We start from the raw sequence: 144,179 nt of genomic DNA, 5'->3' as shown, positions 1-144,179 counted from the left end.
AGAATCTGATGTTTTTTAAGAATACTGTTTACTATGAGGGTTATTACATTGGACGAATAACCAATATACAATCAGGGCTTCTAGAATTTTTATAAAATCCACTAGCCATGGGATCAGTGATTTTTAAAAATGTACTAGCCACAATTAAAAAATCATCTAGCCCTACTTTACTTTAAGTTAATATAATTTTACTAAATACTAGTAATAATCGGATATAACGCCTAAAGAGGGAGATAGAGCTCAAAAACACTTACATTGGGAGATGGGATGAGGGCAGGCTATTCATATTTACAAAATAGACTTAACTGCAACATTTGACCAGAAATAATTCACTAGCCGTGACATCCAGTGACATCAACATTTAAATGGCCACGGACAAGGTCCTCCCAGACTGTCGGAGTGGAGTGCTTAGAAAGTTGTTTCATCTTTCTTGGGCCTTTAACGGTTGAAGGACATGAGCCTTTTATTCTGCCACAGTTGCAGGACGTAAAATCCAAATATTACAAATAAAGCTGGCAAATAAGGACATTACAAGCTAAGTAGATTGTGTGTCTTGTATGCAGCAGTGTACATATGAATGACAGGTAATCTTTCAATGTTAATTATCTAATTACACCATTACATGCAGATTCATATCAAATATTATTTCCTAATACAATTATGAATTAAATTTTTTAAAAAGATTAAGAGCAGTCTCAGTTTATTTAACTAAAATCTAAATGTTAAAAAAATGTCACCTCCTAAACGAAATTGCCATTTTCACACTGCATTGTTTGAAAGCTTATATTACTGCTAATACTAATGCAATCAACATTATTTTCAACTAGTATTCTAAAAAAACATATTGAAATTTCTTTTCTAATTCAGTTATAGACATTCTGTTTGAAGATTAGTATTTAATGGTTTCTGTTTAACTAAAATCATTTTTAAATAGAAGAATATTGCTAAAATATTACCAAAAATCATCAGAAAACTTAAAATCCTTGGCCTTATTAATGAAAACATAGTTACTCTTAACAGTTTCCTATTTAAAAGAAACACCTCAGTATCACATAAAAGCTTATGATTATGCTGTACCTATGTGTCCTCATATTTTTATGCTGTGCATGTAATCATAAAAACACTGATTATTTTATAAACCGTAACAGCTGTAGGTTCAATTTTTTATAAAACATTTCACTAGTCATATTGCTTTTTAAAAATGTTTTTTTTTTAATAGAATTCTGCATAGTTCATTTTGGGGTCCCAGTGAGATTCTTTTATGCAACCTTTCCCGTGAAACTGCCCATATGCACCATCCCATAGACAGGATAGCACATATCACGGCCTTTGGTGTACCAGTCGTGGTGCACTGAAGAAATAGCCAAATGGGCCTACCATCGGGGATCGATCCCAGACCGGGCAGTCATTAAAGCCTTAGAAGAAATAAAGGATTCTAGTGCATCCAAATTTATTATTTTTACTGACTCACTTTCGTGTCTCCAAGCTTTACGTAATATGAAGCTGGACCATCCCTTAATTGGGATGGTGATACGAAAGTGTGTCTTTTTATCTATTGCTAATAAAGACATTGTATTTTGTTGGGTACCCAGCCATGTTGGCATCAGGGGTAATGAAAAGGCAGATTTAGCTGCCAAGTCTGCTTTGGATTTGCCTCATGCCAGGGTTAGTGTACCGTATACTGATTTTAAATATGGTATTAACAAATTTATCTTTTCGATTTGGCAACGTGATTGGGACGGTGAGGTTGCGAACAAGCTTCATGCTATCAAGCCAGTCTTGGGAGAGTGGCAGTCCTCCTATAGACAGTGCAGGAAGGATGAAATAGTCTTGTGTCGTTCCCGCATCGGGCATACATATTTAACCCATTCATTTATCTTAAAGAAAGATCCTCCACCTCAGTGTGAGCACTGTCAGTGTCTTCTGACTGTGCGACACATTTTGGTGGAGTGTACCCATCTGAAAGCGATTCGAAAAGATATATTTGGACTACGAACTGTGATAGAATCCTTTCGATTCCATCCAGAACTTATTTTACAATTTTTACGTGATACTGAATTTTATTCAAAATTTTAATTATATATATATCTGTGATATTTGCATTTTTACATGGTCTTTTACACTGTGTTTTTATTTAACTGTTGAATTTTTATATTGATGATGCTCATCACACTGTTGTTTCATTTTACCATAGTTTGACACCCAATAGCCGATGTATTTTTCGTGCTGGGGTGTCGTTAAACATTCATTCATTCATTCATTCGATCCCAGACCGATCGCGCGCTTTTCCACCGGGCTACGTCCCACCCAAATAACAGAAGAATGACTTAGTTTGATGATTTTTTTATTTTTATTTTACATCAGGTGCATTCTCAGTTCCATGTATCATAGGGTTTTTTTTTTTTTCAAGAATCCGTGGCGAAAAATAGTCCATAGAAAACTATCGTATAGTAATTGAAATAGCGGCCAGTTTATTCAAATATTGATTTTGCAATAATACAAATCTATATATAGTAGTAAAGGAAATTCCTTGCATGCACTTTTTTGTGTGCACGTATTCTTGGTAATTTTTATATTTTATACAAAACAATTAATAGTATTGTTTCTCATTATACAACTTTGGAACCACCGGCCCATTAACTGAATTTGACGAAATAAAAAATATTGTATTTTTTTAAAAATGCAGGCAGGAATTTTGTTTTTCATTTAAATTTCAGTGCTTTGAAGAAAAAAATCAAATCAAATGCAACTCACCACATTCCTCGCATTTGATCGATTAAGACTCTGTGGTTAAAATCTTGGTTCATAACAATGTCAGTAAGTTGACGCCTCAACAATTTAGCGTTACATCAAAATATATCATTCATCGTGAGGATAATGGTATAGTGAGTTACGTACCAGTATAAAATATGTGTTTGTGCATTACGGTTGTACAAATGGGAAGGGATACAACTCTTATTTGTAACTCAAATTTGTCAGTTGTCGGCCTTGATTAATAAGCGACCTGAAACAAGTTCAGGGGTAGAACTCTCATGGCCATCAGCTTGACTGAAATATTTTGCGCCTAACATTATTGAGTAGGATTGAAAGCAGTCAAATTGTATTCAGATCTATTTGTTATCCATATTTGCAGGCAATGTCTCTCTCTCTCTCTCTCTCTCTCTCTCTCTCTCTCTCTCTCTCTCTCTCTCTCTCTCTCTCTCTCTCTCTCTCTCTCTCTCTCTCTCTCTCTCTTTGTCTATGTCTGTATCTACCGGCCTCGGTGGCGTATTGGTTAGACCATCGGTCCATCGGTCCTCTCAAATCTGTGTGGTCCTTAACCATATGTCTGACGCCATATAACCGTAAATAAAATGTGTTGAGTGCGTCGTGAAATAAAACATTTGTTTTTGTCTGTATCTCTCTATCTCTCTCTCTCTCTCTCTCTCTCTCTCTCTCTCTCTCTCTCTCTCTCTCTCTCTCTCTGTGTGTGTGTGTGTGTGTGTGTGTGTCTGTGTCTCTCTTCCTGCTAACACACACTATTTAGCAGTTGGAACATTTTGGACTTCTATAGTCGACTCGTCCGTTTGTTTTTGTTTTTGTTTTGTTTTCTTTTTGTTTCGTTTTTCTTTCTTCGTTTCTGTTTTTTAATAATTATGATTACATACTGTCCAACGGCTGGTATACCAAATCTGAACGACGAAACCGTAATACGTCATATATATATATATATATATATATATATATATATATATATATATATATATATATATATATATATATATATATATCTATAGATAGATAGATAGATAGATATTACCCCAGCAGATGAATGGGCATGTATCTTCGTTCCCCGGTCATTGTAACACATGCCTGCATGTGCGGGATTGTTTGAACGGAATTATTTACATACACAGCTAGATATCTTCAAAAATACACTTTTGACGAAATTAACACTAGCGTACTGTAATATATTTATTGGGCAGATACAACTAGACACTAAATATCAGGAAGCAAAATATTTTTAAAATTAATTTGTTTTATTAGTAGTCGGGACATTGAAGCCGCTACAAGCAGACACGCTGATATGGTGATAGTAAATCGAACTTCATCAGCACTAGGACACAGTAGTATTAGCCTAAAGCCAGTCTTATTGGGAGCGCTATTTACTGTTTAAAAAGTTATTAATACCCAGATATTAATAAATGTTATTTTGAAACTGTATTATAAAATTTTCAACCTTTCAAAACGCTCAAAATGTCAAACAATTGAACAGAATGAGGATACAATCGCAACCAGATGCAAAATATCAAAATTGGGGAGTCTCTACTGATGACGTCGCTTGACCATGCCCCACCCAAAGTATTCTGGGTAATGTTACCCAAAAATAGTCATCACCCGCAACATAGCTGGTAGAACGATACTTCGGCCATTTTAAGGCACGTATGGAGTAACTCCTGCACGCCTGTTAATGATAGGTAAAATAAGTTTTGATCCCATTAAACACGCGGTGATCATACTCCGTTGTAAAATAAGCTTTGACCCCATTAAACACGCGGTGATCATACTTCGTTGTAAAATAAGCTTTGATCCCATTAAACATGCGGTGATCATACTGCGTTGTAAAGTGAGCATTGACCGCATTAAACACGCGGTGATCATCCTGCGTTGTAAAATAAGCTTTGACCCCATTAAACACGCGGTGATCATACTTCGTTGTAAAATAAGCTTTGATCCCATTAAACATGCGGTGATCATACTGCGTTGTAAAGTGAGCATTGACCGCATTAAACACGCGGTGATCATCCTGCGTTGTAAAATAAGCTTTGACCCCATTAAACACGCGGTGATCATACTGCGTTGTAAAATGAGCTTTGACCCCATTAAACACGCGGTGATCATCCTGCGTTGTAAAATGAGCTCTGACCCCATTAAACACGCGGTGATCATATACTGCGTTGTAAAATGAGCTCTGACCCCATTGAACACGCGGTGATCATACTGCGTTGTAAAATGAGCTTTGACCGCATTGAACACGCGGTGATCATACTGCGTTGTAAAATGAGCTCTGACCCCATTGAACACGCGGTGATCATACTGCGTTGTAAAATTAGCTCTGACCCCATTGAACACGCGGTGATCATACTGCGTTGTAAAATTAGCTCTGACCCCATTGAACACGCGGTGATCATACTGCGTTGTAAAATGAGCTTTGACCCCATTAAACACGCGGTGATCATACTGCGTTGTAAAATGAGCTTTGACCCCATTAAACACGCGGTGATCATACTGCGTTGTAAAATGAGCTTTGACCCCATTAAACACGCGGTGATCATATACTGCGTTGTAAAATGAAATGAGCTTTGACCCCATTATCACACGCGGTGATCATACTGCGTTGTAAAATGAGCTTTGACCCCATTAAACACGCGGTGATCATACTGCGTTGTAAAATGAGCTTTGACCCCATTAAACACGCGGTGATCATACCGCGTTGTAAAATGAGCTTTGACCCCCATTAAACACGCGGTGATCATACTGCGTTGTAAAATGAGCTTTGACCCCCATTAAACACGCGGTGATCATACTGCGTTGTAAAAGAAGAACATTTTATTTGAGGAACTGTGTTATTATGAAATTTGACAATTTAGAATTGAAACTTCTGATCCAATTACTCATCCGTTTAGAAGATTGTTTCCATCTGATTGGACGTGTTTGTTGAAACATTGTAATGTGTAATGCGCAGGGCTATGTGTAATATTTTGGCTTGGTCAAATATTAGAATATGTGTGTAATGCTTCTTTAGACCTCGGGAAAAGGCGAATTGTGAAGCAAATTATATTTAAAACAAGTAATCAGAACTAATTCTCCATAAAAAACCCACTCCAAAACAAACAAGAACACACGCACACCACACACACACACACACACACACACACACACACACACACACACATACAGACAAACGCACGCATGCACGCACGCATAAAACAAACACGTGTGTGTATTCAAAGTTAAATCACTGAACCAGTAAATCTGTTCTGTATTTTTGACAAACACGCTTAACAACCAATAGATGAGTGATTAAAGTAAACAATATTCAAATATAAATATATATTATGAACATAATCTATAGCAATTAAATGTCAACTGGATACAATTAAATGTCAGCTGGACACTAAAATTCAACATGTACATTTACGTATCTAAATCTAATTTCGAAAACATTTTGTTTTACGAAGATATTACATCAATTAATACAAATTACATACATATTTATTAAAAATAAATTTAATATATACCAAGTTTTAATTTTTGCAAATATTGTATCAATACAGTACTGGCATATTTATGTAACACTACGATTATTATTGTCATTTAAAAAAAAAAAACCCAATAATAAAGATGATTAAAAAATCACGATGAAAATGTTGTAAAAAAAAATCTAAATTTATTTAATCCTAGAAAGGTTTATTGGTAAATGTGAAAAACAATCTGCTTTAAACTGTTTCTAAAATCACTTATCCAGACGAGTCCATGTGTTACCACATAGTTCATGTTCCTGTTCATGTTCTTTTTAATCTTCTTCTGGCAGTTACGAACGCGTGTTTGGCGTGATTCTCACATCTCCGCTATTCTGGTTGCCTTTGTCATTGGACGAACTATGAGAAGGACGACACTGGAAGCAAGAGTGATGGTGAGGAATAAAACGAAAAAACACCTGTCCATGACCTGGGCGATTTCCCGCCATTGTAGCACAACGTTTCGATCAAACTGACTCTTCTGATAATCGTCGATAATCGTCCTCAGATGAACCACAGTGTCTTTCTGCAAACTGCCATTCACCTTCATCGCTTCAATAGTACTCTTGAAGGTTGGCGTGGAATACATAAACGCACTGATTTCGATCTCGGTAACGTCAGTGGTGAGTCTGTGCGAATCAATGAGATGACTCGGCAGTGCGGATGCCTGGTTTGTGTCGATATAAAACAGCTTCATGCAGAGCAGCCGTCCTATAACTGACGCCAGTATTCTGACCGGTCTGGGCGGCAGCTTCACAACCGTACCTCTGTGGTGACAGCTGAGGACGAACACCGCCAGGGCCACAGAGATGGCGCTCATCGCCATGATAACAGTGAGGTAGATACCTGCAAATAAACAACATAGTAGTAGGAGAAGTAAAAGTAGATGTAGTAGTAGTAGTAGTAGTTATATTAGTAGTAGTAATAGTAGTAGTAGTAGTAGTAGTAGTAGTAATGATAGTAGTAGTAGTAGTAATGATAGTACTAGTAGTAGTAGAAGAATTATCAGTAGTAGTTATAGTAGTAGTAGTAGTAGAAGTAGTAGTAGTAGTAGTAGTAATGATAGTAGTAGTAGTAGTAGTATCAGTAGTAGTAGTAGTAGTAATGATGGTAGTAGTAGTAGTAGTAATGACAGTAGTAGTAGTTGTGGTAGTAGTAGTAGATGAATTATTAGTAGCAGTTATAGTAGTAGTAATAGTAGTACTAGTAGTGGTAGGAGTAGAATTATTATTATTAGTAGTAGTAGTAGTAATATAATTATTATTAGTAGTAGTAGTAGTAGTAGTAGAGTTAGTAGTAGTAGTAGTAGTAGTAGTAGTAGTAGTAATTGTAGAAGTAGTAGTGGTAAAATTTGTAGTATTAGTAGTGGTAGTAGCTGAAGTAGGAGTTGTGGTGATGACAAGGGCAATAGTAGTGGTGGTAGTGGTGATAGTAGTAGTTGTAATGATGGTAGTGGTAATGATGGTAGTTGTAGTAGTAGTGACGGTGGTGGTAGTAATAATAGTAATGGTAGTAATGGTTGCGTTAGGTGCAATAGCAATACTTGTGATTGTTGTAATAGTAGTGATAATGGTAGTTGTAGTAGTAGTGGCGGTGGTGGTAGTAGTAGTAATAGTAATGATAGTGATTGTTGCGTTAGGTGCAACAGCAATACTTGTGATTGTGGTAATAGTAGTGGTAATGATAGTTGTAGTGGTAGTGGCGGTGGTAATAGTAGAAATAGTAATGGTAGTGACTGTTGCGTTAGGTGCAGTAGAATACTGGGTCGTGGTAGTAGTAAGTCCCAAGCATATCTTTCCTTCTACAAAAATAGATATACACAAAATAAGTCCATGCATAAGACAAACCACCCCTACCAATGGACGTTTCCTAAATAGCTTTAATGAAATATATCATTTGGTGTTACATAACGAAATAAGTACAAATGAAATACTTATTATTTCATTGGATACAAAGTGGAATTCAAATGTGTAGACGTGAATAACTTTTGATAAGACTAAAAGTACAAATTAACGAGACTCAGTGTCAGAGTGGATAAAACGAGACCTTAATTGTTTTGTCAATTACGAATTTCAAGGGCGGATGCAAGCTGTTTCTAGGGTGGAACGTTTAAAAAGGGCACCTCCATTAATCAGTAAAATAATCGTCAACAGAATATCAAGTTGAGCAAGATATTATATGTTCCCCACTAAAACCCAATATAAGCACTGTTTTCCTCTGTTAAACTTTGGAATTGTTTTAGGATCATCGAAATTCGCGGTGTCCAACCAGCAATTGGACATGTGCCTGAACCTTAGTCATTTAACCTAGATGTGGACAGGACGTCCATACAATATAGTTTGACGACAAAGTACGTTACCTACATTTTAATGTTACTTTTTTTTCACTAGATTGACAGTACTATACTGCCTACTTAAGCTAAATAATCTAATGTAGCCCCGAACCTGGATATTATTAGACTATACTGCTCCGATAGCACAGCGTTCATCACAGGAGTGGCTTATGTAAGTATGTGTGTGTGGAACTGTATATGACTATTTTACACAGCTTACCTATCAGTGGTACATATTCTGATGTTGGCGGCATATTTTCTGCCACTAGAAGCATGAAGACCGAGAATGCTAACAGAACAGTGAGTCCCAGAGTGACTTTCTCGCCTGAATCCGAGGGTAACAAGAATCCGGTCAGCGACAAACTGGAAAGCAGAACGCACGGAACTATGACGTTGAACATATAGTACAAGACGCGCCGTCGAATATGGATGTAGAATGTAATGTCTGGAAATGGCTCTGGACAACAGGCGTAGTACACGACGTTACGCGTAACCTGTGTGTCAATCAGTACCCATTCACCATTGTCCACGTAATTTTCAGTGTCCACTTCCATTGTTCTCTTTACTACATCCAACTGAAAGCCGTCGTACGCCCAGGATCCAAGTTTAAGCTTACACACTTGGTCGTCAAAGGGAAAATAGGTTATATCCATCTTACACGAACTTCGCATACGTACTATTGGTGGCCAGAAAACGTTCCCGTTCTCTTGAACCATGACCAAGCTTCTCATGTATCCTTTATGGTGATTATCAACACTGGGAAATAAAGAGAAATATTAGTTATATGGAACACATGATTACTCCTTTGAAAACAGTGCCCCCTTTATTTCACTTTTTTAGAGTCAGAACCGATTTGACTGTTATGTTTTGCAATGTTAAAAGAAGCAGGCGCCTCATGTTGCGGGTCAAGTGGCAACAACCATATTACCAGCTAATTTTGGTATTTCTTGAAAGGTGAAACTGCTTTCTAGCTAGCATACTATAGTCCGTCCCATCCTCCTGTAGAAATGTGTTTTTCTTGTAAATAATGTTGGTTTGATGTAAGGAGAAAAGTAAAAGTGTTCTGTGAAAAAACCCAACCATTTTTGTGTGCAATTAAAATAATATTCGGTTCATAAATAAATAAATCTGTAATACTTATCACAGTAAGAAAACGACGCTTACAGCGTTATGGTCGCCAATTTGGTTTTATGAACTGGTATAGTCGTGCAATGTGAGATAATTCTGATTAGTTTCTTGTTGCTCCCTCTGTAGTGGAATTAATCAAATAGAGTTATCTCGTACCAAGACTACAGCAGTCTGTAAAACCAAAATGGCGGCCATACACAAGCATACAAACACATTGAATCTATATGACACTGTTTATCTTAAAGGGACATTCCTGAGTTTGCTGCATTGTAAGAGGTTTTCGACTAATAAAATATTTCTATGATTAAACTTGCATATTAAATATATTTTCTTGTTTAGAATATCAGTGTCTGTATATTCAATGTGTTTCTGGTCGTCTTAATATTTGTAAGAAGCCAAAACTGGATTTTGTCTTCAAATAATTTCGTACGTACGAAAAAAACAATATTTTAGGAAATAAGATAAAATTTAACCTCGTGCAAATATTAGAACGATCAGAAACACGTTTAATATACAGCCACTAATATTTTATGCAGAAAACTATATTTGATACGTAATTACAATCGTTAAAAAGTCTCTGTTAGTCGATAACATCTTAAAAAGTGTAGCAAACTCAGGAATGTTCCTTTAAAAGAAGAGAGTAGCTCCCATAGAGTCATTCTACTAAAACGTAATAACAAGTTCGCCACCTAGAGTTTCAAATATTACCATTCATTACTTGGATAGGTCCCTAAACGGGAAGCACCTAATTGGAGTCCAGTAGGCAGGCATTACATTTCGTTCAGTTCTAGATGTAGGAATAAATCCCGTTTTAACACCATCATTATGGGAGTTTGGCAATCTTTCAGTATTGTATGAGCTAACATCCAAATCAGTTCGGATTCCAAAAAGGAAAATAAAGAATATGGGCACCTTTTTCAATGGAACTAAATATCGCCCACTGTCTGAAATATCTGTAAGTAGCGTAAACGTGGTATGTTTAGCTAATGAGCTATCGTGCATATTAATCTTTCTTTGAAAATGATACCTGAAAGTGTGAGATAGCTACTAGACCAGAACACACTACAGTTGCTGGGGTGGGGGGTTTTCAGGATAATATTTAGTACAAGTTCAGGTTGACGTAAAATAAACATTTGAAGACTTGATATTCCCAATGAAATCTTGACATAACCAAAGTCAATTCAAGTATGTTTTTTTTAAATATTTTTATTTCTCTAATGAGTATTTTAACAAGATCACATATATTAATATGCACGCCGTGGTGCTTCAACGAATCGAATAATGTAGCAAGATAAATTCATACTTACATGAACATAAACACCACTTTTAAAGGGACATACCCTAGTTTTTAAACGCTAAGGAATATTTTTGACTATTAGAGCCGTTTTTTGATAACTGAAATCATATTTTACTTAGATTTTATTGGCTAGATTATACATTTCCGTACATTCGAAGTGTTTTTGGTCATCCTGGTGTTTTTAATATCACAAAATGCATTTCTAATACTTTTTAAAACGCACGTGCGTCTGGGAAGTAACAGTTATGGAGTCGACTTTTAGTCTCGTTTTATAGGATATTTCACCATTTCAAAGTCACAGACTCATGTTTCACACAACTGTAACTTTATCCAAATATGTTGCAGATTTGTAGATTAACCAAACTTAGTGTGAATTTTCATGGGCTGAAACTAGGGTATGTCCCTTTAAGATCTGTACTTTAGTTACATTAGTGTTTTCAAGAAATTTGGTTGTTATAGTTAATGGCAAATAATATTAAAATAATGGTCATTTCCTCCGATGTCCCTATTTTCGTCCTAAATATTTTTCTAATTATTATAGAAAATTTTAGAAATATTTTTGAAGGTCTGTCCAAATAAACTTTTTTCCTTATATGTTTTATATGTATCCCGGGACGATTTTAGGGCTTCAAAATTACTGACTATTTAATTTTGTATTCAACTGGCTAAGTGTTTGAAGATAAAAAATGTAGAATTTACAAAGAAGGCCTCATTTCTAATGTCCTGAAAATATGAAATTAAAAGAACTGGCCCACATTTTGAAAAAATAAACCCAACACGTTGGATGAACATCTAGCGTTAAAGTTAAACTGATATTATAATAATTATAACATATAACAGCGAATATCTTTACAAGTCATCGAATATTAAAGGCATACTGTCACGGATTTATAAGGACCTTATTTTTCTAAAAATGGATAATAAATAAAAATTACATTAATTGTTGGAAACCAAATCTAGCTATTGCATCACCTTAACTGAACCCTGATGGAATGAAATCCATGTCAACGCTCTCGGCAATTTTAGTTTTTTAATTATGGACCATTGCCATAATTCAATTATTTAAAAAATATATCATTAATAAATGGAATATGGTGGTTATGAAGATGGTTGAATAACGTGCATTTATTGACAAATCAAATTATTTTTGTTTAGGTAATATTTTGTTAGACGATTAAATAGGTCAGTGGTCTGTGAAAATATGCCTTTAAAAATACTGTCCGAGAATTTGATGAAATCCGGAAAGGCAGAAAAGTCTCTTTGATTACTTGACAAAAGCAATAAATCATGATTAGAATGCTTTATAGTCCAATAGCAAATTGAAAATGATTTTCCCTATCAACCGAAGAACTGTGTACTGATTATAATAGCATAACGAGAGTTATAATCCGGTCGAAAATGGCTTATAAAAAATGAATGAGAAGACAGTACTTATAATCATGCCATATGTGCAACACCTTCTTACTTAGATCAATACTTTGGATGTGTTTCAGTGCCAGCGTGTTGCATATGAAAAATATATCTGTTTAAACTAATAGTACTACTGCAACAAAAATAACCGTATGTGTTAAGTAGTTTAAAAAAAAAATGTTATACATGTATTTCACTTAGTATGGTGACCTACGTCAATGAACCTCTTAAAGAAACTATCACGAGTTTTTCGCCCTAGCAAGACTTCCGTTTGCCCCACTCCCTCCCCCCTCTCCCCAACAACATAAACACCCATTCTGGTTTTGACCTGTTTATAATACACTATCTTAGCGTAATATGTTTTTAATATAAAACATTATACAGTTAAATATGTTTAGAATTACCTTTTGCGGAATTATGTCAAATTTATTTTGGCCATAGATATATTCCTATTCTTAGCAAGGAAGTGTAAGTAAATTGTCATTTTAATAATTATTCTGAAAGTACTGCTAGTGCAATAAACATTCTCAATCAGGCCCAACAAATTTTCGTATGTCTTAAATACAAGGACCATAACTCTGTGAAAATGGGTAAATCGTCATGAAAGTTAAACTTGATCTTTAATAGTAAATGATAAAGATATGTACAAAATTTCGTCTGAATATCTTCAGGCATTGCAAAACAAAAAAAGTCCGGAAACAAATTCTCACATCTCGTACGTTCAAGGGCCATAACTGTGGAAAAATGGGTGACTTGCCATGAACGTCAAACGTGATCTGTAATGTAACACGCTAAAGCTATACACAAACGTTCAACTGAATTTCTTGTGCATTGCAAAAGAAAAAAGAAAGTCCAGAAAACTAAATTTCGTGTCTCCCAAGTTCAATCTTACCTTGTGTCACAAATGGGTAAATCGCAATGAAACAGTAACAGTACACCATAAACGGAAGGACAGACAGACAGACAGACAGTAAGACGTAGATGAAACCTTTAGTCTATTTCAGATGGACCGGTAGGGGATTAATAATGTAAAAATATATTGTTTCACCAAAACATTTTATTCTGACTACTAATTGAGGGTGGGCGGGATCGGGGGATTTAGCTCAGTCGGTTGAGTGCTCGCTTGAGGTGCTTGCGTCGCAGGATCGAACCACATTGGTGGATCAATTCAGCTGGTTGGGTTTTTCTCGTTCCAACCAGTGCAGCTCAACTAGACAAAGGCCATGGTATGTGCTTTCCTGTCTGTGGGGAATGTGCATATAAAAGATCCCTTGCTGCATTAGGACAAATGTAGCGGGTTTCCTCTGATGACTACGAGTCAGAATTACCAAATGTTTGATATCCAATAGCCGAAGATTAATTAATCAATGTGCTCTAGTGGTGTCGTTAAACCAAAACAAACAAACAAACAAACTTTCTGAAACAAACTGAGGGTAGCGATCATACCGAAGTAGTGTAAAACTAAAAGTCGTTTAGCACCGGCTACTGGTCTAGTGCCTAGCTTACACTTCCAGGGTATCATTTTCAAAGAAGGACCCAAATATTGGATATCGAGCAAAAACCCAGGTTTTTTGCTAACTGAAAAATAACAAACTAAACGTGGATGAAAATCTAGAATGTATTTTTAATGGTCAAACGTAACTGTAAATTTTAGACAAACCAACCTGTTGTACAATATAATGTCTGGAAGCCATACTAAGTCGCACGGTATTCTCAGTATTGTTATATTCGCAAATAGGGATTTGTTCCACGTAAGCTTTTCGTCGTACCATTCCTGGAAGAAAAATATTTGGAAAATTTTGTTTGTGTGTGCTGCCGCTTTGTTAAATATTAAAAATCTACTATACATATATAGAGAGAATACTGCATTCGTATCTGTTAAGATACCATTTATCTTACAACGAGTTGTTCAAAACGTATCTAACGAGAGAAAATGGGTTGGGTGTGTTGTTACACAATTAGTACTATGATAAAATTGTATCTAAGGGGCACGAGAGTAGTATTCTGTACATATCCTTACAAAATGTAAATGTCGTTTTCCAATTAAAACGTACTGACTACGCTTGCGCTAGCAGGCTTATTGTCACAGACCACTGACCTATTTAATGGTCTAACACAGTATTACCTGAACAAAAATAATTTGATCTGTCCCTAAATGTACTTTATTCAACCATCTTCATAACCACCATACTCCATTTATTAATGACATTTTGTAAAAATAATTGAATTATGGCAATGGTCCATAATTTCAAAAACTAAAATTGCCGAGAGGGATGACATGGATTTCCTCCATCATAGTTCAGATAAGGTGATGCAATAGCTAGATTTGGTTTCCAACAATTAATGTAATTTTTATTTATTATATTTATTATCAATTTTTAGAGAAATAATGTCCTTAAATGCGTGACAGTATGCCTTTAACTTGCGCGTCACAGAGTAATACATTTCGGTAATGTTTATTTCCGTGAATGGTATGACTTTATCGTCCGGGTCACCATCGAATAACAGCCAGTTAAATATCATTCAATCGATATCAGATGCACGTAGGATAATTTAATGTATAATACGAAAGAAAATAAATAGCAAAGAAATACATTAATTACAAAGCATGTTCCCCTTATGTAACATGTGGTGGTTCTGTTTAGATATGACTATACCAAATAAAATCCCACAGGCGACCATGTTAACGTTTGTTTTTAAAAACACTATATGCAATATATGACCCATATATATCAACTATGACCCATATATATATCAGTACTACAACCCCTTCCTGAAGGTATTAACTGCAAAAAATGGTACCTTTCATAGCTCATTTTCGGTATAACCAGATGTTTTTACAACACCCCTAGTTTCGCAAACAATTTGAGCACCTTTTTTACAGGTACTCCATACATGTTCCAAGCACAAGGCTACTTGACACACTGGTACTAGCCCGGATGAAACTAATGTTTTTTACAACCAACACACTCACATTTATAACCAATCACAGGACTTGTGGTGTTAATTTCTCTATCAAAAGTTCGGTGCACTTTGATCCAACCGAAAATTATTTAGTTTAGTGCTACCTATGTACGTACGTACACACATAATGTTTGCGTCATACGTTTTAGATATAAAGTACTACATTAAATAACTGTGAAATTTCTGTTACAAATATCGTTAATCTTAAAGGAACATCTCTGAGTTTGCTGCATTGTAAGATGTTTCCGACTAATAAAATATTTATACGATTAAACTTACATATTAAATATATTTTCTGGTTTAGAATATCAATGTCTGTATATTCAATGTGTTTCTGGTCGTCTTAATATTTGTAAGAAGCCCAAACAGGATTTTTTCTTCAAATAATTTCCTACGTATGAAACAATTATATTTTTGGAAACAAAATGAAATTTAACCTAGTACAAATATTAGAACGATCAGAAACACGTTTAATATATAGCCACAAATATTTTATGCAAAAAAAATATATTTGATATGTAATTATAATCGTTAAAAAGTGTTTGTAAGTCGATAACATCTTAAACATTGCAGTAAACTCAGGAATGTCACTTTAACTTACCTGATCTAGCCAAACACTTAGTGTGATGATTTGATTCTTTTCATCCTGCAAATACAGAAGATAAGTACTTTAGTACAAGACGGTCAACACCATCGATACTTGGTTCATAATCTGTGGATTGGTTTCAGAGTTTAAATACCACTACCCAGACAATAATACAATACAGACATGTTTCATTTGCAACTCACTTCTTTTTACATGTTAAGACAACATACAACAATAAAAATAAAAACGATACAAATTACACAAGTCACTCCTATGGAATGAATGAGTGAATGAATAAATAAATGAATGAATGAATGAATGAATGAATGAATGAATGAATGAATAAATGAATGAATGAATGAATAAATGAATGAATGAATGAATGAATGAATGAGTGAATGAATAAATGAATGAATGAATGAGAGTGAATGAATGAATCAGTGAAAGAGTACATGAGTGAGTGAGTGAATGAATGAATGAATGAATGAATGAGTGAATGGATGAATGAATGAATGAATGAATGTTTACCGACACTCCAGCACATCGGCTATTAGGTGTCTCACAACCGTGGAGTAATGAGATGCATTATAAACAGGATAGACAAAATTCAGAAGGATGTGCTTGCATGCGTACGTACCTACCAACGTGCGTGCGTGCGCGCGTGCGTGCATGGGTATTCCAACAGATCCACCTTCCTTTAGGAGCTCGGCTCATTTGTCTTCGGTAAACTCAAAATTGCCCTTTTTAGAATTTTGTGCCCACCCCCCCCCCCCCTTCAAAATCCTGAATCTGCCCCTAAATTTAGACCTATATCAAGGTAATTCGTCAGTGTCGAAACTCCTCGAATGATCGTAATTATTTATTCGTCTCCAAAAAAGATTTGAAAATTGTTTATCTTGGATTGTTTGGGGTTTTTTTTATTTTATTTAACTGGGGTTTTTAAAATTCATAATCATACAGTTAATACAATAACTTTACATAACAGATCCAATGTTTATGAATAAATATATGAATGTGAAATGTATACACAAAATACTAATAACAATATCAATACTAGTCCTGTCCTTAAACAGTCCTAAAAACAGTATTCAAAATACAGAAGAAAAAAAAGAGAAAATTGTTCCCAAATATGCCTAACGTCTTTACATTCCCAAAATAGGTGTATTGGTGTTGATATTTCATGTTTACAGAAGGAACAAAGAGGTGAATCAATATATCTTATGTTATGTAAAAACTTATTTGTAGGCAATATCCTATGAATAATCTTGTATTGAAACCATCTTAATTCTGTACTATCTGTGCAGCGAAAAGGTATTGTATTTACCGTTTTCCAATCATCATCATCATATTTGAAATTTAATTCTTTTTCCCATTTTAAATTAAATTTATATTTAAAAAATCTCGAATCCAATAAAATATTGTAAAAATGTTTACTGCCTTTACAACTTATCTTAAGATTCGAATTATTATAGGGAAAAATTGGATTTTGCAACTTTCTTTTAATTTATTTTATTTTAAATGTATTGCAATACTGCTTCACTGCACTTAAAAGACCATGGTATTTTAAAAAGTTGAAATCAAGATTATAAATGTTTTTAAATTGTGGGAATGTAATAAATAATCCACTGTCATCTAATAAATCATTTATAAATCTAATTCTTATCTTGTGCCAACTGTCATAAAACACTGATTTATTATTTACTTTAATGTCATCATTAAAGAATATATATTGAGACTGGACATCATTTTCACTAACAATTTAATTTTTACATTTTTTAAGATAGATGCACCAAGATAAAAGAGTATCTCTCCAAAAATTATTTTTTATGGTTGGTAAAAGATTTTCTTCTATATATTTTGAATCAAATTCCATAATATTTTCTAACATATTGACTTCACCAAAAATACCCCTGCGTGTGCTGTAACCTCACCGTGGTGCAGGGGTGTAACATTCTCTTTGAGAATGGCCAATACAGCACAAAATTGAAGTTTTTAGTAAAATTCAGTATCCGTAAAATTCTGTGATATTTGTGTTTTTACACAGTTCTTTACACTGTTTTTGTTTAAGTCTTGAATTGTTATAATGATGTTGATCATCATTTTATTTATTTGCATTACCATAGTTTGACACCCAATAGCCGATGTATTTTTCGTGCTGGGGTGTCGTTAAACATTCATTCATTCATTTATTCATTCATTCATTCACCAAAAATAAGAGATCTCCACTTTGAATCTATACATACAAGCCTTTTAATCTAAGCAATTTTTTGTGCCATAATCTTGGATTGTTGGACAAAGGTATACACTCAGAAATAGATTTCACTTGACAAGATGAAATCATTGACTACGTTTTAGACACGTATGTCATGCAATGTTGTAAACGAAACCAATTGCCTTTAAGACAGTCGATATAAACTGCTTTCATTTCCAGAAAAACCCCACTCATTGGGGTGGTAAGAGGGTTAATGAGATTATTAGGAAAAGTGGTATGACTGGCAATTGATCGAGAAGAATCATTATTGATCAGTTACATTATTCATCTCGCGATTACTGGTCTGACTAACCTTTTAAAATTCACGTCATAAGATTTTCCAACGATCGTTCGTCTCTCAGCGATGTGAACAAAATAGAGTCAACGCTAAACGGATTCGATTTTTACGGTCAACTAGAGTATTCTCCGCTAATGGCACAATAACAACATAAAATGAGATATTCTTCCACTTCTTAGCACTCTTTTCATTCCAGGCAAAAGCCAAAAGGTTTAATAAAACTGAATACAATAAAGCACATATTTACTGGAATATTAAGATTAAAGGGACATTCCTGATTTTGCTGCATTGTAAGAGGTTTTCGACTAATAAAATAGTTCTACGATTAAACTTACATATTAAATATATTTTTTTGTTTAGAAGATCAGTGTCTGTATATTCAATGTGTTTCTGGTCGTCTTAATATTTGTAAGAAGCCCAAACTGGATTCTGTCTTGAAAACTTTTTTAAAAATCAAATTATTCAATGCTAAAAAGAAGGTAACTTTGAACAATATAGCATTTCTTTGCTGATTATAACTAGTGTAAAAGTAGTTACGTCCCAAATTGCTATATTTGTAGCCAGTGACAATATATATATATATATATATATATATATATATATATATATATATATATATATATATATATATATATATATAACATAGTGATTGCAGGATAAACAGAGTTAACACAAAACAAAACATGGCACACGTTGCACAGTCGCCGCCGTCAAAAATATTTATTCTATCTTTAGCTATGCCAGATTGTAAGACTCCATCATATGCTGTCCTGTGGGGTAGAAAAATACACACGAGGTGGTTGAATCCCAAGGTCGAAATGTTCACCACTCAGGGTATACTTTAGTCTATCCCACATGACTGCATATGGTGGGAGTCTTCTTCTCTCATCCATTCAGTAACTATTATTTTACACGAACAAAGATGGCTGACAAAGATTCTTTTTTATTTGACCATTTTATGATAAATAAACTACATTATCGCATTTGCCGTGTTTGTTTTATGTGTTATAACTTGCTAGAATTTGAAATGTTCATCTTTTATTCATCTGTAGTAACAAACATTCATCATCGATGGGTTAGTCTCAAGCGCCACTTATCAGATTACAGCCTGCACTTATTTAACGTTTTGACCAACTGCAAGGGAACTTTTATATGCACTTATTTAACGTTTTGACCAACTGCAAGGGAACTTTTATATGCACTTATTTAACGTTTTGACCAACTGCAAGGGAACTTTTATATGCACTTATTTAACGTTTTGACCAACTGCAAAGGAACTTTTATATGCACTTGTTTAACGTTTTGACTAACAACAAGGGAGAAAATATAGAAGAATGTATAAGTATGCTGCATGTTCTACTTTGGTATTTTGCATTTCTCGCCATTCATTGTTTCAGCAGATAATAGACTATTTCGTAAAAAAAAAAAAAATTAAGAAAAAATTAAACCGCACCAAAATGGCGAGTGAAGTACCTTGTACCTTATATAGTAGGGATCGAAATTTTTGGTATATGTAAATACTCGTTAAATTACAATAAAAGTGTCATGTATAAAGATTGCATAAGCCAAATATTGTGAAAATATCTCAATTTTACCAATATACAACAATTTAGAATTGTATTCATGTATGATAGGGTCTATCGATCTCTGGAATCTGTGTCAAGAGCTTGTGGACGTGGCGCTTTATAAAAAGAAGCGAACTGAACTGGAATGGGTTCAAAACGCTTCGTAACCGAATTTGGTGTAGCAACAACTGGAAGTAACCGTATTCAAGCGCATCAATGCGTTTTAGGTGTTTGGTGTGGAACCAACATTGGCTGAAGTTTGTTTTGTATAACGACACCACTAGAGCACATTCGTTTATTAATTATCGGCTATTGGATGTCAAACATTTGGTAATTTTGACATAATAGTCTCAGAGAGGAAACCCGTTAAATTTTCTCACTTAGCAAAGGATATTATTTTTTAAATACCTTTGGTGTGGTTGATCATAGTTTATTTTAGATAGTTTCTAGTATGAGTTTGAAACTCAAAATATAATCGAATCACAATTTAATTTCTTTTAAAAAAAAAGTGTTTTATTAGCTATGTTGGACCTCATTTTTCACAAAACGCGTGTGAATAATACGCCAGGATTCTTCACAAAAATCGGGCCACATTTTTTATATTTTCGTAGAATATCCGATTGATCTTACCACATCGAGTACTTGAGCCAGTGTGATCCCAAGTCTGACAACAATTGGGTGTGAGGCATTAAACACCGGTCTGACTGCAGAGTCGTAGTTTCTACGCAAATAATACAACAGTTTCTGTTCGTCTGTCCACCGAACATCTGAAGTCAGTTCTGAAATGTAAAAAAGCAAATCTTACATAAGATTGTAATTTCATTTATCATTCTTCATCTAGTTTATATATCTGTCAATAGTTGTCAGAACATAACAAATGAAATGACAAAAACAATGCAATAATATATGAAGCAACAAAAGCAATAATACATAAATTATGAAACAACAAAAGTAATAATACATAAATATGAAGCGACAAAAGCAGTACTATATAAACTATGAAGTGACAAAAGCAATACTATACAAACTATGAAATAATAAAAGCAATAATATATAAACAATGAAACAATAAATGCAATAATATATAAACTATGAAACAATAAAAGCAATATTATATAAACTATGAAACAATAAAAGCAATAATACATAAATTATGAAACGACTGACGAGAGCAGAGTAGACGAAAGTAGTGAGAGCAAAGGCAAAGGCAAACCAAAGAAGAATGAAGAAATGATGTTTTCTGTAAGTTAGGGCGGGACGTTGATAAAGCGCTTCACTGATGCGCGATTGGTCTAGAATCGACCCCCGTCGGTGGGCCTATTGGTCGGAGATGTAATGTTTCCAAAGGAAGAACCAACAGATTTCGTAAAATCGTTTTACCTGTCTTTTAAACAATAAAAAGTTTGTTTTGTTTAACAACACCACTGGAGCACATTAATTACTTAATCATCGGCTATTGGATGTCAAACATTTGGTAATTCTGACTCGTAGTCATCAGAGGAAACCCGCTACATTTTTCCTAATGCAGCAAGGGATCTTTTATATGCACTTTGCCACAGACAGGAAAGCGCATACCACGGCCTTTGATCAGTTGTGGTGCACTGGTTGGAACGAGAAAAAACCAATCAGTTGAATGGATCTACTGGGGTGGTTGAATTCTGCGACGGAAGCACTTCAGGCGAGCACTCAACCGACTGAGCTAAATGAATGAATGAATGTTTAACGACACCCCAGCACGAAAAATACATCGGCTATTGGGTGTCAAACTATGGTAATGGTAAAAACAAAGTGATGATCAACATCAATATAAAAATTCAACAGTTAAATAAAAACACAGTGTAAAGGACTGTGTACAAATACAAATATCACAGATAGATATAATTAAAATTTAGAATAAAATTCAGTATCGCGTAAAAACTGCAATAAAAGTTCTGGATGGAATCGAAATGATTCCATCACATTTCTTTGTCCAAATAAATCTTTTCGAGTTGCTGACAACTGCTTACACTCCACCACAATGTGTCGGACAGTCAGAAGACACTGACAATGCTCACACTGAGGTGGAGGAGCTTTCTGTAAGATAAATGAATGGGTCCGACTGAGCTAAATCAGGCTCCCATTTAATGCGGCGTTCACACAGTGCCGATTATGGCTCCCGTTTGAGATCAGACAGCGCTACGACACGAAAAGTGAAAAAGTCGGATTACTATCCTCAATGATCTGGAATGTCCTACAGATTTGGTAGTTTTTTACCATGCGAAAGATACAAATCGGATCAGAATCGGATTGAGAACTGGAGAATCGGGACGAATTCGGCTGGAAACGGCTTCCTGAACAATATCTGATTGTTGTCGTGATTTCCCGCCACGAATCACAGGATCTTGATCAGACTTTTGACAAATTTTAATCGGGAATGGTCCTATCAAGGACGGCAGTAAAAATCCTGAATGTGTGACTGAAGCTTTAACAATAACGTACATTGCTTTCGCCATCCTTACTGCTTTTAAGTGGTTAACTTCCTCATTTCTTAAATCCGGCTCTGTCATATAGTGTGTCTATTCTTAATCAAATTATTTAAAAATAATAATTAATTAACCTATTCGTGTATTTCACATATTTTGTGTGTATGTTGTGAGTATATTGTCTATTTTATATGATTCTGTTATGTGTATCTAGTATTCTGTCGATGTAAGAGACGACACTGCGTAGCACTATAAAGCGGGAACAAAACTTTCGGTTTCACCAGATGGAAGTAGTTATGTGATAAATAGAGAATAATACGCGTCCGTTAGATACCATTTATCTTACAACGAGTTGTTTTAAAATGTATTTTAACGAGTGAAAGCGAGTTTGCTACGTTTTTAAACAACGAGTTGTGAGATAACTGGTATCTAACGGACACAAACGTATTATTCTATTTTTTACATATCCTCAAAAACCAGGTTTTAGGCAATATTTAACATCTTTATCGACTAAAATAATATTTACAAACCTTTGCACTGTAGCTGACTTACGTGTCACAGACACATGATTGCCAGGTTAATTATACGCCACAGTGTAATCGATTTCCACCGTCCTGTTTTTGATTGGACGTATGGCGTTGGTGACCTGGGGCCTAATTCACTAAACTCTCGCAACTTTGCGATCTCGCAGAGCAATGTTAAAAGACTTACAAAGAGGATGCTTTGTTGTCTAGCAGAGCCTAAGAGACCTTTGAGAATTAGGCCCCTGGTCATCACTTAGGAGCAGCCAGTCGTATGTTTTGAAATTGTTAACACACGTACGTGTATGTGTTATCAAAAATTATGTATGGTGTTCTCACCAACAGGTGTGTAAGAAATTGTGTGTATTGTATTTCAAGATAATATTTCGCTCGTGGGGAAGACTCAGTATAGATAAGTCCTCTGGGTTCTCTTTGACCACGCTGATATAATTTGGGATAATTGTACATTGTATCTATCACAGCACCTTGAACATATTTACCTAGATGTTCTTAGCACAATTTGTGGTGCTGTTCGTGTTTCGTACCTTTATCAGAGAGAAGAAAATACCACAGATTATGTATGAAACAAAGGTTATTTTGTTTAACGACACCACTAGAGCGCATTTATTAATTAATCACCTGCTATTGGATGCCAAACATTTGGTAACTCTGACACATAGTCATCATAGGAAACCCGCTACATTGTTCCATTAGCAGTAAAGGATTTTTTTAAAATGATCTTTCCCTACAGACAGGAAAGCAAATACCACGGCCTGTGACCAGTTGTGGTGCACTAGTTTGAACGAGGAAACCCAATCAGTTGAATGGATCCACCAAGGTGGTTTGATCTTAATTATGTATGATGTATCGACTCTGTAACGGTATTATGTCTATTGCGTGATGCGGATCACTTACACGGATATAGAAGTCGAATAAAATAATTTTCTCGATTCCTTCTTCCCTTCAAGAGTTACATTATGGAACAAACTATCGATCAATACTAGAAATTCTCTATTCTTAAGTTCCTTTAAAAGCATTTGAATTCAAATAACATTAAAATTCCATCATATTTCTACACGTGTGAGAGGCGATCTGAAATATTACTGTCTTCGCCCACGTATTAGCGACCTTAACGGACAAAAACTTACACGTTTTTTCTCAGACAATCCATTCTGTGCCTGTGGCCATCCTATTGAGAATTCTAAACATTTCTTATTCAAATATCCAATCGATGACAGACAACGTAGACAATGTCTATCTAAACTACAACACACTTTTACTTGGAAACTCAAATTTCAACAATCAAGAAATGTTGAGATGTTTAAAATGACTCAACAGTTTACCACAAAGAGAGCTCTTTAGATACAATTGTTAGAATGTTGAAGCTTTATCCAATATTTGTAAATTTAAAATGTTCTTGAAATCTGTAAAGGGATCCTTCCTAATTCACTATACTAGCATACAAACACTTTTCATTGTGCCTAGCATATACCAAATATAGTTTTACAAAATAGTATCTTGACCAGAATTTTTTTTAATAGATCCAAACTCGTAGCTAAGAACACTGGTATTAAAAGTAGAATTGCCCTAGAGTATTTATCATTGCGCAAACACCTAAATGTGTTGGCCATTGTAGGCTGTATGTACCTAGTTACATTTGTTTTATATTGTATGCTGACCCAATAAGTGTACGAAAGAAAGAAATGTTTTATTTAACGACGCACTCAACACATTTTAGTTACGGTTATATGGCGTCAGACATAAGGTTAAGGACCACAGAGGTATTGAGAGAGGAAACCCGCTGTCGCCACTTCATGGGCTACTATTTTTTATTAGCAGCAAGTGATCTTTTATATGCACCATCTCAGAGTGGTACATACCATGGCCTTTGATATACCAATAAGTGTACGATACAATAAACGTAAATTAATTGAATTGAATACAGTCATGATGTTGTTCCCACCAAAGAGGTCTAATAGCCTTCTGAATGCTTTTATTGTTTTGCCTTATAAGCCTTGCGACTTGACTTGTAATGTAGATAGGATTAACCGACATACTGGTTGTAGCTATAAATTGCACATTTTGAGCACAGAATTCGGAACCGCGGGAGGGGGGGGGGGGGGGAGGAGGGGGCACTACCCCCCACTTTACATCGGCCCTTCTGTTGAAGGATGGATATATAATAATTCGTCCCTCCAGTTGTTGACGTCTCCTGACGACTGTGAAGAGTTTTTGTATTAGAAATACCAGTGAAATTCACTTATATGGATTTGTGTTCAAACAGAGAACATCGGCATCAGAATAATCTAATAAGCTTCACGTTATTGATGGCAATCAACCAGATGCTTTTCTCGAAGTAGAACTCATATCGAGTTTAGGTCGTATCTGCTTATATCGATCTTTCCCCTCTTCTTACAATCTGGGTTAGTCAAACGGAATAATTTTCTGATGAAGCTAGGTCAGCGCAAGCATAAACTTCCTGTTTTTTCACTTGTTGATATTACAGTTTACAACGAGACCACACAATTATATACAATTTGTTTATATAAATCATGTAAGAAGCATAGTCAACGTAAAAAAAAGGATAACGCTTTCGTAAAAAGAAATATAAATATGTCTTCTGTTTTTCCGAGTGAGTGAATAATTTTTTTAATTGTATACTATAGTAAATATAGAGTTACTTATTATGTACAGATAATAATTTTAAATAAAACTGCCAGTGGACCATCGCTGATAATTACATTTATGCAGCAGTTTGCAATCAGATAGCAAGGTTTTTATTGTTGTTGTAATTTTAAAACTGACATATATTATTGTCTTTCAGTAACTTACCTGCAAACACTGCGCCAATACCACCATACATCATAAACATTACCAGAACCAAATACGCCGTCATCCTTCTCACGAAAACTGCTACTAATGTATTCACTTTCACGTCCCCAGTCTGTGGCAGCAATGTCTGTCTCGTTTGTGAGAAAACGTATCCATGACGAATTGCGGTATTTAAAAACCCCCAATGTAAATGGTTGACGTGTCCTGTGCGGTCCTATAAAGAAATACTTCATCCACACATCATTTTAGCATTTGAGAGAGCTTCCTCGTTCAGTGCAGAAATAGAAGCCGTTTCATCGTCAATGGTCAATCGATTTTGTCAGAAATAAATTAGAATTCGGTGATATTAAGCATGGCTAGTCGATAAATATTATTTTGCCATGAGTAACATGATACTAAGTAAGTTCCAACTTGTGCCCTGCGACTGGTACACCAAAACCTATGGTATGGACAGTCTTGTATGTGGGAATGTGCATATAAAAGATTTGCTGCTTCTTTTTAAGCAGGAGACCTAGAATGTTTTTTAATTCACTTGCCACGGGGCCAGTCGATTTGAAAATGCACTGACCATGGTTAAAAATTTACTTGCCCAATTTTAACTGTTGATAAAACAAAAAACGAGTAAATTAAAATCATTAACTTTTTAATGTACATTTTGCATACTGAGATCATGTTTAATCAATTTGTCAGTTTGCACAACACATAGGCTCATTAGGCATGCTTTATGGTTTGTTACTTATTAAAATTTTACACTAATTGTTTCCACTAAAACTTTACTTATGAATGAGTATATATTTATGTATTTATGAATGGAAACTCCTCCAAAAAAAAAAGAAGAAAAAAAGAAGAAGAAACAAGAACCTTTATTAGCATAAAGTGTACATGTATTACAGTTTAATGCTTACACACACACACACACACACACACACACACACACACACACACACACACACACAAAATTAGTAATTTTTCAATGCAGGTGCTTTGTTAAATTTATCTATTTCATGATATTGAGTACTTAATTATTTTTATGTTTTATTTATTTTTTGCAATTTATGTGATATTTTATAAATTAAATTAATAATTTACACATTGAAAGTTTTGCAACATAAAAGATTGGTTAGCGTTTTGTAATTTACGCTTTCACTGTACTACTCTTAATATTAGAGTATCAAATCTTTGGGTTCCAGTGTAAAAAATGAACATGGCGGCAAACAATAAACTTTAGTTTGTTCAGTGTTTACACTTTATAACTAGAATAAAGTTACATTGGTATGTATTCTGATGTCATGGATGGTTCAAAGATTACTGGTTGCCAACTATTTGTTAGTCAAATATTGAATGTGATAGCAAATCGAAAGAAGTGACTTGTAGATGTTTCTTTTTGTTTTCGTAGAATCCTAGATTTGTAGATTTTGTTTGGACCACTTGTCATCGGGATCGCACAAAGTAACTTACTGGACCGAATCAAAAAACCACTAGCCTCGGGCATCCGGACACCGTATTCTAGAACCCCAGAATTTTAGGTAGGTGTAACCTATGTGACGGCAGCGGATTTCCTCTGTCTCCGTTTCGAAGTAATCTTGTCCGAAACCAAATTAACTGCAATGTGCTTTGTCCTGGTGAATCGTTCAGTTAGTATTCTGTTCCTGTTTTTTGTGTACATGTTCTACGACGAACGTAAGTGAAAGGCTGAGAAAACCCATTTTTGTTAATTTCATTGAAACATTTGCGATTTGTTTTAGGTTTTTTTAGGAAATTAATATAAATTCCAAGACAAATTTCAATTTAAAAATACATTTTAATACACCGCCTCTAGTCTAAAATAAGAGGTTTGGCAGTGCTAATGGAATTAGTGCACACTGGTAGACGGTCTGCTCCAGGTGGTCAAATAGGTACTTTTAAAGGGACATCCCTGAGTTTGCTGCATTGTAAGATGTTTCCGACTAATAAAATAGTTCTACGATTAAACTTGCATATTAAATATATTTTCTTGTGTAGAATATCATTGTCTGTATATTTAATGTGTTTCTGGTCGTCTTAATATTTGCAAGAAGCCAAAACTGGATTTTGTCTTCAAATAATTTCGTACGTACGAAACAGCTATATTTTAGGAAATAAGATGAAATTTAATCTCGTACAAATATTAGAACGATCAGAAACACGTTTAATATACAGCCACTAATATTTTGTGCAGAAAAATATATTTGATACGTAATTACAATCGTTAAAAAGTCTGTTAGTCGATAACATCTTAAAGGGACATTCCCGAGTTTGCTCCATTGTAAGATGTTTCTGACTAATAAAATATTTCTACGATTAAAGTTACATATTAAATATATTTTCTTGTTTAGAATATCAGTGTTTGTATATTCAATGTGTTTCTGGTCGTCTTAATATTTCTAAGAAGCCCAAACTGAATTTTGTGCCTCAAATAATTTCGTACGTATGAAAAAACAATATTTTAGGAAATAAGATGAAATTTAACCGTGTACAAATATTAGAACGATCAGAAACACGTTTAATGTACAGCCACTAATATTTTATGCAGAAAAATATATTTGATATGCAATTACAATCGTTAAAAAGTCTCTGTTAGTCGATAACATCATAAAAATTGCAGCAAACTCAGGAATATCCCTTTGAATAATAACAATGTATTATATACGGTTCAAAAAAAAACGAAACACATAGTTAGATTAAAAGTGCATTTTATTACAAGATAATAGATACATAAAGGTCTTCAGAAATTGAACACAGTCCAAACTGACAAAATAGCAATGTTAGTGAGTTTACAGATTAGAGTGGAAGCATTTTTTCTTCTGCATGTAAATATAGTTAAATATTCAAACTACGCGTTTCTTTCTTTGAAGAAGTATATAAACAATTTAATTCAGTGATGGTCACATGAGCTGATATAGATGTGAACGACGTTGCAACATTATTCGCCCAACAGCAACAGAGAAAAATGCAACTCGACTGTATTTATACAATGAAATGAAATGAGCGGGACGTAACAAGAACGTCTGTCCGCATGCGGTTCCATTTGCTGAAGGTTCGATCCTCCTCTGTAGGCTCGTTTGATTATTACTTCCCGTCCCAATCAGTGATCCATAACTGGTCCATCAAAAAGCGTCGTGTGTGCTGTCCTGTGTGTGGGATGTGGGAAGTGCACATAAGAGATAGATTTTGATTTTGTCCCAGAATAATGTAAGCTAGTTAAATATGATTCCTTTTTACCATAACATTGAATAACAATTGTCTAATAGTAGCTCTGCTAGACAATTATTTGCGTATCCAATCCATTCTAATAAGCCGAAAACTTCTAGATTTAATAAATGCATGCAATGTCTTCAATACGTTTTGAGCTCTAGTTTTAGAAGACCCGGCCCAAAGCCACAGAAGCTGAATCTGGTGCTGTTAAAATAAAGAGCATGTTCTATGTCTTCTGCCGCTGTAGTTCGCGCCAACACAGACGCGATGTATTTTATCACATTTAATTCAGTTTCAGTGTCTTTGTTTTTTAACTGGTACCATACTCGCAGACCCTAATATCGATGGTCGCCTAACGGACTACCTTTGTAAAATTCTTAGTCGCCCATAGCCAATAAAGGTTGCCACTGGCGACCGGGCGACTGCTAATTTTCAACCCTGTGGTTGGGATGGTGATACGAAAGTGTGTCTTTTTATCAATTGCCAATAAAGATGTTATATTTTGCTGGGTACCCAGCCATGTTGGCATTAAGCGTAACGAAAAGGCAGATGTTGCTGCCAAGTCTGCTTTGAACTTGCCCCGTGTTCATGTTGGTGTCCGCTACAGTGGTTTTAAATTTCATATTAACCAATATATCTTTTCGACTTGGAAAAATGATTGGAAAGGTGCGGTTGCGAACAAGCTTCATTCTGTCAAGCCACCCTGGGAGTGGCAGTCATCCTTCCGGCGGTGCAGGAAGGATGAAATAGTCTTGTGCCGTGCCCGCATCGGCCATACATATTTGACGCATTGACATTCTTAAGATGTTATCGAATAACAAATACTTTTTTAACGATTGTAATTACATATCAAATATATTTTTTTGCATAAAATATTAGTGGTTGTATATTAAACGTGTTTCTGGTCGTTCTAATAATTGTACTAGTTTAAATTTCATTTTATTTCCTAAAATATTGGTTTTTCGTACGTACGAAATTATTTGAAGACAAAATTCAGTTTGGGCTTCTTACAAATATTAAGACGACCAGAAACACATTGAGTATACAGACACTGATATTCTAAACAAGAAAATATATTTAATATGTAAGTTTAATCGTAGGAATATTTTATTAGCCGGAAACATCTTACAATGGAGCAAACTCAGGAATGTCCCTTTAAAGAAAGACTCTCTTCATCAGTGTGAACATTGTCAGTGTACACTGACTGTGCGCCACAGTTTGGTGGAGTGTGATCACCTTAAGCCGACGAGAAATGATATATATGACAACAGAAATCTTTTGGAATCTTGTGGATGCTCCAATTGCATGTACTGTAGAGCTTGGAGACACGACAGTGAATCAGAAAAATGTATGTATTTGGATCCACATGCATTCTTAATCTGTTCCAAGGCTTTAATGATTGCCAAAATTTCCGCAGTAAAGACTGATGCTGAATCGGAACAATCTCATGGAAATTATTTTGTCTGATGGAAAAAACTATAGCAGAAGCCACTGAATTCCCATCTTGTGATCCGTCTGTGTAAATAGGGATGTATTCACAGTATAAGTAACTGCATCTGTGCGATCTTTCTGTAGATGCACAAGGTCGAATACAATTTTCGGTGGTTTGATACACAAGGGTGACAAAACAAAATATGAAGGCGTTTTCAAGATGTCGGATACATCAATGTTGGAAACTGATAAAAACTACTTAATGTGAAAACCAAATGTTCGAATGGCATTCGGCTTCGCGACAAATAACTTCATATATTTGTTATCAAACACCGCATTATGTGCAGGATCGTTTGGCATTGATTTAATCTTTGTAGAATACTGCAGAGAAAGCCTTGTACCAAGGTCAGGCACCTGCCCAGGTAGGCCACGATCAGGCTAGGACTCGCACCAAGGTCACGGCGAAGGTCACGTAATCAAGATCAAGGTCGTGGATCTATATGGACCTGGATACTACTTATATATTATGTACTTGTCCTTAGTTATATTAAAAACAGAATCAGTGATACTTTTTATGTAACTTGTGGTCAGTTAAATAATTTAGCAGTAGGCCTATAATATATATTATTTACTTGTGCTTAGTTATATTAAAAACAGAATCAGTGATACTTTTTATGTAACTTGTGGTCGGTTAAATAATTTAGCAGTAGGCCTATGTATTATGTACTTGTACTTATTCTAGTTATTCCATACTTGTTTCAAATTATTGTCCATCAAAGATTTGACATTATGCAAATAATAATAATAAACATTATTACTGAAATATGTCTTGAAATATATCTTTCTTTTAGACTTCTATAATATATTGTGTGCTCCAGAATGCATCTTAAGGCAACTGAGTTTTCAAAACAAAATTCATGTTTAATTATTTTGCCAACCCTCTGAACTCAAATCCTGGAGGGAAACATTGCCTGAGTATCCCAGATCCAGCACGCTATCATAGCATGGTAAAAATGGGAGGGGGAAATCTAGTCAAGGCATAGTTTTAAATTTACAATTATTTTACAGATGACCATTAAAAAATAAAATTAGATCTTAAAATAGTTTATTAAAGGGACATTCCTGAATTTGCTGCATTGTAAGATGTTTCCGACTAATAAAATATTTCTACGATTAAACTTACATATTAAATATATTTTCTTGTTTAGAATATCAGTGTCTGTACATTCAGTGTGTTTCTGGTCGTCTTAATATTTTTAAGAAGCCCAAACTGGATTCTGTTTTCAATAATTTCGTACGTACAAAAAAAACATATTTTAGGAAATAAAATTAAATTTAACGTAGTAAAAATATTAGAACGATCAGAAGCGAAAGAAAAATGAAAAGGCAAGAAAGCATAATTAAATATTGGTTTTAAAAAGTCAAAACTGTGTTATGTACCAAGTATATAACGTTTTACAAGATAACACGATAACCACAACAAACAAAGTTACAACATTATATATGTAATGATACCTTTGCTTTATTAGACATCTAAAATACAATTATACAAAATATAATCATGCATATACATAGTGCGTTACGGAGAGGGTTTTGTTCAAATTCAATTCCTTTACAATTTTAAAAAGCTGGCGTTATATGAGTTCTTGTTTGATTTTGTTTCATGTTAACAAAAACATGACTGTATAAAATTGAATAATCCTCAAAATTCCCCATATTCTCAGCCCATTCAAAATTTCTGAAACTTTCCGTCGATTGTTTATACAATTCCAATTTAAGCCCTAGAAGTACAAAAATATATTTATCCATTCCTCCAAAACTGGAAATAATACACCCCATTGAAAAGTAAATTTATGTATCACTGGATCCTCCAATTATAATATAAGTAGAGTTAGACTTGGCCACCGACAATCTGTGTGGTGAAGTTTAAGTATTGCAGATATAATGTAGTATTGCAGATATAATTTCTCTCTCTCTCTCTCTCTCTCTCTCTCACACACACACACACAGTCCAAACATCATCATTAGTTTACTTCAATGTTTTTGTTTCTGTCTATTATGTTTGATGTTCGTTTTGATGTTATTATATGTATTCTATAGCTGTGGTAATACAATATATTATAACCAATTTCAAATTGTCTTTCTTGTCTACAATTAATTATCATAGGTGAAACAATTTCAGGGAATATGTATAAACTAACGAGCCGAATTTCGGGTGGTATGTATAACACGCATTCTGAGATTCCTGCTAAGGAAATGCAAGTCATTTACAAAACCACTTGATCTTTAACGGTGTATGATAAAGCCTTGCAAGACATTTCAGCTTAGCATCTTGAGGCACTGCGGGGAATTACGGACATGCAGGTGGACAAACGGAGGCAAAACGCACATGGACCAGTAGCGAACTAATAGCTGACATTGCCAGGGAGTATACATCACTCCTGGGTGAATCAGCCATGACACATATTAACTGGTCTGACCACAACGCTTCGATTTTAATTTAGAAGATAAATGTAGTTTTTATTAGGATTGTGTGTGTGTGCTTCATGTGGACGCGACACTTCGCGCCTGTTGACACTGTTTAATCACTAATGATAGAATGTTTGTATTATTGTTGATCGTCTATTTTATTTACCTTTGTTTGACACCCAAAAGCCAATATAGTTTTCATGCTGGTATGTCATTAAACATTCAGTCATTCTTTCATTTTAGTTATTAATGTGTGATCAAATCTATTTCCTACTTACCAGCTTTTCTCACTGTTTATTTAAGGTTTTATGAGTTAACTACGTACATTACGATTATCAACATCAATTAAGGCAATTCCCTAATGAAATGAAAGAAATCCAAGGTATATATATTCTAATATATACATTTCCCTGCGGACTGTTTGTACTGAGAACAAACAACCCATTACGACTTGATATTGAAGCTCAATGTCGGTATTTCATGGCTAATGTGCTTGGCACACGATATAAAACCCTTTACAATAGCATGGTCAGTGGGAGGTAAACTAGCGATAACTGACCATACATTTGCTTTTCATTTACAAGCATCAGAGTGAGAGTCTACTTTAACAGCTTTTTATCTCTATGTATGGACCATAATCTGATGTGTTTCCAGAAAGCTAACTCGGTCGAGAAAAACAGGGCCGACTCTATTTATTTATTTTAAAAAGTGACATTTCATTTTTTCTCCTCCACGTATATATGTATGTATCTATCTGTCTAGCTATCTATCTATGCACAATTTTTATTCGTACTATATTATATTGACAATACGAAAACACATGAGGTTAACAATATCTTTATCATACAATCTCAAGCTTAATACAACAAGTTTTTGTAAACAGAATACGCAACTTTAGTTCCAGTCAGCCATTCAACAATATTCAAATGATGTAAGACTACGAGACACGGTGTCTTTTTTAATGGAAATGACGTCAAACGTGGATATCCTTACATAAAAATAAACTATTGCTGAATGTTGTTGTTTTTGTTGTTTTTTCTGAACGCTGGACAGCTGATAGTATAAAGTTTCTATTGAAATGTTCTTGTTTGATGACTATGGATGCATACGTCAATTATGGAGTCATCGTAGTACGTTTGCTTAAATGTCAGGAGCCAATTTCACAAAACAAAGTAAATGTACGTCTGCGACTAGAGTTAAACCGGTCATACGTTTAGATGTGTTTGGAATCTATTTTACGCAGAAAATGACATCATTACGGAAGATGGAACATTTTATTGACCAAAGAAAATTATATTTGTGTATTTTAAACTATACATGTATTTGTTTTTTTGTTAATAGTAACAAGAACTGTGGTTTAGTCGTAGATTTACGTTTACGTGCAAAACTAGGCTTACGATGTTTTGTGAAACTGGGTCAAATAAACGTACACATGTAGTGTCGTGACCTTGATTAATTTACATCTATAGTCCATTCCACAAGGAACGCTCTTTTTTATACTATGGAATTTACTACAAGTTAGTTATTTCTGAGCTGATAATTTGCACACAAAAATTGATGGGTTTTTTTTTTAAAACTAAAAACTTTTACTTTTCTTTTTTCGTCAAACCAAACTGAAATTATTAAAAAAAACTAAACATTTTTATAGAAGAATGGGACGGACTATAATTTGCAAAGTTATCAAATTCTCGGGTCCGACGAAACACCGAAACGTACCAAATGGACCGAAATGGAATAAACGAAACAGAAAATGGAACATAAAGATGTACCCAGAAACCTATTCTACGAACATTAAAGCTGCAATATCACCTAATAGTCTTTTAACATTGTTTGTTAAAGCCAAATACAAATACAATAACAGTTTTAACAAATCAAAGTCGCATGCTTTCACTATCAGCTGTGTTTATGCGACAAACAAGGCCGCTGTCGTGCTTTTAACACTAGAATAATATTGTATGCTTTCTTTTTTATGTCAACATCTGGGGCAACCGTTCGAGTGAAATTTGTTCGAGGCATACCTATGAATTTGGAAAAGGATCGTTATTTGGATCCCAGAGTCAGAAATCTCATCGTGTTGGACGACTTGATGTGTATCGTCAATAATGATTCTCGCATCACCGACCTGTTCACGGAAGGAAGTCACCACAGAAACCCCTTGGTGATTGCCATCAATCATAAACCCTATTACAGCAAGGACCCGACACAGAGAAGAACTGCTTTAGATTTGCCTCGTGCCAGGGTTGGTGTACCTTATAATGATTTTAAACATAGTATCAATCAATTTATTTTTCGACTTGGCAACATGATTGGGAACAAGCTTCATGCTATCAAGCCAGTCTTCGAAGAGTAGCAGTTCTCCTATAGGCAGTGCAGGAAGGATGAAATAGTCTTGTGTCGTGCCCGCATCGTCATATTTACTTGACCCATTAATTTATCTTGCAGAAAGATCATCCACCTCAGTGTGACTACTGTTAGTGTATTCTGACGATGCGCCACATTTTGGTGGAGTGTACTCATCTGAAAGAAACTAGAAAAGATATATTTGGACAACGTGATGTGCTGGAATCATTTCGATTTCATCCAGAACTTTTATTACAATTTTTACGTTATACTGTCTTTTATTCTAAAGTTTAATTTTATCTGTCTGTGATATTTGTATTTTTGCATAGTTCATTAGACTGTGTTTTTATTAACTTTTGAATTTTTATATAGATGGTTATCATTGCATTATTTTTGCATTTACCATAGTTTGACACCCAGTAGCCGATGTACTTTTCGTGCTGGGTGTCGTTAAACATTCATTAATTCAGGTAGATAAGAAACTGCCATTACCTTGCGCTGTTCAACTATCCCATCGACAAGCAGCAAGTTCTGACCTTGGCACGGCAGATATATCCGAAAAACACTCGTCATCTGATGCAACGGTTTGAGGAAGCTACTCACAGGCTCTACAGACATCTATTGGTGGACTTGTCCAACTTGACCGACCACGCCAGAACATTGGCGCCTTTAACCCAATGGTTTAGAGACGTAATAAATTACCTGAATTGTAATACCTGCCTTGAATTGTAATAAAAACTGCCCTGAATTGTAATAAAAACTGCCCTGAATTGTAATAAACTAGCTGACTTGAATTGTAATAAAGCATTGCCCTGATTTGTAATAACCAAAGCTGCCTTGAATTGTAATAAGATACCGACTTGAATTATAATAACACAAAAATGGAAAGGAACGTGTGTTTAACGGGACCGCACCGCATTTCTTCCATTTAAGGCTGTTGAGTTTATTGTATTTAAGTCAATCATTACTGCCACGTAGGCTTCTCCTTTCGACTATTAGCAAATAGGTTTGTGGACCCACTGGGCTATTTGTCATTCTAGTCAGTGCTCCCCAACTGGCATGGTATGTATTATCCTGTCTATAAAAGATCCCTTGCTATTAATCGCTAAGAGTAGCACAAGGAATGGAGGCAGCATGTTTTCTATCTTAGTATCTAGCTCAGTCGATAGAGCGCCCGCCTGATGTGCGTCGGTCACAGGATCAAATCCGCTTGGTGGAATAATTCTCTCATTGGGCTTTTTGCCGTCCCAGCCAGTGCCCCACGACTGGTATACCAAAGGCCGTAGTATGTACTGTCCTGTCTATAGATATCACTTGCTATATTAATGGAAAAATGTAGCGGGTTTTCTCTGACTACGTGTCACAATTACCAAATGTTTGACATCCAATAGCCGATCATTAATAAAGCAATGTGCTCTAGTGGTGTCGTTAAATAAAACAAACTTTCTTTCTTTCAGACCCTCGCCTATACAAAGTAACACAGCCATAATTTAGGCCTAGATACCCAAAGTACTATACAAAGTATATGGGTTGTTATTATGTATATGTATGGGTATGTTTCTCTCTGTGCGTGCGTGTGTGTGTGTGTGTTTAATTAGTCGGCCACCCAAGGGAGAAAACATTGTGGCCTTTTAGGACAAGTAGCTACTTCATACAGGTCAGTTTGTTCAATATTAGATTTGGGAGGACAAAAGGCTGTTCAACAGAGGTTTGACTGTTATCTTTCTGGGTTGTACTGGGCAGAGAATCCCTTGCCAACAATTCAACCGTTACAACTCGGCACCTTTGGACATTTTCCCCGGAACTAATTTTGTAACTGCATACCATTGGTAGATCGATGGGATAGGACTATAGCACCAATCGCCAACTACAAATTAATTAGCTATGTTGTCTTAATCTTAAACATTGTCTTAAAATATATTTTTTTTAAAGTAATTTTTTCAGTTAATAATAGCATAACAGAAATTGTGTTTTACACCACTAGATAACAGATAAAATCAAATATGTATGCCATTTATTGTAGTGTATACATGGGCCATTTTTAATTAAACTTGGTACCCTCCCTTAAATATTAGCATGTTATCGGGATTAGTTTGTTGGAATGTGTGTGTGTGTGTGTGTGTGAGTTTATGTGCGTGTGTGTGTGCGTGTGTGTGTGTGTTTATGTGTGTATACCATTAATACTGTTGTTTCAACGAAAAAACTCGATGTGTAAACACCTGCTATTAGCTCTTATAAACCGTTATAATATCCATAAATTTATTAACAAAATTATTATTGTTGTAAAAGTTGTCTAAGCACAACCAGTTGGGGCGGGTCACGGAAATCTGGAATAGCCTTTATTGATTCCTGCGATATTGTAAAATATAATATTTCCCCAAAATAAGACTGACGCGCCTCGGGTTGATAGGATTCGCCCCTACTGCACCGATTCGCATGGCTGTTGAGGATATTTCTCCATATGAGACCATTTCCTTTCTAAAATATTGTCGGATACAATATCTTATTGTCTTATTGTAATAATTAGGGGATCACTGTTGTATTTGACCATTTGCGGACGCTATTGCTGGTTTTAATGTCGCAAAGTGTTCTACCGGCAACGCGAAGCGGAGATGGTAAAACATATTTGCGACCGTCAAACGATCAAATACAACATAGTTATATCCCCATTCTAATTAATAATTGCCGTTTTGTCTATTTTGCTATAAAAAAAACTATAATGTTTAGAACGAACCGAGTGTTAATAAAAAATATGGTCACTACTTTTTTCTTTAAATCGTATGACCAAAAAAATAGTGTAAACGAATAAAAAAATATTTTTTTTAAAACATCGTTCAAGTGCAATACCAAAATTTTCGTATTTTATATTTGTGTTTTATTTACTTAATTACGACAATATCAACTGGTATTACATATTTACTGGATCAGGACACTAATCGCGATAACTAGTGCTAGAAAATATTACATTCTACATTACTTACATGCATACATGCATACATACTTACATATATACATACACACACAATCACATATACACATCTGACCAAAACTCTTTTGCCTATTTAATTTATTATTAATCAGAAACAGTCCACTTTTGTACGGTAATAGATCACAACATCTGAAAAGCATGTGTTTAATTTATTGGCTATGTCTTTGTATTGGTGCTTTATTATGTATGTTTTTAATCATTAACAGACTTCCATCGACTTTGATATGAATGAAGAATCTTTAAATGAGATTGAATTATCCGATGTACTGGTTTTGCTTCCACGAAGCGTTCCAAAACAGTCATAAATACTGCAATTGCACCCAGATGCAATGCCGTCACATGTTATTATTACGTGAATTTCACTGTCTCAATGACAGCTGTACGTTTACGCAATTTATCTACAACGTCATAAAAGTAAATTATTAAATATTAAATTTAAAATTATTTTTAGATAGCCCGATATAAAATGCGTCAAAAATATTAATGAGTGCTTTTTTTATAATTTTTTTTATTAAAATGAGTTTGGGTGCGCACAAAAATTATGTAAATCCAACTATATTTTTGTTGTAATAATCTAAATTGCCTCAGTAATTTATTCTGTCCCGTATCAAGCTTCTGGCTATCCAGAGACAGCACCCATGACGGACATGCTCTAAACCTTAGTGGTATAGGAGCATGCTAAAATATATCGGACTCGGACAACGTCATAAACTACAGGGCGACAGTCGGAGAAATCCGTTTATATGGTCTATAATCAGGATTCTTCACACACCGCACTGATCGATTTTTGGTAAGTATGAGCCATTGACATCGCACATAGCACCGTCAGTTTACTGTAATTTTCTGCTTCAGAGGACTTGTCCAAACAGTTTGATGGTTAATGGATGACAGTTATCAATTATCATAATATGGGAGGTGATAATTAAAACAGCGATGCTGCTGCGTAATTGTCATTTTGTTGATACAGTATTCTAAATTTGTTTTTCTTAGTTTGATATTCCAAATGTCTCTCTTAATTGCTGCACAACATGACATGTGATGTGAGCGAGAGGATGATGTACAGCACACGGTGGTCTGTCGTTTTTGGCATGTAAATAGGTATTAGGAATACGTTTCTTATTTCATCATAAAATATTTCTGTTTTCGTAAAGTGGAGACAGGCTTGAACATTTGTATTATTTGTCACTCAAGAGACATCTAACTTATTAAGTGTATGGCCTTTTCATCTGCAGACTGGGAAAATATTCGTATGACGCCGAGGATTGTTTTCTGTAATTAATCACGTGAATCTTTAATTATAAGAGGGTTGAGTATATATTCAGTGAACACATGCTTGGTATTGCTGAAGTGATAAAACAACACAGGTAAACGTCTGGAATTAACCGTCTTTACGTTCCGTTTTGGTATGTTTGTAACTATTAATACAACCACAATTCAATAACGTCCATCTTGGGCACACCTTTGACTTCGACAGTGACTGTCTTGGACGGAAATACACCACGATGGATGTACTTAAGGTTGCCAAAGCGGCGGAAGCGTTTGGATACCAACCACCTGTCGCTAAAGCCAAGGAAGCGTTTCGAGAGAAGCTAAAAAACAAAGAGGAAAATACTTTAAACGACAAAGTGGACAGATTTTTCAATGAAACCAGTTTCACTGCCCTGACTCGCGTCTACAACGCATCCAACTGGTTCAAGAGGATATGCTGGCTGGTGGTGCTTCTCGGAATGATGTCCTGGCTGACGGTGCAGTGCTACTGGCTGTTCGAGCGCTATTTCAGCTACCCCGTGGAAGTCAAGATGGACCTTGTGTCTGCAAGAGAATTGGCCTTCCCGAGTGTCACCGTGTGCAATTTGAACCCTCTAAAGCATTCCAAGAGACACAAAGTACCTTTCAACGAGATTCAGGCCTTTGTTGAAATCGAGTACAATGACATTCTATATTCGCAATTTCAGACTGATTATTTGGGCGACAAAACTAATTTCGATTATGGTAAGTTTTACTGTTGACGTCTATTGATTATAAGTTATAATTTAATACACCTACTGTGGCATTTTCCATCCTTTATCGACATCTATATTTTGAATTCCCTCTTTATAAAAGACCTGACCGAGAATGAAACAAAACCCAGAAAGTAGACGAGCGTAGGCAATTATTTGTTTTATGGTAAAATAATTCAATTAATATTGTCTTAAAGTTACGAAGGTGGCCTAGTGTTGTTATAACATAATTTTCGTACTTAAATACAAACATACAGAGCTGTCAAATAGGCTGTTGTTATTATTGATTAGCAGCGACCAATTTATATTGCACGGGCAAGGTAGCAATTATCATAACATGTTTGTTTGGTTTAAAGACACCACTAGAGCACATTGATTAATTAATCACCGACCGAGCTAAATCCCACTTCTGGGATTTAACAAGTAGACAATCCAGAGAGGCTCTATTAGGAGTTGTTCTAAATGGTCAAACATAATAACAAAAAAATAGTATTCACAGTTTATCGGATATTTCGTGGGTGGGAGTCTGTTATTTCAACAAAATGTTATTAAAAACCAACAACAACAAAATATCCTCCCCAAAACCCCAAATCTGTTCTAGACATTAAAAACAAATTAAAACATGTTTTCGATATGAAAATCATCATAGTTTACATCAAATTTCTCAAAATATTTCTCTCATAAACATTTACATGCCAGTGACACACTAACGTTCACATACTCGTCTACAACGTCAATAGTGGCTAAATATACCGTAACCGTTAATCGTGTATTATCCTGTAATCAAGTACTTCACAAATAGCTTGTATCTTTCAATCCAGATAAAACTAGTGTGTATTTTTAATAAAAGCAATCATACAGCCAAAACCTAACCTTGTATTTGGTACTAAAACATTAAACACAACAGAAACTCATAAACATTCACGTTTAACCTTTTCGGCAAATGCCAAATGGGCAATTCATATTAATACTATTTGTAAATCAGCTTCGTTAATGATATTGAAAATATATGTAATTTTTATCCGCCTGGATGGGATGAGTGTTCTTTAGTGGAGGAAAACAATACGTTGAAAAGGTACAATTAGAAGCCGCCAGATTAATCACGTGTTTGCCTAAATTGACATCTAAAATATTTTTGTACTACGAAACTGGATTAGCAACACTTACAGGCGTAAATTTAAAAAGCTGTGCACAATGTTTAAAATAATGAAAGGTATGGCTCGTAATTTTATGATACACAGTATTCCACAAACAGTTGGACAAAGAGCCCCTTACATATTGAGAAATTGGAATGATATTTCTTTAACCCCCCCCACCCCCCCCCCCCCCCCCCCCCGCTAGAATTAATGTACTTCAATGGTCATTTATGCATTCGACAATAAAACTTTGGAACAACCTACGAAGAAGAAGAAGACAGTAAAGAAATGTTTTTTCATGTACATATGTATATAAATGAAACAAAACGTTTCCCTTAATTAGTAAATAATGTATGGATTTTTTAAAGTATTACTATTTATTTATTTATTTATTTATTTATTTATTGTTATTATTATTATTGTAGCCATTACGTTATCATTGTGGTGCCTTGTTTGTGTTTTGTGTTTTCGTTTAGCAAACCTGCTGTCTCATTATCGAACACAGAAAACTTTATTGAGTCTTTTCTCAGTTTCTTTTAATTTTTCTTCTTTTTTTTTTTCATTCTCTTTTTCAATAATATTTATTTTTGTTCATATTTAAATTGCAAAAATATATTACTATCGTAATATGTATTATGGATAAGGCCTAGTAAGTTGTATAACTTGTGCCTGATCCATTTGTTGTTTTAAAAAGCAATAAAATATGTTTTCATCCAATCATTCAATAGAATAGATGTTTAACGACACCCCAGGTTACTGGATACTGGGTGTCAAACTATGGTAAATGCTAAACTGTAGTGAGTATCAACATCAGTATAAAAAAATTAACAGTTAAAGTAAAACACAGTGCAATGAACTGTACAAACAAATACAAGTATCAACGATAGATTAAATTAAAATTTAGAATAAAAGTCAGTATCACGAAGAAATTCTACGACCAAATATGTCTTCTAATTTCCTTCAAATGATCACATTCCACCAAAATGTGGTGTACCGTCAGAGTACACTGACAGTACTCACACTGAGGTGGAGTATCCTTCAAGATAAATGAATGAGTCGAGTATGTATGACCGATGCGAGCACAACACAAGACTACTTCATCCTTCCTGTGCTGCCTATAGGAGGACTGGCTTCAAATCATGAAGCTTGTTCGCAACCGCACCATTCCACTCACCGTACCAAATCGAAAAGATAAATTGGTTGATACTATGTTTAAAATCAGAATACGGCACACCAATTCTGGCATGAGGCACATCCAAAGCAGACTTGGCAGCTGAATTTGCCTTTTCATTACCATTGATGCCAACATGGCTTGGGAACCAACAAAGTTTATTGTTAATGGATAAAAAGACACACTTCCGTATCATCATCCCAATTAAGGGATGGTCCAGCTTCATATTCCATAAAGCTTGGAAACATTGATGTCAATCTGTGAAAATAATAAATTTGGATGCAATAGAATCCTTTATTTCTTCTAAGGCTTTAATGACTGCCCAAACTTCAGAAATAAAGATTGATGCTGAGTCAGGCAATCTCATGGAAATGATAGTGTCTGATGGAAAAATTGTGGCACAAGCCACATAATTCCCATCCCGTGATCCGTCTGTGTAAACAGTAAAGTGATCACTGTACCTATCGTGAATTTCCACGAAAAAATGTTTATATACAACAGCATCTGTACGATATTTCTTGAGTTACACAAGATCAAATAAAATTTTATGTTGTGTAATACACCAAGGTGGTAAAACAAAATATGAAGGAGTTTCCAAAGTGTCTGTTAAATCAATGTTGGAAATCGACCAAAAAAAAAACCGATTACTGTGAAGACCAAATGTAAGGATAGCATCCGGCTTGCATCAAACAACTTTATATATTGATTATCAAATACCGCAGTATGTTTAGGATGATTTGTTAATGATCTAATCTTGCTGGCATACTGCACAGAAAGCTTTGCACGTCTAGCACCCAAACAAGGTTTGTGTGCATCAACGTACTAACTAACTAAAGATCGATACAGATGGAGCATAACCTTTCGAGCTGCTCTCCATTCTGTATTACCAATACCTTTTAAAATATTGAGAGCTTTTAAGCCTTTCTTTTTAACATATTTAAGGAAAGGAAAGGAAATGTTTTATTTAACGACGCACTCAAAACATTTTATTTACGGTTATATGGCATCGGAAACATATTTAAGATGGGGCACAAAAGATAGCTTGATGCCAAAGATAACCTCCAGAAATGTACTCTCCTCCAGAACTGGAATTGGAATTTTGTCCAAAAACAACTGTAGTCTAGTGGCTTAGGTCAATGTTGGTGCATTTTTGGAAACAAGCATGAAACTTTGCACACACATATATATCATTGGTGTGATTAATTGTAGCTATAGAAACACTTCGACCTACTACCTTCAGGTACACCAATCTCTTGTGGGTGAATATCGGACAAAGTCGACCTCACCCGGACATTGAAAGATCTATCTTTTAAAAATTAAGAAATGAAAACAGGAAGTCGACCTCTAAGGCCCATGCCATGCAGGTCATTTAAAATCCCACACTTCCAAGTGGTATCGTAAGCATTCTCCAAATAAAAAAAACGCTGATACTAAGTGCTGATTATAGATGAAAGCTCCCCTGCAAAACATTTCAAATCTTACAAGATGATCAGCCGTGCTACATTTAGATCTGAACCCACATTGCACGTTAGTAAGCAATTCTGAGTTTCAAGATACCAGGCAAGTCTACGATGGATCATTCCTTCCATGGTTTTACAAATGTAACTTGTCACGGCGATAGGGCGACAACTTGTAGGATTAGGTGGATCCTTACCGGGCTTGGGGATAGGAATAATAAGGGTTTTCCTCCAATCAGAAGGAAAGTCGCTAGAAGTCGATATGCTGTTAAAATTATTCAAAAGTACCATCAAAGATGATTCAGATCAATGTTTTAATAACTGATAATGCATTTCATCTGGCCCTGCTGAAGTATCATGGGCTCTACGAAGTGCATCCTGCTATTCCTCCACAGAGGAGGGCCTGTTGTAAACTTCAGCATTTTCAGATGAAAAGTTAATAGGTTGCTTTTCAGCTTTAGTTCTGACAGATGTAAATGCATCTGTACTGAAAGCAGAAGATGAGTTATGAGAAACGTTGTCTGCCAATGCATTGGCAACGTTACGGTGAGACGTGACATCCGTATCATTAACAGACAAATGATCAACTGTATTACAGGATTCTTTACCTTTGATTTTACGGATGATATTCCAGACAGATTTCACAGATGTGTGTGAATTCAACTTGGAGACACAATGTCTCCAAGATGATTTCTTACTCTGTCTTATCCCTCTGCGAGACTCAGCAGTAACAATACAATATGCATCCACGTTATCCCCAATAGGTTCACGCTTGAACCTCTCGAAGGTCCTGTTTCGCTCTTTGATTGCATCCGTGCACGTATCATTAAACCTACGGCATCGGTGGCGTCGTGGTTAGGCCATCGGTCTACAGGCTGGTAGGCACTGGGTTCGGATCCCAGTCGAGGCATGGTATTTTTAATCCAGATACTGACTCCAAACCGTGAGAGTGCTCCGCAAGGCTCAGTGGGTAGGTGTAAACCACTTGCACCGACCAGTGATTCATAACTGGTTCAACAAAGGCCATGGTTTGTGATATCCTGCCTGTGGGAAGCGCAAATAAAAGATCCCTTGCTGCTAATCGGAAAGAGTAGCCCATGTAGTGGCGACAGCGGGTTTTCTCTCAAAATATATGTGGTCCTTAGCCATATGTCTGACGCCATATAACCGTAAATAAAATGTGTTGAGTGCGTCATTAAATAAAACATGTCGTTCTTTTGTATCATTCAACCATGGTTTATTGAAACGCTTTGGGATTGTCAGTCTTATGAATAGTTTCATCTGCAATTTCCTTCAAGATGGAAGTGAACAAAGACATGGGATCATCAGCAATGGCAAATTGTTACAGACGAGTATTGCACAGATGATGAAACTGATCCCAGTTTGCTTTCGCCAACTTCCAACTTTGAACCCTTTCAAGTGATGGAGGTCAATCATTCTTCAAAATAATTGGAAACTTTTGACTACCACAAGGATCTGGACCAACTTTCCATGAGAAATCAGCAAAAAGTGATGGACTACAAAGAGTAAAATTTATGGAAATGAAAGATCCACTTGCAGAATGAAAATATGTATGACTTTTATCATTAAATAAAATTAAGTAATTTTTGATAATTAAGTCTTCCAACTGTTTACCTCTAATATTCACATTCTCACATCGTGTAGTGACCTTAAAATTCCCCCATAATAATAAATGGAGTAGGGAACTGGTTGATAAGATCTTGAAGATCTCTAGGATTAAAATTAAAATGGTTTTGAGGAGGTAAATAAACTGAACATAGAGTAATAGTTTTATGAGCTGTAACTTTTACAGCCACAGCTTGTAAATTAGTATTTGATGTCACTGTACTCTGAGGAATGTTTTCATTAACAAGAATGGAAACACCCCCAGCTGCTCTATTTTTAATTTATTGAAATTTATGATAGAGGTTAAATTCCTCTCATAGATACTAGGAAGTTTCTGGACTTAGGTCAGGTCAGGTCAGGTCATAGGGCTTTACGTGCACATTTAGAGCAAGCTGTTGTAGCGCACGCCTGTCCTGGGCACAAGAGCCGGCCTTGCCTTAGACGTAGAGTATTTTTACATGCCCCTATACCACTAAGGTTTCAGGCATGTCCATTCCAGGTCCGGTCTCTGGATAGTCAGTAATCTGACCCGGGGCAGAGTTTCTTGAAGACACACAGCAAGATGATTATGTTTTTGAATTAAAATACTTAAATCATCAAAATTGGGCCTAAGCCCACGGCAGTTCCACTGTATGACTGAACTAGTACGGGAGTTATCATAACTTTTTTCCTTTTGATATAAATGATCTATCTCAGTCACATCCAAATCCAAAGGATCAAATGGATTACTGACTGGGACCGAGCGTTGATCAATCTTCTTTAAGCATCCCGAAGAGCAATCCTTCTGACTTTTAGTGACTATCACTGGCAAAGGTTTACTAGGACCTGGCTCCCTCAGCACTTGAACCATGTAATGGATTCATAGAACCTGAAGACACCTGGGTCGTTTTCCTAACTACTTTTTGCGTAGCTTTAGTTTCCTGTCTCTGAGCTTTCTCAATGTCGGAAACATTATATCTACCTTCACCATTGGGCCAAGTTAGATCTGTCTGAACTGAAACATTGTTTGTAGACACTTTGACAGAAACGCCATAAGATTTACCTGCTGCAACAGGTGTTGCGGTCTCCACAACCTGTCTGACTTCAATAAAAGACAGCTGCTTTTCAACTTCTACCGTTTGGACCTGTTGCTCAAACTTCCACCTCGGGTTCTCTCGCGAGTACGCGAAGTGTTTTCCCTTGCAATTGGTGCATACCATATCATTTTGACATGCCTTGCTGTTGTCATCATACTGACCACAACGTCCACATGTCAATTTGCTACTACAAGTGTTGTAGCCGTGTCCAAACTTTTGGCATTTAAAACACCGCAAGGGTTTCAGAATAAAAGGAACAACTGGTATGTTTAAATACCGGCCTTGATCGACTGAGGAAGTAATTGAAGGATCAAAGTATTCGTCGAAATTAGTTCATTATTTCGACGAACTTTTATCCATTTGACAGAAACAACACATTGAGAGGAGAGATTATCGCAAATCTATTCCTCACAAACTCCCTCTAAATCTATTGATCGAATCACTCCCTTAGATGAATTAAGAGAGGAATGTGGTGTGACATTAATCGTAATGTTGCACAAAAGTTTAGATTGAAGAAGGTTTCCAGAATGGCTCACGGTAGCACATTCTACCAGCAGAGATCCATTCCACTTTTCTTAACACTTTTTTGGCTCTCCGGCCAAGCCTTCAAGCCCTTTCTGAATTGCAAATGGAGACAGCTTGCTTCAGGCCCCGTTACCGGATGACCCGGCAATGAAAAATCCTTGGCCACGTTTGCGAAGAAGTTGTTTTAGATTTATTTATATTATTGAAATTCATGGACTGCGAAGAGTCTGAAACATCAGTATGGACACTTTTCAGGGTCCCATCAATGGTGTTCATTTCCATAATTCAAAGTGATATCATTTATCAACCATGCCTCCACCCACCACGGAGTCCAACAAAGTGACATGATGCTACGGATAACCTGCAGACACTCATACCAGTTATACATGGTTGATATACTCAGGCAATAAAAATAAAAATAAATAAATCCCATGATTGACCCTAGAGCGACAAATGCACATGGTCATTTGAGCAATGTTTGTTCGTGGCAAATATAACAAAAGAAACGTTGTTTGCTCTTGAGTTTGGTGTGACCAGCCGATTGATCAGTTCAGGCGTCCCTGACCACCAGTCTGGCTAAACTCCAGGCCAAAGTGGTGTGTTGTTAGAAAACATACCCGTAGATATGCCCCAACTCATCCATCAGGATCCCATCATCCAGCATTACGGGATGCACCTCACGACCAAAAGGTGCCGCAGAAGGGGAGTTGTGCTTTATTGGCGATTCTCAAAGCGAATGTTACACCCATGCACCACGGTGAGGTTACGGAACTCGCAATAATAATAATAATAATAATAATAATAATAATTTAAAACATATAAATACATTTCCAAAACTGTATCGGTACTTAAGTTGAATTATGTCATAGATTTATAAAAGGTTCTTCGACATATCCATGTCATTGTATTGGGGGTTTTGACAACTTAGATCTGGACAAAACGTGGAGAAAATTCTAAAGGTAATTAAAGGTAGGAGAGTCAATTATCGTAGTTGTTAATAATGTGGTTCGGATTTTAAGTAATAGTCTATAATGAATATCAGGTTACTACGTTTTGATATCGTGGTTATTTGGCCAGGTTTTGATAATGGTGTTGCAAGTGAGTGAATTTGCGTTGATTATAGGTCAGAACTAAATTTTTCGTGACTACATGTGAAGGAATGTTCATAGCATGAAATAGACTATGTTTTGACTAGAAATACTATGTCATCGTGTAAGAGGAGCAAGACCCTTTTTAATTGTCATATCTTGTTTCTGCTCTGTAGAGTTGGAAATAACGGATAACACCAACACAAACATCTACCCTCCCCCACCTCCTCCTGCTGCTGACCAGACAACAACCTCAAATTCAGCCAACAAAGACTCCACTACTACCGCCACCCAATCTCCTCCTACCGCATCTTCTGCTGACAAATCGACAGCCTCCTACACATCATATGGAGACTCCACTACTGACATCCAACCTCCTCGGCCTCCTCCACCTACACCAGGAGATAAAATACGGAGAAGACGACAGGCGAGCATGGACTGGAACTTGGTGTTTCAGAACAACACCTTCAACAAGTGGGACATGTTGGAGGACTCGAAACTGTCATCCAAGTTCTACAAGGAGCGGGACGACGACTACAGGGCCGCCATGGCGTACGCCTCCTTCTCCAAGCGACACCCGGAGAGAACAGTGATGCGCGGGGGACACAAAATATCAGATTTTATTGTATCGTGCAAAATGGCAGGATTTATGTGTTCACCTAAGTAAGTGGTTTACTATTATTAATGGAGTAGTAGTAGTAGTAGTAGTAGTAGTAGTAGTAGTAGTAGTAGTAGTAGTAGTAGTAGTAGTAGTAGTAGCAGCAGCAGAAGCAGCAGAAGCAACAGCAGCAATAGCAACAGCAGTAGTAGTAGTAACAGACTATATGTTTCCGCGTATGATTAAATGAGTTTGTAAGTAAAGTGTTTGGAATAAACATATCTTAGTTTACAAAATGAGTGTTTTGTAACTTTAATTAAATGGGTAAGAAAACGATTCAATCACCGTTGTGAGGTGTATAAATAGAGGATATTATATGAGTGTCCATGACACTGACAGACGATTTTTTTTCGACACGACTGCCTAAATTATCATATTACCATATAAGTGTCATAAACATCGTCTGTCATGGACACGAATGTAATATTCTGTTTATTACTATAGGGATCTTTTATATGCACCATCCCAAAGACAGGGTAATACATACCACGGCCTTTGGTATGCCAGTCGTGGTGCACCGGCTGGAACGAGAAATAGCCCAGTGGGCCCACCGACGGGAATCGATCTCAGACCGAGCACGCATTAAGCGAGAGCTTTTACAACTGGGCTACGTCCCACCTCCAATGATAATAGATTCGACTGATCAAAATTAAGGTAAAATATTAAACGAGCTCTAATTCCAGCAAAGAAAACAATCTATACAATTTTGTTTACACATTTCGGGAAACATGAAAGTTGACGTAATTAAATTATTGTATCTAATGTGCTTGATAACAGGGTCGAAGCCAACTATCATCTTAGTCGGGTAGCTTAGTGAAATTATCAATACCTGGCGGATAAAAGCACCAAATTTTGTATGGTGGTCCATTTGGGTCTACTAATTAATTTTAGCCTAGAAGCCCTCTTGAATTATTGTTGGTATGTACGTAAAACCCTAAAATCCAAGATGGCCGATATGTATGAATACAGATTACTTTCTCGAGTTCTAGGAGACGTAATAAGGCCACATTTTTGTGACACAATGTATTTCTTTGGGTCACTAAGTCTGATTTAGTATATTATAACACTATCAGAACATTGAGTATTACTCAAACCGTATTTCTTCTAGAAAGAACTACCCCACACAACCAATTTCCACTACATATCCAATCTCTTATACCAATGCTATCATTGTCAATTAATAAACCATAATGAGTCATATATTTCAATAACTATCAACTTCTTGTTAGTCATGATGTTATTATAATACATCACCAGGGTGTTTTGTAGACTAAATACGGTGTTGTGTATGTGACATACCTGAAATTGTGTAAGATTTGCTTTGCTGCATTGACATTTGGTAGTCTCGTTTTCAGGAACATTTAATTAATTCCCTGTATGCTCTGGATACCATGAACTTGAACCCTTGGTTCATGCAAATCATCGGCAATTGCAGTAAATGCTAATCCCTTAGTGGAAGGAATCTCTTGCAGTGTTTGTATACTGGTCGTCCAAATTCCAGCTTGATACACTTCTCGTCTCTGTAGGTGGACGTTTGTCCATTGAGCGATGTTTCACACGGAAGAACTCCTTTCTTGTCTGGTTGATAGAACTCAGAGGGCTGGTTTGGTCGTACTAAATAACTGTGAATCCCTCTAGCTTCTGGATAGGATCAGAGTGAATAGACAATGTAGGTGTCCCACGCAACATCCAGCCTTTGTGATCCAATTATATAAACTATTTACTGGTACTTTAAATAATATGCTGGTGCAAAGTTTAAAATCAGATTCAGTGACTCCCAAAACCCTTATTTTGTAACTTGACATTTTTACTACTTGTAGAACTTGATAAAAGTGACATTTTATACTATTTTGCGGGCATCTTGGGGGGTTTTCTGGCATTTTATATGAATGCATTAAACATTTCAACTTAATTAGTTGACTATGGGAGCAAAATTTGGTATTTTTATCCGCCGGGTATAGATTATGTTCAATAATAGCGCTAAGCCACCGGACTATCTGGACTGACAGGCTGTAAGGCGAGAAAAACACTTTTTACGGATGAAGGTTTATCGGCGAAAATGACTTAGGGCTGCGAAATTGCAAAATCAACATATTAGAACAAGATAATACGCTTCGTTATGTAGTAAATTGGTTTTCCATGCATAACAAGTCACAAATGAGGTATTTGCAGGAGGTAAAACGTTTTTGTTGAGATGCTGTGAACGGTTTGAGGGCACAGTTTTACGTTGAATGAGTGGAGCTAAAAAGACAGTAATATTTCAACAACATACAGACCATTCCACTTTGGAGTAACAACAAGGTTTTGCTTAATAATTATCCAATGGGGAAAATGTGCTAGTCGTAAATGTGTGTTTGGCACAGTGTGCGTGTATGCTTCCACTGCGTCATGCAGTCACTGTTAAATACCCATGTTAAATGTTCTGAATTTCATTATAAAGTGAAACCGCTCTGGACCCAATTTTACAAAACATCGTAAGCTTAGTTTTGCACGTAAACGTAAATCTTTGACTAAACCACAATTATTATTACTAGTAACAGTATAGCTGATATATATATATATATATTTTTTTTTTTTTTTTTTTTTTTTTTTTTGTCTTTAAAGGCAACACACACCCATTTGTTGTGTTGTTACTTGCTGTATCAGCTTAATATAGTCCGGTTTTGGATATAGTTCCTCGTAACAAAAATACTTTGATATGCTTTTTGAAATCTTTATTTGATGAAAACACGTAGGTTGACCTCTGTAGTATTTAAATAACCGATTGGTTTGAAGTAACTTGTTATATGTAGTACTAACTGATACCAACTGTGCAGATAGTACTAAACCAAATAACTTCCGGCTTTTGTTAGAGAAGTGAACACCACAAGTCCTGTGATTGGTGATAAATGTGAGCGTGTTGGTTGTAAAAACAAATAGTTTCATCTGGGCAAAACAATTATGCAATTTTATTTCATCTAGTATCACTGTGTCAAGTAGCCTTGTGCTTGAAACATGTACGGGGTACCTGTAAAAAAAAGTACTCAAATTTTGTGTAGAACTAGGGTAGTCATAGACACTACCCGTTTTCTCAGAAATGAGCATTGACCCCCAATTTTTTCTGGGTGAGGGGTGGTATTATTTATATTCGTGGGGTTTATGTCGATTGATACTCTTCAGGTAGGAGTTTTAGCCACATATGTTACTATTGTCGTCTATGGGATTTGATTTGGTAGTATACACCCTGCAGGTGGTATGGTGCCACTTGTATAACAGCAACACGAGGCGGTGGTCGGGCATAGGGTCCATTAATTGATTTTTACACGGTACATAACCCTCTCGACAGTGTTGTATTTTTCACAGAATATATTCTGACATAGAAATTGTATTGAAATGCATGGCGTAATTAATGGTGGTGTGTAACCTTAGAACATGTATTGAACTACATGGAGTAATTAATGGTGGTGTGTAACCTAAAGTGCTCCCACTTCAGTAATGATGTAATTTTCTGAGTAAAATAGATTCCAAACACATGTAAACGTATGATCAATAAAACTGCTAGGCGCAGATGTAAACTTAATATGTTTTCTCAAATTGGCTCCTCGTTATTGATACCTAACAAATACATAGATAGATAGACAGATAGATAGACAGATAGATGTTTTCTCAAATTGGCTCCTCGTTATTGATACCTAACAAATACATAGATAGATAGACAGATAGATAGACAGATAGATAGATAGATAGATAGATAGATAGATAGATAGATAGATAAATGGTTTTGTTAGATTATATTGTGTTTACTATTTCAATTCAATTCAATTCTTTATTGACTTTAAGTTTTCATCAGTTTCAGACAGAAATTATACATGTAATTGCATAATAATGGCATAACGGAAAGTATCACTTTAAAAATACACATAAGGAGAATATAAAATGTGAATAGAACTCTGTGTAAAACTATGTAACTTTGATTCTCGTCTTTTAAACATTTTGTATAGGTATTTTCCTAGATTACATCATTCATGTACATCAGTAGTAGATAATAGCTGTATTAATTTAAACATAGATGGGTGGTTTCTATAATATATATATATATATAGATATATATATATATAGATATAGATATAGATATAGATAGATAGATAGATAGATAACATTCTATAATTATTGAAAAAAGGCAAGATAATATAGTATACGCACTGCGATTCTATGTGTTGAAAGATTCTATTACATTTTTTCCCCGACAGAAACTTTACGAGATTTCTTAACCACAAGTATGGAAACTGCTTCACGTTCAATGGACAGGACAACACCGTTAACGTCACGACGCAGTTTTCTGGACCTGTATACGGTAATCTTACGTCGGTTTATCCACATTGTATAACGGTCACAAACTAATTATTAAAAACACAGAACAATTATCATTTCACAAACACTATACTTCATCCAAGCACCTTATTATAGACTGACTGTCGTCTCTCTCCATCTTGTTAATATAGTAGAGCGTCGAGGGCTACGGGGTTTTTTTTTTTCGGTTTAATGCTCCCAACAGTCAAATAACTATACTATAGCTTATTTGAAAGCTTACTACATGTGTATGTCTTGTTTATGATGTGGGGCCTGATATGGTGGCCAAATATGGTCAAGTTTTTTTCAATGACGTCACATGACCTCAATACATTTCTATTTGAAAAACTCATAATATTATTTCTAAATAAATAGCTATATCTCTATTTAAAATTTCCTTTTTATTATCAGTAAAGGTTTTTAAAACGATGGTAAATCACCTTTTGATTTCAGTAATCATGAAAATTATATATTTGCTAAATAAATTGTTGGGTTTTGGGTTGGGTTTTTTTAATTAGCATATTTTTTACATAAACTTCTTCTGACCTTTTCTAATTTCTATTTCTGAAATCTGGTCCCAAACGTCATGTGGTTACATCGTAGGTATCTAAAAGCTTTTTACATCTAGTTTATTATGAACCCTGGTGTGGTGGTCATAATTTTGTGAATATCAGGTCACGTGACCCAGTATGTTTTTACAAAAAAAAAAAAACATAGTTCAAATATTTCAGTGGGGTCGACATAGCTTCAAATATTGTAACAACTGGGCATTTTGTGATAAAAGCATAAAACGTTACATATATATAGACTAAAATATATAGATAATTTTCAGATATTGGGTTACCTGACATGGTACACGTTTGCGCATGTGCAGTGAAGTGAATTGACCTAGAGCCTGTGTCTATCGGCTATGGACATAAAAGTCAGTAGTATAAAATGGATAAGTATCGATAGCTTGTTCTGAATGTGCACGTTAAAGGCATACTGTCACAGATTTAAAGACCTTATTTCTCTAAAAATGGATAATAAATGAAAATTACATTAATGTTTGGAAACCAAATCTAGCTATCGCATCATCTTAATTGAAAAATGAAGGAGACAAATTCAAATCAACCATCTTGGCAGTATTAGATTTTGAATTATGGACCATTGCCAAAATTCATTTACTTTTACAAAATATCATTAATAAGTGGAGTATGGTGGTTACGTAGATGGTTGAATGAACATACATTTAGGGACAAATCAAATATATATTTTTTCAGATAATATTTTGTTAGGCCATTTAATAAGTAAGTGGCCTGTGACAATATGCCTTTAAAAACTCTGACCTCTGACCCTGTCGACGGAGAGATACTTATTCATTTATACTACAGTATGTGACGGCATATGATTGACAGATATAGTTATTACTATAAACGCGGCCTAGGCGTGGCTTATGATTGACAAGCGGGCATAGTATTACGATTGGTAGATGTAAACGTTTGTTTTATTTAACGACGCCGCTAGAGCACATTGATTTTTTATCTTATCATCGGCTATTGGACGTCAAACATATGGTCATTCTGACACTGTTTTTAGAGGAAACCCGCTGTCGCCACATAGGCTACTCTTTTTACGACAGGCAGCAAGGGATCTTTTATTTGCGCTTCCCACAGGCAGGATAGCACAAACCATGGCCTTTGTTGAACCAGTTATGGATCACTGGTCGGTGCAAGTGGTTTACACCTACCCATTGAGCCTTGCGGAGCACTCACTCAGGGTTTGGAGTCGGTATCTGGATTAAAAATCCCATGCCTCGACTGGGATCCGAACCCAGTACCTACCAGCCTGTAGACCGATGGCCTGCCACGACGCCACCGAGACCGGTAATTGGTAGATGTAGTTTGACTGCAACACTAATCTGCGTGACAAATAATGGGATTTTAGTCCAAAGTATTTATTATTAAATAAAACCCCAAAGAGAACGTTGTTAAATTCTATATTTTAATAGTCAGGGGCCGTCCATAATTTTCAACATCTTCACGACCGTACAAACCGTACGCGAGGTGGGTGGGGCGGGAGGGGAGGGGGCCAGCGTACACTTTTTTTAAAAATGAAAAATGTCGATCAACATTTTTCATTTGGGAATGTACACTTTTAGGGGGGGAGGGGGTGGTCAAAAGTGTACAGTTTGTACGCTCGTGAAAATGTTGAAAATTATGGACGGCCCCTTACTATTATGAACAAGGAAATGCTATGTTCATTTTGCAATTTACGTTACCAAGGAAGGTAATCTGCGTTAACTTTTGTCCAATTCAAATTTAAGAAATATGACATGCTCTACGTTAGGATTGACAGTTAAATGGAGTTCTGTGACAATCCTGGCGTATACTTAATTTAGAGTATAATTCATCACTTTATAGAACTTGTAGTTTTTAGGTAGTTACGTAAAGTTTTGAATTGGTTAGTTCCTATTCTGTTATGTGCTAATGTGGTGAATTTGGATTCTGTGTATTTGCAATCTGTTCAATTACAGTTTAAAGGGACATTCCTGAGTTTGCTGCAATTTTTAAGATGTTATCGACTAACAGAGACTTTTTAACAATTGTAATTACATATCAAATATATTTTTCTGCATAAAATATTAGTGGCTCTATATTAAACGTGTTTCTGATCATTCTAATATTTGTACTGGGTTAGATTTCATTTTATTTCCTAAAATATTTTGTTTTCGTATGTACGAAATTATTTGAAGAGAAAATCCAGTTTGGGCTTCTTACAAATATTAAGACTACCAGAAACACATTGAATATATGGACACTGATATTCTAAACAAGAAAATATAATATTATTTAATATGTAAGTTTAATCGTAGAAACATTGTATTAGTCGGAAACATCTTACAATCCAGCAAACTGAGGAATGTCCCTTTAAAGTGACTAGTACAATACACGTGAAGACAATACAACCACTTGGTATGATGGATATTGCATATATAATTTCACAGTGCCATATATTGAACACTTAGTCCTATCTTGTAGATTACCAAATATGAGTGTGGTCTCTTTTCAATCTCATGCAGTGCTAACTTTGTTTCAAGATCCCGAGTCCTAATTGTCTGCGAGAATATACTACTAAGATTGTTCTTGACAAAAGATTAGTATTTTAACAATAAATTTAAAACTTTTTTTCAATGTTTGAGTCTGAACGGGCACAAGTTTCGTGAGAATTGTTGACGAGCTCCAAGCGCCGCCTATGCGATGGTCTATCAACGATTTCAATATTATAAATACAAGAAAATGATTATTAATGTTACGCTTCTATGGTGGTATCCATATTTCAAATCAACAGAAAATGATTTCCAATGCTACGCGCCGCCTATGCAGTGATCTACCAGTGATTTTGATAGTATACATACATAGAAAACTATTACTAACTCTATGAGCTCTATAACTATCGGCCACTATTTCACAGGTCTGTCACTTGAGCTGTACATTGAACAGACTGAGTATATCGGTGCCTTAAGTCCCGCTGCCGGGGTGCGCGTTCTGATCCACCCACGCAACTCCATGCCCTTCCCCGAGGACCAGGGTATCTCCATCCCGCCTGGATACGAAACGTCTATTGGAATCAGAAAGGTAAAAATAGTTTGCTTCATAGCCATCTTATTCATCGTTTTAGCATTTTCAACGCCACTACCATCATCATCATAGTTGACGTCGTCGTCGTCATCATCATCATCATCATTATTAATAAACTCAGCAGTTGATTTATGAAATGATTTAAATAAGAGTAAATATCATCTTTCCAAACATATTATCGCCAACTGAATTTGAAGACAAAATTTCTTCTTTGTTTTTTCTTTTTGTGTGGAAAACAAAATATCTAAATGTTCATAAGTTATTTTGATTTTTACATTTTTATCAATCAAAAGTGTGCTCATAAAATAAATATTCCCCCTAGTTTTCTTAGTTTAGGCGCACTGTACGCCTAGTTTAAACTGTTAACTTGAGCTCCGTTTATAACAGTTCTGGCGTCTGTATGTATTGGCGAATATGGTTAATTGAGTATGTAGGCACACTATGTACAGTGGGTCAAGAAGGAAAGATTGCTTCTAGTTTAGAAATATTTCGCTTTTCTAATCAAGAGGGAAGCAGATGATAAGCTATCATTACTGTGAGGTATATAAATAAAGCAGTTTCAAACCGGGAGACAAAATATTTTGTGATGGTCTCAGTAAACCTTGACCCTCACACAAAAACCAACACCAAAAAAGCTATATTTTCCCCTTGGTTTGAAATTGTCTTACCTGACAACGGTGATATATTCTACTACTCTTTGTTTAACAATTGTTAAAAAAAAGACGCAGGTTGTTGACTGATTTTAAACAGGGCCAGGAGCCTAATTCACTAAACTCTCGCAACTTTGTGATCTCGCAGTGCAATGCTAAAAGACTTACAAAGAGGATGCTTTGTTGTCTAGCAAAGCCTAAGAGCACTTTGTGAATTATGCCCCAGTTCTGGTTGTCAACTCTTAATTATTATACACCCCAAAAATCTATTCCTTGTACATATACTGTATTTTGGACTGTTTGTTCTGTTTCACAGGTAGATATAGGTCGTCTGCCCGCCCCTCACGGCAGTTGCGCCATTGAAGGAAAGGAACCCGACTTGTACGTACTGTACAAAAACACGACGTATTCCAAGCTCTCGTGTATGAAGTCCTGCTACCAGCGGCTCAGCATACTGCACTGTGGCTGCGCTGTGCCATTCTTCTACGTGGTGGGCGAGACAAACATATGTGATATGACAAAAACTGATAAAGGTTATTACTTAAGTTGTCCTGCATTAAATACACTAGACATCTGGAATGTATTAATATTTTAAAATTGTATATATTGGTTTCAGATGAATCGACATTTAGGCCAAGTCCATGACGTTTTATGTAAAAGGGACGGGACGTAGCCCAGTGGTACAGCGCTCGCTTGATGCGCGGTCGGTGTGGGATCGATCCCTGTCGGTGGGCCATTTGGGCTATTTTTCATTCCAGCCAGTGCACCACGATTGGTATATCAACGGCCGTGGTATGACTACCCTGTCTGTGGGATGGTGCATATAAAATATAAAAGATCCCTTGCTGCTAATCGATAATATTAGCCCATGAAGTGGCGACAGCGGGTTTCCTCTCTCAATATGATCCTTAACCATATGTCTGACGCCATATAATCGTAAATGCAATGTGTTGAGTGCGTCGTTAAGTAAAACATTTCTTTCTTTTTTTATGTAAAAGGAATTCCAAACAATCTGGTTTTACTTATCTCAGAATGGACATAAATTTAGTAGTCTTCCTGTTATGTAATTTCCAAAATCGTTTACATGTGTGTTCTGCTTTGATGGCAAGGGAAGGTATTGCTATACCGTATATTGTGAAATGGGTGGGGTACATTTGCATCATTTAGTGTAGTATCTGCACCACATGATAGATCCACATTACACCATGTCTCGATTGTCTTTTTTATGTGGCATATCAGATTGTCATTTGAGTCCACATTTGTATTATTTTATTTGGTTTAAATTTTTAATAAAGTTTATTAAGTCCAGAAAAAAAATTGGTAGTGCCAAGGTTGGGGTCCTGATATCACTACCTTACAAAAACAAATGCATTTACATGCATATATATATATATATATATATATATATATATATATATATATATATATATATATATATATATATAATGTATTACACTACTAATAGAATATGAAGAAAAAAAAACCATTTGGTGGTGGTGGGGGGGGGGGGGGGGTAACAGCGAAGAAAGAAAGAAAAAAGAAATAAAGATGGCAGGAAAGAGATTGAATTTAAAGATTAAATATCGCGAACGTGAATAGTACACTTTGTATTATTATTTCATGTTTATGAGGATAATATTAATTGACAAAATTTAAGTCTTCAAGTTAGCAGGTGTGAGAATTTCAAATCCATCGGCTATGCTGATTTTCATAACGAACCATCAAAACTATTGACAGACAGCCACCAATATTCCTGACTATATTTTATTTATGGCCTACTGTAGCTGGAGGTTTTAATGGTTGTGATATCTGGAATTATCATGCAGCTTTCACACATTTATTTTTGATCAATTACTGAAAAGAACTATTTTTAAATGACATAACTACCCCCAACATCTATTTTCTTGCCCTTGCGGGTGCTGTAACCTCACCGTGGTGCAGGGGTGTAACATTCTCTTTGAGAATGGCCAATACAGCACAAATTGAAATTTTGAGTAAAAGTCAGTATCTATCTGTGACATTTGTATTTTTGCACAGTTCTTTACTTTATTTAAATCTTGAATTTTTATATTGATGTTGATCGTCACCTTATTTGTTTGCATTACCAAAGTTTGACACCCAATAGCCGATGTATTCTTCATGCCGAGGTGTCGTTAAACATTCATTCATTCATTCATTCATTCTATGTTCTTGCATCATTTTCTAATCCAGATGAATACAATATGTATATTGGATGTATTCCTACAATCTGTAATCCAGCATTTTATTTAGCTAGTAACGTTGGGTAATAGAAGCTTTAACAATAAAATAAATTATCAACTTACTCCAAGGCAGATAATCAAATCTGAAAAAAAATTGGTTCTGAATCTAGTATAAATTTTAAATGCTCTTCTAAGAGATTTTTTAAAATTATTATTTGATCTGGAGATCTAAGTATTATAGTACAATGTTAAAATAAGATTTGTGTGAGCATACTGATTTTCATTGTCACGAATATAAACATTTTTCAAACAGTTATGGTTTCAGTGTATAATAATCCCGTCACGCGTCCACGCAGGCTCAACGTTATTATGTTCTTTCACTTTTGCAAGAAAGAACAGCTGTCCTTGGTCCAGTCCTCGGTGATTCCTACTTGCGATCCCTTTAGCTTCCGATATTTTTGGATTGATTCTATGTTGTGAACTCTTCTCACGAACTTCACAACAACGGGCCTAGGTTTCTTCTCGTTGTAGTTTCCAAGTCTGTGCGCGATACTAATATCAGCTTGTGTCATGTTCATGCCGATTTTCTTTAGCAGGTCAAGAGACTGTGATATTGTGTTAAGCATAGATTCATCTTTGTTAGTGTCACTCACTCTGAAAAGTCTTATGCGATTTGTTATAAGTGCCTACAGTAAATATAATAATTTATATGACTATGTTAGTATTGTTACGATGGGAAAGTTAGAATAAAGTTAACGCAATATTTACTTTGCAGAAAAATGTGTGAAGAATCTACCCGAAATACAGGAACAGGCTTTTATCCAGTGTGATCTGGACTGTCCACAGCCATGTAGGTAATCACTTTGATATATTCTGACAACCATGATCAGGCTGTTATCCATGTGATCTAGACTGTCCACAGCCATGTAGGTAATCACTTTGATATATTCTGACAACCATGGTCAGGCTGTTATCCATGTGATCTAGACTGTCCACAACCATGTAGGTAATCACTTTGATATATTCTGACAACCATGAACAGGCTGTTATCCATGTGATCTGGACTGTCCACAACCATGTAGGTAATCACTTTGATATATTCTGACAACCATGAACAGGCTGTTATCCATGTGATCTGGACTGTCCACAACCATGTAGGTAATCACTTTGATATATTCTGACAACCATGAACAGGCTTTTATCCAGTGTGATCTGGACTGTCCACAACCATGTAGGTAATCACTTTGATATATTCTGACAACCATGAACAGGCTGTTATCCATGTGATCTGGACTGTCCACAACCATGTAGGTAATCACTTTGATATATTCTGACAACCATGAACAGGCTTTTATCCAGTGTGATCTGGACTGTCCACAACCATGTAGGTAATCACTTTGATATATTCTGACAACCATGATCAGGCTTTTATCCAGTGTGATCTGGACTGTCCACAGCCATGTAGGTAAACACTTTGATATATTCTGACAACCATGAACAGGCTTTTATCCAGTGTGATCTGGACTGTCCACAGCCATGTAGGTAATCACTTTGATATATTCTGACAACCATGAACAGGCTTTTATCCAGTGTGATCTGGACTGTCCACAGCCATGTAGGTAATCACTTTGATATATTCTGACAACCATGAACAGGCTTTTATCCAGTGTGATCTGGACTGTCCACAGCCATGTAGGTAATCACTTTGATATATTCTGACAACCATGAACAGGCTTTTATCCAGTGTGATCTGGACTGTCCACAGCCATGTAGGTAATCACTTTGATATATTCTGACAACCATGAACAGGCTGTTATCCAGTGTGATCTGGACTGTCCACAGCCATGTAGGTAATCACTTTGATATATTCTGACAACCATGAACAGGCTTTTATCCAGTGTGATCTAGACTGTCTACAACCATGTAGGTAATCACTTTGATATATTCTGACAACCATGAACAGGCTTTTATCCAGTGTGATCTGGACTGTCCACAACCATGTAGGTAATCACTTTGATATATTCTGACAACCATGAACAGGCTTTTATCCAGTGTGATCTAGACTGTCTACAACCATGTAGGTAATCACTTTGATATATTCTGACAACCATGAACAGGCTTTTATCCAGTGTGATCTAGACTGTCTACAACCATGTAGGTAATCACTTTGATATATTCTGACAACCATGAACAGGCTTTTATCCAGTGTGATCTAGACTGTCTACAACCATGTAGGTAATCACTTTGATATATTCTGACAACCATGAACAGGCTGTTATCCAGTGTGATCTGGACTGTCCACAGCCATGTAGGTAATCACTTTGATATATTCTGACAACCATGATCAGGCTGTCATCCATGTGATCTAGACTGTCCACAACCATGTAGGTAATAACTTTGATATATTCTGACAACCATGAACAGGCTTTTATCCAGTGTGATCTGGACTGTCCACAGCCATGTAGGTAATCACTTTGATATATTCTGACAACCATGATCAGGCTGTTATCCAGAGTGATGTGAACTATCCACAACCATGCAGGTAATCACTTTGATATATTCTGACAACCATGAACAGACTGTTATCTAGAGTGATCTGGACTGTCCACAACCATATAAGTAATCACTTTGATATATTACAATAACCAGGGTCAGGCTTTTATCCAGTGTGATCTGCAGGTAATCATTTTGACATATTCCCAGGAACAGGCTTTTATCCATTATGATCTGGACTGTCCACAACCATGCAAAATAAGCATTTTAGTACACGGACTTTTTTTTTAGCCTGGAGAATATATCAAGGATAATATTCCAATATGTGCTCTCTGTTTGCCCCTGCTCCTTCTCACTTTGTCTCCCTGTCTGTCTCTCTTTCTCCCTCTTTGTATCTGTCTCTGTCTGTCTCTCTGTCTGTCTCTCTGTCTCTCTGTCTCTCTGTCTCTCTCTCTCTCTCTCTCTCTCTCTCTCTCCCCGAAAAGGTTGGATCCTTATAGGCCTCCTTCCTACTGCGACAAACTCAGGAAGATGTAATGTAGTTATGTTTTGTTGCCGTAATTTGAAGCCTGGAAGAAGGAGCATTTTATTTATTTGACATTATATAATTGGGGTTTTCGTTTCTCTCAGTACGCATCTCTTTTGATTTCAGTGAGGTGAAGTATGAGACAACTCTATCGTCCGCACAGTGGCCGTCAAATCAGTACGCAGTAAGTATTACACTGGCCTGCACACGGTACGATGTGTCTGACAATGAGTTTGGTAAAACATAATTTATTACATGCCTATTCAATCTTACTATAGTGATCAAGACATTTTCTGTATCTTGTATCGCACATATATGCGATCTGGACCGGAACTTTTAAATGGGGAATTCCCTTTTTATTTTAGCGCCTTTGTATTATTTACGTCATATGTTTTACTTGTTTATTTTGCGCAAGAATATACCACTCGATCGCTACGCAATATAACAAAGATGATTGAATAGTTGTCAGATAGTAATTAGTGGTAAAGCTGAAACACTCAAGTGACAAATTATTGACAAAAAAGTCAAAGCGGGCGAGTGAGGAATACCCTGTAGTAACTCAGATATGCAACAAGGGTCGTTTCTGTGAAGGGGAAGCTTCTCTTGCGTGCACTGATAACGGATAAAATCCCTACTGTTCTCCAAGCATGTACGGCTGAATGAAAGACTGGTCAATGACACAACAACGCGAAAAATACATCTGTTATTGGGTGTCAAACTAAGGAAAATGCTAAAATAAAGTGATCAACGTCAATATAAAAATTCAAAAGCTCAATTGAAACACAGTCTCGTACCGTCACACAATTGCGATCGACATGTTTACGATACCTCGTACATGTATACAACTGCATGTATCACGATATTATTCGATATATTATGTAACTATTAGCCTGAACATAAACAAACTTAGTGTTTTAATTATAATACCATAACTATTCTACTTGTTATCTGTTTTTGCTAAAGCGGGCGGTAGGCCAGTGGTAAAGCTTTTGCTTGATGCGCGGTCGGTCTAGGATCGATCCACGTCGGTGGACCCATTGGGCTATATCTCGTTCCAGCCAGTGCTCCACAACTGATGTAACAAAAGCCGTGGTATGTACTATCCTGTCTGTGGGATGGTGCATATAAAAGAATCCCTTGCTGCTGATTTTTTATTTTTATTTTTATTTAATTATTTATTTATTTTTTAAAAAAAATTGGGGGGGTGTCAAAAAATATTTTATTTATAATTTTTCGTCATATTTTAAGCCCTATTATTCTGTTTCTGTTCAGGATATTACATTGATTCTTCTAGCAATAAGTTTCCCAGGTGTCAGGGAAATCGCATTTTAGAAACATATTTACTGTCAAGGTTTAGTGGGATCCTGAATTAAGAAAGCTACACTTCAAAACTGATTAGCCATTCCTCATTCTTAGCAACGGTGTAAATATAGCAGATAGTTAAGGTGAGGTTTTTGGGTGATACTGAATTCGATGTTTCATTGCTGCTAGGAGCTTTAATTATTATTACTATTATTACTTTATTACTTTGAATATTACTACTATTATTTATTACTATTATTTATTTATTTATTCATTTATCATTATTTCACAAAATGGAAGGCCAATTAATCGTAGTTGCGAATGTGTATCGTGAAACATTCGGTTCGATAGTAATTGATACCTGCCTAATAAATGTAAATGTTTTGTTACTACGCTTATTTGACGGCGCAGAAACTAAATGTTGTTTTAATGAACATACGATGTATTTCTTTTGTTTACGTACTACTTTAACTGACACTTGGTTCTTGTTTTGTTTCAGAATACGATGACGATGCGAGTACAACAGAGTAACTATCTGTTTATGGGAACCACCATGGACACGTAAGCTAACAATGTCGTGCACTTTGTGCCGCCTTAAGAGTGTATATTACCAAATCAAATCCAATAGATCACAATAGTAACATACATGTATGTGACTAATATCATACCTGCATCGTATCAATTGACATAAACACCACGGATATAAATACTACCACCCTCACCCTTAAAGTGAAGCAGAAAAAAATCGGGGTCAAGCTGCTCATTTCAGAGACAACGGGTAGCGTCTATTGTTACTCTAGTTCCAAACTAAATTTTAGTACTTTGTTTTACAGGTACCTCATACATGTTTCAAGCACAAGGCTACTTGACATAGTGGTACTAGATGAAATAAATTTGCAAACATTTTTTGCATAGATGAAACTAATTCACCAATCACAGGACTTGTGGGGTGTGGGTGGCAGTTGTACCTTTAGTACTCATTCAGTATGTATTTTATTTGCGATTAGTATAATTATTTTATCTTTACAAACGATTTACATTGATAGTGGGTGGCAAATTTAATTTTAAAATCTTTTGATGACATTTTTAGTACAATATGTCATCCATGCTAGAATATTGCTAATATATCATACATCACTCCTGGGTGGATGTCACTTTTGTAATTACATTTTAAGGATTTTGCAGAACATTTTAATTAAGTACTAAATTAATATTTTATCATTTTGAGATTTGTTTTAAACATCTACTGCAATAAATAATTTATTACAATATTTGTTATGAGATTTAAGCATATTATAACAATAACAAGTGAAAAGAGACCTTTACTAGCTTTATTTTTTATAAATGTCATCATCTTTTATAAATAAAACAGATCATTATGCATGAAACATATATAGTATTTTATGGTACATTGTAATTCTCTTATTTCCACTACTATTTTGGTTTGTTTTGTTTCGCTGATGAAAAACAAATACTGTAACATTTTACGTGTGGTATTAGAGGAAACCTGGTACGTTTTCCCATTAGCAGCAAGAGATCATTTGGGTGCACTTTCCCACAGACAGGACATCACACACCACAGCGTTTGATAAACTAATTGTGGGGCACTGGTTGGGACAGGGAAAACCACAATCAGAGAATGGGTCCACTGAAGGAATTCGATCTTACGTCCCCAAGCACCTCAGACGACTGCTCTACCGACTGGGCTAGATCTCACCCCCTCTTTTTACAATAAAGACTTATCAGTGGCGTAGGAAGATGCCAAAAGGTTGGGGGCTCACTTTTATATTTACACACTTTTACACTATTATAAAGCAAATATAAAGCAAAATATCTGAAAAGTGGGGGCACGTGCACCCTTGATACCCCCCTCCCCCACCCCCGCTTCCTACGCCAGTGACTATTTCAATTATAATAGGTGGTTGCCATTAAAGGGACATTTCCAAGTTTGCTGCATTGTAAGATGTTTCCCACTAATAAAATATTTCTACGATTAAACTTACAGAAACACGTTTAATATACAGCCACTAATGTTTTATGTAGAAAAATATATTTGATATGTAAATACAATAGTTAAAAGGTCTCCGTTAGTCGATAACATCTTTAAAATTGCAGCAAACTCAGGAATGTCCCTTTAAAAACATCCATCTTAGCATGTTGTTCGAAACATATCTAACGTGCGAAATAAAATTTAATGGTATATAACGAATACAAAAGTACAGTTGCAGTTGTATTCTATTACTTCGAATATCTTATAAGAGTGTTTTTTTTTAATCAAAATTATTTTGGAAAGAACACTTATTTATGACTGTTTGGCTCTACATTTTTGTTTCCATCATAAATGGGTATCGGTTTCAGTAGTGTTAATTGCTGAATGGCTTAGCTTTGATCTCTAAGTCTCCACCATAATATGTTGCGTATCGACTTTCAACATTGCTCTTGGCTGAGGCGCGAGGGGTCGCAGGATCAATCAACCTCTAGGGACTCATCGTTGTTCTCGTCGCCACCAGTACATCAAAGATCGTTGTATGTACTATTCTGTGTATGGGACAATGCATCTAAAAGTTCCTTTCAATAGCCGATGTATGTTTCGTGCTGAGGTGTCGTTATAGGCCTACATCTATTCTATTCTAAAAAAAATATTTCGTTGTTTTATTGGTAATAAACTAAGTCAAATTAAAAACTTCACAATCTAAAATTTGACTAAAGTCAGTGAGTGTTGAAAGTAGGTATTTTTCAGGAATAAATATTGTAATGGCAATGTCTACACTCCATTTGAAGCCCACGTGACCCGATCCATAGTACGTGCACAGCACCGTTGAGGCAAAAGTGGTTTTGCACATACCACTGGCCACGTGACTACAATAGCACATGTGTTTTTATCGTTACTTGGTCACAACGAAAAAACACATTAAAACAATATTTGTTACGACCTGTTTCGATGCCACGCCTCACAAACGTGCAGCGTGAACGTACCGTCGGCATGTTGCACGCGGGAACGTCAGTAGCTGACGTTACAAGGGCGTTGGGTTGCAGTCGACGGGCAATTTATGATCTGCGGACACGAGTACAACAAACGGGCACCACCGGCCGGGTAGACCACGTGTGACGTCATAAGCAGATGACCGTCATATTGTGATACGTCACCTCCGCAACCGTTTCATGATAGCTACTGCAACCAGTAATGAACTTTTCAGACGTCGGGTGTCCGCGAAAACGATCCGAAATCGGCTGCGAACTGCTCACCTCCACGCACGGCGCCCATATTTTGGACCCATTTTGACCCAATTACATCGACGTCAACGTCAACACCACTTGCGATGGATTCAGAGGGAATGGAATAGAGTCGTGTTTAGCGATGAATCAAGATTCACATTGTGATTTGCCCATGGCAGGCAGAGGGTTTGGAGACAACGTGGTGAACGTCGTACTCAGTGTTGTGTCAGTGACGTTGACAGATTAGGAGGCGAAAGTGTAATGGTTTGGGGTGGTCTCTGTGAAAATGGACGTACTAGACTACTTGTTATCCGTGGCAATGTCAACGCTGCTGCATACCGCGACAAGGTGCTGGCCCAGGAACTTGTACCCTTCATGGCAGCTCATGGTCCAGGCCTGATCTTTCAGCATGACAACGCCAGACCCCACACGGCCATCTTGACAAACGCGGATTACCTGAGGAACGCGGACATCAATGTCATGGATTGGCTTTCAAGGTCGCCAGACCTGAATCCCAGCGATCACGTCTGGGATGTGCTGGGAAGACGCCTGCGTACTCTTAGGAACCCTCCACAAACTTTGCAGGAACTTGGTGCCTCATTAGTGGAACAATGGCGCAGTCTTTACACGTATCAGGCAGTCATTGACGAGGCGTTGCCTTGCAGTTGTGGGTACACATGGAGGGCATACGCGCTAATGAACCTGTGATTTCATCAGACGACCCTACTTGTGAATTACCATTTTGACTGTTTGTGGTTTTGACGAATGCTGTGGGCGCATCGAACAGATTTTTGACTCAACCTTTATTCCTATTCTTTCTTTGGACGTCGTACAATAAAAAAAAATACATTATTTAACACGTTCTTCTGTCATATTTGCTAATTAACCAAGATGAAACGGTTGTGAAGTTTTTAATTTGACTCAGTATATAGTAGCCTATGTGGTGGCAATAAGTTTCCACTTTCTCTTTTCCTCGACCAAAAATAGACTTATGTCTAAATAACCATGTTACACACAAACAATCTTAGTTTAAAATGTGCTGAGGTGTCGTTAAACATTCCTTTCCTTTATGATTAATGACTAATATGCAATAAATAATGACTTTATTTATATAGGAGTCGGCATATCGGGAGACAGCATGTAAAGATAGATTCCGGTATTATGATAAGAAAATAGCTTCATTGGTTTAGTGGCATTTCTATTTTCACATGGTGATGGACAATTAAATCTATATTTATAGAGAGTACAGATATATGATGCATAGCTACCAGTGATGTTGCCACAGTTCGTACCAGTCACGATCTACTTCAGGCTAAAACGTGTATCTAATTACTGGTGAAGAAAGGATATAATATTCACAAATCAGTCGTAACAAAATAATATATATATAATCATATATATATATATATATATATATATATATATATATATATATATATATATATATACACATACACGTCTTTGTTACATATCACAGTAAATAAGAGAGATGACCATAGCTTGTTAGTAGCAGCTAACCTATCATCTGTACTGGTACATGAATTATCTAAAGCCCCATTTTCGTTGTTGAAAACATATAGGAAGCTACAAAATATGACCAGCCTCGGTGGCGTCGTGGTTAGGCCATCGGTCTACAGGCTGGTAGGTACTGGGTTCGGATCCCAGTCGAGGCATGGGATTTTTAATCCAGATACCGACTCCAAACCCTGAGTGAGTGCTCCGCAAGGCTCAATGGGTAGGTGTAAACCACTTGCACCGACCAATGATCCATAACTGGTTCAACAAAGGCCATGGTTTGTGTTATCTTGCCTGTGGGAAGCGCAAATAAAAGATCCCTTGCTGCTAATCGGAAAGAGTAGCCCATGTAGTGGCGACAGCGGGTTTCCTCTCAAATCTGTGTGGTCTTTAACCATATGTCTGACGCCATATAACTGTAAATGAAATGTGTTGAGTGCGTCGTTAAATAAAACATTTCTTTTTTCTACAAAATATATACATCCAGATATTCTTTAGGAACTAATTTATATTCAAACATCATTTATACAGAACAAAGGGCACGTTTACTGACTGTGAATTCAGGCTATAAGGAAACCACCTGAAGCCAAAACATTTGCACCGAGTTGCCTACTGTACTTTGTTACAGCATTATGCAATGGTGTTTGGTTTAGCATACCAAAGAATCGATATATACTGTACTCGAAACAAGAATGCTAGTTGGTAATGGGATATTCTCTTTGTGCCCAATGCACATGTTTAGCTTACAGATAAGTCTGTTTTGAAAATGGTTGGGGGGAGTACTTTCCAGTCTATAACACTGACATACCTTCAAATTGATAAAACACAATTACACTGCATACACTAACGCACTCAGCAGGATATGGTAATGATCAGAATGTTTTAATAACACGGGAATTGAGCTGTTTGGATACGTTTTCTCGTGAATAAATTATGACATTAGATTTATATAGTTCTACCGTGTAAATGCATGTACATGTATATTGATAATTTCATTTATATATATATATATATATATATATATATATATATATATATATATATATATATATATATATATGTGTGTGTGTGTGTGTGTGTGTGTGTCTGGCTGTATGTCTGTCTGTGTGTGTATGTGTGTCTGTCTGTGTCTGTCTGTGTGTGTGTATGTATGTATGTGTGTATTTCTGTGTGTGTGCGTGTGTGTTTGTGTGTGTGTGTTATTTTATGTTGTATGCATGCAACTCGTCACTCATTGTTACGGGGTGGTGAATCCTAGAACAAATAAAATATTTTGAATTTGAATTTGAATTTAGTTCCACGTGTAACGAACATTTTTGAAGGACTGTTACCAACACAAAATACATTTCAGTATGTCACTTACCTGTTCTCCACTAGGTGGGGGGGGGGGGGGGGTCTACAACACCTATCATTCCAATTCCAGTGATATCAGGATGACTGAGAGAAGACGGTACCACGTACTGATATAAATAGATCTTGTTCGTGTGATTTAAATTGAGTCGACTGTGTGTGGAAGATGAATGAAAACGATATTGTAGCTACAGGTGTATGCAGATGTCCAGCTGATCAATGTATTTAAGCAAACATTTCATTTCATTGATTTCAACATTTCAACTTATTTCCGTGCTTATATCCAAATAAAGTTCAAGCACGCTGTCCTGGACAGACACCTCGTCTATCTGGGCTGTCTAATTGGTTTGATTTCTGTGCAACATTAATTGTAAATTATCTTGAAAAAAAAGAAGAATCGGTTAACTTTTCCTTTTAATTTTTGCTCTACCATGTACTCAAATTTTACTTGTTTTTAATTGTTGACGTATTCTAAGGCAGTATTGCTAATTGGTAACTTTTGTACTTTTTAAAGTTATCATTTTAAATATATAATTACAGGTGCGTGTGCAGGAGGAGGTCGGGGGTCTAAACACCCATGCTACAGCAAAAAAAATTTCAATATATTGCTGGGTAGGGTGTCTCGAGCCCCACTATAAAGTTCTCTCCTCACAGTGTAGAACCCCACCCTTGCATAAATTCCAACTCACGCGTCTAAATTATTTTGTATTTTCGTTCACGGGAGGGGGGGGGGGGGGGGGAGCGCGCAGGACGTATTTCCATGCGCGGTCGGTCTGGGATCGATCCCCATCGGTGGGCCCATTGGGCTATTTCTCGTCACAGCCAGTGCACCACGACTGGTATATCAAAGGCCGTAGTATGCGCGATTCTGTCTGTGGGATTGTGCATATAAAAGATCCCTTGCTGCTAAATCCAAAAGAGTAGCCCATGAAGTGGCGACAGCGGGTTTCCTCTCTCAATATCTGCGTGGACCGTAACCATATGTCTGACGCCATATAACCGTATATAAAATGTGTTGAGTGCGTCGTTAAATAAAACATATCTTTTTTCTTTCGTTCACAGGGGAAAACAATTTGCCAAGTTACAAGTTTATTACCAAGACTTGATGTTTGAAAAAATAGAACAAAAGAAAGCCTACGAAGTAAGTGTATTGTGGTCTGCGCTATAAATAATAAGACGAAGAAAACATATATAAAATGTTTATCCTGTGTGAAGTGCAAATCTGGTTTACAAGAAAGCACTACTTATTCGAATTTTGGTTCTGTGACAGTATGTTTCCTCAGTAACATTTGTTTCACTCGAGTCACAGGGACAATAATACCAGTTTTGGGACAAACAAAACGTACTAGTATTTTGTTTGTTTGTTTTTGTTTTGTTGTTTTTTTGTTTTGTTTTTGTTTGGGTTTTTTGTTGTTGTTTTTTTTTTGGGGGGGGGGGGGGGGTTTTCGGGGGTTTTGGGGGGGGGGTTGGTTGGGTTTTTTTAAAAACTTTAATCAAATAATATGAATAATTTACAAAACATATTACCAACAAATTATATTATTGATAATATCCACAGAAGTAAATAAAATTGTTACATTGTTTCATGCCATATTTTATATGACTGTTGTATTTATTACATTGAAGGTCTTGAATGTGCAAAAACTGCCATTTTATATAAAATATGGAAGCTATATCATCCTAAGTTTTCAAGGCATAGTAACAGGACATTTGACCTACTAATTGGCACAATCACATATTGCCTAACAATAAATAGAGGATATTATATTTGTATTTTCAACACGGATGCTTAAAATATCATATTTTCCTGATGAGAGGGGAGGAAATGTGATAATAAGGCACAAGTAGACAGGAATATAATATTCCGTTTATTACCGTAGAATTGTCCTTCTAAAGAAATACTACAGTCAATGTTTAGAAATTAACAAAGTTGCATTGCCAGCGGAGTAAATTTTTGTTCATTGGTGTCTAGAAAATGTTATATCACAACCCGTTCTATAGTGATGTCATATGTATACGCCCAAAAGTAAATAATATTGATTTTCTTGTGGAATTTATTTATATTATGTCCATAACAACCAATAACATGGTTTTAAAATGACATACAATGGAAAACGATTTACCTTGTAATACTATAGGCAGATTTATGGGGTTCTTACATCCCTACCCAACATCTTTAAAAAATTCAAATCATAAGGTCATCACTAAGAATACTAAATTAAAAGTAAAAAGTAAAAGGTAAAAATAGTGATTCCCTCACAACTGCAGTTATGAAATAGATATATTGATGAAAATAAATGTAATAAAAACCAATCTAAAATACACACACAGTGATACCTACCCAACGACATTATAAATTCATGAATGAAAACTCCCTCTTTGCAAAAGCTGGATCTACCCTTGTGTACACCATGTGTGACGGAACATGCTCTTAATTTCTTTTCGCCTGTGGCGATATTAATTGTTTTAGAGGGCCGTGTGCACTTAGACTAGGTGGGTACTTTGTTACGTAATACCTCCGCGCGACGGTGGTCGAGCTGTTCGCAATACACACCCAGACCAGATACGGAGGCCATGTGGCCAGTAGTTACGTAATACCTCCGCGAGTTCGGTACGATCGGGGTATTGCTGGCGAACTAGGCGACGACCAGTCTGGTCTTCTAAAAGAAAAATACGTCTCTGGGAATTGTGGCAATATCTCATGATACGTGAGGTGCCGCGTTGTGCCCCCAGGCGATATTCGGCTTTGTAATAAATAGCTAGGATTTAGAGTTATCGGGGAGAAACATAGGAAGGCTCCCAGGGAACATTAGTCCGTTTGTACTTGGTAATTATATATTATTTCTGCTCTGTTGTATAACCTTGATGTGATTGATGTGACTTTTAATATTTTAATACTGTATTTATACCAATATTACTTAGACAGTGTTTCCGGTAAACTGACGAAGTAAATTGTAGGCTTCACTGTCTAAAATTATTAAAGCTTAACCAGTCATCCTAGAGGACCTAGGTAAACTGTAGGTTATTGTCTTTATTGTGATAGGTACCAGTATTAAGTCTGTATTACAAGGTTACTGAATGAGTAGTTAAGGGTTAATTAAAAATTAACCAGTTAGGAATAGAGTTGTAATTCCTTTATTAATTAAGTTCCCCTGGCAGCGTTTCTCAATTATCACACGTGTGTGTGTTGTATCACGGTGAAGTGATTAGCATATTGTGTAAACTAGACACCTAGTGATTAACTAATTAAGTGATTAGTTCTGGGTTGTTATTATTATTGTTGTTGTTAATTAATTACCTGCGGCAAATATATTTGTCAGCTTAAGGTTAATACAGATTCCAAAGTGTATTGTGTTTTGTTGTGTTTTCTAGTGAACTAAACGTGCTATATTTACATATACTTTATATAAGATCGTATCTCTGTTTATACCTAGAGCCGAGCCACTCGGGTATACACTGCCCGATACAGAGAGATCTAATAGATATACAGTTAGGAGAGATATTTGGATAATCGTGTTTTATTCAGTTACGGGTATTATAGGATCCCCGTGACACCATGCTTTAAACCAATTTGCTTTTTACTCATAAATTATACACCTCATACATAACTCATGGTAACAGCATATTATATTTTATCTGTGATCTATTCCTGACATTTTCATTTCTAAGCATGGTTACTTCGTCAAGTAAAATTGTTTGTAACTAATATTATTTTGTTACATGGACAGGACGTAGGCCAGTGGTAAAGCGCTCACTTGATGCGCGGTCGGTCTAAGATCGATCCCCGTCATTGAGCTATGTCTCGTTCCGGTCTATGTAAAACGACTGATATATCAAAGGCTGTGGTATATGTAATGCTGTCATGTATATGGGATAGTGCATATAAAAGATCCCTTGCTACTAATGTAAAAGTATAGCGGATTTCCTCTCTAAGACTATATGTCAGAATTACCATATGTTTGACATCCAATAGCCAATGATTAATAAATCAATGTGCTCTAGTTATGTCGTTAAAGAAAACAAACTTTTTTTTTACTTTATTCTAAGACAAGATACCAGAATATTAACAAATGTTTGGCATCCAATACCCGATGATTAATAAACCAATGAGCTCAAGTGGTGGCGTTGAACAAAACAAACTTTAAGTTTTACGTGATAGTCTGTCACCGGCATAACTATACAATCGGTCGCTACGTAACGATAAAACAACTTTTTCATGCCATCGGCGTTTGTAGTACGCTTATCTATCTCTTATTCTGTCCCGGGTCAAGCCACTGGCTATCCAGAGACAGGACCCGGGATAGACATGCTTGAAACATTAGTGGTATATTGGCATGTTAAACGGACATTCCTGAGTTTGCTGCATTGTAAGATGTTTCCGACTAATAAAACATTTCTACGATTAAACTTGCATATTAAATATATTTTCTTGTTTCGTGTCTGTATATTCAATGTGTTTCTGGTCGTCTTAATATTTGTAAGAAGCCCAAACTGAATTTTGTCTTCAAATAATTTCGTACGTACGAAAAAACTATATTTTAGGAAATAAGATGAAATTTAACCGTGTACAAATATTAGAACGATCTGAAACACGGTTAATGTACAGCCACTAATATTTTATGCAGAAAAATATATTTGATATGCAATTACAATCGTTAAAAAGTCTCTGTTAGGTCGATAACATCTTAAAAATTGTAGCAAACTCAGGAATGTCCCTTTAAAATTAGCCGCTTCCGCTTATCTATTTCTGCAACCGCAACTAAACATGTATGGCCAGCAAACAGACTGTCTGATAGTAACTACTGCTTTGTTTTACAGTCGCCCAATCTGATCAGTGATGTTGGAGGTCAGTTGGGCCTGTGGCTAGGTCTGTCGGCCATCACCATCGGCGAACTCTTCAGCTTCATCATATCTCTGGCCAAGGCTCTGATAGTGCGCAAAAAAACAACAACACCCGTGACACCGATGGAGCAAGTCGATTTAAAGAGTTTCGGGTCTTAGACTGGGAGCAGTGTTGAACCTACACGTCGTGCTTGGAATTGTTTCGATGAACATTTGTATGGAAGTTGGAGTACGCAGCGGCTTTAGATCTCATTAATTTTAATAGGCATTTTTGTCTGTTCTGGTCACATCAAGGTTGTTTTAGTGCATTAATGTTAATAGTAGAAGAGTTGTGCATAGTTAGAAATGTATTTTAATCTAATTGCAGCTTAACATTCCATTAATTTTGAGGTTAAATGTTTCGAGGTTAGCATGTTTGGTTTGGTCTTGCTTATTTGGGGCATACCTATTTTGGGCACACCCTTTACTACCTCAGCGTTGGTGCAATCTAAAGCCTGATCACGGTATGTGCTGGTAGAATATTGACGTGTAGATTTGAGGAAAGCTAATCTGAAAGACAGGCGAAGATATCGTATTTTTCTTAAGGGAGGCAATTGTTTACATTTGGTGTATCATACTAACGTTAGAACTGGTAGGCACCATTAGAAATCGTATTCATTGTGAACTAAAAACCTACCTTAGAATAAACATGTATTAATAAGACGGATTAAATATATATATATATATATATATATATATATATATATATATATATATATACATTGTATATATATGTAAATGTATACAACAAGTAATTCTGTTTGTATTCTGCATCAGTAAAATATATTATATGATGCGGAGTTCGAATTTAGTCAAATGTAGTCTTGTTATTTTGCATTATTAATAACACTGAACGTTTTAAAACTCGTGTAACATTTCAACGCTACACTAAGCCAGCAAGGCAGTGTAAACATAACTCTGATAAATGCCTTGCCTTACACCTTCGTGTTTGGAATTAAGGCGCCTAGTATCTGTTAACTGTACACCGACAGGTGGTTTTGTTGTGGTTTTTCTAAGGAAATAGAACTTGTATTTTTTGTCGTCATTGTACAGTTTGCAGTCTTCTGAATATCTGATAATGATCACTGTTGATTTAATAAAATTATACAATTTCAATGGACTTCGATATTTGTATTTCAGAAAGGGTGGACAGGCACGGCGGAAGCAAGTAGACATTGGGGGGAGGGGGGCTGACTGAGATCAAGGGCGCAAAGCAAAGTTTTTAAGGGGGTTCGGGAGTATGCTCCCCCGTAAATGTTCGAAAACTAGATGTCCTGAAATGAAAGTTCCTTTATTCTGCAAGTAAAATTCATCTCTGCCTTAAGGTTTATTACCAATAATATTTTGTTTGATTCATAATTATTAGGGGGGGGGGATAGATCCCCCAGCCACCAACGCCCCCAACCCCCACCCTGCGCCGCCGTGCATCGTGTCGTAACGGGCAACAACACATTGCTTTCAAATCCGAAGGATAACCCTTGTTTCCAAATTAGTATGCGCGCGCGTGCGTGTCTGTATGGGTGCAAGCGTGCGTGTTTGTATGTGTGTGAAAGATATTACTATAAAAAATTTAAAATGTTTTGTTTAACGACATCACTAGAGCATATTGATTAACTAATCATCGGCTATTGGATGTAAAAAATGTGGTAATTCTGTCACGTAATCATCAGAAGAAAATCCGCTACCTTTTTCCATTAGCAGCAAGGGATCTTTTATATGCATTTTTCCACAGACAGGAAAGCACATGCCACGGCCTTTGGCCAGTTGTGGTGCACTGGTTGAAACGAGAAAAGCCACCACTATGAAGGCCATGATTGAGCAAATATCATCATACAAAGGACAGCTGAACAAGAAGTGAACTATATCTTGAAAAGGATGACCTCAATTACAAAACGGATTGGCGTCGGAATATGCCACCAACTGGAGAAGCGAGTAATATTTTAATTCGCCTTCAGAGGAAGGGGGGGGGGATGAGGTGGTGGTAAGTACCGACGTCTATCATAAATATGCTTTGTGAATTTATGAGCATTTAGATCACTGCAGTTGAAACAGAACCTGACATAGATTATCTGGGTTGAGAGAGATCCAAATTCTAGAAAATGCTTACATGCTACGTTTTATAGTGACATAATATTACTGCCTCTTAAATTGTTTAAAGACTTCACCTTTGTAATCTTACTACTGGAGCGAAGATGTGCCTCATTTGTTTATTTATTTATTTATTTATTTATTTATGAGGGTGAATTATAACATATTATTTGTATACTGAAGTACATGCACGCGCGCGCATGCACACACACACACACACACACACACACACACACGTGCATGCATACATGCATGCATATATACATACAAACATACATACATAATGCATCGTGGTTAGTCTCGCAATTTGCGGGCGATTCGGTGCCATAGGTTCGAGTCCCAGCAACGGCATGGGACAATTTGAGATGCCAGAAAGGATTTAATTATCCCCTGCGCCAGTGCGTTAATATCTATGTATGTAACAGTCAACCTCGACATGCATACAATATATAGATATTCATACATCAATACATACATACATCAGAGACGAGGCGATTACTTGACAAAAGTAATCGATAACGATTACATAAATAAATAAAGTAACTGATTACTATTGCGAAAACATTGTCCAGTAACCATGATTACAATCGTCATTACATTTCTACAAATATGCACCAGTAGTACAACAAAATTATCCTGTCAAAAAAAATACACTGAGGTAAATCCATCCCGGGTTGGGTTTCCGGCTATCTTGAGGACGGATATACTCGAAACCTCTGAGGTATATGAGCATGATTAAAAGTCACACACATACTGAGGTAATACCGTCACATATACGTGTCGAACATCAACCGGAACAAATCGCTACAAATGTAAGGTGAGTAAATGCCCAGACACTCGAAAAAACAAGCACCTACTTACTCGACAGGCCGCGCCCACTACAACACAACAGCATCGACAACAAAAACAAACAACCTCAACAACAAGCGAGATACCAGCACTCATCCTGTGAATATCACGACCACAATGAATTTCTCGGACATAACGAAATCACCAGAATATGGCAACCAAACTTTCAAATGCATGTGCTAAATCAGCCGAATCCGCAGGTAAATACGACAGGGCAACAAAATTACGTGCCCTTGCCAAACACAATGCAACACAACAACAAACTTTCAGCTATTATGGGTACACAAAGTCTTTGTGATCAAATTGCCCGTCTATCTGCCTCTGCTAACGAACAAATTTCAAAACTATCGTCCACCACCAATGAACTTTTAAAAAAGAGCTGAAAGGCTTGAAAATATAGAACAGAAATCAACACAATAGAAAATTCACTTGAGTCGTTTAAAGCTTGGTCTCACATCTGCACATGAACGGATTAATAAATCTGAGGTCAGCTGTCAGTTGCTAAATAACAGTTTTTACGAAATCAGTGCAGAAAGAAACTATGTGAAAACGTCTGTTGAATGTCTCGGGAAAAAACACATGCAAATCACTCAGGAAGATATTTATTATCTGTCCAAAAACGAAAACGACCGACTTCAAATACTCTGTCTTCAAACCAGATCAATGCGGTTCAACCTCCTGAAGACGGTGGCCCAAAAGAAAACATTGATCAGGTCCTAAGCGACATTCTCAAAAAACAAACGCGCCTATCCATTGTGTTGTGTTGTTTGTCCTAGATATTCTATTTTCACCTAATGTTTCACATCTAGGTCTATGGCTGGGGAAAAGAAAGAAAGAAAGAATGAAAGAAAGAAATGTTTTATTTAACGACGCACTCAACACATTTTATTTACGGTTATATGGCGTCAAACATATGGTTAAGGACCACACAGATTTTGAGAGGAAACCCGCTGTCGCCACTACATGGGCTACTCTTTCCGATTAGCAGCAAGGGATCTTTTATTTGCACTTACCACAGACAGGATAGCACAAACCATGGCCTTTGTTGAACCAGTTATGGATCACTGGTCGGTGCAAGTGGTTTACACCTACCCATTGAGCCTTGCGGAGCACTCACTCAGGGTTTGGAGTCGGTATCTGGATTAAAAATCTCATGCCTCGACTGGGATCCGAACCCAGTACCTACCAGCCTGTAGACCGATGGCCTAACCACGACGCCATCGAGGCCGGTAAAGATACTCCAGACTATTGGAGTCTCGAGTTTAGACTCTAAAAGTTGTATAAGCACCAGGCCTGATTTAGAATACCAGTGTCGGTATATTCAGTGTGTTTCTTCTCGTCCTGAATGTCTGTAAGTAGCCCAAACCATTGGTAGATCCACTGAGGCCGGTATATTTCTGCCGATGCTGTTCATACATTTAACCTGAACATCACCTTGTTCAGTAGTCAGTTATTTCACCAGGATATGCCTTTTCATCGTATACTAAAACACAGAACCTTTCCACAGTTATCATTAATGAATTCAGGTCAATCTAGACCAACACTGTTGTTAACTTTTGATCTCTCCAGGTCAGATTTGGTAGTTTTGTTCTATGTTGTGACAGATATTAAACTGAAATGTGATGGACCAAAACACAAGCAGTCAAAGACCTCGCTCTGAACTGAGCATTTACAGCTAACGTCACGTCTCCATTGTTTCCTTTGCTTTCGTTGTTCCCTATCTGTGAGTTGTGCAATACATTTACGTTTGCCACTGCCAACATCCTCATAGTACTTTTGCCGTTTAATCACAAGGTAGGCAGCTTATTTCTCGGAATTTTCATTCCTTCGTTGTCTAAACAGTCTTTGCCTCTCTTTGTTATTTAGTGGCATTTTTCTAATGAAAAAGAGAAGAAAAAACGGGTGTTGTATTATGACATATTTACGCTTTGCACATTTTAGGAAAATTTTATAATAGTCAAGAAAGGGATCTTTTATATGTACCACCCAACAGACAGGATAGTACATACCTCATCTCTTGTTGCACCAATAATTTGAACAGTACAATATGTCTTATACAAGATACAGGATTCATGATTGCTCAAAACTAAAGTCGACGACAGTCACTTTTTGGACCCTTGTTTTGGCTACGTACACAATAAATAAAACATATTCAACGGTAATTTTTGATATGATATATTTAACAAAAGGTACTTTTTATTTCTTTCATCTTTTAAAACTTAAAATTAATATTGTGCCCAAATTTATGAATAAATAAATAAAAATACCGACCTGTAAACAACGTTGTCTGCTTGTTATAGAAATTTGACAGGGTTCAAGGTTAGTAGACCAGTTTTTATTTTAATATGGCAAAGTAATATATAGCTAAATTAAAAAATTGTACCTGTTACAAAATATGGATTTCAAGTGAAATTACAGTAAGATATGCTATATTTATTGTGTACGAAGCCAAAACAAGGATGCAAAAAGTGACTGTCATCGAACGTAGATCTACAAAACAAATGGTCAATTTCGTAAAATATTTTGTTTGGGATTCTATTTTTCCCTTAATAATTATGAACATTTAAACAAGGATTATGTTTCTACATCAAACAAAAGGAGTAGATATATGTGTCTGTCATTTGGGTAACTGAATGTCATTGGTGTAACATCCCAGCTCCAAAACAGTTGTTACACCAATGACTGTTACTCCAATGACAAAATCACATATAATTAAGGATTGCTCCCTTGTATGAATTTGGTTTTGGTGGCTAAAAACTGTTCTTACCTCAGTTTGACATTCATCAATCATAAAAAGCATCAAACATAATTAGAAAATCATTCTAATGATACAATGACTGGTACACCAATGACAAACATTAAATCTACTGTGCATTTTCTTTGAATTTAGGGGGAATTAAAAGCAAAACAAATCAACAAACTTACCAAATAATGTCCTCCAGCTTAACACTTGAGGTCTTGCTTCACTGCTGCCACCTGTAGTTAACTGTCTGAACTTCCAGGGAGAAGTTGGTTGCATTTTTCACAGTTGTTACACCAATGACAAGTAAACCGTGGGACACGTACTCAAGTACTTCTTAATTTAAAAAGTATTTTGGTGATTGACTTTTGCACATGCTACACTATATCTTGGATCATACACTCGACATCTGTATTGGTTTTGTCCATATCAAACCAGAATTGATAATGCTGCTTAATGATCTTATAGTAAGAAGTGATGTAGGGACACGTTACACCAATGACATTTGGTATACAATATGTGTTAGATCAATAGTATTTCAGGTATAGAGTGGCATGTATTGTAATCTGTTCCATTAAATATTCATATGCAATATTAATGTTAATGAAAAAATATATATATATATATTAAAGATTAACTTTAAAAAGTCGCCAGGACCAAAACGTTCCATCTTCTGGAGAATGATTCAACAATGGATAGTGAAAAAAAAGCATCCTACCATTAGGAGAATTTGGAGGCATGGCCTTTTAAAGGGACATTCCTGAGTTTGCTGCATTGTAAGATGTTTCCGACTAATAAAATATTTCTACGATTAAACTTGCATATTAAATATATTTTCTTGTGTAGAATATCAGTGTCTGTATATTCAATGTGTTTCTGGTCGTCTTAATATTTGTAAGAAGCCAAAACTGGATTTTGTCTTCAAATAATTTCGTACGTACGAAAAAATTATATTTTAGGAAATAAGATGAAATTTAACCTCGTGCAAATATTAGAACGATCAGAAACACGTTTAATATACAGCCACTAATATTTTATGCAGAAAAATATATTTGATACGTAATTACAATCGTTAAAAAGTCTCTGTTAGTCGATAACATCTTAAAAAGTGCAGCAAACTCAGGAATGTCCCTTTAATATGCACGATAATATAATAGATATCAATAATATACAAGCGTATGCACGACGTCATAGGTCAGCCGTGTAGAGGAAGAAGGGTCGGCGGACTGTGTGCACTATTGCAAGTATTGATTAATCCATTAATTAAGCTAGAACAATGGATAGTAGTCAATAAAAATTTACTTTCTCAACTTTAAACATGAAACATGTCGTGTTTTGTTTCGAACAAAGAGTGATTATTTTATTTTTTATTTTATTTTATATCGGCTAGGCCTACTCGTGTTTGCACAATAGCGTACCGTACAGTTTGAATGGGACAAAGGAAGTTTTACGCTTATTTATTGTGATGTAGAATCTACATTAAATATTAAAATGCATTCATTCACTCGCCCGTCATCACCCTTTCGACACAGTATCATGCCTTTTTGTTTCAAACGAAGGAAATATTTTATTTAACGACGCACTCAACACATTTTATTTTACGGTTATATGGCGTCAGACATATTGGTCAAGGACTACACTGATATTGAGAGAGGAACCCGCTGTCGCCACTTCATTTTCGATTAGCAACAAGGGATCTTTTATATGCACCATCCCATAGAGAGGATAGCACATACCACGGCCTTTGATGTACCAGTCGTGGTGCACTGGCTGGAGCGAGAAATATCCCAATGGGCCCATTGACGGGGATCGATCCCAAAACCGACCACTCATCGAGCGAGCGCTTTACCATTGGGCTACATCCCGCCCTGTTTCAAACGAAGACCGATTATTGATTATACCTTTTTAATCGGCTGTGTTTGGACAGGTGGCTACCGGTAAGGAACAAAGGAATTCACTCTGATTTTTCGTTTGGCGAAGAATCGCATTATGAAATATATTGTTCATCCGTGTAGCCTACTTTGATGGACGGAAGAAACAACAACAACATATCTGTATTTAGTTTTATATATTCGTTTTTTCATTTTTTCATATTCATTTTGCGAAATTCACCGTGTCGCCAAGCATATATGCCATCGCTAACCGGTCTTGTAGATGTAAAATATATATAATGCACCTGCAATTAATGTCCATTTCGTTGGACAAATAATAGTAAAACACTTCTACATCATTCACTTTTAATTTAATGGGAATGTTTTTTAAATAGAAAATCGATAACACCTGTCGGCAATTTCAGGATAGATACGTTACTGCAACGTATCTGTGAGCGTAAATGCACAGTACCGGAATAGAATAACTGTGTTACGATCACAAAGTGTGAAAGTTAAACCTTAATTCATTCATACAATATATGATACATTCACTTAACACCTCAATTTAATGAACAAATATAGTTAAGAGTGTGGAGCTTCTGTATTTTTTAAGTTACTCGAGATTTTGAACAGATACGTTACAACTCTTGTCATTGTTACGTCGATCATATCCATTATGTAGTGGTGTTGCACGTATCTACCCAAAGGACGCAAGGTAGGCATTCATTATATATGGACATACATTATGTATTGGCCATACATTTTCAAAATTCACTGAAATTGCATTATGATAGCCAAATACGATATAACCAGATACGTGATCAAAATGCAGTTCCATTTAGAATATTTGATTTTCCCGCTACTTACATCGCCTAGAGTGACGTCGGCGTGATTATGTCATCTGGAAGAGCTTCCGGGTACATTTGTGAACCAAGATATCGTGGTTGAAACACATTTGGTGAGTTATATTTCCAATCTAGTTAAAATCAAATGTAATCAATGCCTTAATGTTGTGAATTCGTGTCTATTTCTTGTCATATATGCATGTTATATCGTTTGTTTTAGTATTGTGTGTACTCTTAAAAGAAAAGCAGTTGTAATGTTAACTTAATAGAACCAGCTATCTTATAGTTTAGTTTGGTGTTAAGGTAACGTATCTGTTGTAATGCGGTAACGTATATGGCGCATGCTTTTTTATATATCCACTTTGTATATTGCATGTACTAATCGACAGTGTTCACACAGTTAATGTAATTTCGTTTGTACTATATCTTATTTTATGCAATTGTATTCATTTCAGTCTGACAATGGCCAAAACACGGGCGGAAATTCAATAATCGTACAGAGAACGATAAAAACTGAAGGATACCGGTTTTCTGGAAAAAGAAAAGGTCCGACAAGAACAATACAGAGTTCCTGCAAATCAACTTAACAGCAAGAAGCTGAAAGTACGTCGTGACAAAAGTAAACAATATTGTAAGAAATACAGAGTAAAGAAAGCACTTGAGAAGAATAACAGAAAATCAGGAGAAAGTGAAATCCGCAAAACTGAATCACAGATTGTTACCCAATCTAGTGAGATCAGCAGCTCATCTGATTGTCTATCTATGTCGGGCCCAAGTGGTCACAAACGTTCATCCAAGTCCGATCAGTTAATAGTACGAATGCCATTTCCTGTTAGGTCCCCTGTAAACACCCGAAGGTCGAGGGCACTGAGAAAAGCAAAAACTGAAATAGCTAAACTGAAAGAACAGATTTTAACTGCAAACAAAAAATAAAAAAAATATCAGAAAAGGTTCGAGAGACTTTCATCCAAGATGGTTAACAAAGACAAAACAACACTGTTAATCAATCAAAACCTTCCTATTACACCAAGATCGAAAACGTCTCATGATCTCACAACAGCTGGTATTAGTCCTCGATCTTTGCCTCGGTCTGTTATTAAACAACTGCAACTGAGTAACTGTGTTGTAGCTGAAATAAAATCAGCATTTGAAAAAAATCCTTCCCAGCGATGCAGAATGACTATCAACAGGGTCGTTAGTGGGAAGATTCTCAAAAAGTACAGAATGATCAACCATTTGAATAGAGCTGCAGGAACGTCTCGACGTCGCAGTATTGTTGATACATCTAAAATACTAACCACATCCAGACGATCTCGTCAAGCTCTCATGAAAGAAGAGCTGGTTGCTCAGGTCGTTGCTTTTTTGGAAAGAGATGATATTAGTAGATGCATGCCTCGAAAGGAAGATGTTAATACAGTAAATGGAAAGAAAAAGCAAGTCTGCATTCTGAATGATTATTTGCAAAACGTGTATGACAAGTTTGTATTAGAAGAACCTGCAATAAAGCTTTCATTCTCTGCTTTCTGCAAAATTCGACCCCAAAACATTCATGTCACAGCATTACTGTCAAGAAATAGGTGCCTCTGTATTATTCACCAGAACATGGCTCTGAAACTGAAATGTCTTATCAGTCTACGTTTTAATATCTCTCCCAATCCTGATGCAGTGTGTTCATCACTTTCCATTGCAGACATGACCGAGAAGTTGGCTGTTCTGGAAAATAACAACACTGTTGAGTATGAGGAATGGAAAAGCATTGATGTAGATGGCAAAAAGAAAATGAGAATTATTAGAACTTCTGTAAATGGAAAAGAGTTTATTCAAACGATGATGGTGCAATACGAAGCATTCAAAAGACACGTTGACAGAGTAGCTGCTCAGTACAAAGCATTACGCCAGTTGAAAGAAAATCTGCCACAGGGTCATGTCATCATACAAATGGATTTTTCTGAAAATTTTGTATGCCAAACGATGGACGAGGTTCAGTCTGCTTATTGGAATGCCACATCAGTCACCATTCATCCCGTGGTGGTTTATCACAGAGTTGATGGTGAAAATATTGAGCATAGAAGCATGGCATATATTTCTGATGTCAAGCACCACAATGCTTCTGCAGTGTATGCTATACTGAACCAACTTATTCCTGAAATAAAACGCATGTTTCCTGACACCAGATGCATTCACTACTGGACTGACAGCCCATCTTCACAGTACCGAAACCGCTTCCTGATTACCATAATAGCATGTCATGCCGAGCTGTTCAAAGTATCTGCAAGGTGGAACTATTTTGAGGTTGGACATGGGAAGGGTCCATGTGACAGCTAAGCGTTTAGCAGCACAAGCAATTAAGCAAGAAAAAGCAACCATACAAGACGCTCGGGATTTCTTCAAATGGGCAACCCAGAATGAAAAGTTGATCCATTATTACTTTTACTCTCATGATCAGTATGATGCAGCTGCTGAATACATTACCTCTATTCAGACAAAACCAATTCCGGGCACAATGAAGTTACATGCTGTGCAGTCTACACTGTATGGAGAGATATATACTCGTGAGACGTCTTGCTACTGTGAAGGGTGCCTCAACTGGGATAATCCTTGCAATGGGTGGATAGCGCACAGGCTATATCCAGGTCCACAGTGCGATAACGTGACAGATGGTCGTACTTCAGAACGTGAGGTTGAGTCAGTTGAAGTTGATCAGTCAACATTCCAAGCTGACAATGAAGATCCAAAGGATTTCCAGCCCTGTGAAGAGGATTTGGTGGCTGCCATGTATGACAATGATTTGTACGTTGGCAAAGTTCTACAGATTGATCTAACTGATTCGGATGCACTCATATCCTTCATGTCAAAGCACACAGTCCGTGGTAGGATCATGTTGAAATGGCCATCAAAGTCGGATGAAATATGGATTATATTTAAGGAATTAATTATACCAGTTGCAGAACCTGTTCCGATTGGAAGATCTAGAAGGTTTTTCACCCTGTCCCAGGCGAACATGGAGTCCATTGACAAATACATCTCAGAGAATAAGTAAAAGAACAGATACGTGACCTCTGTATATTACACAGAACAGTGATTGATTTAAGACGGTTTTGTTTAGAAGTAGTTTATATTTTGTGAATAGTCTTTGTTACATCGTTCAGTTAAAGCAATTTTGTTAATTTGTTCAATTTTAGTTTTCACACAGATACGTTACCGTGTGACAACAGCTAAGCAAACAACCACTGTTAGTCACTTGGAAGGAACATGTTACAGAAGCTTTAAAATATGAAACAAATTAGTTTGGAGTAACTTTTGGAAGGCAAATTGTAGAGTGTTTGCTTTGAAAAGGATATTTTATTGAGAACATTGTGTCATTGGCTTCTTGATAAACTGATCCAGATTGCAGTGGAAGTGTTAACATTTCTTATACCAAACTTGTGATATAGTCGACTTATCTCAAATATGAATATTTATATCCTAAACAGGCATATCTTTCAACAAAACAATCACCTGTTTTATCATGAACACATTAACCATGAGTACTGTCTTCTTTTATTGAAAATTGATGTGTAACGTATATGTTGTTTACCATAAAGGGTGTTTTCATATATATTCAATTATTTTGGAATGTATGGCGTCTAAGATGCAACCCCTTCAGATCCCGTTCTTTAAGACATATAGCTATTAAAATAATAAATAATGGTGGAAATACTGCTAACTTTTTTAAACATTATTTTTCTATTTTTAAATGCACATTTTGTGGAGATTGGGCCTTTAAAAAAAATGGAAGCCCGTAGGCCTGAGGGCACCAAGACCACTTTTTGTCCTTTTTTTCAAACCTGCAGGCCTATCTTGACGTTTTTTACTTTGTTTAGACGAGTCAAAAAGGAATGAATTTTATTATATAAGACAGCATTCTATGACAGACGTTTATTGTTTTGAAACCGGTGGTAACCGATCAACTTCCAATACTACTTTTTCATGCAGTTCATAAAGAAAATATTTATTTTTACCAATTCAGTATATATATCAGGGCGAGGCTCGTTGTTGATCGTTCGCTATGAACATGGTGAATAATTGCTGTGAAGTGGTGGATCTAATTATACAGTCGTGCTAAAAAAAAAAAAAAAAAAAAAAAAAAAAAAAAAAAAAAAAATTAAAAAGGTCATCCGCTTCTGTGATATACATTAAAAAAAAAAAATGTCTGTCGTTCTCCCCTTCAAATCCGTTTCCATTAACTTATTTTATTTATGTAAATAGTATTGTTGATAAATAATATTACCATTATATTAAAAAAAAGTAATTTAAATAATCATAAGTATTTATGTATCGACATGTAAAAACTATTCAAGAAATAAAAATAAAAAGGGCAGATTTAAGTGACGTAACTTTTACTTAGATTTAACCACGAGTTGTCTGCCCTTGATTAAGACATAATACGGTAAAATGTCTTTCAAAATAGTTCTCGAATTTTAACACATTACTTTTGCAGCTTATTGTCATGAGTACTTATTTTTAAAGAATATACTAAACGTTTTTCATTAATCAGTTCGACTATTGTTTTTAATATATAGATAACGAATCTGTATGCTAGTGGTATAGTGTTAAAGATTGATTTGGAAATCGGACTACATTGGCTTCCAAAATACGGATAAATATTAAACAGTAGTGTCACTTTTTGTAATTTTATAAGTACGCGTACCTCTTTATATAGCGGTGGCTTGAGTGATCTAAACAGATTAGCTAGGAATCGTAGGATGAGTGTTGTTGTTTTGTTTGTTCGTCCGTTTGAACCGGCCTCGGTGGCGCAGTGGTTAAGCCATCAGATTACAGGCTTGGTAGGTACAGGGTTCGCAGCGCGATATTGGCTCCAACCCAGAGCGAGTTCTTAAGGGCTCAGTGAGTAAGTGCAAGGCCACTACACCCTCTTCTCTCTCACTAACCACTAACCAACTAACAACTAACCCACTGTCCTGGACAGACAGCCCAGATAACTGGTGTGTGCCCAGGACAGCGTGCTTCAACCTTAATTGGATATACGCACGAAAATAAGTTGAAATAAATGAATGTTAAATTAATTTGTCAATCCTTTATGAATAATAATATTTTTTTTAGGGAGAATTGATAATCAATTCTTTTTGTCCGAGTGTGTCGAATTTTCGGACGAAACCATTCTATATTGATCTGTGAGAGGAAAGCTTATTTTGTTTAACGCTATTGCTATAGGGGCGAGACGTAGCTTAGTGGTACAGCGATCGATCTAGGATCGATTCCCGTCAGTGGGCCCATTGGGCTCTTTCAAGTTCCAGCCAATGCTCCACAACTGGTGTAACAATGGCCGTGGTATATACTATCCTGTCTGTGAGATGGTGCATATAAAAGATCACTTGCTGCTAATCGAAAAGAATAGCCCATGAAGTGGCGATAAGGGTTTCTTCTCTCAATATCTGTGTGGTCCATAACCATATGTCTGACGCCATATAACCGTAAATAAAATGTGTTGAGTGCGTCGTTAAATAAAACATTTCCTTCTTTCTTGATATCGCTAGAGAACATTGATTAAGTTATCTGTTTAGATTTTATAATTCTAATACATGATCTTAAAAAGAAACCCGCCGTACATTCATTTTCCATAAGCAGCATGTTAGATCGATCTTTTATATGCATTTCCCCAGAGTGGCCAATCATATATATTATGTAATCCTGGGAGTGGGGTGGGGTGGGGTGGTGTTGGGGATATTATAGGAATAGACGTTACGTCGCGTTACAGGTGGATGTATTGAACAGCATTACATAACTCGTTGCCTCCACACACCCCCACTCCTTCAACTCCAACGTTTATGCATTGTCAACCCATCCCCACCACCCTACTTCCGCCTCAGTACCAAACGGTAGCGGGATTTTTTTGTGATTTATTTCTTACAACAGAGACATATAGTAGTGGGTAAAACATAAAATAAAAATATGTTAACATGCGGTACGTAGGTAAGAATGAATTCTTTTAATGTGCTTACACCAAATAAGATTTAAAAAAAACTCGTTGTAGGGTAGGCTATAAACTGACATCAAGAAAACACCTATATGTGGAAGATGTAGCGCTGTGCGGAAATGCGCACTAAGTGAGAAGCCGACCTGTGCGTGTCGAACGAGAGAGTATCATCCGTATGGTATATTTCAGTCGTCAGAGGGCGGGACGTAGCCCAGTGGTATAGCGTTCACTTGATGTGCGGTCTGTCTTGGATCGATCCCCGTCTGTGGGCCTGTTGGGTTATCTCTCGCTCCAGCCAGTGCACCACAACTAGTTTATCAAAGGCTGTGGTATGTGTTATCCTGTATGTGGGATGGTGCATATAAAAGATCCCTTGCTGCTAATAAAAAAAAGTAGCCCATGAAGACTAGTGGCGACAGCGGTTTCCTCTCTCAATAGCTGTGTGGTCCTTCACGATATGTCCGACACCATATATCCGTAAATAAAATGTGTTGAGTGCGTCGTTAAATAAAACATTTCCTTTCTTCCTTCCTATTTCAGTCGTCGTGGCTGGTATAATGGTACGGACAGGCCTGGCTCCAGAGAGTACGAGACTGTACCAATGTAAACAAAGTATAAAGTAAACAAAGAAAAAAGAAGAAGAGTAAACTGCGTCGATTCCGCTTCTTATTTCTGCTTAGAGTGGTCAGTCTTCCAATGCTGCTAGAACAGGCTGGGACAGGTACATGTGTCATGTATAGATCTATATAGACTAAACGCGAACAATTAACTGTGGCGTTCTACAGAATGGCCACCATACCAGTCGTCAAACAAGTCAACTACAATTAGCTTGCAAAATGGCTTACCTCCAGACTAAGAATCTTATTGAAAAGGAATCCATCCACCCTATTGTATGAAACGAGAAGCTTCGTAACATTCAGCCACACCCATATTAACCCCCATGCATCGCCAGCAGAAACCTCTATTTCGTTAATGATTTTTTGTTTAATCCAGGACCACCAAATCCAGCAGTCAAGCAATAAACTATTAAAAATGTACCAGCTATTCTTAAACATCACATATGATAAATATTTATGGTGTTAATCGTAGCATGCTGAAAACTGTTAGCAACGCCCGACTTGGTATGAGGATGAAGGTAGCCACTGTCTTTACATTACAACCATGAATGAATGAATGAATGTTTAACGACACCCCAGCACGAAAAATACATCGGCTATTGGGTGTCAAACTATAGTAATGCAAACAAATAAAGTGATGATCAACATCAATATAAAAATTCAACATTTAAATAAAAACAGTGTAAAGAACTGTGCAAAAATACAAATATCACAGATAGATACTGACTTTTACTCAAAATTTCAATTTGTGCTGTATTGGCCATTCTCAAAGAGAATCTTACACCCCTGCACCACGGTGAGGTTACAGCACGCGCAGGGGACATTACAAGCAATGCGGCTAATAGGAATGAGGCTGTATCCATTCAGTTGAAAACAACTCAAAAGATGAATTAGCCTTTCATTTTATTTATAGCTTTTGTGTGTGTTTATATCCAATTATGGTTTAAGCATGCTGTTCTGGGCACACACCAGATATTTGTGATAGAGAGGGGTTTTTTTTGTTTTTTTGTTGTTGTTTTTTTTTGGGGGGGGGGGGGTAGCGAAAGAGGTCGTTACTCTCGCTATGTGTGAGAGCTGGTGCCGGGAGGCGAACCCAGTATCTATCAGCCTTATGTCCGATGGCTTAACCACTATACTAGACTACCACTACCATTTATTTATCTCGATCATGCAAGTACACTTTTATAATTTAAGCTGCAGGTTGGAGGGCGTGGGTATTCGATTTGCTGTACTGTCAAGCTAATCCTGGGAGAGTGGAATTCCTCCTATAGGAAATAGTCTGGTGTCGTCCTCGCATCGGTCATGCATACTTGACCCATTCATTTATCTTGAAGAAGGATACTCCACCTCAGTGTGAGCACTGTCAGTGTACTCTGACTGTACGCCACATTTTGGTGGAGTGTACTCATCTCAAGGAAATTAGAAAAAGATATATTTGGTCAAAGAAATGTGATGGAATCCTTTCGATTCCGTCCAGAACTTTATTACAATGTTTACGTGATACTGACTTTTATTCTAAATTTTAATATTACCTACCTGTGATATTTGTATTTTTTGCACAGTTCTTTACACTGTGTTTTTATTTCATTGTTGAATGTTTATATTGATGGTTATCATCACATTAATTTTGTATTTACCATAGTTTGACACCAATGTATGTTTCGTGCTGGGGTGTCGTTAAACATTAATTTATTCATTCATTCATTCCATTTTCTTATCGAGGCTCATAATATTTGACTTATAATAAGTTGTTCCGAGTATAATTTATTTGTTATAATCATTACTGGCAAGCATGATCACCAAAAACTAATTTCTGTGCTTCTGTTGCCACGCCAAAATTTAGCTGGTATCGAAACTGTTGGCATACATATTTTGCCACCTGTGACGATGTGCGTGCCAAGCGTTTAATACCCGTTTTCAGATAGAGCGTGTGGTCCGAACTGCTATCCGAATTCTTCCTTTGTTGCATACTTTGTATTACTACGCGAAAGAGGGCGCTTCCTTTTACTGCCGAAACTGGCTACCACGAGGACGGAAAATTAAGCATCATGGTAATACATTACCATATACATATAACATGCATAAGAATAATCGATACTGAAATAATAATATGAAGTCTTAGAAGCTGGCTTTTGTTGCGTTACAAAATGTTGTATTCAGACGTGATTTCCCCCTCCCTTTTTATCCTGGAATCGGTGGAATGTTCACTTGCATGACAGTGACTTGAGAACCACGTGTGACGTTGTCCGTCTTCGTCTACTTTATTAACTCTCGGATGAAATACGTCATCCGAGAGTTAATCAATTTAATGTTGGCATGTACATTGGTCACACATATTAATCATGTTGTATGATGTATTTAGACTAACTGTAAATTTTTTTAATAATAATTTTTAAAACATTTTTGTGCGTTTTAATATATATCTTGTGGGTGAACTTAACAATAAAATGTTAGGGGCCTTGTAAATATCATGTAACAAAACTTTTAGCAAAATCAGACCCTCTGTAGGGCCTAATGTTCCGTAACGCTAAACCATACCTCCAAAAATATAGAGTAATCAATACTGACAATAGTCGTGCATGTCACATTTTTTTCTAAAGCACGTGCAAACCAATGATGTCAAATTTATCAACAAATGATATGTTGAAGATGGCACACACACACACACACACCCCAATTCACAAACAAGTCATGCGATAGGTGTTATATAATTTTAACTAGTTCATCAAGATTAACTTTGTCTACAAGTGCAAGCGCTAACAAAGTTAATCCTGGGGACGAACAACGCCATTAGTAGAGCTCCGAGCAGTTTTGCTCGGAACGGAATTCAATCCGAATTGCGGTCAAACTAAAAGAAAAACGACTACCATCACGTTTTTCCACACAAATCGTGTACTGTGATCTATTTCGAGCATATGGAGAATTAAGAAATACTTACTTTGAAACGATCTTCACTTTGAATTAAAGGAAAAATAACCGACTGTATGACTTGTGTTTAAAACGCGCGGTGCATTATCGGAGGAAAATGAAACTCTGAACAATCTTGTATGTGGAAAAGGATCGGTGAAGTCATTTCTCGTTCCATAATGAATAAAACAAAAACCATAAAACTAAAAGTTAATCAAATAACATTTATTAATTATTATGAATATTTACATGCGTGTGTGTGTGTCATTTATTTTATTTTATTAACTTTAATTTATTTTTACTTTTTAAGAGAAATGACTTCACCGATCCTTTTCCACATACAAGATTGTTCCAAGTTTCATTTTCCTCTGATAATGCACCGCGCGTTTTAAACACAAGTCATACAGTCGGTCGTTTTTCCTTTAATTCAAAGTGAAGATCGTTACAAAGTAAGTATTTCTTAGTCTACATATGCTCAAAAAACGTGATGGTAGTCGTTTTTCTTTTAGTTTGATCGCATTTCGGATTGAATTCCGTTCCGAGCAAAACTGCTCGGAGCTCTGCTAATGGCGTTGTTTGTCCCCAGGATTAACTTTGTTAGTGCTTGCACTTGTAGACAAAGTTAATCTTGATGACCTATAATTTTAACATACTGTTTTGTGATATGGGAAAGCACAGATACCCATTTCAATTCTTTATTTATAATAGTTATAATAATGTTATAAAACGGAATAGTAAATAAAATTGTGCAGTATCCTGTCATGAACGACTGAACTTCACATAGGGCTATCCCATCTTAATGATTATACTTCTAAGCTGTTCTCGAAACAAATACATTTTTTTACGAATGAAACAACTTTATTGAATTAGAAGATAACCATATGGAGATTTTACATATGCAGGTGTTATTGTCTATATGTCATTTTTGACCGAAGGTGTTAGCCTGAGGTTAAAAATGAAACATTTGCGGGCATCAAATAGATAATAACACCTGCAAATCTAAAAACTCCATATGGTTATATCCATTGTAAAGTGAATAGTTTTTATACAGACGTAACTGTATATTTGGTATTTCTTGAAAAAAATACCTGGCTGCAATCTAACTGTAGACCCGTGAACCGTCAATTTGGCCTGTTCCAATTGCTAATGACATCACTATCTGATGGTGTCATGTGTTATTTCATTTGATCCCGGAAAAAGAATATAATTAACCAATCACAATAGTTATACAGAACACTCGCCATCAGTTGTTTCGTACTCTTATGCTGGTAGTAATCTCTATACATCTATAGCTCTATTTATATATATATATAGCTACGGTATTTTTTTTTCCCAGGCTGCAAGACCACTTATTTCAATTTACAATGAGAAGGGCGAATCAACTGGCTACAACATCAAGCTGCCTGCCGTGTTTCGGGCTCCAATTCGGCCTGACATCGTTAACTTTGTCCACTTTCAAATGATGAAAAACACTCAACACCCTTACGCTGTGTCAGAGAAAGCTGGTACTTATTGTGTTTTCATAGTACTTATTAAATATTTAAATATAATTCTTAAAAAATTTCACCCTTGTTGTAAGTATTATAGCTAAGACTCCAACTTGATAGGGAGCAATAGGCAGTGGCCACTTAGAATACACTGGATACTTTCTGATTTTCAATTTCCCAAGCATCTTTTGCTTTCCATCTTAAAGCGTTATCCAACTACCGGAACTAAGAAATTGGTGTCAGTTGTGTCAATATTAGAATGACAAATATTAAATTAGATATTCAGGTCTATCTCTGGCACTCGCTAAATTCACCAGAATTGTAAATTATAATTTATTTTTACGAAAGAATGTCATATAATGCCATATTTTATTGAAAATAGTGGTGGGTTTCTACCACTTTTTCGAGTTTAATGGATACTTTGACGAAATCTTCAATACACCCAGAACTAGCCCTGGATATTGCAAAAATGTTGAAGGAAAAAAAACGACCCGTAAAGAAAAAATAAACAAAGAAAAAAAAATCCCCAGCAAAAACGTCACCATTTCATTCACCAATCTAATCATCATCGATATACCATCTGCAAATTAATCTACTTACCAATTTCATTTCATTCACATCTTAGCTGAACAGAAAAAAACCCCGATTTCTACTAAATACTTTAACTATGCTGTTTACACTAATACTCAATGATTTGCTATTCTAAATAACTCGGAAATGTCTATTAGCAACCCCAAGTTTTGCAGACTAACATGCTTCATCAACAAGTTTATACACGCACACACACCCACCCCAGGGGACAATATTTCGAAATCGGTTACCTCAAAGTTATTATTATTATTATTATTCACCACTTGCCATCGGGATCGCAAAAAATAATTTTTAGTTGCCCGAATCTAAAACCCACTGTCGTCGGGCATCAGGGCATCGTATTCTAGAACCTAGCAGCTTGCGGAAGTTAACACCAAAAACCCAAACAACAAATGTCCAGTTCCTCTGAACTATAAAACAGGATACTCGCTGGTGCATGATTGGATTAATAAAAATAAATCTTATAAAAAGAAAGACCACAATTTGACACTGATATTTTGCGGTGGCGATGCTACTTTCACTTTATCGCTGGTACTTCTATACTACAGTGACGTTCCAAATGTTTTGTTATTTAAAGCTCATTATGCGATGTTAGTATTTTTCAGCTTTTACGACAATTTTTTTTTGTTTGGTTAACTTTAAAACCGTTTTCATCCTTTGTAAAATTATAGGTAATTCAATATTATGTCTACATATATTCCTGTAGAGATAAAATAGCAGCAGATAATTTAGGCACTTTAGCGGTCCGTGCACATTTCTTTAAAACATTTGGTTCGTCTCTATTCTGAGCCTTCGGTCGCAGGTTACAACCGTTGCAATATACCGTTGTCTACTGGTTTGCCGCGCATCAAGTTCCTAAAATCAGTCTAAAACATTGGTCGGAATACTAGTAGTATGTCTGCATGAATAAACTTCAGGTAATCGTGAAGTCTGCAGGTTTTAATTTCTGAACGTGTACAGGTCACGACGTAACCGATTTGCGGTTCGCGTAAATTTAATTTCGCGTGAAATATTGTGCCCTGCCACCCACACACACAAAAACAGAGAGAGAGAGAGAGAGAGTGTTGTGAGTGCAATTTTTGTGAGTTGTGAATTGTGAGTGCAATTTTGAGGAGAGCCCGAGGCTCATAAAAATAGTTTAAAATATGCTGCGGTGTTATTAAACAAACAATCCTTTTCTTGGACAGGTCACCAGACATCTGCCGAGTCTTGGGGTACTGGTCGTGCTGTGGCTCGAATCCCGCGAGTGCGTGGTGGTGGAACCCATCGTTCGGGTCAGGGTGCGTTCGGCAACATGTGCCGAGGAGGGCGTATGTTTGCACCAACCAAGACCTGGCGCCGCTGGCACCGCAAGATCAACATAAACCAGCGCCGATATGCCATGTGCTCGGCCATCGCTGCAACTGGAATCCCTGCCCTCGTCTTGTCAAAGGGTAATAAATTTGTTGGGTTCTGAATTTGGCTTCTAACTTCAAGGATGTGATTCACAGGATTTTATTTGTATTGCTTGAAACTGGTCTAATGCAGGGAACATTTTATTTCAAAATCTTGATTAGTGATATTTCTAGTCAACTACTGTTTATTGTTTTAAAATTGTGTAGTGAAATAGACTGCACTTATACTTTGAAATAAAAGCAGGGTTGGAAATTAATAGGAAATCATAGTTGCCAATAGGGCGAGTTTGAAGAAAAACCTTACTGGCCCTTTTCAAATTCAACTAGCCCTCCAATTATCACATTACTGCACAGCCAGATTTAAAACTAGAATGATTTTTTAATAATGACCATCATATATGGTATGTTTGCATAAAAAATAACCTTATGAATTGGCATGTCACTCCATGGTCAATAAAGTTAAAATTCATATAAAAACATTAGGTTTTAAACTGATACCAATTTGTATAACATTAACAAAAATTTTTCAATATAAATGAAGTTTCTTTATAAATTATACAGATTAAATCTAATTTTTAATACAGGGGTTAAGAAGACAAAATGCTAGAATAGTGAAGGTTTGCAGCTGCACTTGCATTGTCTGCTAAGAGGCTAAAAGTAGAATTGTGCGCCTAATCTTGGCTGTTCCATCAGTTGTATTCATACCTGCATTAGAAAAGATTTAACCTATGCAATTTGATGGTAATTCATAAAGAAACATATTTACACTGAACTTCAAAAAAAGTTAATTGAGTTGGTATCGGTGTAAAACTTAATGTTATATGAATGTTACCTTTATTCATTTTAAAGTTACATGCCAATTCATCACTTCTGAACTAATGTTTACTGGAATAGATTTCATTGTTTTGAATTCTGGCATTGCTAATGCAGAGTCAATGCAAAAAAACCCCACTGGAATTGTAATTCCATTACTGTGGAATTTGCCACCTGTGCACCAGTGATTATCCAGATCTGTTGAGTACCAATGCTAATTTGAGTGTGGCAATAGCGTGAATACAATGCTCATGTGTTCCCACTTCAGGTCATCGTATTGAGGAAATCCCTGAGGTTCCGTTGGTGGTCAGTGACAAGGTGCAGGAATACAAGAAGACCAAGGAAGCTGTGGCTCTGTTGAAGCGTGTCAAAGCCTGGTCAGACATCCAAAAGGTTTGTCCTGCCCTTATTTCACTTCCACCAGTTCGTGAACTTGCTCATTTTTCATTTTTCTAAGCCTGCTGTGTGAATTGGGTAATGGAAAATAATCAAAAACTAAACTGGATGATAGTTAATTGTTTGTTTTTAAAAAAAAACATTATGGAAGATCAGCAAATTGCTTCAGAACATTCTAATATTATTAGATCGTAGAAGAAACCCTGACATTTAAAAAAAAAAGGTTTTTTTTAATGCAGAGTCAATGACCATCAAAGGTTTTAGTTGTTAAAATATAGGAACCATTCTAAATACTGGATTGATAAACATATTTTAAGTCAACTTATGATATTTACCTAAAGTCTATTGCTAATTATCAGACACTGACTTTAGTACGTTAAACAATAAGATGGAGCCTGGACTCAATGTTGATACTTCTCCACTTCCTGGGATAAGATTAAAGTGGCTTTGAGCATAGGACAAATCAATTGTTCTAATGACTTGTCCAACCTGACAAGTCGTCTGAAAATGACAAAAACATTTATTCACTTTCACTGGGATTTGCCTATTTTTGAGAGACGTGGCTCTTGAAGTTAATGAGATAAGAAAACTTATATTGCTTTACCAAGTGGTACATTTCAATATGACCTTCCTCAAATATAACAATTGTTCACGGTTTTTTCCGTGTCTGATTAGCAGCTTTCAAATTTTTCATACAAAAATATTCTTTTAGTGTTTAACTACAATTTGGATTGCTTGTAACATTAGTGTTTTTAAGATTATATTTGTATTCTATTAAATAATATAATCTTAGTTCGTCTGAAAATTCATTTTGGATATGTAGAAAACAATTCGCACACTGGACTTGATATTCTCAGATTTGACAAAGATAGTTGCTGTTTGTTTTTCGTTAGTGCTAAGTACTGTTGTTTTTCAGGTTTACAACTCCAAGAGGTTCCGAGCGGGAAAAGGAAAGATGAGAAACCGTCGCCGTATTCAGCGAAGAGGTCCTCTCATTATCTATTACCAAGACAATGGGATCACCAAAGCATTCAGAAATATCCCAGGTTTGTTCCCTTACAATGCTTCTACAATGATCTCTGTTAAAATGATGATAGTGGGTTTCTTCTCTCAATATCTCTGTGGTTCTTAAGCATATGTCCGGCGCCATATAACCGTAAATAAAATGTGTTGAGTGCATCGTTAAATAAAACATTTCCTTCCTCACTGTTACAATGGTGTACATACGATGTAGCTCAGTGGTTACCTGAGGCGTGATTAGTCGCATTGCCTTAAGTGGATGTTTTTTTTGCCCCCTCCCTCCCCGTCTCATCCATTACCTCATGATGTATCAAAGGTATGTCCGTCTGTCCCACTTGTAGTTTTCCAGATGTTTTTTCCAGAATGCCTTGAGATATTGAGCTGAAAGTTAGTGTATAGCTTTATCATGTACTGTTACAGATAGTTTGACTTCCATGGCAATTTATCCATTTTTCAGTTATGGCCCTTGAATTTAGGAGATTGAAAATGTGTTGGACTTGATATGGGAAATGTATTGCATTGGCAGTACTATCGAAATGCTTGTTTAAAGCATGAAATACATGGATCACTTAAGTGTACTAAAGCTTATTTAATAATGTTGAGCCCTTCATGTCTTCACATCAATGGACAGTTAAAAAACCCATAATTGGAATAGTTGGATGTGTCTGACTGATGACAAGATTGACAAAACGTATTTATACTTTGAATCATAATTTATCAGTATATGTGTAAAACCGCACAACTATAGGAATGTTCATGTAAAAGATGCTTTATGTTGGAGTAGCCTATGTGGTGACAGCAGGTTTCATCTCAACCATCATTTAGCCAGTGCACCACGACTGGTATATCAAAGGTCGTGGTATGTGCTATTGTGTCTGTGGGATGGTGCATATTAAAGATCCCTTGCTGCTAATCAAAAAGAGTAGCTCATGAAGTGGCGACAGCAGGTTTCCTTTCACAATAAATATCTTTGCGGTCCTTAACCATATGTCTGTCGCCATATAACCATCAATAAAATGTGTTGAGTGCGTTGTTAAATAAAACATTTCCTTCCTTCTTCTCGACTATGTAAGCATATGCCATTAGTTTAAAAATATGCTGAGGTATCCTTAAACAGGCCTTTCCCCAGGATTTTTTTAAGGCGCTTACATCTATAGCATCATTATAACACAAAAATCAAGCCAAAAGAAGTAGGGTAGTGGGTTGAAAACGGTTAAGTGTTTGCCTTCCATCCATCAAATCATGTTGGGGTTGTTTTTGTGGGGGTGGGGGGGGAGGGGGTTTAAAACTTTTGTTTTAAATAACCTATCAATTTCCCACCCCCAACAATTTCATAATTTGCGCCATGTTGTTGATGTTGATTTCAGCGTCGTGTTAAATGCTTGTGATTTCTGCTTGTAAAATACCTAAGCTAAGAATGCTGACTTCACAATATATTCCATTTATATATACAGTCAACTCCACTTATTTGCACATCGGTTTATAGCATAATTCGGTTAATCGACTATTTTCACCCAACACGGAACCATTTGCCCTTATAACACTACAAAACATCCGGTTAATTGCACAGACTACAGGCTATATATCGGTTATTTGCACATATAAATAACGATTTTTTTGGTGCTAAATTAATGTCACAAATGACTGAGAATGTCTATCAAACTTTGGCAAAAAAACTCAAATAAATCACCGATTAATCTGTTTTGTTTGAACTCACTGTGTGGTAAGCCGACTGTAAGTGTAATCGCTGTTTACAGAGTCGACGTGTGACATGCAAATGAGATGGTGTGCACGTTACTACTGGTGAATCACAATACCCGACTACAAGATTTAAGAATGACATAATTAAGTTGAATAAACCTAAGACCTAATGTTTTGTTTGCAATATATTGCTGTTAATCAGAGGCCATCTCAATAACAAGTAACTCTCCGACTATTATTTTTAGAAGTACCGCCTGTGCGCTTGTACGCATGCGCACTCAACTATTGAGGCCCTATTCGATTGACGTGTTCAGGGCAATCATTGTTCTGTATCAATTATTACGTTATGTTGAGAAGCCTTGTTAATAATTAAAAGATTACAGATCAATCGTCCTAGGCGGTTATGTTTTTAATAAATGTGACCGAGAAAGGGTTGTTGTTCACTTATTCATTAGATGCAGTGTACGCTATATCTGTTAAACGCAAAAGAAACGATTTATCACTTGCTTCCTGGAAAATGTAGCGGAAAAAAAAAGACTGGTGGGGGAGGTCGTCAAAAAAAACAAACATAACAAAGACCGTTATTTATGGATCGTCCCAAAGTTTCTGCTATATTGTTAGACACCAATCAGTCGGACCTCACCATGAAGATCAGTCAATTGTGTTAGACCGGTCATGCATGCAATGCAGACTGCTGGAACTGATAACGACTCGCTAGCCGAGCTTAACTTTAATTGCTTAACAATAGCAAAGTCATTATTTGGGGATCACAAATAATACCAAAGCTTGCCGTATCTTTTGGGATGGAAAGAACACCATACCAGCAAATGCATACAAGTTCACGTAATTCTATTCGGTCAAACAACAGCCCGGTAATTCCGGAAACTGACATCATTTTGTAAACACGTGCACCGATGAAACGTGAACTTTTTGATGGTTCTGTTTCAAGTTTATCTCATTAACTACATGGCTAATACACTTTGTTTACACTAGTGGATGGTCAGTGGGTTTTTTTTTAATGCACAAAGTTTGTGTTTTTAGAAAACGACACCAGTTTGTGTTTTTAGAAAACGACGCCCAGTGATGGACGTTGTTGGTTTTTTAGAAAATGATTTCTGGTCTGGCAGATTAAAACAAAAACGCCATGCTAATTATATATATCGATAGATATATTTTTTTACATTTATATATATCCAACTGCATGTGACATGTGTTAACTGTAATAGTTCCGGTATGAAGTACCGCATTATGCTAGACTGTCTCCCATGCCACTTTGTAGTTGGATGGCTGTTACAAAGTGAAAGTCGGTACTCTATCGGTTAATCGACTAACCCGGTTAATTGCACAAAATCGAGCAGCACCGAGGGTATGCAAATAAGCGGGTTTGACTGTATATATATATATATATATATATATAAAATAAAAATAAAGTTAATAAAATAAAATTTTACGGTCTTTTTAAAATCCAGCTAACTTATTAAATGTGACCTCACAGTTTAACAAATACATATCTAGCATTATCTAACAAATATGATTATTGTAAACTAATTCAGTGTACGTTAAACTGCAATTTGTATAAATACTGCATGTTCATTTCCCAGTGCGTGCTCTCGACCATAGGTACAAAATTAACCAAGACAAAGGAAATAACGAATCTGCAGTTAGGTATTCATTGATGCAAACAACTATTGTTTTTCTACACATTTACATCAAGATTTACTTCTGTGTAATTGTATTGTTCATGTCCGAAACGATGTCTCTTGACATGTGGGTGTCAGCTGACTCTGAAGCGTGACGTATATTACGCCGAGAGCTTTCCTCAGTTCAGTTCAGCCAACGAATGTTCTTCCTAACTTTCACAAACTATTTGATTGGTGTCCGTCATGTCCATTTGGTTTAACGTGAAACGCACAAACCAGTGTAGCGAACGTTTTGTTTTCACTCGGTCTGGCTGAACTCAGCCCTTGGGATAGCCGACATGTCTTTCGGCCCTGAACTGGCATGTGTATTCAAATTGACATGCAGTGTCGGTTTGTTTTTATTACTTTGGTTCAAAGACTTTACAAAATTAAAATAGCAAGTTACATATCTTCCAGACATTGAATCACCGTCACATTGCTGTCATACATGTCGGTTGCATGCCGTTAAAATTAATAACCTTGATTATTAAAATTAGCAAACAACATAAGGCATACGCTGTATTCTGGATAACACCATTTCTCGTTACCGGTCGCGAGATCGCTATTATGCTAATTGAATATTTGGTATTATTATGTTTGAGGTGTCGAATAGATTATGTAACCGTTTGTTCACATCAGAAGATAGAAAATGGCTTAGCCAAAATTTTAGCCACTTGCTAATTTTATTAGCCTTTTTTTTTGTAATTTTTTTTTTTAATTAGCCAATGGCTAAATTGGTTACTGACAGCACGAGCCCTATATTTTTTCAGTGTGTTTTGGGAAGTGGGTGTTAGGATAGAAATTACTGATTGCCAGCTTAACTATACTATACTCTTCAAAAGAAGAAACGCAAAACCACATTGTCGTAACATTTGGAGAATTGATTTAATTATTGAATGGTTAGTCCGATAATTACCAAATGTTGCAGGATTGTTCACAATTCACTCTAGTCCATTGTGAGTAAGTGATAGGACACACCACCAAGGTCAAGGTCATCTGGAGTCAATACCGGGTGTGGCCTCCGCGTGTGTTGACAACTGCCTGGCACCGCCTGCCCATTGAAGCAACCAGAGTACGGATGACGTCCCGGGGGATGGTGGCCCACTCGGCCTGCAAGGCTGCTGCCAGCTCGGGCTGGGGCTGTGGTTGTCGCTGTCGGAGGCGTCGGTCCAACTCGTCCCATGGATGATCAATTGGGTTCAAATCCGGTGATATCGATGGCCAAGGAAGGACATTAATGTTGTTGTTCTGTAGGAAAGCCGTTGTGAGACGTGCTGTGTGAGGGTTGGCGTTGGCGTTGGCCATAACTGGAACGATGTGTGGCCGGAGGATCTGGTCAATGTAGCCCTGCGCATTCAGGTTGCCCTGCACGTGGACCAGGTCAGTTCTGCCAGTGTGTGAGATGGCTGCCCACACCATGACACTACCCCCGCCGAATCTGTCCACGGTCTGGTCGGATATCCTGCGCAAACCTGGTATTGCTGCGGCTGTGGAGGTGGCAGTAGTCAATCGTTCCCGAAGGTGGCGTACCCGGATGTAGCGGTCCTGCCCGGGGGTAGTGACCCGTGGTCGACCGGATCTAGGGAGGTCACGTGTTGATCCATGTTGCTGGTAACGGTCCCACAGTCTGGAGATGGTGCTTGGGGACACATGGAATGCCCTAGCAACGGCCGTTCCGGATTCGCCTGCGTCTAGTCGGCCGATGGCATTGTTTCTCTGCGGTTTACTGAGACGTGGCATGTCCTGGATTGTCAACTGTCGGCCAGATACAGAGGCCAGGCAAGCGAACACCCTGCACTTTTATACTGTCGGTGTTCATGTTGCACGTGCAGTGGTGACATGGTTTGCACGTGGCTGCGTTTTTGCGAATATTCACATTTTGGAACTTTATTGTACAGTAGCTGCGTTTTATCGAATGTAACCGTGGGAATGTGTTTGGGACATGCAATGACCTTATATTCACAAAGCATGAACCGGTAGGAAACATAAAATCGGAGTTATAACCCATTTGTACCCTTTTGCGTTTCTTTTTTTTGAAGAGTATATTAAAAAGTGCTTCACCTATTGACCGGCCTCGGTGGCATTGTGGTTAGGCCATCGGTCTACAGGCTGGTAGGTACTGGGTTCGGATCCCAGTCGAGGCATGGGATTTTTAATCCAGATACCGACTCCAAACCCTGAGTGAGTTCTCCGCAAGGCTCAATGGGTAGGTGTAAACCACTTGCACCGACCAGTGATCCATAACTGGTTCAACAAAGGCCATGGTTTGTGCTATCCTGCCTGTGGGAAGTGCAAATAAAAGATCCCTTGCTGCCAATCGGAAGAGTAGCCCATGTAGTGGCGACAGCGGGTTTCCTCTCAAAATCTGTGTGGTCCTTAACCATATGTATGACGCCATATAACCGTAAATAAAATGTGTTGAGTGCGTCGTTAAATAAAACACTTCTTTCTTTTCACCTATTGTTTATTGAGTTAAATAGGACAGTTGATTCTGTCAGTGGGCATCTTCTTTGATCGGCTTTGAAGCTTGATTGCTCGGCATAGGAATCCCGTTAACGTGTACGCGCCTTCCTGATGGATTAGCGGTCCCAGTGATGTGGTAAAATTACCAAACACCAATTGTGAGCAGACGACTGGTCAATTGTTAGGTATTTAGGACGTGTTTTACCTGTCATAGTGATTAGGTGTGCTTGGTATACTGGTACACAAGTTGTTTGCAAGAGGTAGTCAACTGCCACGCTTGTACTTGTGATAATTGTTTTTCTAAAGTACTTCAAATCAAGGCATAGCGGCAATTGATTTTAGGCGCTTCAATGCCGTCGAAGCGCTTACTTTATGGATCAAGGCGTGTCGGGCCGCTACGCCTAACGGCCCTGGGGGAACCCCTGCTTAAAGAGGTGTTCTCGTTTTGTGAGTAGTCGCACAGAATCGTACTGTGGGTACACACCTAAATCGGAAAAACTATAGTCTTGTACATTCCAAGTTTTGTAGGGCCGACAAACCACATTCAATTACTCTAATTGAAGAATGACTAGTTCCAACCAGTTCTCCACAACTGGACAAAGGCTGTGGTATGTGTTTACCTGTCTATGGGAAAGTGCATATTAATTATCTCTACCTGTATTTGGAAAAATGTCGCAGGTTTTGTCTGAAGACTGTCAGAATTACCAAATGTTTGACATCTAACAAGCCAATGATTAATTAATGTGCTCCAGTGGTGTGATTAAACAAACCAAACTTTTAACTTAGTTGAAGAATGATGATGATATTGGTCCGTGTTGTTGAGAACAATGAAAATACTTTCCAATACTGACTTCAACTTGAGAATCACTGGTTTCCCTTGTCGATACTGAAAAAGTGTCGATGTTAATCTGTTTAGTTGAAAGTGTGAGTGTTTATTTCTAAACTGTTGGTCATTGATCCCTTGATAGACGGACTTATGTATTCGCGTTTTAACCTGTAATTCACTAAATACAATTTAAAGTTGAATTGCAGGGCTCTAATTGGTGAATACATTATTAAGTCAATGTTTAATTTTAAATTCGCCTTAATTTTGTTAAATATTTATTTTGTATACTTCTGTTTTGGCCACAAATTTCATAACCTCGCCAAATTGCAAAGCTTTGAGTGTTCAACTGAAATCCTAGTAATGCAGTACAAATCTAGACCATCCTCGATGATAAAAACACCCCAAACATTCCTAATAAATTGCCATCAAATTGTGTACTTTATATCAGTGTATGTAGTCGACTTTTAAGCCTTTAAATACCACCAAGTGAAGAGAGGTTGGCCAATACACTGAGTCAATTAAAAATAAAATAAACAAAATATTGGCATGTACGGAAAAAGAATACAAAGGCAAACTTGTCTGTAAATCTAGGCTTTAAAACCATATGGTTGCATTATTTAAGCAGTATTTTTAACAACCTCTATTAAGTCCCATACCAGTGCTCATTTGATTGTTTGATGCACATAATAAAAGTAATATTTTATTTGAGAAATTAAATCAAATTGATTTTATTTTATTCTGTCGACAGTTTTCAGCAAAAGCCACTGACAAGTAGTACCAGTATTTGGCACCAAATGTGTCATTAAGTCTTTTCATGACCCTTGATATTTTGTCCCCAATTGCAGATTTAATTGGTCTGAACTGATGATTTTTACTTGCCAACATTATCTCGGTCGGATATATCTATATTTTTGCCCATTTCAACAACGTAAAAGTTAGTCAGCTTATTATTATACATCTTACCAATCTTTTTGTACTAGATATTGAAGGGCAAACTCAGGGGTCGGCTTATCCAGAGTCGGTTAATACACAGCGATATATAGAGGCACTGATTTTCCGCTATCGCGGAATCACAGACGGAATCGCGGAAATGCCTATCTGAAACGGAATTCCAGATTTTTTTCCTAAACATTATTTATCTTTAAATAGCGCATTTAATTAATTGAAATTTATTTTTCGAAGTAGAAACTATAGACACCGACATCTGCCTGTGCTACGCTACGACACTAGTACCTTTGTATGTTACGCCAAATGTTTGATGTAGAGTATCTAGACGTTTTACCAGTCGTGAGTTCTTCGCTTATTCCCGGCGATTTAACGGGGAAAACCGAACATTGTGAGTTAAAATTGTCCGATATTTACTCAAGTGAAAGATATATTATGTTATGTTTGCTTATTAATTTTTAACATTTGCGGCATTGCCATATTTCCGATCTCACAAAGGAATGCAGTAATTGCATATTGTATGCCAGGCTTTGTTCAAAATAAATTATATAAGATAAGTGGTTTATAGTGTGATCGTTTGTAATTATTTTCTCGATCATATCGTAACAAAAAAACGAAAATGTCCGAAGTCTGTTTGAAACAAAAACAGAATTTGTTTAATACTGAAACGGGGGAAAAACCCAGAATTTGTAACATGAAACGGAAAAGGGGAAAATCTGAAACGGAAAATCAGTGCCTCTAGATATACATTACATTAAATCTGTTTTTATCAGGTATAAAGGTAGATTGTTGAACAGCCAAGAGAGTTAACAAAGTGCTAAACTTATTATGGGAGACCAAATAGCATTAGTTTAAAATGTTCCATCAAGCACATTTTCCTTAACTTACGTTTCCTAGTTGAAGAATGATGATGATATTGGTCCGTGTTGTTGAGAGAAATGAAAATGCTTTCCAATACTGACTTCGACTTGACAATCCTTACAGTTCCCAGTAGATAAGTGAAATATTAACTATAGGATCTACCAAATAGCTATAGTTTGCTATGTTATATATTTAGTTCCCTACTCTAACGAGAAAATGTAGTGGGTTTCTTCTGTAAAACTATTTGTCGTAATTACCAAATGTATGACATCCAATAGCCGATGAATAACGGATCTATCAATGTGCTCTAGTGGTGGTGTTAAACAAAACAAACGTTTTAGTCCCGTACCAGTCCAACCGGAGGAGACTATTGTCTTTGCAATCTAATTAAAATTAGCTCCACTATTACATGTGGATCTAACACCAGCCAGTTGTAGCTCATGTCCACCAATCAAAACCTTACTTGCAGAATCCTGCCAGTGATTTAAAAATAATTTAAAAACATTCCGAATTATCCTGAGGGTATACGACATTTTTCGTGGCAGGATTCTGCAAGTAGGGTTTTGATTGGTGGATGTGAGCTCCAACTGGCTGGTGTTAGATCCACATGTATGTAATAGTGGAGCTAATTTTAATTAGAATGTTGTCTTTGTCACTGTCCATCCATCTTGACCCTTTTTTTCTCAGCAATGCCGTAAACTTAGTGTACATCTTTTCCATGTACTGATACATACAGAGCAAGTTTAACTTCCATGGGGATTGGCCTATTTTTGAGTTAGAGGTGTGAACATTTCTTGGGCAGTATAGAGGACATTTATTGCTTATTAAGCAAATGTCCTTTACTTGACCTTTGTTGAAGAATGATGATGATATTGGTCCGTGTTGTTGAGATCGATGAAAATGCTTTCCAATACTGACTTCAACTTGAGAATCCTTAGTTCCCAGTAGATAAGTTAAGTTTTTGTTAAAATAAACTATGGGATATACCAAATAGCTATAGTTTACTATCTTATGTTATTAGTCCCCTACCCTAATGGGAAAAATGTAGTAGGTTTCTTCTCTAAAACTATTTGTCACAATTACAAATGTTTGACAGCCAATAGCCGATGAATAACATATCAATGTGTGGTGTTAAACAAAACTAACTTTTTAGTCCTCTGCCGGTCCAACCGGAGGAGACTATTGTCTTTGTCACTATCCGACCGGCCTCGGTGGCGTCGTGGTTAGGCCATCGGTCTACAGGCTGGTAGGTACTGAGTTCGGATCCCAGTCGAAGCATGGGATTTTTAATCCAGATACCGACTTCAAACCCTGAGTGAGTGCTCCGCACGGCTCAATGGGTAGGTGTAAACCACTTGCACCGACCAGTGATCCATAACTGGTTCAACAAAGGCCTGGTTTGTGCTATCCTGCCTGTGGGAAGCGCAAATAAAAGATCCCTTGCTGCTAATCGGAAAGAGTAGCCCATGTAGTGGCAACAGCGGGTTTCCTCTCAAAATCTGTGTGGTCATTAACCATATGTCGGACGCCATATAACCGTAAATAAAATGTGTTGAGTGCGTCGTTAAATAAAACATGTCTTTCTTTGTCACTATCCATTCATCTGTGTCCCACAAACAGGTTTCTTGACTTTTTTCCCCAGCAATGCCTTAAACTGTACATCTTTTCCATACACTGATAGTAATACATACAGATCAAGTGCAACTTCCATGGGGATTGGCCTATTTTTGAGTTATAGTTGTGGAAATGTCTTCGGCATGGTAGGGGGGACATTATTGCTTTGTCAGTACTATCACAGTGGTTATTAAGCAAATGTCCTTAACTTGACCTTTGTTGAAGAATGATGATGATATTGGTCCGTGTTGTTGAGATCGATGAAAATGCTTTCCAATACTGACTTCAACTTTAAAATAACTTATTTTTAGTATACATATATACTGAAATATTAATCTTTGTTTTTGCTTGATGTTTCATCTTAAGTGGGGCATTTGTTTATTTCTCAACAGCATGTAGTGTTTGCGATTTGATCCCTAATAATATACTGACCTATGTAATACCATTACAGGGGTACACTAGTAGTATATCAAATGATGATGTATGTGCTGTCCTGTCTTGGAAAGAGCATATAAAAGATCTCTTGATATCAATGGGAAAATATACTGGTTTTCCTCAAAAGATTGTGTGAAAATTAATAAATGTTTGACGTCCAATAGCCAATGGTTAAACAAAACTTTAAAAACCTGTCCAGTGGAAAATATTACTTAATATCTATCCCGGCTACACAAATCTGAGACTATAATTTATGATAAAATCATTACCATTGTTACAATTGTATTTTAGTATTTGTTCACCTCATTTAACACTACGACAGTCTTATTTCATGAGTACATATAAATTATCCTGTGCTACTGGTTATTGGATGGGGATGTGGGGTGGGAGCGTCGGTTTGGTAGAAGCAGCTTTCTTGTTCTCTAGATCAGTTGATATTATGACATTGGTATTTCTATTTCAGGGAAAGGGCATATAAAAGGTCCCTTCCTACTGATGGGAAAAATGTTGTGGTTTTCCTGTCTTAAGACTGTCAGAATCAATAAATCAACGTGCTCTAGTGGTGTCGTTAAATAAAGCAAACTTTTAACTTAGACATTTAGGGTGCAGAATGTAGATCAGTCGGTTGAGTGCTCGCCTGAGGTGCTTGCGTCGCAGGGTTGAACCACCTCATTGGATCCATTCATCTTATTGGGGTTTTTTTCTTGTTAAAACCAGTGAACCACAACTGGTCGGTGGTCATGGTATGTGCTGTCCTGTCTGTGGGAAAGTGCATATAAAAGATCTACTGCTAATGGGAAAATGTAGCAGGTTTTCTCTGATGACACTGTCACATTTGCCACATGTTTGACATCCAATAGCCGATGATCAATTAATGTGCTCTAGTGGTATCGTTAAACAAAACAAATTTTAGACATTTAGGAGCTTTTAAATTGCTGGTTGCACTGCTGTTAAACATATTTAAAAACCTTGGCTCTTGTTGAAGAATGATGATGATATTGGTCCGTGTTGTTGAGAACAATGAAAATGCTTTTCCAACTTGGTTAAATCTGCCTAGTAGAATGAGCCAAGTCTTGCAAATAATATTACCAAAGTTGTTAATTATTTATTTAGTGTTCACATTGTGTAAAAAAAAAAACCATTGCAAACTTTAACAAACAATGTTATTCTGAGAGCTCAATGTATGTTCGGTATGAAAGTTCATAAAAAGATCCTTTGCCCTTATTAGAAAGGAATAGTCTGGTAGAAGCAGATTTCCTCTTAACACAGCGAGCTAATAAAAGCAATTCTATATAGCAATGTGTGAAAAAAAGTTCTCTCCCTCCCTCCTTCCCCCCCCCCCCCCCCCCCCCCCCCCCCCCCCCAAAAAAAAAAAGTAAGAAAGAAAAGAAAAACAAATTATTTCTTGGAACCATGTGTTTGACAGACATGTATCATTTGTGGCTAATAGTTTGAAGTATTGCTGCAAAATAATCACATTGGAACATGCATGTATTAGGGGTGTAACGATATACTCGAATATTCGGTTTCCCCCGAATAGCGATCTGTATCGTAGTTGCATTCGTATTCGTCACTAGCTGAACCAAATACAGGAATACTTATATATAATGTTTACTGTATAATGTATGTTTCTAATTCATACTAACCAAAACGCAATAACGATTAAATCATTTTTATTGTCCTTTTTTATATTAGGTCAACCGCATAGTCAGACTCATAGACCGATCCTTTTTTTTTTTATTCCATGCGTTGGACTGGTACTTTACATGCAGCTTGACTGCGCTTCTGTCAAAACACTGTATGACGTCGCATAGTCTCGTTCAACCAGCCTAATGCGAGTGTAATTCGTTAATTTATGCATTCTACGCAGTGCAATGTCGATAATGTTGAACCAATATTCTAACGTTTAAATGGCAGCTCAAAGAAAAATATATTTGTATAATTCTTAACGAGAACTGTGGCATATTAGCAATTCAAATATGGATATAAATTGATTAATACTAGATACCAAAAACCAAAATGGCCATAAAAATATAGATTTGATATTAAAAATAAAACTAATTTACCGGTAATCCATAACTTCTGTCTACATTATACAATGTATATACGGTTTCGGTTTGCACGCATGGAAAAGGGTGAATTGTTATCAAAGCACTTGAGAATATTTTTTACAATTTGTACATTTATGTTTACAAAGGCCATGGTATATTTTAAAATTCCGATAATAACATATACATATTTGAACTTGTTACTATTTTGGTTCCCGTAGGAGGCTTTTAAAATGTTTTGCGCGAAAAGGTGATTGTAGGATTGTTGCAGTGAATTTTGTTCACAGCTAGTGAGTAGTTATCTTTCGATATTTTCGAATTCGAGTGCTCACGGCAAACAATATATTGCTTAATTGAACAGAAAAAAACCCAGCAAACAGAAAACTAACAACAACAACAACAACAAACAGTGTAAAACAGCCCCACAGAAACAAAGGAAAACGTTTGTAAACATTCGCGTTATGAAACGCGCACCATACTTTGGCTATTTCCGTTAACTTTCGGGCCTTTTTTTTCCTTGCAGCAAAGCCTTTGTACTTGTGTAATGTGTATTCATGGATGTGAATACATATTCGTATTTATCACCCCATATTCGTGATATGTATCGTATTCGTCACACCCCTAGCATGTATTAGAAATAGTGTTAGAAATATTCTGGCATAATGTACATACATGTAGTATGTGTTATATTTTATTTTTCAGGCATTACTCTGATCAACGTGTCCCGTCTGAATCTTCTTCGTATTGCACCTGGAGGTCACGTCGGCCGATTCTGTATTTGGACTGAATCTGCATTCCGCAGACTGGACGGATTGTATGGCACTTGGAAAAAGAATTCATTACGAAAGTCTAATTACAAGTAAGCATTAAGATTTACAGGATTTTGTCTCAAGGTCAAGGATGGGACGTAGCCCAGTTGTAAAGCACTCCCTTGATGCACAGTCTGTCTAGGATCAATACCCATTGGTGGGCCCATTGGGCTATTACTTGTTCCAGCCAGTCCATCACCAATAGGTTGACATCCAGTAGCCAATGATTAATAAATAAATGTGCTCTAGTGGGGGTGTCATTAAAACAAAAACATTTACTCCTCTGGGTCAGTTATGTACTTTTTTTCTTTTTTTCTTCTTTTTTTTTTTTTTTTTTTTTTTTTTAAAGTAGCGAGACGTTTTAATGTTGAAGTTGATACTATCTAAAGCCAAGTAACTTGAGCCAAAGTAACACAGAAATGAAAAAAACAAACCCTTTTAGTTTCCAAACTTTTAAGAAATTCAGATGTAATTTATAAACAGTTGCATTGGCAAAATTGAAATGCATACTCATAAGCCTTAAGTACCTGCCAATAAAGAGAGTAACTAAGAAGCAAAATTAACCATGGTGATTAGTATGAAAGTTCACTCTGCAATGCCTGGTGATTTGGAAACTGACACTCCAGTCTGTGGGAGATTAAAATAATGTTCATAGTGTTTGCTATAAACTAAGAGGTGGTCACGTTTAGTTCTATATGGTCCAGAAGCAGAACTACATAACACTACCAAAACTATTGCTGGTTTATTTAATGAACAATATTTAAAATGTTGACATAATGACAACATGTCCTCAAGATTGAATGCTATAGTGGAAATTAGGATAGTTAAAATTAATTGTCATAGTGTTGCCATAAATTGTTTTTTTTTAAAAAGCAAACTAATATCAATGTGTTTCACAAATGTATATAAATTAATCAGTTGCCATATAATTGGTTAAATTGATGATCCACTTCCTTAAAGTTAAAACTTTTGAGCAGTTTTAAAGGTTCTTGCATGTTTAAATATTCTAAACGATGAACATTTTAATTACATCAGCACATGTGATGACCACCGTATGCTGGTGTAGTTATGTAGTTATTTACTTTTACTGTTATTACATAATCTTTTCTTTTTTTCAGTTTACCTATGAAAAAAATGACCACCACTGATTTATCAAGACTGCTGAAGTGTGACGAGATACAGTCTTCACTGCGAGCACCAATGTATGTATTCATTTCTATCAGATGTCTTACATTTAGCCAACAAAGATCAAATGTTTTCCGAAGAGTCCCATAATGAATATGTCTTTAGTTATCTCCCCATATGTTTGTCAACATTTAATGGTTATGAAGAGAAATGTTTGTTTCTGTAACTTCATATTGGATATATTTGTGGTACCTCAGCAAATGTGTTAATGAATCCACAATGTTATAATTTACAGGTATGTATGTTTAGTTAGCTTCATTAGTCTTTACAAAGGATTTAGTAGCAACTCTAAACATATATAGATGTGATCTAATATTGATAATAATTTTGAAGAGAATAATTATAATTCTTATATGTTTTGTTTTTTTATTAGACGAGAAGCAAAGAGAAGAGTTCTTAAAAAGAATCCTTTGAAAAATTATCGTGTTATGGTTCGTCTCAACCCCTATGCTTTGGTCCAGAAGAGAGCTGCAGCTTATATCGAGGCCAGACATAAATATCTCCGGCAGGTGGGGATAAACAAGAAACGTGGTGTAAGTATGACATGTTGCTGTGGTAAGCGTAGCACTTGTTAAGGTTTTACATAGCTGATAGCTGCAGCCTTGCAGTTGATGACATAAACTATATCCAAGGAATGATGCCACTATGTTTATTATACAGACAGGGCTTCTGGATTGTGGTAGCCCCACTCCCATGGCTAGTGATATTCAATGTTGGGCTAGTAAATAACTACTATTGCCATGCCAACGGCTAGTGGGGGAAAAAAAAAGAGTTCAAAATGTTGCTGTTAAGTCCATTTTATAAATATGAATATCTTGCCCCCACCCAACCCCCAATGTTACTGTTTTTAAGCTCTATCTTCCTCTTTAGGTGACATATCTTATTTTACTATTATTTAGTAAAATTGTATTAACTTAAAGTAGGGCTAGTGAATTTTTAATTGTGGCTGGTAAAAATATTTTAATCACTGATCTCATGGCTAGTGGATTTATAAAAATTGTAGAAGCAAACAAAGAATCCAGGATACATTTGAACTGTGGATACATCTTATTTAAGTGCTTTCATTGCAAGACAGTGTTATTTTAAGTAGGCTTGTATTTTAGACTGCCAGACAAGATTTTGTAGGGAATATTAAAACTGGCACTGCCTGTTTGTTTGTATGTCCAGTAGTCTTTCTGGAGCATAACTCAAGTCTGTCCAAGATAACTTTAATGACGCATTGTACAGACATTAATCTCATTGTCTAAAAATCAGTTATTGGATGTCAAACATTTGGTAATTCTGACTCGGTCATCAGAGGAAACCCCGCTACATTTTTCTTAATGCAGCAAGGGATCTTTTATATCACTTTTCCAGACAGGAAAGCACATACAGTTGTGGTGCACTGGCTGGAACGAGAAAAAAACTAAATCGGCAGAATGGATCCACCGAGATGGTTTGATCATGCAATGCCAGCACCTCAAGCGAGCACTTAACCGACTGAGCTAAATCCCGCCCCCCACTGCCAAATGATTCTTGAATCATTGCTATGTACACGTCAAATACAAGTTGTCGCCATACTTATTCAGAACAAGTAAAGTTTATAATAATTGTTTATGATGTTGTTAGCCAAGTACAAGGACTGTTGTATAATTATTTTCAACATGTTTAGTTTTAAAATGTCAACTTAGCACAAAATGACTTGTACAGAAAATGTATGAAGCAATAGTACAAATTTGCATATATGTTTTTGTTGCAGATTAAGACGCCTGTACCTAAACCACCCAAAGGCAAGGCTGCTGAAAAGAGGGCTGCTAGGAGGGCTAGAAAGGCAGTCAAGAAGGGAAAGGGAAAAAAATAAATTGTGATCAGCCAATATGATGTACCATGAACTTGACAAATTGAGGAGACATTTGAAAAATCGTAACATGGGGAAACATCAGAAATAATAATAAAATAAATACTGCAGACATTGTGATTTTTGTTTTCTGGACCGACGCAGGATATTGCTACTGTCCTTGTCCTTGCTACATACCTTGGCACCAGGATTGAACTACAATGATAAAATTGTTTTAATATATAACTGATAATAGGCTTGTCAACATTCGTGCATTCTTACTTTTATGTGAAAGTCTCAACGTTCGTAAATAGTCCCGAGACAAGGCTATGGTCTCGATTCATGCATAAGACCCCTGTACTAGTTAAGGATGGCTTTTTTTATTTGGTTTGGAGTGTTCAGTAGATGTCTTTCAACCAATTGACTATAGCACTAAGGAAAGACAGATATATTGTAGTTCCTAGAGATGTAGTTTAGCTTATATGGAAGAATTTTGTTTAAGATGTCTCGCCCATGAATATATAGAATATTTGGTACTTTGTTTAATATATTATGTTCGGATTTAGTCTAATGTGTCTTAATCATTTAAAATATTGCCCAAAATTTCAATTTTTACAATTTAGCACCTTTATGGTAAAACATTTAAAGAGTTTCGTTTTGTGTTATGCCACAACTAGAGCACATTGATTTATTAATCATCGACTATTGGATGTCAAACATTTATTTATAAAACCCTGTTAGTGGGCCCACTGCTATTTCTCGGTCCATCCAGTGCACCACGGCTGGTACATCAAAGGCTGTGGTATGTGCTATCCTGTCTGTGGGATTGTGCATATAAAAGATCCCTTACTGCTAATGGAAGAGTAGCCCATGAAGTGGAGACGGCAGGTTTCCTCTCTCAATATATGTGTGGTCCTTCACCATATGTCTGACGCTATATAACCGTAAATAAAATGTGCTGAGTGCTTAGTTAAATAAAACATTTCCTTGTTTATAAATAGTCCCCCATCCCCAGGATTTTGATCGGGATACGGCCCTGGCAAGATGTGGTGATAGTCTGTCTGTGATCAATCTGTAGGTGGGCCCATTGAGCTATTTCTCGCTCCAGCCAGTGCACCATGACTGGTACGTCAAAGGCTGTGGTATGTGCTATCCTGTCTATGGGATGGTGCATATAAAAGATCCCTTGCTGCTAATCAAAATGAGTAGCCGATGAAGTGGCGACAGCAGGTTTCCTCCCTCAATATCTGTGTGATCCGTAAACACATGTCCGACGCCATATAACCGTAAATAAAAGTGTTGAGTGTTTCGTTAAATAAACCATTTTGTCTTTCTTTCTAGTCCGGTAGGTTTTAATTTGGGCTAACAAAATTTGTTGCTTGCTGGACAACATCTGGCAAACATTGCAGCCAATTTCAACTTCAGCGTATTAACATCGGGTTCTCAATTAAAAGGAAGGAAGGAAATGTTTTATTTAACAACGCATCTTTTACATGCAACATCACACAGACATGATAGCACATACCACAGCTTTTGATATACCAGTCTTGGTGCATTGGCTGGAACGAGAAATAGCTCAATGGGCCCACCGACGGGGATCGATAATGGAAGGAAGCAACACTTTCTATGTGTCTAGGGACACAAGTCAGATTCTATGTATATCACTACAGACACATATGTAGTAGTCTTTGCTGTTGCAACAACGAGTGTAAATTACCCACACAAGGACGAATATAGAAGGAAGGAAATGTTTTATTTAACGACGTGCTCAACAAATTTTATTTACGGTTATATGGCGTCACACATGGTTAAGGACCACACAATTTTGAGAGGAAACCTGCTGTCGCCACTTAAAGGGCTACTCTTTTTGATTAGCAGCAAGGGATCTTTTCTATTCACCATCCCACAGACAGAATAGTACATACCACGGCCTTTGTTACACCAGTTGTGGAGAACTGGCTGGAATGAGAAATAGACCAATGGGTCCACCGACGGGGATCGATCCTAGAATGAACGCGCATCAAGCGAACGTTTTACCAATGGGCTACGTCCCGACCCCTCACTAAAAGCTACTTAAACACAATCTTGTTTAGAATAACAATAACACACGTAACGGTTCAAGATTAATTGGTATATTGAAAACAAGAAGTCATTTCCAGAGTACAGTTACAATGTACACAAAATCATAAAAATAAAAGAACAACCAAAATTAACTAAGGATATAAATATTAATTTTAAATTTGGTTACATCAAGGCTTGAAGCACTAGGTAAAGAACAGTCATGGTAGTCTGGTCTTTGTCCAAATGTAACAGCTCTGTTAGAATGTTAAATAAAGGAACAATTAATAACGGGGAACTATGGTTTAGCCCGTCTTTAACCATTACCCGGCCTACAAGGATGGAGACGGGCCTCTATGTAATCTTCAGCCTGTCTATTCTTGACGATCATAGAAGAAAAAATATTCAAGTTTATAGCGATTTATTTTAAGAAATAATTTTAAAATGCAGTAACCTCCAAGTTGTAGGCTTAGGCTTGTAACACTTTCATTGCAAAAATTAAACATTTACAATAAAAGACGATAATTAATCCAGAGTAATATACTGTACATCACAATATCTAGAAATCGAAGTATGTACATAGTGCATCAACCAGTTTAATTATGTCAGCACAACCGTCCTGTAAATATTTTGACAGTTACAAAACATTAATGCCCATCTTTAAATACTAAGCAAATAATTTATTATTAACTAGCAGTCATATTCAAACTGCAACACAATTATTATCTAAATGGCATACCAGGTACTTTATAAATCGCAAGGAAAACAGCTCTTTAGTAAATTCATTTTTATTGTTTGAATTTGCGATTTACTGATAAAAAGAACCCCGTCAACTTTAAAATTTCACTTCTGACCCCAATCGTCCTTCCAAGATCTTTGGTGGTCATAAAACCTACTGTAATACTTAACTACCGGTTGTAATGTTTGCCCAATTAATTCATTATTACCATATAACCACTCCCCACAGCTAATATACCTTACAATTTTGGCAATTGTAAATTCTTATTAGAGTTCCTCTACTTTTTTTCAAGAGTAATGTTTGGTAGCAATCGGGAATGAGTTTTCATCGTTGGAAATTATTATTATTTTTTTTTTTATTACAAACTTTAAATGTTTGTGAAGCATGCATGTTAGAAATATGTTGAGAAAATATGTGGGCAGAATATCTTGAATATTATGTTGACAGCAATTTTGGACCAGTTCCAGAGTTTTGACCAACATCGTAACATATCCAAAAGTGTACCAGTCAAAACCAAACCTGGTTCTAATCCGCATTAAGCTTCAGTCACACTGGATCTTCTTTTGGATCATGCGACTGGTGGCAATTTGGCCAATGTACGACCAATCGACAATGTTTGCTACGATCTCCATTTGCGATTGCCCTTAAGACTGGTGGTAGGTCATACACGCGTGATCGCGCAATCACCAACGATTGGAAAAGATCGATCGCAAGATCAATCGTGCGACTAATCGTGTAGATGATCGATCGTAGTCAGTCGTGAGATCGGATATAAAGGCTAGCGATAGTGCGTCAGTATCAGTAGTCGCCTAGCTCTCCAGGAGTACACTTTGTCGAACGTTTCGCAGTCAGGCCAACGTAAGTTCGAGTCTCTCGGCGGCACTGGTACACCTCTATGATATGCTATCTTCGGGTGTCGTAGTGGAGAGTGACCTGGGCCCGGTAACACAAAGCACTCGTAACACTTACGTCAGACGTACACCATACGTGGTGTACGTCTGACTTAAGAATCACGAGTGCTTTATGTTACGGGCTGAACCCACTCCAAATATACTGGTCTGCGAACTAAAGACTGGTGGTACAAACCAATGGTAAGGTCGTGGGACAGGTAACTGGTCGCCCTACCCTATCGATCGTGAGGTCGCACCACCAATCGTCAGGTGGCATTACCAGTAGCACGACCAATCATGCGACTACTTGACCCGCGATCATGCACGACCATTTAATACCTGTCTGCGACCTCTTACGATGTGGAATAGCAGGCCAGAAGTTTTGAACATGACCATCGACCTTGCTGCGACTGTCGTGCGCTCTTTCTACGATTTGCCCGTGATTCCAACATTTTTCGGTCGAAACCTAGGGGTTTTACTATCATTCTTTGCTTTCTGCCCAAATTAATGTCTTCTGAGACCATGCTGACAGGATTTGTTTTCAGTGGACGCCCCTTATTTCAAAGTATAAAGTAAGTTTTACAACTGCATGGGCTAGGCAAGGCATCTTTATTTTCAACAGAATGTAATATGTCACCATAAGATGCTCTTTTAATAACAAACTAACGACTGTGCAATATATACATTTTAAAACAGTTAAGTGCCCCACGACTTATTAAAAATGCTCTTTCATTTGATGCTGAATTCAAGAACAATTGGTGAAAGGTGGTGAATAATAGGCATCATTAACACAGGAATCCGCGCGGTTACAACCATTCGGTTATACGTAGATTAGCACGGTAAAAGACAACCCAGTATCTGGACTGCCTCGTGTGACGTTGGCACACTAAGATCGTGACCTAGTCTGCCTGGTGACAACTCATTGCCACACGGTTCTGTTTTAAAAGAGAACTGGATGCAGCTCTATTGACAGTTGGCATCATGGACACTGAGGCTGGAGGTCAAGGAGAGTGATCAAACGTCCTATACTAACGGATTGTCATCACAGGCACCATTTGGCGAAATGTGGCAGGAACTGGAGGACAAGGAGGAATTAACATGCACTAATTGCATGATAGCAGGTTGTTGTTTTCCAACGGGAGTATTTAAGTCTGGCAGCAAAGTAACATCGTATACATGCTCAGGAATCTTCTTCCCAGACACCTTTGTTGCATGATCAGTCATAATGTGGGGTTGCCAATCTCACAACTGCAAGCTGAATGTTGGTTACTGTGCTGAGGAATCTGTTGAATTCAATTGTTGTACATTTTGATAACCATTCTTGGACTACCAGAATGCAAGGTAAAATAATAGGGCCCACCAGTTACCAGGAACTGGAACATGTATTGTACTGAGAATGACAAAACCTAGGCTACCCCAGGAACACACCAGACATCTCACTTGAGGCGTGAGAAGGATTGTGTAGCCGTCATCTAAAGACATGGTAATTACTTTAGCAGCCACAACCATCTAGAACACATTGCAGCTCCATTCTTACTCACTAACTAATTTTGTCAAAAGAAGGTACAATGTAATGTCCACCAATATTTTGAATACCACTTCATAAAATGTCCTTATCATCAAGGAATCACTCTTTTAGGAAATAGCACATTATACCATTTATACATGTATGCCATTGATCTGGAACTTGTGCAGAGATTTTCAATCACCATGGTCACTTAACTGTTTTTTAGTTGTTTCAATGTACACAGTTATGTGTATTTACAACAAGAGAAACATAACATCAATTCTTGTATACAGAGGTTTTACTACAAACTACATTAAACACATCTCATACTGCCTGAAAATAACATCATTTCTAAACTCAGTCTTTAATATCTAACACCAAAGCTGGTGTGTAATTTATTTGAAAGCATATATAAGAGAACACAGGTGGTGCATGTCTTTAACAAAAAACCTACATGTATTTATTCTATCTATCTTATTTGTAAATTTTTAACATGTAGCAAGTAGAACTAATTTAAATTAATAACACAAAAATGTTTTCAGTTTTATAGTATACTGGACAAGACTACATTATTTTTGGTATGTTTGCAAATTAAGGCAAACAATGTGAAACTATTACATGCATTATATGAACATTCATGGAATAACAGTTAATTTTATTATCATATATGGAATGGATACAGATTGAGCCAAAACAACATTGTACAAGAAACACAATACTGACCAACAAACATGAAAATGGTACTGCAGTTGCAGGTTATGGTTATATTTACTAAAGTACCTCTCAAGTGTTTTAAATATACACCTACTGCTACACACTTGGTGGCAAAATGAGAACACTATCCATAAATGACAACAGATGAACAAAAACAAAAAAAAGCTTCTTTGAGGAATCTATGCATTAAATATTGCAATTTTATGTATGATGTACAAATAAATGACATACTTCGTGTTCAGTCATGAGGCATTATATGGTTTACTAAACATTCAAATGCAGGGTTTCGGATGTCATTTGCCACATTCAACTGTAACATATACATGTAGTTGACTATTTGCTGAATGTCACCTCAAAGCCTGCATTTATAATGTTTAGTAAGCCAAATGCATATTACAGTTGAACATGGCAAATATATTTCGTTTTTAAATAGAAAACAAGCAAATTAAAAATTATAATGCCTTTTGAAGATCTACATGTTTGACAATTTAACTAAGACTAAATCAATTTTGAATCTGACTACATATATTGTCTAAATTTGCCAAATTGCTAATAATTTGTTTAACGTAAACCATATAAATGCACACATTGAAACCATGATCTGGATTTCTTTTGACTATAATTTAGTATATTAATAAAACATAACAATAAAAGTTAAAAATGTGACAAAACAGGACTGCATTTTCCCTTATACTTATAGTAACAATGATGAATAATAAAATTTAAATCACAAATCAAATTAAGGCAGCCACTAAACAAAATTAGTAAACTGATGATAAGTATCTTCTGTAATGTGATACATTAATTACATTCTTTTTCTGGCATCAAATATACAATAAAACCCACAAAGCTAACAACATCGTTAGAAAGTGAGACAAGTCAAGTAACCATAAAGAGTCCACTGTTAGATTAAAGCCAAGTACGTCTTTTACAAATATACAACACATTCAATTGGTTCTGTGGGAAAACATTTCTGTGTAAAATGGACATGACCATAGGCAGTTTATAGATTTGAGGGCATCAGACAATTAACACCCACAAATCTAAACACTTCATATGGGTATCTTCTAAGTAATCCAACTAAAATATTAAAATGTGGAAGCACATTTGGTAAAGCATTATTTACCCCCAAAAAAGACCCCAAGAAATAATCCTGCAGTTACATACTACATGTTTTTACTTTGTCCAAAACATTATAATGTCATGATGTCGCTGTAAGTTTTATAATGTTACCACTAAAACAAAGTATTAGTGGAATATTAGGGCCTAAATCTGTTCAACAGTAATATAAATGCAAAATCTGTTCAACAGTAATATAAATGCAAAATCTGTCCATTTTTGTAAAAAAACAATTAAACTCCCTCCATATAATGTTGGCTCTATGTCAGATTAATAAATCAATGTGCTGCAATGGTCGGTAAACAAAACAGAAACTAAAAGTAGCATTATAACAAACAGTAAATCAGTGTCCATTATTATTTCAAGGGGTGCTTAATTAATTTGTGTGTGTGCGAGTACACATTTATATAATTTAAAAAAATTAAAATTATAAAAAAAAAAAATTAGCCCTGTATTGCATTGATAAAAATAAAAGAGAAAAAAAAATAAAGAAAAAGAGTTGTTTTGAAAATGTCCGTAACAACCCCTTTATGTTTTATATCACAACCTACATGTATGAAACCCTATATAATAATAATTCATATGAAACATATATTAGCATGTGAATTGCGATGGCGTATAATTTTATATTAATCATATGTAAAGACGCTTGTCTCTGTTTCTTCTATTCTGTCTCACAAAGTTTTTACCAACTTACAGACAATATTTTATGTCAAGAGGACAAAAATACTTTAAGCACTAAAGCAATACCAGTCATGTGCAATGTTAATGGTGGTTGCAGGCACAAGTACAATTTGCAATGGGCTACATAAAATCTAAAAAATGTACCTATAGAATAGTTTCATCACATAAACGAACATCAAATTTAATTTGAAATTTATTTACTTTCATTTAGTTCTGTGTTCATTCATGTATTTAACGACTGGAAACATCACAGCGTAATATTTGCAACATATGACAAATTTGATTATAGCTAACAATACCAGCAAACATCAGAAGGTCACTTTTACAGCCATTGAAATCGAACACAAAGTCCTAAATTACATGTACATGGTATATACAGTGACCTGAATGCATTTTAACAGGTTTTACAAAGCATGCCATGAATTAGAAAAATACTATACATCACAATATAATTTGTGAAAACAGACAATATAAAAAAAAACCAGCAAATGAATCTAAATGGACTTATCATATTGTTTGAAACATAATGAGCCTTATTTGATGTTTAATGCCATTATCATGGTGTTGCATTATTCGGAAACTGAAGTGTATCTAGTATTTAGATGATCTTGACAACAGATACAATGTGTTATTAGGGGCAGCTGATTAAATATATTTCTGAAGCATATGAATATGTTGCTACTGTTTATCCATGTTAAATCAATGTCTTCTCAATGACAAGCCACATCAAACCATATATATTTAGAAGATAACATAAAAAAATAACATAAAATAAGATCAGAAAATGAGCAAACGAAATATATACAAATAGCACTAAAAGATAATTATCTTCTATAAGAAAGTAAATACTTTAAAGTAACAGTTAAAAAATAAATAGCACACACACAGACAGATATACAAAATGGAATGTAAACTTAAATACAGTAAATTAGTGATTTGTATATAAGCAGGTTCCTGTTGGAGTTGGTCTTAACAATGCAGCATTTTCCACATTTGATAAATTAATAGATCTTTATTTGATTTCAACATCCTAGCTTTACTGGTGCTCTACCTTTTTACACAACAATCAGTAGGACACAGGCATAGCCTTCTGTTTCCAACATTTATGACACAATTCATTACAAATGAGATTTTCTGAGGAAACTTTAACTACCGGTAGTACAAAACGTATTATGCAGGGCTGGCTCAGGGTCAGCAAAATATGTCGCCAAATTGTCTACTAAACTTCAAAACCTGCAGAAACCCAGTTATTTTATGACAAAATATAAATTATTTCATGAAATTATTTCGCCAAATTAAAATAAAATTTGCAAATTGTTGTTGAAATTCGGAACAGGCGAATTTGGTGACTGCCAGAGCTAGCCGTGATTATCCTCCATTGGATGAGCAGTTGGCTCCTGGGGAAAATGACACAATGTTGACATACCTGTAGGTAGACATTAAATGATTGTCCGACACCATACAAACTATCAAACAGCTGCTTCTTATTACAAATATCATATTAGAAGAATAAACATCAAGAACATAACAAAAGGTCAATCGTAACAAAAGTGAATGGCTCAAGGAAAAGATACATGTACTAATGATTCATAAACTTATTTACCACACATGTTGCAAATAAGCAATGACATGGAATAAACTGATGAAGACAGAAGATCTTTTTATGATAGAGTGATCTTTCTTTGCTAAATATCATATATTAACAAAAGCAAAACATTTAAAGGAGTGTATTTGTTTGTGTTATCCAGCCATAACCAAATTTGTTTTAAGTGTTACAAAGAAAAAGAAAAACTTTTTATACATCGTAACTGATTACTAATAAAATTGTGTGTAGAAAGTTTGCTGGGGTTTTTTTCCAGTTAGACATGTTATTTTAAATTTTAACATTCTTGCAATTTCTAGAAGTCCAATGAAATCCTCAGTTTCAGTTTTGTGTTTTAATGTCAGTGAAACCATATTCTGCTCAGACAGGTGTGTGGTGATCACTGATGGCCGCTTTGTTTACTGATCTTGTAATACTAATAGTAATAGCAACAAAAAGGTAGACTGAATTTATCAATTGCCAAAAATGGCCAAATCCTATAAGATCACAACAATGCTGCCTATAGGCAGAATGATGCTCTGTAACTTCATGTGAATATCAAAAACTAACGCTGTCACACAATGACAAAACCCAATAACTAAATTTTCACTTGCTTCGGGGGAAAAGAAGAAACAAGAAACAGAACTGTTAGTTCACTCCTATTAATTTTTATATCTATTAATACAGTCACATAGTTGTAGGATTTTAGCTACCTATCACCACATTTTGTGATCAAAATTGCTGAGTTTACAATATGTTTGGTGAACATTTGTAGTGCCATAGAAATCTATAGAAAATGAGACTAACATAAACAAGAGTTGCCAAGTATTTGATTTACTCATAAGCTGTATTGTTTGATTGTCATACAGCTAACAAGCTGAACACTTAACTTGACAATGCTCTGGGTGGAATATTTCAGTGTACATACTTAAAGAAAAGACAGAAGTGTATCAATAGTATGTCCATTAATGAAAACGATTAATAACATCTTGGTATAATACTTGTATTATGAATAGACTGGGTCTTTTTTTTTAATGTCCCTTTGCAATCTTCAAACTTCATAGCTGAGTCGGTCTTAAAAGTCTGTAACAAATAGAAAATGTACAATATTACACAATAAAATACTAATATTAATTCCCCCCTCCCCCCACCCCCCCAAATAATACATTATGAACTTCGTGTAATTTTTAAATTCATGATTCAGTACCTACATGTACATATAAGGTGGTTTTATCCTGTAAGATGATTTATCCTGTAAGGTGATTTTATCCTAGATACATACAATGTCCTATAAAATGGATCTCAAACTATTAGAAACAGATTAATGAAAGAATAATTTAGGATAAACCAATTAAGAATGTTCATATATATTTTCATTGTTCATGAAGCGAAGGACATTCTTCACTATGGGTAAGAAGGGTAAGTAGTCTTGCAAATTGCACATTACAACAGAACATTTTTGCTATTTCCAAGATACCTATTTTTGCTCTTTTACCCCCCCCCCCCCAAAACAAAACAAAAACAACAAAACAAAAGCAAAACATTGGAGGCTGGGGTAGGGTATACAATTACTAGGGCTGAAAATCAATGTCAGTGATCACCAGTTTGTGTCAACCAATCAATTATTCATTAGAAAATTACTAAATATATACATCCTACTTTGAGAACTTAAATTAGCTTCCAAATTATACAGGCCTTGACCTTCACTTTTTTCAGTAGTAGCCCAGCGGGCTACTAGGTTATAAAATCTGGTAGCCCTCAGTAACAATTAGTAGCCCAATAATTTTAATAAATTAAAAATAGAGAAAAAAACAGGCTAGGGGTTGTAGGTTTTTAAGCATCTTGCTGATTGCGGAGTAACTGGATGTGCCAAACAACATCTAGTAGCCTGGCGGACTACTGGGTTTAGACATCTGGTAGCCCGAGCAACAAATGGATATTGAAAATACCCCGGGCTACCGCTAAGGTCAAGCCCTGTTATTTATGAATTCTAAAAATATATATATATATGTATTAAAATTAAATAATAAATATATAAAGAGCAAGTATCAAAAGACTCAGTTTTGTAGTAAATACGTTCATGTACATTTTTATTACAGATCTATTCAATAACATTCTGGATTAAAACAATGACTTCCAATCATCAAATGTACATACATGTATACATATGATTTTATCAACAATCCAGCACAACTTGAGTGATCACTATTCATGTTAGTGTTTTCCCTAGCTTGTTTTAGCATGGTGCAGCACCATGCCTCAATAGTCTAGTGCCATCTTGCCTTAATCAGCACCATGCTGCCCTCAGATTAAACAAGCCTTTTTCACTAACTAATTCTAAAATTGCCTTTATAAAACACCCAAAAAGGTATTATTAATTAATAAAATATGCCTTTTATATCTTTTGCCATTCATTTATTACAACAAGCATATAAATTACATTAATGTTTATTTCAATTAATTTTTGTGTATTTTTAATGAAAAACAAGTGCCCCAAAAATGGTGAAAATGCCGTAAAAGTGTTTGGTTTACCATGCCTTGCTAAAATTCTAGGGAAATCACTACATGTTATACAAGTGTGACTGCGAATAAAAGTGACTCTAAAGTGATCTAGTGTAGTACTTACCAGCCCTATCTAACCTGATGTTTGGGACTCATTTCAAAAACTGTCATGTCATCTTCCTCATCGTCATTACCGTCTCCTAGAGGAGCCATCTCCAAGTCAGATGCTGGGGTAGTGATTATTCCATACTTTCTAGCCTTGCGTTTCCGCCGTAGTCTACAAATATGGTACAGAAACCATCAACATATAATGTAGTTACATTAAAGTTTCAAAATTTATCTTCAGTATTTCAGCTCAGGACATGCTTTCATTCAAACATGTAATTTTGCATTTTACATTTTACAGAAGTCAAAATGTCATTTAAAAATAAAATACAGATTAAATATTTTTACCATTTCACATTCATGTACATGTATGTACATGTACAGTGTAAAAGTATTAATTATATATTTGCATATATGCTCATAGGATAATCTGAGCCTTCTTATTTTTAATTTTCTTAAAGAAACAATCAGGTCAAATGAGCCTTATGATTTTCTGTTTCAGATTTTCTGTTTCAGTATTTTATATAATCTGTTTTTCTGTTTCACTATTTTACAGACTTTTGTATTCCATTGATTCACACACACACACAGACACACCACAATATAATAATACTTAGAATAAGGGGAATCCCCATTCTGCAGGTGGGCTTTTTACGTCATATTAATACAAACAATTTTAAACAGAAAATAACATTTACTGATTCAACTGTTAACAACTAAAGAAAAAAGTAAAGAAAATAGCTGAAGCAATCGATCTACATTGTGTATTAAAGCAGGAATCTTTGACTACCATTTGGAAAGCACAAATTGCACAGTTCTGATATGGGGCATTTCATGGTAATGTTTTGTGATGGACGAGACATTTAGACACCATAAAACTATGTTTCCATGGAAACGTGTGTGTACTTTTCTTTAAATTTTGTATTAATAGAAACCATTTAAGTGATGTTTACTTCATCCCAAAAAACTTATTTTGTACTTGTATTTTTGGATAAATTTACATATACAGTGTAACGGACATGACATCATTTGTACGAAAGAAATATTACAAAAAGAAACAGTTCAACCTATAAACCCTGCTCTCTGCTCTCCTATATCTTCCATTATATATTCCAAGAATTATTTTGTTAGGTCACTAGGTTCTTTTACAATAACAACTGGCCTCGGTGGCGCCGTGGTTAGGCCATCGGTCTACAGGCTGGTAGGTATTGGGGTTGGATCCCAGTCAAGGCATTGGATTTTAAATCCCACCCCAAGTGAGTGCTCCGCAATATGTTTGACGTCCAATAGTCCATAAGATAAAAAATCAATGTGCTCTAGTGGCGTTGTTAAATAAAACAAACTTTACTTTACTTTTACAATGTCATGCAGAGAAAATAAATAGACTGTTGATATAATTTAATAATCAATAATTAATCAATAAAAGTTCCATGACGGTTTGCTCTGGTCAGAATGAGAGCCTCAATCATAACCGTTAACATACATGTCCAACTTGCTCTCTTACAGTCAGAGTCTTAGAGTACTCGGGCTAAGTATTATGCAACTACCTGCTCACCAAAATGGTTGCACCTGTTATAATAGACGTCACATTTTTACTGTTTTATTAATTAATATACCAAAATACTTGATATTTTACATGAATATGCATACAAGTCCAACAGCCTTGACCAGTTCTTCTTGTAAACAATATTTATTAAAATTCTGGCGAAGAAACAAACACTAAACACTATAACTAAAGTAGACAAAAGTCACTTTTCGCACACAATAAATATAACATACAGTATACCCAACGGTAAGTTTTTTTTATATGATATATAAATTTGACAAAAGGTACCTTTTATTCCTTTCATCTTTTAAAATTTAAACTTAATAGTTTGTCTAGATTTATAAAAAATAAAAACATACCGACCTGTAAACAGTGTTGTCTGTTCGTTATAGAATTTTGACAGGGGTTAAGGTTAATAGAAGTTTTTATTTTAATGCTGTGATGCATTGTAATAATACAGCTAATTTTTTATTTGAATGACGTCAGTATTCCAATGATTTCACTTTATGTTGCCTTATCATAATAATAAACAGGGTACATGACGTTTCCAGAATGCTGGAAAAATCCCAATGCAAAATTGCTCCTGAATTGTTTTTGTTTGAACACTAATCTTGATGTGTTTTTATAAAACATAATTAAAACATTATACCATTTACAAAATTTTGATTTTAAGTGAAATTACAGTGAGATATGCTACATGTATGGTCGAGTATTGTTAAATCGAGAGTACATATGCTAAGTTCGAGACTCAGCGATTTTTGCTAATAAAAACATCAGAAGAGACACCGACCAAGAGGTTACGAACAAGTTTCACAGACATAATGCTATACAAATAGGTATAACCAGAACAAAATGTTCGGTCTGACTATTTACCCCAAGACACCCCAAAACACCACCAAGACACAACCAAGACTACATAAATATTTAAAAAAATGAATTAAAATGTACTATTTTATAAAATATTTAGTGGAAAATAAAGTAAAAGAATTAATTTTAAGCCTTAATGACAGCTGATTGCTAAGGGAGATAATCGACTATTTACCCCAAGACACTGCCTATTTACCCCAAGACACACACGATACCCCAGGCATTAAAATGTAAATAATTTTTTATTTTTAAGAGGGGTACACGTTTTCTTGCTGTTGTTGCTTTATATACATACATACATACATGCATACATACATACATGCATACATACATACATGTACATACATATATATATACATAGACAGACACACACACAGATTGTGGTGTCTTGGGGTAAATAGTTGATTATCTCCCTTAGCAATTGGCTGCCATTAAGGCTTAAAATTAATTCTTTTGTCATTTTCCACTAAATATTTTATAAAATAGTACATTTTAATTCATTTAAAAAAATATTTATGGAGTCTTGGGGTATCTTGGTGGTGTCTTGGGGTAAATAGTCGGACCGCAAAATGTTTGTTTATAAATATAGTTTTTAACTGTTTTCACGAATTCCTGTTTTCACCCCGGAAATGAAACACAGCATTATTAAAAATATGAAGACGACAAAAGTGGTTTAGGTTGGATGGCAAAAATTACAGCTTTCAGTCACGTGACACATTGGGAGGGACTCTGTATGGCCACAATAAAGTAATTAAATGGGTACTAACAGAGTGAGGGGTCTTATCAAATAAACAGAAAATAAAGCACCTGATGATGCATGCAGATTACTTGCGAGTGGGTTATAATGCCAGAAATATGTGCTCCCAATGGGTACAGGGAACATTTTGTTTTCAAAACATTGATTAGCGATAAATTTAGTCAATTGAAAATTGATTAGCAACTAATGTTTAATGTTTTATAATTGTGTAGCGATCTCTAAAACGTTTGTAGTGAATCTCGATGTGATACTGAACAAAATGTTCCCTGGGGTACATTTTATGTACTGCACCAAAGAAAGAGTAATCAGGAGAGGTGATAGATTTTTTTGCCCTCACTGTAGGTCTAATACTCAAAACAATGAACAGTAAATTACATGTTCCATACTGATTTTTAGCTTTTCCACAGTTGCCACCATTTAAAATTGTATGATGTTTCACTGTTAATTGTTTTATGAATTTTACTGTCCTTTTTTAAAATACAAAATAAATGTAATACAATGCTCCAGAAAGGAAACATTTAACTCGCCCTAAAACCAACTCACTCAGTGTTTGGTCAACTTGTGTCAAACTTTATTGTTTGTGAATAATTGTGTCGAAATTAAAAATGGACGTCCACAACTTAGGTGTAATTTTATTTATTAATATTACAGTGAAACGCTGCTATTATTGCCGTATATTGGGGAGATTCAATAACAATGAACTGTCAAGCCTATCTTAACAATGTTTGTGAATTTGTCCTTTATATCCTTAAAGGAATGATCAGGCAAAGTTTTTTGGACTGGTGTGCATATTCAACAATTTTTAATGCACATTATTGCTTAAAATATTGGTATACAGGGATGCAGAAATGGAAAATATTTCACTAGTTTGCCGGACCAGAACCAAATAAAATTTACTATCCCACCAGAATTTCTACTAGTCCACTAGCATATATAACAATATACTTTTGTTTAGCAATATTTTAATATCACTGGCTTAGGAAGCTGGGGGGGGGGGGGGGGGGGGGGGGGGGGGGGAGAGCCGCCACCTTTTTTTGATTCAGTAGTAGCATGTGTGTGCCGCCCCCCCCCCCATTTTGGCACCTTCCTACACCACTATATGTGTATATATATATATATATATATATTTAATGACAAAAACATTAAGGGACACTTCGTAAGTTATTGCACGACTGATGCGTAGTTGCAGACTCAATGCCAAAAAAAATTAAAATAATAATAAAAAATAAAAGAAAGAAAATTATAATAGTCAGAAAAAGATAAGATTGCCCGTCAGACTGGTAGTTGCATTTTTTACTTCATCTGTAAGAATTTGTACTTGCGAGCAGGTGAGTACTTTCTGCACCCCTGGTATATATCTAATAAAACAGTAATGATATGAGTTGATTAAACTGTGGGGCGAACTGACCAACCACTGGGGCGAGTTGATAGGGGGCGACTTGGTTTTGGAGCGAGTTGACCTGCTCCCCTTTTAAGTGACCTCAACTGAATGTGACATCATAGAAAGTATTGTTGTGTTTACTCTCGACTTCACAATACTCTAACCAGACACCATTTGTTTTAGGGTGTGTGTTTGAAATGGTGTTTATTAGTAAAGAGTTCAACCCATACCCCTCTATATCAAAGGCTCTAAAGACTAACCCCGACCCTAAAACTAATCAGGACTAACCACTGAAAGGGGGTAGAGGTCGAACTCATGTTGTATCAATGTTTATTATATTGCAGTGTTCCTGTGGACTTTTATTTTGATTTGACATTACTACAAAATATTTATGTACGGGTGACATTTTAACAGTTTAATTGTTATCAGTTTCAAAGTATGGTCGTTCCTATCAAGTCAAACATTAGGGTCTCGAAAATTACAATACTGTAAGTTGAATACTCAACTGTAGGCCCCTATTTATTGTGTATGAAGCCAAAACAAGGGTTAAAAAAGTGACTGTTGTTGGCTTTAATGTATACTCACCTCCAGGCTCTAGCAATGAAATAACAAATAACTAATGCTGTAACACCAATTAGGACATATAGAGTTCTCAAAAGCATATCTTTGTTTTCAGCCATTTTGTTGTAAATGTCAGACATGATACCGCCACTGGAGGTATTTGGTTTTTCACACGTTCCATTTATACAGCTAATGTTTTTGCCGGTGACAGTTACATCAGGAAGTTTTGTTGTTGCTGGCACTACCCTGCCATTTTTAGTTTTTGCTGAAGGTTCGGATTTTTTGCTTATAGAAATGTCATGTGCGTCTTTCATAGGATTCAATTGATGTCCATCTCCATCAGAATTGCAGACACCTAAACAAACTAAAACAACCACCAAACATAACAAAAATGATTTCTTCATGTTAAAAGCCTCTTGGAACTTCAAAAGTCAAAATATTTAACATTCTATTAATGAAATTCTGCAAACATATTTTCTTATTTCGCAGTGTATCTCATCACAATCATCTGATCTACACGAAAGCGGAAGTGACAATTATATTAAAGCAAAATAAGAAATGTAAATGAAACGAAATAATAATGCTTCCTATCTGGAACGTGTGACTCGCGAAGTCTTCACGAGTGTTGGACATAGTAAAAACGTTTTTGATTGATTATCTATTTCCAACAAACGATCAACGATTGTTTAATAATCAATTATTTGTAGATACAATAAATAAATAAATAAATAAAATTAAAATAGTCAAACAAATAAATTTAAAAAGGAAAAAACAAAACAAAATAAAACAAAGCAAAACAAAACAAAAACAATACCAATATATCGGGCAAAATAAAAACGTGTTTCCAGAGCTGTTAATCGGTAAATGATTTACTTAAAGGGACATACCCTAGTTTTACATCGTGAAAATTAACACTAGGCCTAAGTTTAGTTAATCTACAAACCTGTAACACATTGGGACAAAGTTACAATTCAGTGAAACATGAGTCTGTGACTTTGAAATGGTGAAATATCCTCTTAAACTAAACTAAAATTCGACTTCTTAAATGTTGCTTCTCAGACGCACGTGTGCTTTTAAAACTATGAGAAATGCATTTTGTGATATTATAAACACCAGTATAACCGAAAATACACCGAATGTACGGAAATGGATCTTCTTCTCGTTCTTCGTCATTTGAAGTTTATTTGCGTGGTAGTTTGTTTGCAGTCATGGCATTTACGCCCTATTGTTTTATCTGCACCTTTTTTTCAGGGCAGGTCCCTTAGCCTTTGGTTTACCCGCCTAACCCCCAAGACAGTGGTGATTTGCTGTAGGGGTTTACTCCCTTAGCCTTTCCTCTGATAAGGTGTGGCCACAAAGCAGTGGGGTTTTATAAGAGGAGGCAGTACGTAGCACATACTTTTGCCGTATCCTGTCGATAACACCCCAAATGTATCCTTCAAATTCAAAATGGAATCAATAATGTGTAATTGTTTTGGTTTAATGACGTAATGAAATCCAAATTCATCCAAAACGGCATTAGCCGACTCTTCCATGTTGTAACTTCGCTTGATATGAGACGGCCCCTGTAGGTTGCACTATACCAATTAATTTCCGGCTGGGTCGAAGTTCGAGGTGTACCGACTTTTGATAGAGAAGTTAACACCACAAATCCTGTGATTGGTTATAAATGTGAGTGTGTTGGTTGTAAAAACAATTAGTTTCATCTGGGCTAAAAATGTATGCAATTTTATTTGATGTAGTACCACCGTGTCAAGTAGCCTTGTGCTTGGAACATGTATGGGGTACCTGTAAAAAAAAGTACTAAAATTTTGTGCGAAACTAGGGGTGTTGCAGAAACATCTGGTTATACCGAAAATGAGCCATGAAAGGTACCATTTTCTGCAGTTAATACTTTGAGGTAGGGGTTGTAGTACTGATATTTATGGGTCACAGTTTGGTTGATATATTGCATATAGTGTTTTTAAACACAAACGTTAACATGGTCGCCTATGGGATTTGAATTGGTATAGTCCAACCTGTAACTGCTGCACAGTCTCGAAATAGATCGCCGAGCTTTGCAATTGTTGCGACGGAGTGTCACGAAGCGTAGCTGAATGTGGGTGCTGTCGGGTTTCTTTCTGTAGTAAGTGTATTAGTGATTAATATGTGGATTTTTTTGTATCACTTAACTCGAAAATGATTGATGTAAAGGTATTTGACGTCAAACATAGGATTGTTGTGGTATTAGAGCGGGACTCGTTGCCTACCGTTTGGTAGTCAGGAATTGCCAAAAAAAGACATAGGTTGGTCTCTGACTGTAATGAGAGCGTGTTTATGTCCAAATGTCCGTCTAGCTCTCTTACAGTCAGAGTACTCGGGCTACTTTTTACCGTGTATTTCCATCATTCTACCCTCACAATTAGTTGTAATCCATGTAAAAATGCGTACTGATTCGTTTGCAACCCTATATAGCTGTTATGCAGATTCGTGCATTTTCGTTTAATTCTGGTAAAAGCCAGTCTGCCCCCCCCCCCCCCCCCTCCAAAATAAAACAACCCCAAAAACACACACAAAAACGGGAGCCCGCACGCCTATGGTTTTGACACAATTAAGTTGTACGGTATCCATGAACATTTATGTTACGATGTAAATAAAATACTATTCAGACAATTCTAACGTTAAATATGTGTTAAAAACATTAGAGGACCGAGAATGCATATATAGTAATGTCCCGATATTTCAATAAATCTGGTGTAGAAATATATATATATTTAAAGCCGCACACCCTAGTTCCATCCAGCGAAAATAAATTATAATTTGGTTAATCTACAAACCTGTAACACACTTAGATCACGTTTTTATCAAATGGGGTGAAAAAGCAGGTTTTATATCGATAAATACCATGGGAATCCCCATGTTCCAATTGCTCGAAATAATTTTAAAAGTTAGTATTCTGATGTCACCGGTAGATGTCGCTAGAAGCACAACAATGCCTACGTCACGACAAATTTCACAGAGTGCGCACAGACTTGGGGTGCGTTCTTTTCACCTCTCCTGGACATGTTCCAACTGTTCTGTCCTGGTTGTATCCCCTCTCCAGATATCGTAAGACTTAGCAAAATTATTGGTTTTAAGGGTTTGTAACGTTTTGTATTGAGACAGTCGTGGCAGGCCATCGGTCTACAGGCTGGTAGGTACTGGGTTCGGATCCCAGTCGAGGCATGGGATTTTTAATCCAGATACCGACTCCAAACCCTGAGTGAGTGCTCCGCAAGGCTCAATGGGTAGGTGTAAACCACTTGCACCGACCAGTGATCCATAACTGGTTCAACAAAGGCCATGGTTTGTGCTATCCTGCCTGTGGGAAGCGCAAATAAAAGATCCCTTGCTGCCTGTCGTAAAAAGAGTAGCCTATGTGGCGACAGCGGGTTTCCTCTAAAAAACAGTGTCAGAATGACCATATGTTTGACGTCCAATAGCCGATGATAAGATAAAAAATCAATGTGCTCTAGCGGCGTCGTTAAATAAAACAAACTTTACTTTTGTATTGAGACACTTACTTGTCTGAACTTTATTGTTACTGAAAATGTTCACAAACTGTGAAGAAAAATCTCACAAATGAACAACAACAAATCGGATGTTGATTGCGCGAACCGTGCACGAGAAAACAAAACGAACCAAAATGATAACGGTCACGTGGTATACCAACGTCTGTGACATTGAAATGGAAATATCCCGTCTAAAAATAGATTAGACCTTGTCTGCTAAACGGTTTTTTCTCAAACGTGCGTCCGTTTTTAAGAAATACGAAAAATGCATTTTGTGGTATTACAAAAACCAGGATTACCAGGATTACCAAAAACCACTTCAGGTGAATGGAAATGTATATTCTAAATAATAAACGGTAAGTAAAGTGCAATTTTATTTGTGAAAAAAATGAGTTTAATAGCGAAAAACAACGCCGTAATGGTTAACAACTAGCCGTAACTAGGGTGTGTCCCTTTAAGCACATGAGAGTTGACAGGCCTAGGTACGTGTTCTATCTGTTACCATTTTTAATTAGGTCATGTAGGCCTACATCAAAACAAAATGGGCGAGACGTAGCTCACTGGTACAGCGCTCGTTTGATGCGCGATCGATCTAGGATCGATGCCCGTCTCTGGGCTCATTGGGCTATTTCTTGTTCCAGCTCCACAACTGGTGCAACAAAGGCCGTTGTATTTGCTATCCTGTCTGTGGGATGGTGCATATAAAAGATACTTTGCTGCTAATTGAAAAGAGTAACCCATGAAGTGGCGACAGCGCGGGTTTCCTCTTTCAATATATGTGTGGCCGTTAACGGTAAACCATATGTCCGACGCCATATAACCGTAAATTAAAATGTGTTCAGTGCGTCGTTAAATAAAACATTTCCTTCCTTCAAAACAAAACGAAACAAAAACAAACAACATGATCGAGTGTATAGCGAAAACGTCAGAGTTGCCAGGTCTGTAAAGATGATATCAGTTAGAAGTGCCATATTTCACTAACAACATTTTTATTTAGTGCCAATTAACATTTAATTTGTCACATTTTGTGGATTCGCAGATTTCATAAAATTTGTTACGACGTACATGATACTCATAAAGCAGGAATCTAGTCGTATCCAACTATGTTTACGTGTCGTGCAAGTTCTTTTTTTTTTCTTTCTTTTTTTACATATATTCCAAAGTTATTTATTATTTTGTGTGATCGATTAATTTATAATTATTTATAACAAATAAATAAAATAATATCCAAATATAACGGTTAATTGTAACTAAAAACCCTCATTTATCTTCTTTTTTCTTTTCTTTTTTTAGAGTGTGTCAAACGGTCATATCAAAATACTATACAATAACGTGCAAGAGTAATTAAATGTGATAATGCACCTTTAAAATCAAAAGGAAATGGTGCTCTTTAACAAATAGTGTGAAGTACGAAAACCATTAACTCATAATGGCGGGCTTTTTGTAGCTAAAATCGTCATTGAAAATGTTCCCAATATGACATTTTGCTGATTTTGGAAGGGTGCTATTCCATAACTAAACAGCATATAGATGTAAACCTTAACAATTATACAGTGATTGGGGTAGACTTCGTAGACAAAAAAGGTTGTGTGTGTGCAGTGAATGTAAGACATTGTTTTAGAGTCTGGAAAATGGGTGCTCGTGAAATATTAAATAAACTTGTATTTTCGACATTTTTGATTTGTATCCAGTCTGCTGTAAATCAGTCCTTTATAACCTCATTAGTGTCCATGCAAACTTTCAGGGCTCCAAGTGCATTATGTCCTGAGATAATAGGTCTTTGAAATTAGCAGGAAAATTACGGCAGCCAATTTTCAGCTAAATTTAACTCTTACCATAGTTAGGAAAAATGTCCATTACTTCAAAACTATTTAAAATACAGAACTCAAACTTGAGATTTGTTCATGTGGATAACTGAGGCATGTTTGGTACAAATTTCAAGTGAATCTGAGACCGAAGTGCGTGGGCGATTTGTTGATTTGACATGGAATAACTATAATAATAAAAAATATTCCTTAGTGTTTAAAAACTAGGGTATGTCCCTTTAAGGTCAGTGACAGTGACTTTTGACACCCTTGTTTTGACTTCGTACACATTAAATATAGCACATCTTACTATAATTTCACTTGAAATCCATATTTCGTAAAAGGTACAATTTATTTAATTGCAAGATTTTCTTCAAACACATTCAGGTGCATTAGTAATGTTCAAACAATTTTTTTTAAATACTTTCAAATTGTCAATTAGCAATTTTCATCTTTAATAATTTTGTAGTGGCATTTTTCCAGCATTCTTAAAAGTTAAAAGGAGAGTAAACTCAAATATGAGCCTTCTGTGTTGGAAAGATCCATACCCGGACCACCAACACATACTGACACATTAATAAATGAAATTTTAGAGTTGATAAAAAAGACATTATTATTCCTGCTAACTGGGGGCAGCCATTTTCTTTTCTTTTCGGGGTGTCTGGTACTCTAGCTTGAAGGTTAATCAATAGTTTTACAGAACTATTTACAGTAATAAAACATGTCCATTACCATTTTAGGGGCGACAGGTAGTATTACACAATACCGGTATGTATTTTGTGTCTAGACAATTGTAATTAATTGGCTTGTCTGGTTACCTGTCAAAGACACACCTGCCAATCAGGAATAACAGGTGGAAGCAACTACCAGAATAGACCAGTTAACTAAGAAAACTCTATGTATCATTTCAGTACGTAGTACAAAACATGGTATAATTATTTCGACTTGTTGTGCAGCCACTTTTACAATGGTGGTTTGTTTTGTATTGAAAAATAATATATATGTATTGCTGGCTTACTGGGATGTATAATATTACAGAACATTGCAATGCATGCCTATTTTATCATCCCGCAAAAACCAGGTAGTATCTATTTGTTTCTCTAGTTCTAATACTCATTCCTGACGTTACGCGTTAAGTATTACGTAACCACCAGCTCACCAGAGGGCGTATTCACTGGAATGGAACAAAATGGCTGCGCCAGTTACATATCATAGCTGCCACATTTAAATGTTTTATTAATTAAATATAATAATATACTTGTTGATATTAAACAATAATGTGCATTATATATTGTTGAATATGCTTACCAGTCCAAAAGCCTTAAGCATTCCTTTAAAACAGAAATGTCATGTGCCCAGTTATGGTTAAACTTATTGTAAGGAGATACTAAGTGACGTCATTGGAATACTGACGTCATTCAAATTAAAAATTAGCTATATTATTACAATGCTTTGCCACATTAAAATAAAAATGGGTCTATCAACCTTAACCCCTGTCAAATTTCTATAACAAGCAGACAATGCTGTTTACAGGTCAGTATTTTTTATTTTTTTTTATTTTTCATAATTCTGAACAAAATATTAATTTGAAGTTTTAAAAGATGAACGAAATAAAAAGTACATTTTGTCAAATATATTATGTCCAAAAATTATTTCTGTCCCGGATTGGGCCCCTGGCCTCCAGAGACCGAATCCGGGGTGGACATGCTCGAAGCCTTAGTGGTATAGGAGCATGGGAAAGTCTTCACTCACTCAAAAAATTACCGTTTGATATGTTATATTTATTGTGTACGAAGCCAAAACAAGGGTGCGAAAAGTTACTGTCGTTGACCTTAGAAAGCAAGATTGAACTTTACCCACTCATAAATACGCCGGATATTTCTTAATACTTTTTTTCTATGATTTTCAAAGACTAATTTGAAAGAAAACTTAATTTCAAAAACTATTTCCGTCTAGCTGTTTTTAACTGTACTGGTATTTGGTTATTGAAGTCATATGATTGTCACGGTGTCTGCTAGTAAAACACTCATTACAGATACTTCATGGTTCAGATTTCACCATGACACTGACTGCAATTGCCGTACTTGCTCTCCTTACTTGCCGTTATGCCCAGAAAATATTACGGCGTCGACGTCAAGAAAAATGCTGTGGTACCGTACCAGGTTTGCCACCATGCCCTTCCCATGCATTCCATTATAATATAATTAAAAATTATTTTGTTTAAACTCAACATTTTATTATTTAGTGATAACCCAAAGTGTAACATGAAAAATGACATCTAGCGAAGTCAAATTGCTTGTTGACACACAAAACGACAAGTTGGTTATACTTGGTTCTGAAATAAAACATGTTATAATGCCCATAAGGAATAACGTTATTTACAGCAGTTTAAAGTTAAAGACATTTATAAATATATTCTTTGTAACACATTATTATTCATATTTTATTTACGTTTGGATACTGCTCTCATTCTCAAAGAAATTAACTAATAATATATATTTAACGTTTTTGAGCACGTCAGAATCACGTGAAGCCTTTGTGATCGGAACACCTGGGCAGAGTTCAGCGAGACCTAGCAGATAAAGGTCCGCTAGACAGGTTTATGCATTTCACAATCTGATTAAAATTAGCTTCTCTGGTTAATAGACTAGTAGAGCTAATTTTAATCAGATTGTGCATTTCACATCACAGTAAACCAAATGGCAGTAAAGTTCTTGTGCATGGTCGGTTTGAGATCGATCCCCGTCAGTGGGCTCATTGGGTTATTTCTCGTTTCAGCCAGTGCACCACGATTGGTATATCAAGGACCATGGTATGTGTTATCCTGTCTGTGGTGTAGTGCATATAAAATATCCCTTGCTACTAATGGAAAAATGTAGCAGGTTTCCTCTCTAAGACTATATGTCGAAATTACCAAAAGTTTGCAATCTGATAGCCGATGATTAATAAACCAATGTGCTCTAGTGGTGTTGTTAAACAAAACAGACTTCTTTTTTTTTCGTGGGAAAATGTTTAGGGTCGGCGAAAATAGGGTTAGTCAGAAAACCGGAACCACATATATTTTATTTGGCCTAATTAATGCAAAAAATGTAATAAATTTTCTTTGAAGTCTATGTTTCAGAATGATCAAATGTTTATAATGATATCCAATAGCTGATGATTAATTAATCAAAATTATTTAGTGATTTTTAAACAAAACAAACTTTATCTTTTTTATGTTCCTACAGTACTGTACAGCACTCTCCAAGTACCCCAGTAGCTGCTAACATTGAGCCACAGCTCATTGAAAAGTAGTACTTAAAGTAACTTTGGATACAGGAATAAAAGAAAAGGAATGTATGTTTACACCGATGCCTGGGCTCTTCTTAAATTATGACTATTTGGTAAATATACATTTGGTTATTTTGACACTAGATCTAGAGAATAAGAGAGGAAGCGTCTCCTGTCGAATTGCAGCAAGTGATCTTGTACACTTTCGTAGTCTGGACAGCACATACATTAAGTCTTAACTGTACCAGTCATGGGATCAAGGTTCGCACATGCTTGAAAAGGCCCTAAATTTGAAGGGTTGCCCTAAAAAGTCCCTATTTTGATGATCTAGCACTAAAAAGCTCTATATTTTACAGGCAAGTTCACAAAAGACCGTAAATTAGGCCATATAAGCCCTGCAATTGTTAGACATTTTTCTTCTTCCTATGGAAACATTAAAGTTACATTATCTGGTTACCATATTATAACATCAAGTACAAATGTGAAATACAAGATCAAATGCACTTTTAAAAAAGTGTGTGTTATCTATGAACGGATATCGTCAAATGTATATACGCTTGATTCGTCGCCTGTGCCGCCATAGCTCGGCAAAGCACAAACGACAGCCTGTTGTCAGTTTCAGTTAACACGTGCGTTTGCCGATTTCAAATTGTAGGGTTCGTCTCAAAAAATTAAAAGAGAAATCTTGCGCTGTAGTTAAAACCGGTTTGATCTTGACAACATATTATTGACAGTCGTACCTTCCTATTTCAGAATTGATATTTTATAAAGTGTTAGTAGAACTTCCAAAGTTTAGTTTGTATACTAGTAACACATTAATCATGTATATATTTTTAAAAATAAAATATACTAAAGTAGACAATGAACGTTTTCACTTCTTAATTTTACGTGTTAAAATCAACAAATTCAAATAAATATTATTTCGTTTGGAACGGGTAAAGTTGGGGGTGTGTGTGTGTGTTTAACGACATCAAAGATAAAGCACATTGATTTAGTAATCATCCGACCCCATACAACCGTAAATAAAATGTGTTGAGTGTGTCGTTAAATAAAACATATCCTATCCTTCCTTCCATCTGCTGTTGGATGTCTAACATTTGGTAATTTTGACATATAATCTTAGAGAGGAATCGGATGCATGTGCAGGGGGAGGATATTGGAGATCGAAACCCTTACTTGCCCAAGCTTAAAAAAATTGAAATGTATTTTTTGGGGGAGCATGGCCCCATATAAACTTCGCTTAACATAGTCTATAACCCCAAACCCGCTGAAATCCCTGCACACGCGCCTTGGAAACCCGCTACATTTTTTTTAGCAAGGGATTGTTTATATGTACCATCCCACAGACAGGATATCACATACCATGGTCTTTTTATATACCTGCCGATGGGGATCAATCCTAGACTGACCGCGCATTTCCAAAAAACACCTTTTTAGGTCTAAGTAATGAATAAAAATAACATATAGTCTTGAAAAATGTTACGTAAATCGAACACAGTACCCTCTTTCTCTACCCCTAGAGCATTACGTAATTAGTAACACCCCCTTACATGCAACGCATATGCCAACAGCTGGCCACTGTCAAAATTTCAAGGCAAGTCCCCCACTCACCGACCCCTGGAAAGGCGTTGTACCATACCTCTATGGATATAAATATGTTTTGGAGATATGAGACGACCCCTCAATCAAGACAGTTACATTTGTTCAAAAATTGCGAAATCTCACGTGATCTCTTGTTGGGGAATTCTATACTTGTGATAAGCCAATGAAAACCGAGATTGGTACGAGCCCGTCAAAAGTGTCCCACTTTCAAAATCATGGCTTTGTTTTTGATCTGGATAAGCCAGCGTAGTGAAACCAATGCGGAGTGCGGCATCATGTATGCACCAAACGTAATTAGATTTTCTGTTCTATATGCTTAAATAATAAAAATATTCCAGGGAATGTAGTTTTAAATAAATTGCCAAAAATACATCGATGTCTACTTTCATTTGTTGATCTCTGTTCTCACTCGAATGTTGGTGTGTAAACAATGCCAAAATGGTACCAACGATTCATTTGTAAAACGTCAATCAATGTTCGCTATTGTTCGTAGAAGGATTAATTTGTAACTTTTGGGGAGCCCTTGATTGGTCATTCTAAAACGAAACACATTTCTAAAATACTAATCAAGAGTTTTAATCTCAGTGCAAACTAAATAAAATGGAATATTCTAAAATTATCAGAATTGAATCGGACATTTATGCCTATGTGGATTCTACGTATTTATGTTTATGAAAATGTGTAGAACAGTTCTCTGTCGATTCTGACTGCTCGCTCAAACACTCCCAGGGAGTGGATAAAATACACACACTACAAGAAGAAACCTAACACCCTTTTTCGAAGGACAGAAAGCTTCTATTGGATATAAGGTTGTTAAGTTTCTTATTTTAGTGTCCATACTAGTTGCTAACATATACGTTTAATATTGTAACTGAATTCAATAAAGGTTAAACTAAAGGTCTGACATCAGATTTAAAAAAAACAATGTGTGTGCTTTAGACACAGTATTTGGTGACCTTTTGGTTATAGAAAATTGACAGTTTTTAAAACCAAGTGCACTCTAGCCTTATTTTCACTTGTAAGTAAATGATATGGCTAGAAGACACTGAGTTACTTTGCTAGTCACTTCAGACCCAACTTTGCTGGTCACTTCAGACCCAACTTTGCTGTTGCTAAATACATCATATGTTTGTTGCTAAGGAATTATTATTGACATTTGCAGTCACCAGGAATGAACTCAAAACATACAATGGTTTCAGCATAATAATAATATATGTTTGGTTTTAGACAAGAACCGGAAGACAGACATGATAAAGAAATATCTGCCATGTCGAGCGGAACTAGTGTGTTAAATGTGGTTGCTGGGGAAGAGGCAGCACTAGTTTTACATTACAAGTAAGTTGAAGAGATTTTTTCTTAATTTATAGATGTAATAGTTTTCATTTATCAATAGTGTTGTCTTCATGATCTCTGTTTTTGTGCTGAGGTTTTGTTAAACATATATTCAACAATCTAAATATCAATTTGTCTATTATACAAGCCACAGGATTGCAAATTTTATTGAACAACTTTTAGTTCCGTGTGATAATCGTAACCCATGGTAAAATGGGTAATGTTTGATCATGTTACATGATAATGAGTAATGGACTTTCAGGGTTTCTGCCAGAGGGTAAAACGGGTATGCATGGTGCAAATGTTTTGTTTGTTTTAAGTTAACCTTTTGACAAAATTAATGACTATCATTACTGTATTATTTTCTTAACCCTAACCCTAAACATAACACATTTGTTTTCTGTGGTTGCATTCATTTGCATAACCCCATACCCAAAAATGTCTTTCTGGCAGAAACACTGA

General features: G+C 36.1%; 4 protein-coding genes across 6 annotated transcripts in view; 3 read left to right on the top strand and 1 right to left on the bottom strand.

Moving 5' to 3' along the window:
* Window positions 1–6,338: 6,338 nt before the first annotated feature.
* LOC121387978 (neuronal acetylcholine receptor subunit alpha-10-like) lies at window positions 6,339–25,991 on the bottom strand. The gene is made up of 6 exons (XM_041519167.1): window positions 25,928–25,991; window positions 20,743–20,891; window positions 16,014–16,058; window positions 14,113–14,222; window positions 8,834–9,369; window positions 6,339–7,127 (listed from the first exon to the last, which is right to left on the bottom strand). Exons 1-6 carry the CDS (start codon window positions 25,989–25,991, stop codon window positions 6,601–6,603), a joined length of 1,431 nt encoding a protein of 476 aa, XP_041375101.1. The 3' UTR covers window positions 6,339–6,600.
* Window positions 25,992–39,871: 13,880 nt separating this feature from the next.
* LOC121387969 (degenerin-like protein asic-1) lies at window positions 39,872–75,309 on the top strand. Its single transcript, XM_041519155.1, has 10 exons — window positions 39,872–40,361; window positions 48,625–49,111; window positions 53,336–53,439; window positions 56,889–57,052; window positions 58,022–58,238; window positions 60,682–60,756; window positions 63,030–63,109; window positions 64,727–64,788; window positions 71,371–71,449; window positions 75,127–75,309. The coding sequence occupies exons 1-10, from the start codon at window positions 39,872–39,874 to the stop codon at window positions 75,307–75,309; spliced, it is 1,941 nt and encodes a 646-aa protein (XP_041375089.1).
* A 16,808-nt stretch (window positions 75,310–92,117) lies between these two features.
* On the top strand, window positions 92,118–115,299 carry LOC121383419 (60S ribosomal protein L4-like). The gene is made up of 9 exons (XM_041513437.1): window positions 92,118–92,227; window positions 94,420–94,588; window positions 96,349–96,594; window positions 97,637–97,761; window positions 98,681–98,810; window positions 112,059–112,215; window positions 113,284–113,367; window positions 113,724–113,883; window positions 115,089–115,299. Exons 1-9 carry the CDS (start codon window positions 92,225–92,227, stop codon window positions 115,188–115,190), a joined length of 1,176 nt encoding a protein of 391 aa, XP_041369371.1. The 5' UTR covers window positions 92,118–92,224; the 3' UTR covers window positions 115,191–115,299.
* Window positions 115,300–137,143: 21,844 nt separating this feature from the next.
* Window positions 137,144–144,179, top strand: part of LOC121383402 (CST complex subunit CTC1-like) — a 55,061-nt gene continuing 48,025 nt past the window's right edge. Inside the window, exons 1-2 of one of the 3 annotated variants that reach the window (XM_041513418.1) lie at window positions 137,144–137,240; window positions 143,613–143,720. In XM_041513418.1, coding sequence (XP_041369352.1) covers window positions 143,653–143,720 — 68 coding nt within the window. In that variant the 5' untranslated portion in view covers window positions 137,144–137,240; window positions 143,613–143,652. Of the gene's footprint in view, window positions 137,313–143,612; window positions 143,721–144,179 lie in introns of those variants that run through there. The other 2 variants (XM_041513410.1, XM_041513428.1) reach the window with 2 other exon arrangements.

The sequence above is a fragment of the Gigantopelta aegis genome, chromosome 2 (assembly GCF_016097555.1).
Source record: "Gigantopelta aegis isolate Gae_Host chromosome 2, Gae_host_genome, whole genome shotgun sequence".
In the NCBI taxonomy this organism is placed as follows: Eukaryota; Metazoa; Mollusca; class Gastropoda; order Neomphalida; family Peltospiridae; genus Gigantopelta; species Gigantopelta aegis.
Note: the sequence above shows the minus strand (reverse complement) of the source record. Positions and strands in the feature narration are given on the sequence as shown.

Coding starts and splice junctions, on each gene's coding strand:
- LOC121387969 (XM_041519155.1), top strand. CDS start 39,872: ATGGATGTACTTAAGGTTGCCAAAGCGGCGGAAGCGTTTGGATACCAA. Junction 40,362..48,624: donor CAAAACTAATTTCGATTATG/GTAAGTTTTACT, acceptor TCTGCTCTGTAG/AGTTGGAAATAACGGATAAC. Junction 58,239..60,681: donor TATGACAAAAACTGATAAAG/GTTATTACTTAA, acceptor TTTACTTTGCAG/AAAAATGTGTGAAGAATCTA.
- LOC121383419 (XM_041513437.1), top strand. Junction 98,811..112,058: donor AGCATTCAGAAATATCCCAG/GTTTGTTCCCTT, acceptor TTTATTTTTCAG/GCATTACTCTGATCAACGTG. Junction 112,216..113,283: donor TTACGAAAGTCTAATTACAA/GTAAGCATTAAG, acceptor TCTTTTTTTCAG/TTTACCTATGAAAAAAATGA.
- LOC121387978 (XM_041519167.1), bottom strand. CDS start 25,991: ATGACGGCGTATTTGGTTCTGGTAATGTTTATGATGTATGGTGGTATT. Junction 16,059..20,742: donor TGGCTCAAGTACTCGATGTG/GTAAGATCAATC, acceptor CTGTATTTGCAG/GATGAAAAGAATCAAATCAT. Junction 9,370..14,112: donor GACATTATATTGTACAACAG/GTTGGTTTGTCT, acceptor TTTATTTCCCAG/TGTTGATAATCACCATAAAG.